The following is a 144179-nucleotide window of genomic DNA, read 5'->3' as shown; positions in this document are numbered from 1 at the left end:
TCTCTAGGCCTAATCGAATGGTTGTGAATTTACTTAAAAATGAAAAGGGTTAATGAGTAAAATTGGAATATAGTATGTAATAATAATAATAAACATCTTTGTGAGAGCAAATGGACAACAAAAAAAACAGAGAGAATCCTCTTCCCTCATAGCTTTACAATTAGTAATTGTGTATACATTTTCAAGATTTTTAAATGCTCATCGCAATTTTACAAGTGGAGTACAAAAGTAGTGTGTTATACAAATATGTTGAAGTTTCAATGGTTTTTTTCAAAACGTCATTTCTCGCTTTCAAATAGTTGAATTTTCAAATATTAAGAAGTTTACTCAATATGTAATGTTAAATTGGTTATAATAATTTTATTCTCCTGTATTTTAAATTTATAAAATTTCTTTAATACATATTATATAATAACTTTTACAAGAATTTCTTAAATTTTATTTTAATTTCTTTTAATTTTATTATAAAAAAAAGAGGAATGAAGCCCCTTATGTTATGCCGTATCCATGCCCATTACTGCCTTTAAATAGTCTTCATAGAAACTATGGAGAAAATAAAATACTCCCTTCATTCAAATGAATTTCATATATTTTATATTTATATGTGAAGTATATTTTAACAAAATTATAAAATTCATTTGAAAAGAGAGAGTACAGGAGTCAAAATAAGTTAAATAGAGGTGTTTATGCGTAATAAGTTAAATAGTGGTGAGAACCCGATGATTTAATAGAGGTGTTTGTGAGAATTTTTATGAGGCTTGGTGTCGTCGACATGTCTTTTTACGTAAACATAAAGTTGTTGAATCGACACCAAGCCTCATAAAAATTCTCATAAACCCGTGAATTTCACGGGTCACAAACCTAGGTAGAATCCCGTAATAAGTTAAATGTGAGATTTTGATAGCTTTAAATAGTGTGATAACGAGTATGTATGTACACAGTGATCGCGAGTGCATTTAAATAATCAAAACAAAAGTAATGATTATAAAATAATATAGAATTATAAACGACATGAAAAAGTAGAGAAAGTGTTATATTTTTCTTTAATATCTTCAATTAAAATATGTATACGTCGAGTATAAATATTGATCATGACTAGCTAAATATTACTTTTAGTTAAATATTTTATATGACATCTTCTAAATACTTTGAAGTTAAACCTCAAAATATTTTATTTAAGAAAGTTTAACCTATTTTATTTACAGGTAAACTCTTAAACATCATTTATATATAGTTGTTTAAAAATACAAAAGGTGCAATTCTTATAGATATGCTTGACACATAACACGTGTAAGACACAATGAAAACATTTGAATAAGTTGAGTTTGAACTCTATATGTTTGATACATTAATATCACACGTTATAAATAAAAAACAAAAAATTATATAAAATTATATTCACATTATTTTGAACAAATATTAATTGATTTGGAACATAAAGTATAGTGAAATGATATAATTTGAGAACTTAATGTTGATTGTTGCATTATTCGAATAAATTTTATTTTAATTAATATGATATTTGATCAGTCATAAAATAATTTATAAACATTGATCATACATAATTAATTATCACTTATTAGTTTTAATTAAAACGGTATGTAATTTATTTTAAAACATTGAAGTTAAACCTAAAAAATTAAATTTGAGAAAAATTGATTTATTTTTATTTATAGTTAAAAATATTAAAGGTCATATACAAATTTTGTTATTTTTCTTCAATTATAATAATAAAATTTTAAAACAGGCCGCGCGGGATACTACCTAGTAATGAATAAACCTGTATTTTTACATTTAATCTGTGGTGTAGTAATAATTTATTCGGAGGACAGTGGCGGCACTAAACTTCCCAAATACAGTATCTTAAATCCCACCAGCAAAGTTCAAAGCAAATGAACGAAATATTATCTTGTTTAGAGTTTATGGATAACTTATTATGTTACTTCGTATTAGTTTAGCCAACCCTTTTAAACTGGTTGGCTGCTTCACCTAATCTGACTGATTTAGACCATATGTTTAATTTAGACTATGCCATTTCCGTACACTCGCTTTAAGTATTTCTTCGCAATATATAATTGCAAAGGTAAAGTGATAAACCTTACTTTATTAAATGCTTGATTACTTTGTGGCTTTGTGCTGCACCTGAAATGTGCTTATAACAGTCAAATACTTATTAATCATTTGAACGGCTGTTGGTTCATTTTAGTGTTTAATACAGTAATAGACCGCTGTAATGCTAATATAATCATTAATGTGCCGATTTCCATGTACTTTAGAGTATATTTTAGTGACCCATTGTCATTGACGGTCTCTTTTTTTTTTTTTTTTTTTTTGCAAACGTCAGCTAGTTCTGGTAAAGTCATGTTTTTTTTTTTGGTCTAAACCATCCGGTAATCCAAACCACATTGGGCCGAATAATCCGAATTTCGGGGCGTGTCCAAGGATTACGGTATTTAAACCCCTCCCAATAGCAGTTGTGGGGGATCGATCCGCAGACCTCCCTACCAAGCGCAGCCCCATGCTACCACTGCGCCAACTAACGATTGGTAGTTCTAGTAAAGTCATGTGGTGTTGCTCTTTTACGTCAAAACAGTTGGCTGGTCTCTTTTCTCGGAGAACAGAACTTTCGGTTGAAGGTATGCCATTTTTCTTATGATGTGGAGACTAAATTTATCAGTTTTCTGAGAATGTAGCATTACTGTAAACTTGGCGGCTTTGGTGCATAACTGTTTATGAGGTTAAATATTGTCTATTTCATTAGCACTTTGCGTAAAGGAGCTGGACTTAACAATAAGAGTGTCGTATATTCTGTCGAAAGTGACTTTGTCAGATGCAGAATATGAAATAAACAAATAGGAGTACTTCATCTCTTTAGCCGCTAACCAAGTCTGCAAGTCATTTAAAAGTGAAGAATAACAATTAACAAATATAGAAGGGATAAAAGAAAAGGGAATCCTATAGTGGCTATTTGCGATTCAATTTCAGTAGGCTTATAGGCGGATAATATTTCCGCGGTGCAAATGAACTCCTCCACGGGAAGTACGAGGACATTGATAGATGAACCATGTCAACCAAAATCTTAAGGTGATGGTTGAGACCCAACAATTATATTTATTCCTATTACGCCCCCTCGCTCGAGTGCCCATTGGGCTCGAAGAGTGGTTAGTGCACAGACCCCCTCATACCAAGTGCTGAATTTCCACTTTGTGAGTTATTGGAGGTTGTCAGCCTCTTGGTCACGCTGGCTCTGATACCATGATAGATGAACCATCTCGACCAAAACCTTAAGGTGATGGTTAAGACCCAACAATTATATTTATTCCTATTAGACACAACATGTGTTCCTCACACCGTCCCTGAGGCCATTTGCACCATGGAATTATATGCTCCCTATCTATATTTCTACTGCAGTTTTCCAATGAGGTGTTGGACTGTTGGTACAATAGCCATGTTATGTGGACACTTCACTTTGGTCGTTTTGTGGTGTTGGTCTGATGTCCATGTTATTTGAACACGTCTATAAGGTTACATATCAAGTAGTGACATTACACACTTTCGACATGACAATTTGAGGTTTCATATTAGGCCAGAAAAATGTAAATAAAATGTTCAGAATACAGTCAAGCTTAAGTAACATAGCATAGGGTTGGATTGTTGGCGAATTTTAAGAACGGGGATGTCCACATTGACGTTTTTGTACGAGGATTTCCAGGTCAGAATCCTACATAACAACGGACCTGGAAATCCAACATAACAACAAAGACTTACATAATACGGAGTAATAATGATAATAATAGGGTTGACTGTATTCTGAACATTTTACCCGTCAAAATCTCCATATTATGCAAGTCTTTGTTGTTATGTTGGATTTCCAGGTCCGTCCCAAGATTCTGACAGGTAAAGTGAACAGATCTTGTATCTACACGAAAGGTAAGTACCATAAGCTTGATTTTGCACTTTACCTACCTTAGCTACTCACCTACATGGAATTTCTTTGACATGACTTGGAAAAAACTAAATGGTGCATGAAGCTGATCGAAAATGAGCACAATGCAAATTAAGTGGAGGATTAAAGGGATCCTCTTTTTAGTGTGATCAAGCTAAAAGTGAACATGAATGAATATTCAAATGGATCAAGGAAAAAGAGTTGAGAATCGACTTCTCTTTCTCGTTTTCAATTCTCGAGTATAATGGAATAAAACAAATTGACTCGTTAACTTATCCGCTTTTCTTGTAATATGAAGTACTCCGAAGTAGTTACTTGATATATTTTTCCACGCGATGCCTATATGGGTAAAAAAAAAGTGGTTGTGCTTTTTTTCTCTTGTGAAATAACGGTCATTCAATGCAGTTCTCGACGCAATTTTCATCCTGAGTCTACAAAAACAACCTTTTTTTTATTGTTAACAAAGGGTCATGCTACATACATCAGACCCTCCTTTACCTCGCAATATGCGGGAGCCATTGAGGCACTAGGGTCGTCTCAAAACAGTCTGTTTTATCTTTTCGTGGATCGAACTACGACCTCCTAGCTCACAATGACCCTTTTAAGTATTGTACTATGTTTTTGTTAAAAATTACTCCCTCCGTCCCGGTCATTTGTTGTCCTTTCGTTTTGGCACAAAGACCAAGGAAAGAGGAGATGGCCAATTACTAAATGACATGTGGATGAAATTGAGTATGAATGACCAAATTGTTCATCAAATGCAATCCTAAAATAGAGAGGACAACAATTGACTGAGACACCCAAAAATGGAAAAGGACAATAAATGACCGGGATGGAGGGAGTATGAGCTTTTGGATAGCGGTCATTCAATGCAGTTCAGAAACAGCCTTTTTCTGTTGCTAACATAGGATTAGGCTAGGTATATTGAGGCATTGGGATAACGTTGTTTTTGTTGTTGTTGATGATGTTTATATGGGTCGTCTCAAAACAATCTGTTTTTGTTATATTATTATGAGCTTTTGGAGATGGTGAATTGTTTTATGCCGACGAAAAAATATGCATGCTTGGACGGCACTAAGGTCATGCAAAAAACTCAATTGAATATTTGATGCATTGCATTATGTTTTGTTTGATCTCTCTATATAAACAACCATCTTGCATTTCAACTTCTACAGAATACATACTAATCTTAATTATATTGTCCTTAAAACATAATTATAATGTCAGGATTAATCAGATTTTGGCTCTGTTTTCTTTTACTAGTCAGTACAGTTACAGGTTCGGATTCTCGTCCTCTGCAGCGACCTACATTACCGTTGATCAAGGATAACGAGGAGTTGATAAAACAAGCCGAGGCAATTATCAGGGCGAGGATGATGAGCGATGATGATGATTCGAGAAGTTATTTTGCTAACACTGATCGGTACATCCCCGGAGGGCCTGATCCTCACCATCATTAGTATCACATTACTCATGTACCCAAGTCATTGCTTAATTGGGTACCCAATAAGTGTAGTTACAATAAAGGACTTTAGCAATGTCGGGAGGGGTTCCCTGACCATTTATGATCACTCGGCCTCCTTTGATTCGGTGGTTGAGTGTAAGTATTTACATACGAGATTAACTATTTACATTTTGGCCTCTCCTTTAATTTTTATTTCAATATCCGCCCATGTATAGACAATTTGTACTTAGTTACATTTCTCCCTTTTTTTTTTTTTTTTTTTTTTTTTTTTTATCGAAAGAAGATTTATTGGCACTAGGTCAAGACATTGTGAATGTTACGAGTTAAAGATGTAGTTTTGTGTTTTTTCGTTATGATAGTGTAATAACACTTGTGGCTGCGGCCTGCGGGACTTCCTCAGTTACTCGTTAAAAAGTACTTTAAATAAATTAGTTAAAAGATACTTCATGAGTTGGGCAAATTTAAAGTCTTACTAGTTTTAAACCCGTGCAGAAAATGCACGGTCGTAATAATAATTAAATGTTCAAATTTCAATGCAATACATAAAAACATATTATCTCGATAATATGGGAACGAACAATCCTAATCTGGTCAAATTACAATTTGGCCGACATTCTCACTGTTATAAAAGCTCATAGGACTATAGCATGAGTTTGACTTATGAAACTACTACTCCTTCCGTCCTGATCACTTGTCATCTATATTTATATATTATTCATTTGTTATGTAGTCTATATTAGCTAAGTTGGGTTTTTTTTACTAAATAACAAACACGCTGACAAATTTTAGAATAAGGTGGTTTTATACTATGAGACGGTTCATTTTTATAAAAAAAAATTTCATTGAATGCTAATAAACAATTTGTATTTTGGACATTGAAATCGTCTCACGGGGTAAAATCATCTCGTAAATAGTAATAGCTATCGTCTAAGACGGGCAAGTATTCAGTGATTAAAATACTTTAAGCAAAAAATAAAAATATAAATAACTTGTGGAGTCGGAGGGAGTAACTATAAATTTAAAATATCAAGTTATTAAAATAATTGTAATTCTTACATAACAATTTATAATAAGTGATAACCATATGTTAACAACTGTGATTTATTATGAATGATTCTTTACATGTTATTTTGAACTTGTTTGATTTTATGGATTGGGGATTTAAATTTTGATTTTTTTTTTTTTTTGCAAAGAATGCGATTTTATTTTTTATTTTTTCTATGATTTTATCAACCAAAAAATTTAATTTTTTCCGATTATTTAATTTTATGTTTTCTCAAATATAGATCTAAAGAATAAATGTTGATTTGTATTTATTATGTTATATTTTCAAGCAAAAAATAAATCATTTATATTGTAAATATAAATTTTAAAATTCATTGATTAGTTATTCTTTAGATATAATTTTGTAAATTTTGTAATTTTTAGATTTTAGATGTTCTTAATTAATCACTCATCATTGTTAAGATTAAATATTTGAAGTTGATTAATTAGAATATGAATTGAGTTGAGGAGAGAGGGTAATTAATTGGCATAGAAAATATGGTAGGGCCCATATATTAATTATTCTTAAAACTCAGCAGCCAATCAGAAGTCAAGAAAAAACTTGGCTTTTATACTATGTAGATTTATCCAGATTTTAAAGTTTAAACAATGTTGCAACTCATTCACGGATTCAAATGGATAAGAGGGAGTACCACTTTTGTGATCTAAGACATAAATTTGTGATTAAATGAATTTGCATAAAAAATAGCAAAAAAACAATACTTAAACTAGTTTGTATGCTCGTGCGTTGCAACGGGGTAATTAACTTAGTAACAAAAAAATGGTTATAAGGTCTTAATATTTACATCTTATGTCTAATCATTTACTTAGATATGATCAAAAGTCAAAACATCTTATTTAAGAGACGGAAAAGATGTTAGGTTGATATCTGTTAGAATATATTTCATATATTCGGTTGATATTATGTATTATATATTTCCTTAATTGTAGTTAGCTGTTTAGGAATATATCTTGTAATTAGGAGAAGATCTCTCAACCAATTGGTGTACATATACTCTACGTTATTGCTTAATGAAAGCCAAGCATTATCTTCTATCATGGTATCAGCTTCCTAGGGCAAACAAAATCGATCCAAACTAAATCGCTTCCGCCAAAACCCTAGCTTCTTTCTCTGCCGGCTGATCTCTCTCTCGACCTCACGTCACCACAGCCATGGCACCTAAGTTTCATCCCGCTCTTGCCGTCACTAACATCAAAAACCACGTTACCGTTACCCTCAGAATGGACAACGACCAATATCCGCTATGGGTAGCGCTCTTCATGAATCACGCTAAGTCGACACGCGTGCTTCATCATCTCATCGACCCTAAGTCCGGCAAACCTGCCGATCCTGTCACGGCCGACGAGAAGGAGCAGTGGGAAACTATTGATGCAACGGTCCTTCAATGGATCTATGCGACGGTTTCAACAGAACTTCTTGAAACTATAGTTGAAGAAGACTCAACCGCAAAGGCTTGTTGGAAAAGAATTCAAGACATTTTTCAAGACAACCAGTACAGTCGCGCTGTGACTCTTGAACAAGAATTCTCCGGCACGTCTATGGGTGATTTTTCCTCTGTCTCGGCCTACTGTCAAAGGCTAAAGAGTTTGGCTGATCAATTGAAGAACGTTGGTTCTCCAGTTACCAACAACCGTCTTGTTCTTCAATTGGTCTCGGGTCTCACGCCAGCATATCAAAGCGTGGGTACCATTATTCGCCAAGCCGACCCTCTCCCTCAATTCTATCGTGCACGATCTATGCTTACCCTTGAGGAGGCGGGCATTGCCAAGGCTGCCTCCACGGCTCTCTATGTGAACAAGCATGATGACGGCTCTGCGTCGTCGGGTCAATCAATCCTGGGTCGTCCTCCCTCTAATGCCAACAAGAACAATAATAAAAATGGAAATAAGAAGAAGAATGGTGGCAATAAGGGAAACAAAGGTGGAAAGCAGGGTGATGCAAATTCAGGGGGTGTGTCGCAGCCAAATGGACAAACGGCGTCTTCTCTTTCTCCTGCTCCGTGGCACGGCTATGGCGGCTGGCCATGGGGACCGTCGGCCTGGCCGTATCCCCCGTGTCCCTACCCCACTGCTCCTAGCTTTGGGGTAGGGACACGGGCACCAGGGCCACGTCCGCAAGCTCCTCCTCGACCACAAGCTTATTCAGCCGAGAATCCGCCTTCTCAGACGGATATCGAACAAGCCATGTACACTCTGGGCATGACTCCTCCTGATCCGCGTTGGTTCATGGATACCGGGGCAACATCTCAAATGGCGTCGGACGCAGGTAATCTCTCGTCTTATGTTAATTCTAGCATTCATAACGGTATAACTGTCGGAAATGGTGAAACAATTCCAATTAAGGGCTATGGTAACACGACACTCGACAAACCACACCCACCACTCCATCTTAAAAATGTCATTCATGTACCCAAAATTGTCAAAAACTTAGTTTCTGTCCGAAAATTCACTACGGATAATTCGGTAACTGTAGAATTTGACCCACTTGGTTTTTGTGTGAAGGACTACAAGCTAGACGGGGACGCGTCTCATGAGGTGTAATAGTCGGGGCGATCTATATCCCATTACTCAGACCACTTCGCCATCTCCTGCTGCTTGTACTGCTCTTGCACCGTCTCTTTGGCATGTGATGGTATCAAGTTATACCTCGCAAGTGCACGATTTTATCGTTGTACACTATTAAGGGTCGATCCCACAAGGAGTTGAAAAGATTACTAATTGTTCTAATTCTATCGTTTAGCTAAGTCGGCAATAAGGTGAAAAGGTTATACTAGAACTACCAACAACATGAGAAAACAAACTAAATAAGAAATAGGTGAATGAGCAAGGTAAAATGAAAAGTTGTAAATCAAATAAATTAAAAACCTAAGACTCGGTTCGTAACTCCACTCAATTAAATCTCTAGGCTAATAATAAGGGTAGCTAGGTGAGGAGGTGACGACTCTAATTCGCCTAAGACCCCCCTCTCGGGTTCGAAATAGGACACTAGTACTACCCACCAACTCCCCTCTCGGGTTCGAAGGTCGGAATCCCTAACTCAATACCCGACTACCCCAAAAACATGCATTTTCCCAAGGTAGTCCAATATTTGCTAAGGTCGTTAAGCCCCATCAATTTCCGGGTCATCCCACTCCCTCTCTCGAGGGTCGATTTCAAACGCTAGTTTAGAGGTGTCCTACCCCGGTTCTCCCTTTCGGTCTCAACCAAGGTTAACAATAGGGTCAAATCTCGGGTATCCAAATCACAACCTAACCAACTCTCGTTGGTGGACAAGGGTCGTAAGTCAACACTACCCAAAAGTCAACCCATAACTCCAAATCATTCCTCCAAACTACCCTCACCAATTTCCCCAAATAATTAGCCTTTATGAGATTCAATTAGTGAAATTACTCATGTTGGGTCAAACCGAGCCCTAGTGGAAGACTACTCACTAATCATGGTCCTAATTAAAAAATAAACAATAAAGATGGAAACTTTGGTCACAAACATGGTGGGAAGATGGATTTTACTACTAAACATGCAACAATCCAACAATAGTTGTAAAGAAAGATGATTTAATCTAACAACAAGGTTGGTTAAACTAAAAGACACAATCTTTAACCCAATCAACTCAAAGATTAAGTCTTTGAAGACAACTATCAAAGGATGAACAAATGAAAGAGAATCAAAGAAAAGATGAACAATGAAAAGATGAACAATGATGAAAATAACAACAACAAACCAACAACAACAACAATTTTAACATAAACAATCAAACAAACTTGAAGGAAGAACAAAATGTAAACAAATGAAAATAGGGAGAGAATTAATACCAACTCAATAGCAAAGAGGAATTTGGATAGAAATAATAAAGAAGGAGAACCTTCAATCTTCTTACAAACCCAAATTCAATTACTAATTAATTGAAGAACTTCTCTAATTAAGGAAAGATTAACAAAGAGATTAACAAAGTTTTAAACTTGAAAGGGGAAATATTCTGGATCTAGGGTTGTGTGTACAAAAGGGTTTAAGAGGGGGTATTTATAGTTTCCACAAGGATTAGGATAGAATTTGGAATGGGCTTTTGAAACACGTATTCGCACTCCCGGCCGGTCAACCGGCCGCCGGTCCTTTGGCCGCCTGGGAGATCTCTGGAAGTTTGAACAAACTTTGGAAGTCATCAGGTAGGCACGGCGGGTCGACCGGCTGCCGGTCCCTGACTGGCTGGGACGCCTTTGACTTTGGACTTGACTTTTAGCCTATGGGGGAACTCCCAGCCGGTTGCCCGGCTGCCGGTCATTTGACCGGCTGGGAGATTCCTGTAACTTCCTTGATTTCTTGTGTTTTTCAGCTCATGCGTTTTCCCAGCCGGCTAGCCGGCCACCGGCTGGGGATACTCCTTCCTTGCTTCTTCCTTCATTTCCATGTATATACGTACTCCCAACCGGCTGGCCGGCTGCCGGCCTACCGGCTGGGAATACTTCTCAGCATCATTAACTTCATCTTTCATGCGTAGCTTAGTAATCCCGTCTTTCTAGCTTCATTTCGCCCGTTCCCGCCTCAATTTCTGCAAGGGGGCCACAGTGTCATAGTAAAGGGAATCGGGACAAGAAATTAGAGAAAGGAAGTACAAAACCGACTCAAATGGAGTCGGAATGCATGAAAATAGAGGGGAAAAAGGGTGCAAAAGGGTCCTATATCAACCTCCCCACACTTGAGCCTTACTCGTCCACGAGTAAGTCCCAAAACCAATGTACAAAGCATTATTATGATAGAAATGGAGAGTGGATGCACAATATAAGCATCACTCACTAAACTACTACCTAAGCCGATCGAGTATTAGCGCACTCAACGCCCCTTCAACTCGCAATTTGACACTCATGAGGGAAGAGTGCCCTATTGCAAGGCAAGTTGGGTCTTGCTACAAAACTTTCGACACATCCATCATGAAAGCACGTAATCAACAAATAGAATGTATCTAACAAAATGATCCACTTTCCTCATCTAAGTGGCCGAATTTTTCAAACAACAAAACACGGTCTAGGTCGGGAGTACCGTCTCAGGAATGCCAATTGAGGTGCCAACCCCCTAAGCGTGACCCAAGCAACCCTCGCGTGACCAATGCTCAAGAAACAAATTCGAGAGCGGGGAAAGGGGAGAAAGGGCATGACCGCCGAGAATTACAAAACCGACACAAGATTCAACCAAAGGGGCCCATGACTAAGGGGACCAAGGCAACGACATCCTCACGGTTTCCGCTCGTCACTCAATGAAGAACAAGGTAATTTTTGTGACAAATAGTAACCAAAATCACTCAACTAAACTCAACTAGCGAAAACGTGCCCGCAATCTAATGTGTAAGATCGTCCTATGTCCTATGAAATGCAACAATGATAGAATGCACTTGAAATGAAGTGAGGGTTAGAACGGGGCTAAGGAGAAGGTCGAAACGGGATTGGTGCAAGCACCATTTGGACATGTGGGGCTCAAATCAAGAATCGTCGACACATCACATCCCATCTCTTATTGCAACACATGAGACACGTCTATGCCCTAACATAGCAATGATGACCAAAACTATGCAAAAATTGCATAAACCCAACTCAAGTAGGAAAAATTTGATAAAACTCTTTTTATTTCAACAAATGGTAACGTCTACACCGTAACAACGGCTCGATTTTCCAAGCCATGCAAAAAATGTGTAAACCCGACTCATCATTGGAAAAACATCAATTTGCCCCCTTTTTATTTAGCAACGACTTTTTCTACCCCATTTAATGATGAGGAGGGGTGTTGCTCGCCTTTTTCTTTTCTTTATAACATATACAATATGACTCACTATTTTTTTGATTTTTCATTACATTTTCACTTTTCTATATTGCTTTTCATTACAATTTTTCAACCTCTTATTTATATACAAAACCAAATTCTCATCGAAATCCGACCCAAGTGGACGTGCAAGCCATCCACCGTCACGACCCAAATCACCTCCTACAACACAACTACAAAAACCGACCAATTCTTGATTAAGGAAGGGTGGTTATGGGAATGTAGCTATTTTAAGTGGGTTTGCCAAATGAAAAGGCTAAGCTCAAAGGGGGTGAATCAAAAAGGGAAACGATGTAGGGGAGAAAACAAGGCTATTTGGCTATGTGAGGTTCATGAAAACTGATTTTTGCTTCATATCACGTGCACAAAAATGTAATGCAATTTCACGGTCTAAGGACGACGCGACACACTTATGCGTGGTGATGTGACACGTCTCGCGAGGAGACCTACTCTCGAACCTAGATGAGGGCGGGGTATGAATGTACCCACCCTAGAAGGCTCTACCCTTACCTTTGAGTAGCTAAGTCGAGCCAAAGGTCTAGTCTACGGCCCTAGGTCTCACAAGATCGGTCTAAACTCATTGGTCAAGCCCTCCTTCCTCGGCTAACTAAGAGGCCACGGGTGCGAGTCACGAGGAGGGGAAAGGCACAATTGGGCACATTAGCTCATCATGGGGGTACTTGGTTCCCTTCCTTGACCATGTTCTTCCTTAAAAATTTATGTACAAACTCAATGCAAAATGAAGGAAATACAACATAGATTTACATGTGAACAAATACATGCGGAAATTTAAACAAACATGAAATGAAACGTGCAACAAGTTGGCTAATCCTAGCAGCACATCAACACCAACAATCCAATCGGTCTCCCAAGGAGACACCCAAGGCAACAAAATTCTCATTCTCCTTCAAAATATCTAAGATACCAAAAAGAAAGAATAGTGAAAGGAGTAAGAGATAGGAAGGATTATACCAAGCGGTCTTCTAGCTCCTTTTTGCCTCGAGTGGTAAATGCGCCATGCCAAAGGTTAGACAAAACATATATATACAATGCAATTTTTTTGAATTTTTCAGAATTTTTTCAATTTTTAGGCATTTTATCTAATTATAAGCATTTACAAATATAAACAAATATTCACAAAAGTGGATATTTCCCTCCCCACACTTGAGATGTACATTGTCCTCAATGGACAAAAGCATAGGGAGTGAATAAGAAAAAGAAAGGAACATATTTTTTTTAATTTTTGATTTTTCAAAGGGAAAATAACATATTTTTGTGTTTTTTGTTTTTGAAAAATTAAAAAGACATATTTTTTTGGTTTTTGATATAAGAACTCCCTCCCCACACTTATTTATTTACATTACTTCCAAATGGAAATAAATGTGTGGAGGGAATTCAAATGAAAAGACATGTTTTTGTTTTTTTTTTTAGGCCCTCCCCACACTTATTTATAGACATGGGAGGGCATATTAGGGAAAGAAAGTAACATGTTTTTGGTGGTTTTAGTCATTTTTCAAATTTTTAGTTGTTTTTTTTTTTTTTTTTTTTTGAAAATGCAATGCATGCTCTATTTTATATACAATATTCAAATGACAATGCAATTTATGCTAAGTGAATGTAATTACTAAATGTAACAATATATTACAAATTGAAATCTAATGCAATCCTATATGAATGCAACTAAATGCATGCGGAAAATTGAACATGAAAGTGAGAATTTGGATAAAAGGGAGAGATCGTACTTGTCATTTGGATTGAATATGGGGAGCATACCGAAAGCTTTGGATTGAAAAGGGAAGAAGAAGTGGAGCCCTCATTACTAGGCTCTACTCATACTCGTCATCACCATCACCGTCTCCATCACCATCTCCATCATCATCATTACCATCACCATCACCTTGAATCGTCCCGAACTCGGACTCACGGATGAAATCGTCCGTGTTCAAGTGGGCATCCGAGCTGAAATCCTCCATGCCCGAGCTCATGCCGACAAACATCTCCGGGTGCCCTCCGGCACCACTAGACCCGCCCTCAGTGAAGATAGAAGGGGCACTCCCGAACCACCTCGTGTCATGTCCCTCCCCTTGAGTGGTAGGCGGGGTGGGGAAGACCGGGGCGCTATAGTAGTCGGGCCGCAAATTTATATCTCCGTAACGGATGGTCCCATCTTCCGGATGTCCGCCATCCGGGAATAAATAGTAAGAGGGGTGAAGCTTGGAGGGGTGTTTGTATTGGTGCCTTATCATATCATCATAAACCGGGAATTGACCAAGGGAATGGTCATAGTAAATCCGGTCAAGCCGTTGTTGAAGCCCAAGCCGCTCACTCGCGGCGTTTGCCATATTAATCTTCATTTCCTCCATGAAGGAAATGAGGTCGGCATGGAGAGGGGGTGATTGAATTGGTTGGTGACTAGAGGAGCCCTCTTCTTGTTGGAAGGGCCCGGGAACGAATGGAGTAGATGGTGTAGCATACCGCAAAGTAGACCTCGCGGGAATGATAGATCGGCCACGAGTATACCGAAGATTTGGGTTAATGTGTTGGGGAATAGAGGGGTCTTCAAGGTTTTAAATTTCAAGCAAATAATACTCCGAGTTAGGCACTACTTTCATCTTGTCGGGGTTGGGAAGAGGGATGGAATTTCTGTCAACACCATCCACCCGAATTTGCCAATAGTCAAGGCCATCATTCGGGTTGGTCTTCAACCAACCGAGGTTGTGGTGGATATAATTCTTGAACATCGTATCACCAATCATATACCGCATCCCACTCAAGTTGACTCTCCGATTGAGTCTCTTTATCAAATGGGTGATGAGTCCACCCACGACAACCGCCGTCGAAGAGGCCGGAGAGTTGCTAAGTCTTTGCAAAGTAAGGGCCAAGTGGTGGGCAATGTCAATTTTGAAGGTAGTGGGGTTAGAACGAAGATAAGAGCCGAGAATTTCCAACTCCTCCGTTCGGAAATTGTGATTTTCCTCACGGCCAAAAACAGTCCACCCCATAAACCGATGCCAAAACCAAATAGCCGCGTTATGGACAGTGTTAGCGGCTCTCTTGACCCCCGGAACATCATCTAAACCCGTAATAGCCTTCCATAAGGCCCCATGGTCAAAGGTCTCGGGTGCCTTGTGAGGAGGGCTTGTGTCAAGCCCGAAATGGGAAGCAAAGGTCGCAAGGGTCAAGGAGTAGTCCTTGTTCATCAACCGGAAATGCAAAAAGGCAACCTTTTGGGATTGGCGATGCTTGTCAAGACGAAGGGAACTCTAAAACTCCCAAGTGAGACGGGCATAGGTTTTCTCATGTATCCCGTACATCAATTTCATTCCCACCCCCTCAAACAAGTCAAGGGTAACTTGGTCTAGCCCTAACTCCCGCATGGATTGTCTATCAATAAATCGGGTGGGGGCAATGGGGCGTCTCTTGAATAAAACAAATTTAACTTTCATTGTGATGGAAACGAATTGGACATCCGGGAAGTCGGGATCGGTGCTCATGTCGGTCGCCGCCTCCGCTTGTTGAAGTGCCAAATCCCCCTTTCTCACTCTTTTCTTTGGGGCCATTTTTTTGTGATTTGATGGAGGGTTAAAGGTAGGAAAGAGGTTGTTGTGGGTTTGTTGGTGGTAGGGTGGTGGTAGGGGGTGGTGGGAGTGGTTGTTGGTGGGATTGAAGGATGGGGGTTAGGGTTAGAGTGAGAGAGGAGAGAAGAAAGGAGTCGAAAAAAATGAAAGGGGGAGGGTGTTTTTCGTGTAAAATTAAGCTTCAGAGTACTCCCAGCCGGTCAGAAGACCGGCCGCCGGTCGCCCGGCTGGGAAAACGTACTAATTTGAAAATTTTAAGAATTTTACAGAAGACTCCCAGCCGGTCAGAAGACCGGCCGCCGGTCGCCCGGCTGGGAGGACACCCTAGCTTCAATTTCTTCAATATATGCATTCCCAGCCGGTGGGCCGGCTGCCGGCCTGCCGGCTGGGACTTCTCTCAAGGGTAAATTTGACACAAATCCCATGTATACGTACTCCCAGCCGGTGGACCGGCTGCCGGCCTGCCGGCTGGGGATACTCTTCCTTGTGAATTCGTCAAAATTCCTTTGATTTTACAGGAACTTCCCAGCCGGTCAGAAGACCGGCCGCCGGTCACCCGGCTGGGAACACGTTCCAGCACATTTTCTCCAATATGCCCCTATTCCATTTCCCATCATCTATTGGCCTCGACTTCCGTGTTTTCGACTTTCAAACCCGACTCGTGATGTCGGATAAAGGCCAATAAATGGTCAAACGCTTGTTCATCATACAAAAACCCCAAATCTTCAACAATTGTGACCGACATCAATCAAAATGACAAGTAGCATCCGTCCAAAATTAAACAAATTCTACCTAAATGCATGATATTTACAAAGTTGCATGGGTTGCCTCCCATGTAGCGCCCTTGTTTTATGTCGTAGGCTCGACGGAGTTAAGAATCACAATCAATAATTTGGAAGATAGGTGGCGATGGAGCTCACATTCTTGATGATAGGGGTTCCGGCAACGTAGTGCTTGAGCCTTTGCCCGTTCACCTTGAAGGATTTATCTCCATTGGATATTTCAATCGCGCCATGTGGAAAGACTCGGACCACGGTGAAGGGTCCCGACCACTTAGACTTGAGCTTCCCCGCAAACAACTTGAACCTTGAGTTAAAGAGGAGAACCAACTCTCCCTCCTTGAACTCTCTCCGAATTATGGCCTTGTCATGGAATCTTTTGGTCCTCTCCTTATACAATCTAGAGCTCTCATAAGCCTCTAGCCTAAATTCTTCAAGTTCATTGATGTCAAGTAGTCGCTTCTCTCCGGCGCTCTTCAAGTCAAAGTTAAGGAGCCGGATTGCCCAATGCGCCTTGTGCTCCAACTCGACCGGCAAATGATAAGGCTTCCCGTACACCAACCGGAACGGTGAAGTTCCTATTGGTGTTTTGAAAGCGGTCCGGTAAGCCCACAATGCATCATTGAGCTTGGTTGACCAATCTCTCCTTGACCGGCTCACGGTCTTCTCAAGGATCATCTTGATCTCGCGGTTAGAGATTTCGGCTTGGCCGTTAGCTTGTGGGTGGTAGGCAAGACTCCGCCTATGTTGCACCCCATGTTTCTTAAGTAGAGCATCAAAAGTCCTTTCCCGGAAATGAGTTCCACGATCACTAATCACAATTCGTGGAACCCCAAACCTTGGGAATATGATCGTCTCCATAAGTTTGGTCACCGATTTTGCGTCACAAGTCTTTGTTGGGATGGCTTCAACCCATTTGCTCACGTAGTCCACCGCAACAAGGATATATTCATTCCCATTTGATGAGGGGAAAGGGCCTTGATAGTCAATGCCCCATACATCGAATACCTCCACTTCAAGGATGTAGTTCATTGGCATTTCATGCCTCTTTGAAATGTTACCACTTCTTTGGCATTTGTCACACTCCTTGACGTAGGTCGCCACATCATGAAAGAGGGAAGGCCAAAAGAAGCCACATTGGAGTAGCCTTGCGGCGGTTTTTCGTGAACTACCATGCCCTCCACTTGGCATGTCATGGCAATGAGAGATTATGGGTTTTACCTCTTCATTCGGGATGCATCTTCTAATTATCCCATCCGCACAAGACTTGTAAAGGCATGGTTCTTCCCAAAAATATTGCTTGAGATCGTGAAAGAATTTCTTCCTCTTATGGGAGTCATAACCATGTGGGATGACCCCGGATACCAAGTAATTGACATAATCCGCGTACCAAGGGACATCCATCAAAGCAAGTGCGAATAATTGATCATCCGGCAAGGAGTCATCAATTGGCAATCCATCCTTACCCTTGACATGGAGTAGCCGAGAAAGATGATCGGCTACCACGTTTTCCACACCCTTCTTGTCTCGAATTTCAATATCAAACTCTTGTAGCAAAAGTATCCACCGAATCAAGCGTGGTTTTGACTCCTTCTTGATTAGCAAGTGCCTTAATGCCGTGTGATCGGTGTGCACAATTACCTTAGAGCCCACCAAATAAGAACGAAACTTGTTCATGGCATATATGACCGCCAAAAGCTCCTTTTCGGTGGTGGTGTAGTGTGATTGAGCTTCATCCAAGGTTTTGCTTGCATAATATATGGCATGAAGTTTACCATTCTTCTTTTGTCCAAGCACCGCTCCCACCGCTACATCACTAGCATCGCACATCAACTCAAAAGGTTCTCCCCAAGTGGGAGGTTGCATAATTGGAGCGGTGATGAGAGCTTCCTTCAACCTATTGAAAGCATCCAAACACTCATTAGTAAATTCAAATGGCACATCTTTTCCAAGCAACAATGTTAAAGGTCGGGCAATCAAAGAAAAATCCTTGATAAATCTCCGGTAGAAACCGGCATGCCCAAGAAAACTTCTTACTCCTTTGACATTAGTGGGAGGGGGTAAAGTTTTAATCACTTCTATCTTAGCTTGATCAACTTCCAAGCCTTTACTTGACACTACATGACCCAAAACAACCCCGGATGTCACCATGAAGTGACATTTCTCCCAATTCAAGACTAGACCGCTCTCTTGACACCTTTTCAAGACCTTATCCAAATTAGCTAGACATCCATCAAATGAGGTGCCTACGACGGAGAAATCGTCCATAAACACCTCCATGATATTCTCAACATATTCGGAAAATATAGCTAGCATGCATCTTTGAAATGTGGCCGGCGCATTGCAAAGCCCAAAGGGCATGCGCCTATAAGCAAAGGTGCCAAACGGGCACGTGAAGGTGGTCTTTTCTTGGTCATTAGGGTGAATCGGGATTTGGAAAAATCCCGAAAACCCATCAACACTACTACAAATTTAGGCAACTACAACGCCCCTTTAACAACGATTATTCACGAAAATCACAATAGACGTTGTAGAATGTATGGCGCGAATTTTACTAAAATCAATTACAACGGGTATTGTTATAAAAACCGTTGTTATTATTTTTAACAACGGGTCACACATGCGGAACCGTTGTTAATAATTTGGCGCAAAATTGGCGCAAAGTTAGTGAAAAGTAATCACAACGGTTACTTTTGAAACCCGTTGTTAAAACATATTTGAAAACGGGTGTTTTTTACAACCGTTGTTAAAACATATTTCACAACGGTTGTTGTTTAATAACCGTTGTCAATACCTTCCATACTATAAACCACACAAACAGAAGTCTGCTGCAGCCACAAAACACAACCCTTAATACACAAACACAAACACAGCAGACAAACAAACACAAAACACATACACACTCTCTTTCTCTCTTTCTCTCTTTCTCTATTTCTCTCTTTCTCATCGTCGCTTTATCTTCTCGCCGTCATTGTGATTTCATCGTCTATTACGTTCGTATTTATCGTAAATCTCGCCGTCTTTGTTAGTTTCATCGTCATTATTTTCTTTTTCTATTTATTTCTTTTGCATATATGTGTTTTTATCGACCATTATGTTATTTGTTTAAGTATTGTTCGCATAATTAGTTACTAAAACAATGAAGAAGCAAGATGAAGAAGTAAGATAAACATAATTAATATATATATATATATATATATATATATATATATATATATTTATAAATACATAAATTAAAAAAAAAAAAAATTACATATGTAAAAATGCAATTCTTATATTTTCATGGAGGATCTTATTGTGCTCTATCGTATCCATCCTCTCCTCCTTGGCTATTTGGAGGTTCCGTTCAGCTTGCTATATCGTCATATAGCCGCAAATCGCTGCTGCTTGCTCCGTCAAGCCATCTTCTTTGGCGTGCTTGGTGCGGATCGAGCTTCCGCAAGGTAGCTCCTGAAACTTTCCTCAATATGGAGGAACCGGCGGATGAAGTTGTTGTTGTTCTCGATCATGGTAAGAGTCTTTAGGATGAAATCATTCATTTTCTTAGAGTTTTTTGAGTTTGATTTGAAAGATTAAGTAGAGTTTGTTTTAACAGTTAGAGTTTGGAGATGAATATATGAGATAATGGAAATGTTAGTTGAGATATGCAATGTATTTATACTAAGCAATGTGTGGGTTGAGTTAATTGCTTTTTAATTAATATATATGTTAGGAAGTTGTGCCATAATCATCATCATCTCTCTCAATAATGCTGCTTCAAATCCTATTACTAACCCTTCTCATTCCATATTATCCGTTCATATGTACAGTGATGTCGGTAATAATGCATGCATTGGAATTCTAACAGGCCGTAATTATGCATGCATCTAGTAATATTTAATTTAATTTTTTTTTATTTTTTAAGAACAAACAACAACGGTTATTTGAAAACAACCCGTTGTCTTTAGTTATAACAACGGTTTTGTATATTACAACCCGTTGTTATAACTTTCCCCCCAAAATTGAGTCACACTTTCCACAACGGGTTTTTATACATAAAACCGTGGTTAATAGTTTTAACAACGGTTTCCTTAACTAAACCAACCGTTGTTAAAACCTTCTACAACAGACGCTTTAACAACGTCCGCTTTTTTATATAACAACGGTTTTTGACCGTTGTTATAGCCTGTATCTGTAGTAGTGCAAGGTAGCAAAAATGAGAGTGTTGGGCAAGTCTTTCCAACATTTGGTCAAGGAAAGGGAGGGGGAAATGGTCTTTCCTAGTTGCCTTGTTGAGGCGTCTATAGTCTATACACATTCTCCACCCGGTTGTGACTCTTGTTGGAATTAGCTCATTCTTGTCATTGGTGACTACCGTGACCCCGCCCTTCTTTGGCACAACATGCACCGGGCTCACCCATGCACTATCGGAGATAGGGTAAATTATGCTTGCATCATAGAGCTTCAACACCTCCTTCCTAACCACTTCTTTCATAGCGGGGTTAAGGCGGCGTTGAGGCTCAATGGAAGATGCACTCTCATCCTCCAAATGAATGCGATGGGTGCAAAAAGAAGGGCTAATCCCCTTGATATCATCAATTGAGTACCCAATGACATCTTTGTATTTTCTCACAACATCAAGTAGCTTTTGAAGTTCGGTGTCATTGAGTGCACTATTGACAATAATAGGGTAAGTGTCATTAGGGCCAAGGAAAGCATGTTTAAGAGTAGAGGGAAGAGGTTTCTGTGGGTGAATATCCGTATACTACCCTTTAAATGTAGGATTATAACGCAAAATTTACATGTGATTATAGTCATAAAACGAAAAACATAATGAAACGATAAAGATATAGAAATAACCTTCGGTCCTAGTGCAAAAGGCAATGAGAGATCAAGTTAGATCTCCTCCTAATCGTTGCACCCAAGATGTCCGAGTAATGCCCTTGTGCTAGAGAGTACCCTCTAATTGCCTTTGCAATATTGAGAGGATAGTTTTTGTGAGTTTTGTTGGATGTGAGATCCGAGTTCTGAGAGGCACAATTCCCAAAACCCTAATTTTGATTAGCAAATGATAATTAGGTTAGACAAGAGGAGAAGCTCTCCTTTTGTCTTTGGATGGCTCGGCCAAACCGAGTGAGAGGGAGCCTCATGGGCTTTTTCATTTCCTCTTCATATAAACTCGTGGTCCGAATCCTAATTGCTAAATGTATATGACACGGTTTCATTATAAACTGATATCGGTTATCGGAAATTAAGGCATCAACTAATAATACGGGTTAGTTGAATTATTAATACATGTCCGACAAAACAGTATTGTATAATTATATTCAATATACATTTAATTAAATATAAAACGCTTATATTTAATTTTACGAATTAACTCAGTTAATTCGCCTTTTGCCCATGATATTTAATCCGTATTAAATATAATATCTCAACATCACATTTTGACTAATTATTAGTCAAATAACTCGACTAACCGGTTAGTAAAATTTGGCATCTACATGATCAGTATTTTCATACCGTCACATCTCTCAAAACGTATCCTATAGGTGTGACTTTTAGGGACCAGTTGATCACCGCCATCTGTATGACAATAACGTCAAACTTATCTAGCAAGCCAACCATTATTGATAAACGTGGATCAACTGATTATGATACAAAGTATACCCTTTGATCCTTTTAGAGGTTTATAAGTCCTTGCACTAACTGTTAAGGACACCAACCCCAACAAGCTCCCACTTGTCCGTACAAGTGTATGTGCAATGACGTTATCCACACTAACTGGAGGACACAAGCTCCAACAAACTCCCACTTGTCCGTACAAGTGTATGTGCGATAACCGATTCTCATATTCATTTAAAATTTCTCCCACTCAATGTAAAACAATTTGCAGATCTGGATCCACAAAGGTCGTATTTTACAATCGATCTGGATCTAGAGTGGTTTCCCCGACTAGAGAGTAACTTAACTGATAAAACGAATCCGTATCCGAGCATGGCCATGCATTTCGATTCTGACTCCTCGAGTGGCCCTGAGAAATATCGAGTAACTGATAAAGGCTGAATATTTCCTTCAACTCGAACTCCTTCCGATCTAAGCACGCATGAAATGACCCGAAACAATCTACTTGGCCCCCTGTTACGGATGACCGTGAGAAAGAAACCAAAGTCACCCAAAATCGCCTTTAGTCTCAAGAGACAATTGATAGTCAAAAGAATCGACTCTTAGGATCACCATGGAGGTCCTATCCACGACCGGGCACCGAATGTTATAAAACATTTAGGACTCCACGTTGATGTCACAATTGTGTCCTACGAAATATCCGTATAAATCGCCTCTGTGATTGGTCAGTCAACCTGTTGACTTATGGCTAGTTGAACCCACCATCAACCAACGTCACAAAATAATTGCCCGAGTTATCAGCTCATGTGGGCAATTAAGGACTGAAAAATATAATGTTCGTTCAGTTCACTTTGTGGTGTTCAAAATTTGTCGTACAAATCCACATGAAAAACAAAATATATATAAAATATCAAAACGATGATGTCGTATAGAGTACAAAAGGGAATGAATCTAATCCATAAAAGAGTACTACAACTTAGGAACACGTTTAATTCCCATGGAATTAACGTGCCCTTCATGCTTATCTTGTCGTAATGCTTTAGTGAGAGGATCTGCTATGTTATCATCTGTAGCAATCTTTTCTATCACTACTGCCTTTTGCTCCACGTAATCCCGGATTAGATGAGCTTTCCGTTGTACATGTCTAGACTTGTTGCTAGACTTTGGCTCCTTAGCTTGGAAGATGGCACCACTATTGTCGCAATAGATGGTGATCGGGTCATTCGAACTAGGCACTACAGATAGCCCATGTAAGAATTGACGCATCCATATCGCTTCCTTTGTAGCTTCAGACGCGGCATAGTACTCGGACTCGGTCGTAGAATCTGCTTTAATGTTTTGTTTTTCGAACTCTTCCAGCTGACTGCAGCGCCATTAAGAGTAAAAACGAATCCAGACTGAGATTTCGAGTCATCACGATCCGTTTGGAAGCTAGCATCTGCGTAACCGGTTGCGCATAGCTTTTGTTCGCCTCCATAAGTCAATGCCCAATCTTTAGTCCTCCGTAGGTACTTAAGAATGTTCTTGACAGCCAACCAATGTGATTCACCTGGATGCTGTTGGAATCGACTTGTCATACTCAATGCATATGCCACGTCGGGACGTGTGCATATCATGGCATACATGATAGATCCTATTGCCGAGGCATAAGGTATCCGTGCCATGCGCTCTTTTGCTTCCGGTGTCTCTGGTGCCTGAGACTTGCTCAAATGCACCCCTGGAGACATAGGAAGGAACCCCTTCTTGGAGTTAGTCATGCTGAATCTCTCTAGGACTTTGTCTATGTAAGACTCTGATCGAGAGATAGCATCCGTCGTGATCTATCTCGATAGATACGGATGCCTAGAATTCTTTGTGCCTCTCCCAGATCTTTCATCCGGAAATGGTTTTTCAACCATACTTTCACCGAAGTTAAGAGAGGTATATCATTCCCAATCGGAGTATGTCGTCAACATACAATATTAGGAAGACAATCTTGCTCCCACTCGACTTGATATATAAACATGGTTCCTCGACCGATCGAGTAAATCCATTTTCTTTTATCACTTGGTCGAAGCGATGATTCCAACTCCTTGATGCTTGCTTAAGTCCATAAATGGAACGCTTAAGCTTGCACACTTTCTTAGGATGTTTTGGATCGATGAAACCTTCGGGTTGTACCATGTACAACTCTTCCTCCAAAAAGTCGTTTAAGAAGGCGGTTTTCACGTCCATTTGCCAAATTTCATAGTCATGAAAAGCGGCAATCGCTAAGATAATCTGAATGGAACGCAAAGATGACTACGGGTGCAAAAATTTCATCGTAGTGCAAACCTGGCACTTGGGTGAAACCTTTAGCAACTAGTCGTGCTTTGTAGATATCTTGTTGACCTTCCACAGAATGCTTTATCTTGTAAAGCCATTTGCATTGAAGGGGACGAACCTTAGCAAGTAAGTCAACAAGATCCCACACGTTGTTCTCATACATGGAGTCCATCTCGGATTGCATGGCCTCAAGCCATAGCTTTGAGTCGAATCGGTCATGGCACCTTTATAGGTTGCGGGTTCACTACTCGTTAAGAGTAGAATGTCATCTATGTCATGTTCCTCGACCATACCAATGTATCTGTGCGGAGGAATAGAGACTCTTCCCGACCTCCTAGGTTCCTCAAGAATATTTACCGCAGCCGGGATTGAAGGAATTGGTTCCTCCAATGGTTGCTCGGTGTTCGGTTCGGAATCTCCGACAGGTCGAAGGTTCTATCACTCTTTGCATTCTCGAGAAATTCCTTCTCTAAGAATGTCGCACTAGCCGCAACAAAAACGCGTTGTTCGGTTGGCGAATAGAAGTAATGACCACGTGTTCCTTTAGGATAACCTATAAAGTATGTCTTGACCGATCGCGGGCCGAGCTTATCTTCGTGTCTCCACTTGACATAAGCCTCGCACCCCCAAACCCGTATAAAGGACAAGTTAGGGACCGTTCCTTCCATAGTTCATATGGAGTCTTGTCAACAGCTTTAGACGGACTTCGGTTAAGTATTAGAGCGGCCGACAAAAGAGCATAACCCCATAATGAATCGGGTAAAACCGTGTGACTCATCATGGATCGAACCATATCAAGTAGTGTTCGATTTCTCCGTTCGGACACACCATTCACCGAGGTGTTCCAGTGGAGTTAACGTAGGGCGATCCCACGCCTTTAAGGTGTTGATCAAACTCGTGAGAAAGATACTCGCCACCACGATCCGAACGTAGTGTTTTTATCTTTCTACCAAGTAGGTTCTCAGACCCTATTTTGGTATTCTTTGAATTTCTCAAAGGATTCACTTTTGTGCTTCATTAAGTAGACATAGCCATATCTACTTAAATCATCCGTGAAAGTGATGAAATACCTATAGCCTTCTCGTGCGGTGATTGACATAGGACCACATACATCCGTGTTTATGAACCCTAATAGGTCAGCAGCGCGCAATCCAACACCTTTGAAGGAAATACGAGTCATCTTACCGATGAGACATGATTCACACGTGCCAAATGATTGAAAATCAAAGGCCGAGATAGCTCCATTTTTAATGAGTTGTTTTACGCGTTTCTCATTAATGTGTCCCATACGGCAGTGCCATAGATACGTTTGATCTTTGTCACCAACCTTTAACTTTTTATTCATTACGTGTAATATTTCGGTCGTCTGATCTAGAACATAAATTCCGTTCATGGAGACTGCCTTGCCATAAATCATATCGTGTAAAGAGAAAATGCAAGCATTATTTTCTATTACAAATGAAAAACCAAGTTTGTCAAGTGCGAAAACCGAAATAATGTTTTTCGAAAGACTAGGAACATAATAGCAATCATATAATGACAACTCAAATCCGCTAGGAAGCTGGATCACATATGTCCCCTTTGAGATAGCGACCACTCTTGCTCCATTCCCAACACGCAGTCCACCTCACCCTTTACGAGGGGTTCGATGTTTCGAGCCCCTGCACATGATTACACAGATGAGAACCACAACCAGTATCAAGTACCCAAGTTCCGTAACTTGCGTGGTTAATCTCAATCATATGAATAAAAGTAGAAGAGAGAGAAGACATACTAACAGGTTTAACACGACCTGCCTTTAAGTCCTCATGATAAACAGGACATGTACGCCTCCAATGCCCAGTCTTGTGGCAATGATGGCACTCCATGTTTTCATTCTTGCTCTTTGTCGTGCCTGATGAGGTGCTCGACTCACCAGGCCCACTCTTACCTGGACCCGACTTCTTAAACTTCGGTTTACCTACTGCTAGGTTTGCCTGAGCTTTGCCCTTACCTTTCCCTTTGTTTGACACAACGAGAACATCCTGTTTCATGCTCCCACTGAGCTTCATGTCCTTCTCGGTCTGTACGAGAAGGGAGTGCAGCTCATGGGGAGTTTTCTTCAAATCATTCATATAGTAATTCGCTCTGATACCACTTGTGGGTGAATATCCGTATACTACCCTTTAAATGTAGGATTATAACGCAAAATTTACATGTGATTATAGTCATAAAACGAAAAACATAATGAAACGATAAAGATATAGAAATAACCTTCGGTCCTAGTGCAAAAGGCAATGAGAGATCAAGTTAGATCTCCTCCTAATCGTTGCACCCAAGATGTCCGAGTAATGCCCTTGTGCTAGAGAGTACCCTCTAATTGCCTTTGCAATATTGAGAGGATAGTTTTTGTGAGTTTTGTTGGATGTGAGATCCGAGTTCTGAGAGGCACAATTCCCAAAACCCTAATTTTGATTAGCAAATGATAATTAGGTTAGACAAGAGGAGAAGCTCTCCTTTTGTCTTTGGATGGCTCGGCCAAACCGAGTGAGAGGGAGCCTCATGGGCTTTTTCATTTCCTCTTCATATAAACTCGTGGTCCGAATCCTAATTGCTAAATGTATATGACACGGTTTCATTATAAACTGTTATCGGTTATCGGAAATTAAGGCATCAACTAATAATACGGGTTAGTTGAATTATTAATACATGTCCGACAAAACAGTATTGTATAATTATATTCAATATACATTTAATTAAATATAAAACGCTTATATTTAATTTTACGAATTAACTGGTTAATTCGCCTTTTGCCCATGATATTTAATCCGTATTAAATATAATATCTCAACATCACATTTTGACTAATTATTAGTCAAATAACTCAGACTAACTGGTTAGTAAAATTTGGCATCTACATGACTGTATTTTCATACCGTCACATCACTCAAAACGTATCCTATAGGTGTGACTTTTAGGGACCAGTTGATCACCGCCATCTGTATGACAATAACGTCAAACTTATCTAGCAAGCCAACCGTTATTGATAAACGTGGATCAACTGATTATGATACAAAGTATACCCTTTGATCCTTTTAGAGGTTTATAAGTCCTTGCACTAACTGTTAAGGACACCAACCCCAACAGTTTCAACTCCACTTGAGGAGGCGTAGATCTCTCCTCCTTTTTACCATCTCCTCTCAAGCTTTCAAATTCTTTGTCCGGGTCTTCTTCAACCGTTGCTTCCATAGCTAAAGCATACTCCCGGTGCTCCTTGCAATCTTTTACCTTGCCCTCAAGGAACCCTTGCAAACCCTTGTCTTCATCAAATTTCTTCATATCAACCCATTCTTCTACCACATCAATCATATAACAAGACTTTTCTTCCGAAGGCTCTTTCATAGCCTTGTTCAAGGAGAATTCAACCTTATCTTCACCCACTTGTAAGGAAAGCTTCCCATTCTTCACATAAATCATGGCACCCCCCGTAGCAAGGCATGGGCGCCCCAATATGATGGGAATATTTGAGTCTTCGGGGATGTCCATTACATAGAAATCACATGGAAATGCAAGTTTCCCCACCTTGAGCGGGATATCCTCCACAAGACCAATTGGGTATCTTACCGACCTATCCGCAAGTTGGAGAGAAACCCTTGTTGGTGAAAGCTCATAACCTTTCAATTTCTTGAAAATTTTGAGGGGCATAAGACTAATGGTTTCCCCCAAATCACACAAGGCCCTCTCAATATGCACGGTCTCAATCTTACAAGGTATGGAAAAGCTCCCCGGGTCTTCAAGCTTTTGAGGAGCCTCATTCATGAGAATTGCACTACACTCCTTGGATAAGTTCACCATAGTTGTCGGGCTCAAAGAGTTTTTGTTTGAGATGAGCTCCTTCAAGAACTTTCCATAGCTTGGAATCTCCTTTACGGCATCAATGAAAGGCATGGTAATGTTGATACCCTTCATCATGTCCATGAACTTCCCATACTTTTGTTCAAGTTTGGCTCTTGCCAACCTTTGTGGAAAAGGAATTGGTGGCACATAAGTTCTTACAACTTGTTGTTGAGGCTCTTCAACCCCCCTTGTTGGTTCATCAATCACTCTTGGAGTTTCCACAACAACTTCCACGAGTTCATCTTCTCCCTCCTTTTCTTCAATTACCTTAGGAGGTTCAACCACAACTTGAGGTTCAACGACATCACCCGGTCTACTACTCTTCCTCTTCTTGACAAATTCCCGGTCTTCCAAATCTCTACCACTCCTCAAGTAGATAGCATTCATGGTTTTCGGATTTTCCTCGGTTTTACCCGGGAATTTCCCTTGGGAGGCTTGTCGTTGGCTCATTTGGGTAGCCAATTGGGAGATTTGGTTGTCCGTCATCCGTTGAGAAGCTTGCATTTGGGTCCTAAGTTGGTTGATGGATGAGGTTGTCTCGTCATGTTTTTGAGTGGAATGGTTGATGAATTGTGTTTGAGTATTGACAAGTTGGTTTTGGGAAGTCATCAATTGTTCCATCATGAGTTCCAAGCTTGACTTTGGTTGGGTTTTTTGTTGGAAAGTTTGGGTGTTTTGTTGGAAAGGTTGGGTGGTTGGTGGGTTAAGTGGTTGAAATTGTTGTTGTCTTGGTTGGAAGGTTCTTCATTGGAAACCCGGTGGACCTTGATTGAATGTTGTGTTTTGTTTTTGAGCTTGAAAGTTTGGTTGTTGTGACTTTTGTTGGAAGGTTGGGTTTTGGACATTTTGAGAGCCATAGGAGAAGTTTGGGTGGGCTCTCATTCCGGGGTGATATTGGTTGTTGTTAAATGCTTGCTTGGCCGGACTAGACTCCCATATCCCGTTCACTTGCTCCATACAATTGCCATCTCCAACCACCAAAGGACACTCATTGGGTGGGTGTCCTTGGTCTCCACAAAGCTCACAACTATAGACTTGGTTCCTCATAGAAGAATTGCTAGATGTTTTGCTTGAGCTCATCAAGGCAACTTGTTGCTTAAGCTCTTCTATCATCTCTTTTACCTCCACATTGTTGGCCGATTCGACCGTTGACTTCCCTTTCCTCTTGTGCCTATCATTGTTCCAATGAAAGGTACGAGAAGACATTTCTTCAATAAGCTCTTTCGCCGTCTTGTGATCTATCTTATCCAAAGCTCCCTTCCCCGAGCCGGAATCAAGGTTCATCTTCATCTCATTGTTTAACCCTTCATAGAAATTGTTGATGAGTTCATCATCCCCAATACCGTGGTGAGGACATAGCCTTTGGAGGCCCTTGTACCTCTCCCATGCTTCATAAAGGGTCTCATCTTCTTGTTGGGTGAAGCCTTGGAGCTCACTCTTGATTCTTGCGGTTCGTTGGGGTGGGAAATACTTGTTTAGGAAAGCCTTAGAGACATCGTCCCAAGTCCGAAGAGAGTCGGGTTCACAACTTTTAAGCCATTCCTTGGAACTTCCCCTCAAAGAGTAAGGGAAAAGCCTAAGGCGTACGGCATCCTCCGTCACTCCATTGGCCTTGAACATGTCACAGCTATCCAAGAACTCGTTGAGATGTTCGTTGGGGTTTTCGGTGGCTCCCCCTCCGAATTGGTTCCCTTGGACAAGTTGAAGCAAGGTGGCTTTCACATCAAAATTGTTAGCTTGAATAGGTGGCTTGACAATACTCGGATTCACCACCTTTTTCGGAGCCAAGTTATCTCGCATAGGAACCGCGGCCATTGTTACTTCCGTTTCCGGTGTTGCAAAAGGATTTTCGAAAGTTTCAAAGGCCCGTGGTTCTTCTCGAAGGTCCTCAATTACTAAATTTTCTTGAGGAATCGGTGTTTCTATAAGCCCTCTTCTACGGAGTGAATTTAGTCTTCTCGCGGTTGCTTCGATCTCGTGGTCAATCGGGCGAATTGGTTGACCTCTTCGAGCTCTCATAACCATGCAAAAAGTCCTACACACTTAAGAGAGGGATTAGTAACAAAAGACTTAGTCTAAACAAGAACGAAAACAATTAATATCTAGCCGAACTCCCCGGCAACGGCGCCAAAAACTTGATGGTATCAAGTTATACCTCGCAAGTGCACGATTTTATCGTTGTACACTATTAAGGGTCGATCCCACAAGGAGTTGAAAAGATTACTAATTGTTCTAATCCTATCGTTTAGCTAAGTCGGCAATAAGGTGAAAAGGTTATACTAGAACTACCAACAACAAGAGAAAACAAACTAAATAAGAAATAGGTGAATGAGCAAGGTAAAATGAAAAGTTGTAAATCAAATAAATTAAAAACCTAAGACTCGGTTCTCCCCAAACAATTCGTAACTCCACTCAATTAAATCTCTAGGCTAATCATAAGGGTAGCTAGGTGAGGAGGTGACGACTCTAATTCGCCTAAGACCCCCCCTCTCGGGTTCGAAGGTCGGAATCCCTAACTCAATACCCGACTACCCCAAAAACATGCATTTTCCCAAGGTAGTCCAATATTTGCTAAGGTCGTTAAGCCCCATCAATTTCCGGGTCATCCCACTCCCTCTCTCGAGGGTCGATTTCAAACGCTAGTTTAGAGGTGTCCTACCCCGGTTCTCCCTTTCGGTCTCAACCAAGGTTAACAATAGGGTCAAATCTCGGGTATCCAAATCACAACCTAACCAACTCTCGTTGGTGGACAAGGGTCGTAAGTCAACACTACCCAAATGTCAACCCATAACTCCAAATCATTCCTCCAAACTACCCTCACCAATTTCCCCAAATAATTAGCCTTTATGAGATTCAATTAGTGAAATTACTCATGTTGGGTCAAACCGAGCCCTAGTGGAAGACTACTCACTAATCATGGTCCTAATTGCAAAATAAACAATAAAGATGGAAACTTTGGTCACAAACATGGTGGGAAGATGGATTTTACTACTAAACATGCAACAATCCAACAATAGTTGTAAAGAAAGATGATTTAATCTAATAACAAGGTTGGTTAAACTAAAAGACACAATCTTTAACCCAATCAACTCAAAGATTAAGTCTTTGAGGACAACTATCAAAGGATGAACAAATGAAAGAGAATCAAAGAAAAGATGAGCAATGAAAAGATGAACAATGATGAAAATAACAACAACAAACCAACAACAACAACAATTTTAACATAAACAATCAAACAAACTTGAAGGAAGAACAAAATGTAAACAAATGAAAATAGGGAGAGAATTAATACCAACTCAATAGCAAAGAGGAATTTGGATAGAAATAATAAAGAAGGAGAACCTTCAATCTTCTTACAAACCCAAATTCAATTACTAATTAATTGAAGAACTTCTCTAATTAAGGAAAGATTAACAAAGAGATTAACAAAGTTTTAAACTTGAAAGGGGAAATATTCTGGATCTAGGGTTGTGTGTACAAAAGGGTTTAAGAGGGGGTATTTATAGTTTCCACAAAGATTAGGATAGAATTTGGAATGGGCTTTTGAAACACGTATTCGCACTCCCGGCCGGTCAACCGGCCGCCGGTCCTTTGGCCGGCTGGGAGATCTCTGGAAGTTTGAACAAACTTTGGAAGTCATCAGGTAGGCACGGCGGGTCGACCGGCTGTCGGTCCCTGACCGGCTGGGACGCCTTTGACTTTGGACTTGACTTTTAGCCTATGGGGGAACTCCCAGCCGGTTGCCCGGCTGCCGGTTATTTGACCGGCTGGGAGATTCCTGTAACTTCCTTGATTTCTTGTGTTTTTCAGCTCATGCGTTTTCCTAGCCGGCTAGCCGGCCGCCGGGCCACCGGCTGGGGATACTCCTTCCTTGCTTCTTCCTTCATTTCCATGTATATGCGTACTCCCAGCCGGCTGGCCGGCTGCCGGCCTACCGGCTGGGAATACTTCTCAGCATCATTTCCTTCATCTTTCATGCGTAGCTTAGTAATCCCGTCTTTCTAGCTTCATTTCGCCCGTTCCCGCCTCAATTTCTGCAAGGGGGCCACAGTGTCATAGTAAAGGGAATCGGGACAAGAAATTAGAGAAAGGAAGTACAAAACCGACTCAAATGGAGTCGGAATGCATGAAAATAGAGGGGAAAAAGGGTGCAAAAGGGTCCTATATCAGCATGACAGATTAGGACACCCGGGGGCTCCTATTTTTAATTCACTTCGTATTAGAAATTTGATCCCCTGTAATTCAAATAAATTGTCTTCCGTTTGTTCTACTTGTTCTATTGGCAAAATTGTGAAACAGCCTTTTACTGCTTCTATTACAAATACAATATTACCTTTTGATATTATTCATTGTGATCTTTGGTCGTCACCTGTTGCTAGTTCGTCGGGTCATCGATATTATTTAGTCCTATTAGACGATTTTACAAATTTTATATGGACTTTTCCTTTGTCTAACAAATCTCAAGTCTATCAAATTTTTGTCAATTTCCGAAAATATATCTACACCCAATTTGAACGAAATATTAAAACTATCCAATGTGACAATGGTAAGGAGTTTGATAACGCTCCGTTTTGGGCGTGGTGTGCTGATCAGGGCACGGTTTTCCGTTTATCCTGCCAGTATACGTCACCTCAAAATGGAAAGGCGGAACGCAAAATTCGCACTATAAATAACATGGTTAGATCTTTATTACTTTGTGCTTCCATCCCAACGACAATGTGGCACCATTCGCTTCAAATGGCTACGTATTTGTTAAATATTTTACCCAATAAACAATTACAATTTCAAACACCTCTATATGCTCTTTATTTGAAATATCCGTCTTACACTAATCTTCGTGTTTTTGGTTGCTTATGCTACCCCCTTATTCCCTCTACCAAAATTCACAAGTTACAACCTCGGTCTCTTCCTTGTGTTTTTCTCGGATTTCCGGATCACCACCGAGGATATAAATGTTACGATATCAAAACCAAGAAAATAATCATTAGTCGTCATGTGATTTTTGATGAATCCTGTTTTCCATTTGCTGAAAGCCCTTCATCTCGTCTCTCTGACTATGCACCTCTTGACGATGTCGTTCATCCTTTGCGTCTTCACGCCATTCCCACAGACCCGCCATTGACTCCCCCTGGTTCACCACCTCCCCACTCACCCCCTCACGGCCAACATGCTCAAACGCCACCTGTTTCCCCTCCACCCACCTCACCTCCGACACCCATTGACCACATACAAACACAACCTCAACCGTCCACTGTCCCTAATCCCAATGTCTCTAAGCCTACGACACGAGCTGATCATGGCATTTATAAACCGAAGCCCGTCTTTGACCTTCATGTTACTACTGCCATATCTCCGTTACCTCGTAATCCCGTGTCTGCACTTAAAGACCCTAATTGGAAATTAGCCATGGACGATGAGTATGATGCTTTAATTAGTAATAAGACGTGGAGCTTAGTCCCTCGTCCTTCTAATGTGAATGTTATTCGGTCAATGTGGATTTTTCGTCATAAATTTAATTCTGACGGTTCATTTGAGAGGTATAAAGCCCGTCTTGTAGGTGACGGGAAAACGCAGCAGGCTGGCACTGATTGTGGTGAGACTTTTAGTCCGGTTGTTAAACCGGCTACTATTCGTACGGTGTTGACGTTGGCTCTTTCTTATGGTTGGTCTATTCGGCAATTAGACGTTAAAAATGCCTTTCTCCATGGTGATCTTCAAGAAACGGTCTATATGCATCAACCTTTAGGTTATCGCAGCAAGAATTACCCGGATCATGTATGTCTTCTTCGTAAGTCACTTTATGGTCTCAAACAAGCTCCACGGGCTTGGTATACCCGTTTTGCAAATTTCGTTCGCACCATTGGCTTCATGCATAGTAAATGTGATCATTCTTTGTTTATCTACCGTGACAAGGATGGTAACTCCGCTTACATTCTTCTTTATGTTGATGATATTATTTTAACTGCCTCATCTGAATTACTTCGCAAGTCTATTATGGATCGTCTCGGGAGCGAATTCGCTATGAAGGACCTTGGTCCCCTTAGCTATTTTCTTGGGATTTCTGTTTTACGACATGTTGATGGCTTATTTCTTTCTCAACATAAGTATGCAGCGGAGATTTTAGAACGAGCAGGTATGTCAAATTGCAAGCCTTCTTCGACACCTGTTGACACGAAATCAAAACTCAGTGCCACGGCCAGTTTACCCTTTCGTGACCCAACTCTTTATCGAAGCTTAGCCGGTGCATTGCAATATCTCACTTTCACTCGTCCTGATATTTCCTATGCGGTGCAACAAGTGTGCTTATTTATGCATAATCCAATGGAGGAGCATATGAATGCGTTGAAACGTATTCTTCGGTATGTGCAAGGCACTCTTAAACACGGTCTTTGGCTGTGTCGATCAACCCCTACGACTCTTACCTCGTACACGGATGCTGATTGGGCAGGGTGCCCCGACACTCGTCGGTCCACCAGTGGGTATTGTGTTTTCCTCGGAGATAATTTAATTTCTTGGGCTTCGAAACGACAACCCACCGTCTCTCGCTCTAGTGCCGAAGCCGAGTACCGGGGTGTTGCCAACGTTGTCTCTGAGTCATGTTGGTTACGTAATTTATTGGTTGAACTTCATCATCCTCTTCGCAAAGCTACACTCGTATATTGTGATAATGTCAGTGCGATTTACTTGGCCGGTAATCCCGTTCAACATCAAAGGACCAAGCACATTGAACTTGACATCCATTTTGTTCGAGAACGAGTTACTAAAGGTGAAGTCCGGGTTCATCATGTGCCTTCTCGGTCTCAAATTGCTGATGTGTTCACTAAAGGACTGCCCTCGGTCTTATTCAACGATTTTCGTGCTAGTCTCAACGTATGTCGTCCTCCCGATTCGACTAAGGGGGAGTGTTAGAATATATTTCATATATTCGGTTGATATAAATATATTCGGTTGATATTATGTATTATATATTTCCTTAATTGTAGTTAGCTGTTTAGGAATATATCTTGTAATTAGGAGAAGATCTCTCAACCAATTGGTGTACATATACTCTACGTTATTGCTTAATGAAAGCCAAGCATTATCTTCTATCAATATCTAAGTTCCAAGGATGCCTCATATTTATAATCTTAAGACCATCTCATCTTATGTTAATCTTTCGATGTGGGACAATTCAATTATTTTTATATAATCCTACATAATTTTTCAATATGAGACATATAACATACTAAGAAGTACACAATTTTATATATGTAAAAACTATATGAAATCTATACTCTAATGATATCATTTTTACCACGAATCAAATTATGTTATTTTCATAATTTTCTTAACGATATTTTGTTGCCTAATGAAATGTAATTGTTTTTATATAAAAAATTAGAAACATCACTTGAAAATAATATAGGAAATAAATATTATAATAATTAAAAGATTCTACACTTTATTTTTTACATAAAAAAATATTATTTATGATACTTTCCTAAATTAATTTTTAGGATCACCCCACCTTATGATAATTTTCTGATGTGGGACAATTCAGCTATTTATATGTAGTATATTTACCACACCTATATTATTTTTCAATGTGGGACAAATAACACACGAAAAAGTACATCATCTTTTCTGCACCTATTTCGATATCCAACCCGATTTAATGATGAGAAAATACTATACTATCTATTTATATTTGTACATTTTTTTCCATTTTTTTGTCATAACTAAAATATGTACAAATGATATGATTTAAATCACATTTTTTTTCCTAACACGACTTTTTAGATGTAGTTGAGGGAGAAATAAAATGTATAAACAAAAGCAAAATGTTTTTTTTCTGGTGCGATTTTGATTAATGGTTAAAAGTTATGATGTGTTTTAGTTACTCAAATGTAATGAGGCATAATAATTACATATATTTGAAAGTTAAAAAGATTTAATTCTACTATTTATCAATGTAAAAAAGCTCATTATTGATTTGTTTGTGGATTCAAGATCTTTTTATGCAACACTTGATTGTATTATAATTCATAAATTTTCTATTTTAGTGTAGAGATTATCATTATTTATGACACATTAATAACCAATTTATGTATATTTAGCACCCATTTTATTTTTTAATTATGATTTTGTCTTAAATAAAGTTATTATACTATCGATTGTCTTAAAATAAACATTATAATATCACTAATATAGTAATATATAATAGGTTTTATAAATATCTACGTGATTAATATTCGTATGGTATTGTTGTAACTAAGGTTTGTCGTCAATACAAACTTTTATAAGAACTCTCTAAGATAATATTTAAGCGATTCAAAAGATTTTGGATTAATACCCCTAAGTTTCAAATATGACTCCTATTTATAATCATGTGATACCTTTCCTCATGATAATCTTCTAATGTGGGACAATTCAACTATTTATATGTAATATATTTACCATAGCTACATTATTTTTCAATGTGGGACAAACAATATATTTAGAAATACACCATCTTTTTCGCACCTAATTCGACATCTAACCCAGTTTGATAATAATAAGCAAATACTATACTATTTATTAATATTTGTATAGTATTTTTTTTAACTTCTTATCATAATTAAAATATGTGCAAATAATATGATACTTTATTTTAAGGGTAATGCTAAATACAACCCAGTGGGTTGTATTTAAGCATTAAATATCTTCTAATTTAGGAATTAAGAACTAAATTACACATTAACCAATACAATTAATGCATATTTCCTCTTTTGGTTTCTTAAATATTTTAATGCTAACATTTATTTATCACGAATCTAATTATAAATTTTTATCAAAAAAAAAAATTATGTTATTTTTTTGCTATATGAGATGTATAAGTTTTTATATAAAAATTATAAACATCACTTGGACATAATATAAAAAATATATATATCATACCGTGGAGATAATGATATAAACACTTAAGAGCTCTCTAAGATAATGCTTAAGAGACTCGGAAGGTTTTGGGTTGGTATTTAGGTTCTAAGGATGCCTTCTATTTATAATCATATGATCACCCACCTTACGCTAAACTTTCAATGTGGGACAATTCTATTATTTATACGTAATATGTTCACCACATCAACATATTTTTCAATGTGGGACAAATAACATACTTAGAAATACACCATCTTTTTCGCACATAATTCGACATCTAACCCGGATTAATAATAATGAGCAAATTCTATACTCCCTCGATTCAAGACCAAATACAACATTCCTTTTTTTACACTATCCATGAACGAATAAAATCTTTACGATTCCTTGTAATATGTAAGACAAAATATGGTCATGTGGGATCTTATTTGATTTACCTATAAAGTACAATGAGAATATCAAATTTTTTATTTTTTTTAATGTAAACTTAAAGATATTGACGTTGTAATTTGTGTCTTGGCAAGTGTGTAAATGAAAATGTTGTATTTGGCCTTGAATGGAGGGAGTACTATTTATTAATATTGGTACGTTTGTTCTTTATTTTTTATCATAATTAAAAATATATGCAAATAATATGGATAATATATTCTAATGCTAGCATTTCTTTTACCAAGAATCTATTATAATATAATTTCCAAAAATTTTTTAATTAAATTTTGGGAAATGAGATGTATAAGCTTTTATACAAAGTTTATAAACATCACTTTAATATAATATATAATATAGAAAATATATATATCATATTGTGAAAATAGTGATATAAACTCTTAAGAGTCTCCAAAACAATACTTAAGAGACTCAAAAGGTTTTTCGTTGGTATATAGGTTCCAATGATGACTCTTATTTATAGTCATAAGATCACCCACCTTATGTTCATCTTTCGATGTGGGACAATTCCATAATTTATGCGTATTATAATCACAACACTAACATTGTTTATCAATGTGGGACATATAACATATTAAGAATTACACCATCTTTAATATGTACAAATCATATGAAATCTATACTCTAATGAAAGCATTTTTTATCACGAATCTAATTATATTATCTTCATAATTTTTATAATGATATTTTTTTGCCAAATGAAATGTCAAAATTTTTATATAAAAATTAGAAACTTCTCATGAATATAAAATAGGAAATATAGATATTATAATAATTAAAAGATTCTCTACTTTATTTTTTATGTAGAAAATATTATTTATTACACTTTCCTAAATTAATTTTTGATGATGTGGACGCTTTAGAATCGCTCGAAAAAACTCTCTTTTACATATAGATATAGATTGTAATATGAACCAAATTCTCCAAATAAAAAACATTCTAATTTAAGTAAAATTTTGATTATTATATAGAATTTCATAATATAAGGCTATAAGCCACCAAATGGTCAAATAAATCCCGAACATATTTAATAGCCTACAAATTAAGCTTATCATGTTTTTTAACCAAAGTCAAACTCGGACTTAACAAAACGTTTTTCCAACCAAATCACTCTTGTAAGAATCTAATCGTTACCTAAGATTAAGTTACTCATCAACTAAAAACGCGTTGTTCTACTCTTTTGTACTGAACTTATCAGAACTTGTAACACCCCCTCATACCAAGGTACCTTACCAAGGACTACCCTAACATGAAGGACTGTTACCATCTCGGTCTCCCGAGGTTAGTATATCAAAGTTACCAATTCCAAACAACCTTTATTAAAGTATAAAGAGTTAGCGAATACATGTTTTCAAAACCAAACCAAAACATAACTGCAAAATAACTATTAATTACAAAGAAAGCAAGCTAAGTCTCTCGACGGCGGAAGTTAGACTCGAGTGATGACTCCCCATAACTGTCCCATAGCTAAGCATCTGTATTACCTGTCACAGTCTGCTCACCATCCCCGAATGGATCACCGCAGGTTTTATAAAACAACAACAACGGGGTCAGTACCATTCAATCAATGTAAGATAAACAAACATTGTAACCGGCTGATCATCCACACTCTCCGGTCTCCCGATCTCACATAGTAACCGACTACACACCGAAATGTGTAGCCCTGCCAGATTACCCATCGCAACAGGTAATCCACGCCGCCAGTGGGTGACCGCAGCCGATCCCACCAAGTCCAGCTCATGAACGAGCGACTGAAAATCCCTGTCCCTGTGCAGATCCCCTCCCGTGACGGGTTCCACGGAGGGCGAACTAGGGTGTGAAGCCACTCCCGCAAGTGACTCCACCACAATCACAACACACACAGCATCACAGCTGTCACAACACCACAACCGTCACAACACAACAGCCATAATCCGATGATCAGCAGATAACAACAATTACAACACAAGCATAGTCTTAAATCAATTAACAGTAACCGAGTAGGGAAATCCTACCTTTCCGCAATCCAAGCACACATAAGCAATCAATAGCAATTCCTCATGACACCGTCACCTACATACAATAATCACATAATTCCAATTACCATATCGCACAATCCCATTTCCCCCAATTCATAAATAAAGGCAAAACCCTAAAAGAACATAAATGACATGGGGAATAAAACTTACCAACAGTAGAATGAGAGATTACACGCAAGGACCACGACGATTGCACACACAATGAGATTAGGGGATAATTAGAGAGTGATCAGAGAGTGGTTAGAGTAATCGTAAAATGATTAGGGTTGAAAATGGTGTTTTAGAAACTGACTTTGAATATAAAATAACCCTAAACACTCCCGCATCAAACCGCTAAAACAATACTCGCCAGACCGGATACTCGGTCGAGTAAAGTGCATACTCGGCCGAGTATCCTCTACTCGGTCGAGTATTTTTCATACTCGGCCGAGTATTCCTCGGCAGAACCAAAACAGACTACACAACTAGCACTACTCGGCCGAGTAGGCTCTACTCGGTCGAGTATTCAACTTAAGAAAAACCGTAGTATTACAGTCTTACCCCCTTAAAAAGAATTTCGCTCCCCGAAGTTCCAACCCAACCTATAAAACATGGACACCTAACACTAACTCCACCAAGCACACTTACTAGTTAACATATCCTCTCGATATAAACTCCATAATACCGTCGAATAACCACAATATAATATTGCCAACCTTGTCTCACTTCCATAACACTCACTAGCAACTCAATACCAATATAATCCACAAAAATAAGATCAACCATCAAAACGGAATGTTACATTCTACCATCCTTAAAACGAACTTCGTCCTCGAAGTTATTCACACACATAAACATTCTCACACAATCCATTACTCACACTCCTAAACATCATACTACTATGAGCACTGCCATTACCTGTAATAAAATCGACCATCGCACAAATCCATCCTTATTCTATACCAACACCCAAACTTCCAATTGTACTATAACATGTACAACCATCAAACTCTCTTTGTCGATCATACTCCTCTTAAGATGAAAGTTACGTCTTCGTAACTCACTAATACTAGGTCCATTGACATACCTCCCATAATCCTCATTACTATCGCATGACAACGATAATCCACTATAACCTCAACACCTACAACCATTCCTATGACCAGGACTCTCTTTCTTTAACAGTTCGCGTATCTCCAATTATTCTGTACTCACATAACATATATCATAAAATCCTCAGTACAACCACCACTCTATTTCTTCCACATTACTGCGAAACAACATACTTCTATATACTTATATACTCATCTCCACGATCTTAGTTCACAATCCACAATTGTTACACATACCTACTTTAGCTTCTCAAGTTCACCTCTTTTATTATCACTAAACTCACCCTTAACTTAACATGATACAAAGTCGCAAAACTCCGTACTCGTTGTCCCAAGAAAAGTGCTAACCACATGTAGTACCAGTTCAATACCACACCTGCTCCACAATCTCTTGCCACGACTATGTCCACCAATGCCTCATCTAAAACAAGATCAAAAGTACTTCAACAACCTCTCACAACTGTGTACCATTAACATAATATTACTATACCATGACAACAACAAAACCACACCCAAATCTCTTTCATATCATAATCTATTCTCACTCCCATGCCGACACTGGTAAAAAACATCGGGAATCAAAACAACGGTCTATACGCCCCAACCGACACTGACAGGAAACGACAGAAAACAAACAACAAACTATATACTTGTTATATATATACTTTCAAAAGTTAGTCTATCAAGTAAATAAACAACAGTCATTATAACTGTGCGCAGATCGTCACTCGAGGCACAAGAACCATATCAATAGCCATCACCACTTTTACAATCTCATAACATTGACTCAGTACAACTTCATTGACCAGAAGACTTTCTTAAAACCGCTTTGCGAAATCACATCGCAACATATTACACAAAATAACACATTACGACTTATAACTATCACACCAACCATTACTCGTGAGGTCAAGACCTCACACAAACATTTACACATACATCTGACCCATAAACAAATCTAACTAGCCAATCCTGATTACGTAAGTTACCACTTGACAATGAATACCTCTAATCCGGACTTAACTCAGGTGCCTTTCATAACATATCCTCTCATACACACAATTATCACTCCTCCGGCAAATGTAGCCATAACATCAGTACTCAACTTCCAGCGAACACCTCATATATCCACATCTTATACTCCCTCACAACCAAACATACTAATCACCTCCACAAAATCAACCTCATTAGAACAACTAACCTCCCTAAAGTAACATCATCCTCAACCACTAGTGACAATACTATGACACCAACATCCTTCATGTGACTACTCTCTTGCTATCACTTCTTAATATCACAATACGTTTCATCTCTTTGGTTAGCATCTCAAATAACGAACATCAAATCCATTAACAAAATTTACCTCAACGTTATTCCCCATTCTATCCTTTATCATATCGTTACCTAACTCTCCGCCAAAATCTCAGATCGTGCAAACACTCTACCAGCTTTCTTATTCCCTTAATATCTCGAAACTCACGGCTAACATGTCGTCCCGCTCTCCTATATAACTATTATCTCATACCCTCTAGTGAGGCTATCGTACATATCCATAATTTCCTACCTTCATGCTCCTTAACTCCGGTCAACGTTCTCCCAACTTACTTCCATCCCTCTTTCCCCCTTTTTACTCAATAATACCAATTAATAATTCATCTCCTTTCTCTTTCTACCTAACTCTTTAGTAATCCAATTACCTTTTTGTTACTCCACAACTCAAATTCCAGTAATTCATATCGATATCTTCTCTTTATTTCTTATCACTTATCTCCTCCCATCTTACTATTCACTCGCACTTGTTACAATCAAGTCTACACACTAACGGTTATTCTTCAATAAGCCGTATCTCCATGTCGTATCCCTAGGAAACCAAAAATTCATCTCATACCGTTAATTGCCCAAAGAATTACACACTAGGCTCACCTCTTGATATTCCAAATTCCCAAATCAACCACTGTCTACTCATCGGGACATAACTTGACCTCACTATACAATATTCGTTTCCATCTCTCTAGAGCGACCTTTTATCACCTATATCCTTAAGCAACTCAATCCAAACCGTCTCCCTCCATAAATCCTTACACATCCCAATATGCCACTATTCGTATCCCTCATCTCAATCTTTCATTCTCACGTTTCTTTACACTTACATCACCCTTGCCCATATACACTTACTTTTATATTACTCAACCCACGACTATATCACTCATTATATCTCACAAAACATGCTCCTTGTCTCGATTAACTCACCAATCTACTCATTTCTTGTTCCATTATCCCTCACACCCACATATAACTCATGTCCTTTATATCCAACACCTATCCCTCATACGCCGGCATCCTCCCTATCATAGCATTTGGTAACTTACGTATCAAGACCATCACATATATAAAAGAATGCGTTAAGATTCAAAACATACGTGTGCACATACCCCACGACTCAAAACAAATGTAAGAACATAGCCACCGACTTAAAAATTAAGGTGAAAATATAGCCACCGACTCAAAATAGCCGCCCACTGAGGTACTCGGTCGAGTACATAGCATACTAGGTCGAGTACAGGATACTCGGTCGAGTAACCATATTACTCGGCCGAGTTTTCGACTCAAGAAGCGAACGTAATTATCACAGAGGATTACTCGGTCGAGTATTGGGAATACTCAGCCGAGTAGCCCTTACTCGGTCGAGTATTACTTTACTCGGCCGAGTACCAACACGATTCTCAACATCGTCCAGTTTTCGTAAAACGGTCATATCTCACTCGTTACTTGGTCGTTTTGGGCTTGTGACCTATCGTTAGAATCGTAAGAAGACAAGCTATCACCTCAACTTGGAATCACAACCATATCATTTCTAGAACTCGACTTATGACAGTTTTAAGACAACCCTTCCGTAATCGGTTTGTATACAAATCAAAATTTCTTAACAAAACAACTTAAACATGCATAAAACAAACAATAACGACTCAAAACTCCAAGAAACCAGTACACAAGTGAACTCTTATCATACCCACATGAAAATTAGACACGACATTCATGTATATAGACACATGCCCGTAACCATATGCTACTACCAACAATCAAGCATTAACATCATCATAATCATATACACATGTACCACTACCCTTTTGAAAGCCACATATTAAACAGGTAACATGCTCAACATATTTCATGCTCAAAGTTTAACATCAACAATCCTCAATACCTCTTTCAACCACTATCACATTCCACTTCTTTCATCATTCCATCCAATCATGCACAAGATTCAAACTATAGGTATCAAACACACATAACTCAAACATACAATAGTTTCCCCCCATGTGACCGGCTTGAGATCGTAGGGGCCTTAGTGCGACTCTGGGACGTCTCCCAAGTCTTTGCGGTAGCTCCAAACAACTCTCCCCGGGTTCATTTTATTTAGACTCCATAAGTTCATTGGGTTCATTAGTTTTAGGTACCGGAATCTTCGGCTCTGATACCACTTTGTAACACCCCCTCATACCAAGGTACCTTACCAAGGACTACCCTAGCATGAAGGACTGTTACCATCTCGGTCTCCCGAGGTTAGTATATCAAAGTTACCAATTCCAAACAACCTTTATTAAAGTATAAAGAGTTAGCGAATACATGTTTTCAAAACCAAACCAAAACATAACTGCAAAATAACTATTAATTACAAAGAAAGCAAGCTAAGTCTCTCGACGGCGGAAGTTAGACTCGAGTGATGACTCCCCATAACTGTCCCATAGCTAAGCATCTGTATTACCTGTCACAGTCTGCTCACCATCCCCGAATGGATCACCGCAGGTTTTATAAAACAACAACAACGGGGTCAGTACCATTCAATCAATGTAAGATAAACAAACATTGTAACCGGCTGATCATCCACACTCTCCGGTCTCCCGATCTCACATAGTAACCGACTACACACCGAAATGTGTAGCCCTGCCAGATTACCCATCGCAACAGGTAATCCACGCCGCCAGTGGGTGACCGCAGCCGATACCACCAAGTCCGGCTCATCAACGAGCGACTGAAAATCCATGTCCCTTAATGTGCACATCCCCTCCCGTGACGGGTTCCACGGAGGGCGAACTAGGGTGTGAAGCCACTCCCGCAAGTGACTCCACCACAATCACAACACACACAGCATCACAGCTGTCACAACACCACAACCGTCACAACACAACAGCCATAATCCGATGATCAGCAGATAACAACAATTATAACACAAGCACAGTCTTAAATCAATTAACAGTAACCGAGTAGGGAAATCCTACCTTTTCGCAATCCAAGCACACATAAGCAATCAATAGCAATTCCTCATGACACCGTCACCTACATACAATAATCACATAATTCCAATTACCATATCGCACAATCCCATTTCCCCCAATTCATAAATAAAGGCAAAACCCTAAAAGAACATAAATGACATGGGGAATAAAACTTACCAACAGTAGAATGAGAGATTACACGCAAGGACCACGACAATTGCACACACATGAGATTAGGGGATAATTAGAGAGTGATCAGAGAGTTGTTAGAGTAATCGTAAAATGATTAGGGTTGAAAATGGTGTTTTAGAAACTGACTTTGAATATAAAATAACCCTAAACACTCCCGCATCAAACCGCTAAAACAATACTTGCCAGACCGGATACTCGGTCGAGTAAAGTGCATACTCGGCCGAGTATCCTCCACTCGGTCGAGTATTCTTCATACTCGGCCGAGTATTCCTCGGCAGAACCAAAACAGACTACACAACTAGCACTACTCGGCCGAGTAGGCTCTACTCGGTCGAGTATTCAACTTAAGAAAAACCGTAGTATTACAGAACTAAAAGTACTTTTTCACATACGGATTTTACTCTTTCACATACACTTTGTCATTAATTTTCCATATAATACCCTTTTAACCTCGAACCTAATAAATTAACCTTTGTAATCTAATTGCTAAAAGAACTTCAACGATGGATCTTGATTCACTAATTAATGAAGTTGTTCCGGGTGTAATTCCAGAGCAGATGTTTGTTGCCACTCGTAGCTAGTAGGATGATGTCCTTGCTTGAATCCTCCTTGCGGTCTCCTGAAACGATGAACAAACTGAGGGCTCGGCTTTGGCCGAGCGTACTCACTCCGACGCTCAAGTCAGTGAACTTAGAGAGAGGTTGTTGTAACTTGGCTAAGAGTATATTGTAGAGAGATAAGGAAGATATTACCAGATGAATAGTGGTTATTAGGTCAATTTGTGGATCCTTTCCTCAATGAAGGTTGAGGAGTATTTATAGGCATTCACCTTTTGTCACGTAGTGGCCAAGTGGCCAAATGGCTATCAGGTGAAAAGACCGTTATACCCTCGGCCGATGGACCTGTGGCAGGCTCGCCGAGGGTCTTGGATATGAGTACGCAGATTTGTGTCCCGGCTGGCGAGTTGTCTGGCCGAGACCCGGGTGACAGGCCGATGGGCTTCACCGGCTAGACTGTCTAAGTCGCTGACTTTGCTGTGGATACCCTTGACCTTGCTCAATATGTTGACTTGGTCATCGGTGCAGAATATGCCCCATCAATTTGCCCCCAGCGTAGTCTATGCCGTGGTATGGGCTCCGATGTATGTTGAGCGTATATTCTGCGCAAGTATTTTTGCAAAATTTTTGGTATCGGCTTCTTCTGAAGCATCGGCGTGGTTCTTGTTAGGCCGTACCATATATCCCCCCTCCACATGGATGCGTAAAGGGTATCCGATGTGGGAAATAATGTGACGGTGGCGAGACCGGGTGAGAGTGCCGGTTATTTTTGATTGCCCCCGGCCGGTGCTTCCTGGCTTGGTCGATCATGTAGCCGGCGGAGAGCAGGCGCCTAGGATTTTGTTGAGGGAGATGAACAGGCGAAGAGATGTGAATGGGCGTGTTGAATACGCTTGGTAACTGTAGCATTGATTGACATTCAACTGTTGCAACGATTGACATTCCGTGGTTGCATGTCTGACACGTGTCTGCTTGCTGATTGGTTGACGCTTCATGGGCTGTGTCCTGATTGGTCCTTCTTCATGGGCTTTTCCCTATAAATAGGGTAGTTACTCCGTGATTTTGGCCATTACTTTCATTTCCTCAAATTTTCAAAATTTTCTCCCAAAATCTTCATCTCTCTAAACCTTCAAGGGCTTTCTTTTCTTCCAATCTTCGGTCTTCGATCCGGCGAGTGTATTTCTTCAAGGTAATCAAACAAATTTTCTTTTATTTCGTTAGTAATTTGCGAACATGTCCTCTGTTGATGCCGGGGCTAGTACTTCTGCGCCGGGGGGTTCCCCGTCGCGCTTTGACGAGGAGGAGATATTAGAAGCCGTCCCGTTAAGGTTTGGGGGCCCTAGGTCTCCCTCTCCCGCTGTTGGTCTGCCCCTCCTGGAGGAGTTGGAGGATGAGGATGATGTCGATGATGAGGGGGCTCCCGTTGATGGTGGAAGGACGACTAATCCGGATCATGGTGAGGCCTGCACGACTGGCCTCGACCGTGTATTTACGAATAAATTCGCAAGCAGTTCCGGAGAGACTCTTTTCGGAGATCATTTCTCCTTCGGTGAGGGGTATAAGATTGTTATCCCTGAGGAGGGTCAGGCGGTCTGCTGTCCTCCCCCGGGTCATATTGGCGTGTATATTAGGCATCTGGAGTATGGGCTCCGGTTTCCTTTGAATGAGCACGTCATGGCCATTATCAAAGCTATGAACGTTGCCGTGGCCCAACTGCATCTGTTGGCCATGAGGACGATAGTCAGCTTTGTATGGATCTGTCTTTTTAGGGGGGAGGTCCCATCAGTTAACTTGTTTCGCCGCCTCCATAGTCTTCGGCCGTCAAAATCCGGCAAAGTGGGGTGGTACAGCGTACAGGCGGAGCCGGGCTACGTCTCTGTGAATGACTCACTTCTTGCAAAGATCGGCAAGGGCGATGGGTGTACGTCCAGGTGCCGGATGACTACCCATTGCCTCGGTCTTTCCAGAGCCCCGTTCACTTACGGTGTGAGACCCGGGATGAGTATGAGAAACACATCACCCGGGGTAGCAAGGTTAAGATGGACGCTTCGTTTGTCCCCCTTACTGTGGATGAGAAGCGGGCGATGCAGCTGTTTGATGCTAAGGAGGGATGGCTGCCCCCGACTCAGATTATTATCCAGGATGAGCTGCTATGCCGCGTCGGCCTCATACCGGCCCTCAGCTGGGGTGAGTGGGGTCGGTGTGAGGCCCACTTTTGCTTGTTATGTTTCTTTTTCAGAGCCTTGTTTTACTTCCTTTATGTAACTCTTGTTTGATTTCTTGCAGATCGGTTTGGGCGGGATCTGTCTGAGAAGGACTTGAAGAGGCTAGGGCTTGACAAGGACGGGAAGGTTGTCAATCTGCGTCCTACGGCTGATTCGAAAGATCGCAGGCTATCCCCCAACGAAATCATGGAAAAGCAGACTAAGGGGTTGGATCAGGAGACGGCCCATGCACGGGTTCTTGGGGGCGTGCCGAAAAGATCGAAGAAGGCGGCGTCCAAGTCGGCGGCGGTTTCAACGCCAACTCCCTCTTCGCCCCCGGTGGTCCAAAAGGATCATGTGGAGGTGATCAACATTACTGAGGAGGAGGTGACCGTTGCTAAGGTCCCTTCTCCGAAAAAGAGGAAAGACCCACCGTCTGCTTCCACCGATGCCGGGGGGAAGCCTGCCTCTACCAGCCCTCCAAAAAAGAGGGTCCAAACTGGTACGGATCTAACTTGTGGTTCGGATTTAGCCGGTTCGTTGGACGTTCCTGATGACAGACTTTCTGATGTGTCAATGCACGGTGACATGGATGCCCTGTGTAAATTTTTTGTAGATCCATCATCGGCAGCCGGCGTTCTCACTGAACGGCAAGCAGGGAAGCAGCCTGAAAAGACGATTGAGAAGGCGGGTGACAGGAATGTCACCGTTGACTCCGCACCCCAGAAGGCTACTCCTACCGAGCTTGTGGCGGAGGGTGAGAGAATATATAAGAGGTTGGGGAAATGGAGCCGTCTAGCCGCCTCCCTCATCATGGAGCAGAAAGGCCGCGGCCCAATCTGGCCACCGATTGCAAAGCTCAAGCTTGATCTCTCTGCCGCGAGAGGGGAAGCCGGTAAGGCTAAGCTGGATCTTCGTGTTGCCGAGAAGCGTGCGGAGGAGGCCGAGAAGCCGCTCAAGGCCGAGAGGGCCAAGGTTGAGGAGGCTGATGGCGCCACGGCCAAGATGATGGAGGAACTGGAGAGGTATAAGGGTGCCTACGACGCCGTGGTTGCCAAGAGGGACGAGTGGGAGGATCGGTTCCAGAAGCAGGCGGAGGTGCTCAGGGACACACAGGCTATCCTTGCTCAAAAAGAGAAGGATATTGACATGCTTCAAGATGATCTCCTCCCAAAAATGTGCGTTCAATTCCGGGACCAGGCCGAGGAGGCGGCCAAGGAGGCAATCAGAAAGCTCGATCCCGACGGTATTTTCCCGTGGGATAAATATGACCAGCTCCTGGATGAGATGGCTGAAGCTGCGGAAGCGTGGCCGAGAAGGCGGAGGCGGCGAAGGCGGCTCGGATAGCGTTGGCCAAGACGGCCTATGATGCAAAGGAGGCCGAAAAGGAGGCCGAGAGGCTAAAGGTGCTGAAAATGTCGAGCCTTCTCTTGAGCCGGCACCGTGGATGCTGCCGCCTCGATGGAGGGGAGCAACGGGCATAGGGAGACGGGCGGTCGTCTCCAGACTCACCCGGCATCTCGGATAGCCTTAGCTGTTCGGGGGCCAACTATTGAGCCTTTCCTCCCTGCCATCTTTTGGCGCTTCAATTGACATGCTTGTAATCTTTTGCTTTTCTTTTCCCTTGTTTGTAAAAACTTTCTTGGTAGGTTGTGTTTAGGCTTACCCCTATGGGGACGGCCGTCGTCTGTATTCTTCTTACAACTCTTTTAACAAAGTTTACCCTTTTGGCCTTTGGCTTGGCCGAGGCATTGATCAACCATCTTTGTTTGTCCTTTTTGCGTTATTAATTGAGTGCCTTCGTTTTTACCTTTGGTATGGCCGAGGCAGTTCGAATGCATATCTCAACTGCGTAACGTCTTTGATGTACTGACCGGTGCGTCCCCGTCGCTCTCGGCAAGTTGCGGAGGTAATGGGGGTTACGGCTTGATAGCAATTCTTCTAGCGTACCGGTCATTGTGTCCCCGTCGCTCTCGGCCAATTGCCAAGGTAACGGGGTTATGGCTCGGTAGCAATTCTTCTAGCGTACCGGTCATTGTGTCCCCGTCGCTCTCGGCCAATTGCCAAGGTAACGGGGTTATGGCTCGGTAGCAATTCTTCTAGCGTACCGGTCATTGTGTCCCCGTCGCTCTCGGCCAATTGCCAAGGTAACGGGGTTATGGCTCGGTAGCAATTCTTCTAGCGTACCGGTCATTGTGTCCCCGTCGCTCTCGGCCAATTGCCAAGGTAACGGGGTTATGGCTCGGTAGCAATTCTTCTAGCGTAACGGTCATTGTGTCCCCGTCGCTCTCGGCCAATTGCCAAGGTAACGGGGTTATGGCTCGGTAGCAATTCTTCTAGCGTATCGGTCATTGTGTCCCCGTCGCTCTCGGCCAATTGCCAAGGTAACGGGGTTATGGCTCGGTAGCAATTCTTCTAGCGTACCGGTCATTGTGTCCCCGTCGCTCTCGGCCAATTGCTAAGGTAACGGGGTTATGGCTCGGTAGCAACTCTTCTCTTTGGGTGGCGATTATGGAGGACAGGCACTTGGATGGAAGACTTGGTTGTTTCTTCATTTAAGATCACGCGTTGGGGTGTCCACATTGGGTTTGGACACCTCCGCCGCTATACAAAGTACTTTCTTAAGTTGTCGGTGTTCCAATGGCTCATCAACGGCACGCCCTCCATGTCTGTCAGCCGGTATGTACCCGGCCTCATTTCTTCAATCACCTTATAGGGACCCTCCCGGTTGGCCGTTAGTTTTTCTGAATATTTCCTTTGTTGGTGGCGGCCGACTTTCTTAGGACTAGATCTCCTACTTTTAAGTCCCTCTTGTGGACTCTTCGGTTGTAGGCTCTTCTCATCCGGTTTTGGTATACTGCCAAGTTGAGGCGTGCCGTATCTCGGCTTTCTTCGACTAGATCCAGGGAGGCTTTAAGGCCTTCCTCATTTTCGATCGGATTAAAGGTAGCCGTTCAATGCTCGGCACCGTCGCTTCAATTGGTAGGATCGCCGGATCCGTAGACTAAATGGAAGGGAGTGTACCCCGTTGCTTCTTTCTCGGTGGTCCGTAGGGACCACATGACGCCGGGTAGTTCATCGGCCCATCTTCCTTTAAGGTCTTCCACTGTCTTCTTCAAACCGTTGAGGATTGTCTTATTGGTCCTCCGCTTTGTCCGTTGCTCGTGTGGGTGGCGGACGGAGGAATACGCATACTTGATGCCAAGCTCTTCTAACCGCTTCATTATCGTCACTCCAAAATTCTCGGCCGTGGTCAAATACCATGACTTGGGGCAATCCAAAACGGGTTATAACATTCTCCCGGATTACCTTTCGACGGCCGTGTGATCTTTGCCGCATCGCCTACGCTTCAACCCATTTGGTGAAGTAATCGACGGCGACGATCAGGAACTTCCTTCCTCCGGAGGCCGTTGGAAACGGCCCTAACATATCCATCCCCCACTCGTGCGAAAGGAAGGGGCTAAGCACCGGTTGTAGGTCTCGGGAAGGAGCATGTATCACCGGGGCATGCATCCGACGATTCGTGCACTTCTTGGTCTTTGTTCGAGTCTTGAAGCATGGTGGGCCATAAGTAGCCGGCTCGGAGAGCTTTGTGGGCTAGTGTTCTTGCCCCCATGTGGTGTCCGCATATGCCCTCGTGAATCTCTGTCAATATTAGCTCTGCGTCGGTCGGGCCGACACATTTCAAGAGTGGTCTTATTACGGACCTTCGTATAGTTCCCCTTCGAATACCAAGTACCGCGAGATCCTTTTGAGCTTAGCCGAGAGATTGCGGTTATCCGGTAACTCACTTGTGAGTTTGTATTTCATTATCGGAGTCATCCACGTTGTCTCGGTTTCCACGTCCCCTATCATGCCGATGGTCTCAGTGATTCTCTTCGCATTCCTGATGTCTACAAGCACGGTTCGGCTAACGTTTTTGACGGTTGAGCTGGCAAGTTTTGAGAGAGCGTCGGCTCGGTTGTTCTCGGACCTGGGGACACATTGGATTTGGAAGGATTTCAATTTTGCTATGTCGGCTTTTACCCTTTCTAAGTATCTTACCATCCCGTCATCCCGAGCCTCAAACTCTCCTCCTCGACTTGGTTAGTAACCGAAGTGAGTCTCTTTTAACACAATGTGTTCCGCTCCGTGCGGCTCGCCATCTCGACTCCGGTTATCACTGCTTCGTATTCGGACTCGTTGTTCGAGGCCGAGAAGGTGAACTTCAAGGCGTACTCAAACTCGTCTCCGTTTGGGCTGATGATAAGGATGCCGGCTCCCGAGCTGTTCGTCGTGGAGGAGCCGTCGGTGTAAACCTCCCATACACCTGGGTTTGGCTCTTCTTGATATGTGCACTCGGCTAGGAAATCTGCAAGTGCTTGCCCCTTTATCGAAGGCCTTGGCTTGTACTGAATGCCGAAGCCAGAGAGTTCTACCGCCCATTTGATAAGCCTACCGGATTGTTCGAATTTTTCCAAGGCTTTTTCCAAAGGCTGGTCGGTTAGGACCGTCACAGGATGAGCGTCGAAGTAGGGTTTTAACTTCCTTGCGGCAATGACGACGGAGAAAGCTGCTTTCTCAATTAGCGGGTAATTTCTCTCGGCGGGCAGCAATGTATGGCTGACAAAGTAGATTGGGTGTTGCTGTTTGTCTTCTTCCCTGATGATCACGGCGCTGACCGTGGCCGAGGTAACTGCTATGTACAGGTATAGCGTCTCCCCTAGTATCGGCCTGGACAGTGTTGGGAGAGTCTGAAGATGAGCTTTTAGTTGCTTGAAAGCCGCGCTCTGTTCCTCCCCCCAGCTGAAGTCTTTATTCCCTTTCAACACTTTGAAGAATGGGGTACTTTTGTCGGCTGATCGAGAGATGAAACGGGCGAGAGCCGCCATTCTCCCGGTCAGCATCATAACCTCTTTTCGATTCCTTGGTTCCGGCAGATTTAGGATTGCTTGGACTTTATCTGGATTGGCATCAATGCCTCTGGCACTGACGAGCACACCGAGGAATTTACCTGCCCGGACCCCGAAGTTGCACTTCATTGGGTTGAGCTTCATCTTGTATTTCCTTAGCGAACAAAATGTTTCCCGTAAATCGGCCAGGTGCTCGCTGTCAGACTTGCTTTTCACAATAGCGTCGTCGACGTAAGCCTCAATGTTCCGCCCTTTTTGACTTTGGAATACTTTGTCCACCAGTCTGGTGTACGTTGCACCGGCGTTTTTCAAGCCAAACGGCATCATTTTGTACATGTATGTGCCGTTCGCGGTGATGAATGCGCATTTAGGCATGTCCTCCTCATCCATGAATACCTGGTGATATCCCGAGAAGGCGTCTAGCAGGCTCAGCATGGTGTAGCCTGCCGTGGCGTCGATTAAGCTATCTATCCGAGGCAAAGGGTAACAATCCTTGGGGCATGCTTTATTAAGGTTGGTAAAATCTACGCACATTCTCCATGCCCCCGATGATTTCTTCACCATTACGACGTTGGCTAACCACTCAGGATAAGTACAAGGCATAATAAAGCCTGCTGCTAGTAATTTATCTACCTCGGCTTTGATGGCGTCATCTTTCTCGGCCGAGGAGTTTCTCATCCTTTGCTTGACAGGGCGAGCGGTGGGGAGTACGTTTAGCTTGTGAATGATTACCTCCGGCTCACGCCCGGCATCTCGGCCGCCGAGTAGGCGAAGACGTCTTTGTTTTCCCTCAGCAGATCTAGGAGAGCGGCTCTGAACTTTGGTTTTAAGTCGACACCGATAGTCACGGCGCGGCCTGGGTCAATCTCTACCTCCTCGGTCTCCGCTCCCTCTACCATGCCGACGGTGGTATCCGTGTGCCTGCCATCCTGTCGTAAGGATGGGCTCTTCCCCTTTTCTGATTTCTTCGCCGCTTTGAAGGATTGCGGGTTGCACCCTCGGCGGATACTGGGTATTCACCACCTCATCGTTCTCGTTCTTCGAGACGAGTCTATGCGCTTCCCCCCGGTCCGAGACATACATCAATGTCAGAGCCCGGATGGACATCACCGCGTCTGCCTCACTCAGGGTGTCTCGGCCTATGAGGACGTTGTAGGCGGATGAGCCGTCAATGACCATGAATTCCGACATAACGTTCTTGGCTGCACCTCGCTCTCCGAACATTACTGGCAGCCTGATTGACCCCAGGGGTACCATGCCGGCCCCAGAGAAACTGTACAACGGGCTGGTGCAGGGGGTCAAGTCTTCAACCTTCAGACCGAGGCTAAGAAAGCATTCTCCGTACATAATATTTGTGTAAGCGCCTGTGTCAACTAGGCACCTCTTCACCAAGTGGTTGGCTATGTCTAGGTGGACTGTCAGTGGATCGCTGTGAGGAGCGACGACTCCTTCGTAGTCCTTCTTCCCGATTGTCATATCGGGGATGTTGGAAGCGGGGGTTGCTAAGTTGGGCACAAAGTTGATGGCTTGATATAGCTCATTCAGGTGCCGTTTGTACCCACGAGTGGACTCGCCGCCCTCGTTGCCCCTGATGACGACATTAATTACTCCTTTCTGTTCTAAGACGGGTTTTTTATTTGATCCGCCGGCATCTGCTCTTCGGCCTCGGGCAATATATTTGCCTAGGCTTCCCTTCCGGATCAGTTCCTCAATGGCATTTTTCAGATGTCGGCAATCGTTTGTTAAGTGGCCGGTGTAGCCGTGGTACTCGCAGTATTGGCTTGTGTCACCGTCGCCCCTCGGCTTAGGGGCCTTTCCCACTTCGACCTTCGCTTTTGCTCGGAGCGAAGACTTGCGGCGGATACAACCAGGGGGTGTGATCATCGTCGCTTTCGGTAGTAAGGTGCCGAACTCCCCGGCGCCCGCCGAGTTCATTTCTGGCGGACTTATCGGACCGTGACCTATTGTCGCCGCGGCGCCTCTCATCCGGGCTATCATCCGGCGGCTTTTCCTCTCTCGAGGGCTCGGCGTCGGCTGGGGCTACCCAGTCTTGTGGTAATCTTCTACCTTGATGGCCTGATCGGTCATCTTCCCGGCGGCGTCCGGCCCAAACCCCGTGCTTGATGAGCTCGTCTTTTAAGTTTCCCTCCTGGGAGGCCCTTTATCGGTCTGAAAGCCGCAAGTTCGGGGTTGATTTCCCGAATCTGCTGGACCTTGCCGTCGAACCTCTTCATATAGCTTCGTAGAGACTCGCCCTCCTCCCCGCTTGATAGTCGGGAGGTCCGAAGTCTCCACGACCGTCCTTTTGTTGCAAGAGTCTTGGGCTAAGAAGGCGTCTTTTAGGTCGGCGAAACAAGATACCGAACCGTCGGGAAGCCCCTTGTACCGCTTTTGAGCCATCCCATGCGAGTCGTTGGGAAAACTCGGCACCGCACCTCATCGGGCTGCTCCCACACCGACATGTAAGACTCGAAAGCCTCGGCGTGGTCGGTCGGGTCGTTGTCTCCTTTATATGTGAACGCCGCAACTTGACTTGGTTGGCACGGCGGTGTCTAGGACATAATCACGAGGGGTCTGTTTGACCACGTGTCGGATGACACGCGGCGACCGACTCCTCGCGTTCCTAGTCCGGCTTCTCTCCTCGTAGCGGGAAGGACTTCTTCTCCGGCTCGGGCTTCTTCTCCGCTCTCTGAGTCGGGCTTCCATTGTTCCCCGGGTGTGCCTCGTCGGTGTTGCGGCGGCGATGTCCTCTCCCGAGTGCGAGAAGGACTTTCGTTTACCACGACCACTTTGGGCTCCTCCGGCGTCTTGGTAGGGTCTGCTTCTCCCGGTGCTCCGTTCGGGTTTCTTGGAGTCACGTTACGGCCCTGGTCTCTGGGACGGCTTCCGCCACTCGTGTCGGCGTGCCTATGTGAGTGGTGTACTCCCAATCGGGTCCAGGAGTGTCTTCGGTTTCTATGTCAACCACCCGTCCCATGATGGTGACCTGGTTGGTGGGCGGCGCGTGTCCGGTATTATCGGCATTCGAATTCGGTTGGACTACTCACCCGGTGGAGGGTTGTACTACTCCAGAATGGTGAAATGTATCATCTTGGTAGAATGTGGCTTCGTCGGTTGCGACTACCTCTTGTTGTTTCGACATCTTAGCTTTTTGGGTGGGTTTTTGTGTTTTTGTTTTTGTTGTTTGGGAATGAATGTGACTAGCTTCTAGTGTCTTCCCCACGAGACGGCGCCAATTGTTCCTGTGTAATTCCGGAGAGCGGATGTTTGTTGCCACTCGTAGCTAGTAGGATGATGTCCTTGCTTGAATCCTCCTTGCGGTCTCTCTGACGATGAACAAGGCGAGGGCTCGGCTTTGGCCGAGCGTACTCACTCCGACGCTCAAGTCAGTGAACTTAGAGAGAGGTTGTTGTAACTTGGCTAAGAGTATATTGTAGAGAGATAAGGAAGATATTACCAGATGAATAGTGGTTATTAGGTCAATTTGTGGATCCTTTCCTCAATGAAGGTTGAGGAGTATTTATAGGCATTCACCTTTTGTCACGTAGTGGCCAAGTGGCCAAGTGGCTATCGGGTGAAAAGACCGTTATACCCTCGGCCGATGGACTGTGGCGGGCTCGCCGAGGGTCTTGGATATGAGTACGCAGATTTGTGTCCCTACCGGCGAGTTGTCCGCCGAGACCCGGTGACAGCCGATGGGCTTCACCGGCTAGACTGTCTAAGTCGCTGACTTTGCTGTGGATACCCTTGACCTTGCTCAATATGTTGACTTGGTCATCGGTGCAGAATATGCCCCATCAGAAGTAATGTATTAATTGATTAACACAAATTCTTAAGAGAGACGGTTTTAATATTATTCGTTACAATTATTTTTATCAATTATTCACTTTTTAGTTTGTTGATCATATAGTTGTTGAAACTAGGGTTTAGAAAATAATCGTTAATGGCGGCGGCGATGAGTAGCGGGTGGGCGACAGCATTAAAACAATCGAAAGACCCTAAACATCACGGATTTTCCCCTAAATTTAGAACTCTAAAGAATATGAAGTGGCCAACTATACCTTCTTTTTCCACCTTGATTTATTCGTTACAATTTGAAGGAAACAAATTAAAACCATTAATGCATGTGGAGTTCATCACGACATCAGCAATGTACTCTCTGTCGTGTATGGTAAAATTGTATGAGTGTTGAATACTCTTCTGCATATATTATGTAATGACGCAACACATTTAAATGTTAGGCTTGGAGATGTATGTGGGAGGATTAGGGCCTTGGGGGCCGGGGAAGGAGGGGACATGTGTGGTGGTTGATAGATGGGTGAGCTGTTTTGGGTTTGGAGATGTGAGGTGAGAAAAAATGACAAGGATAAAATCGTAAAAGTCGTATGTGAAAGAGTAAAATTCGTATGTGAAAAAGCACGTCCCAAATTAAATATAATAAACTCTATTAAGTCAATTATATTGACTTACACAAATTCTTATAAGAATCGGCCTCACATATAATAATGCTCTGTAGCTTATTATTGAATCCTTTTTTTAATGTAATTTCTAATGCATTACTCCGTATAAGTTATTTTTGACATTATCATTTATCATAGGGTTTTTGTGAGGGAGTATCTAATATTTAGGGTTGTTTGCACTAAGGTACCTGACATTTTTTTTGCCCATGAGTACCTAATATATATTTTTTTTAGCAAATTTATGTTTGTTTGTTAACTAGTACCAACTAACTTTTTCCGTTAAAAAAGTCAATATTCCATCTTGACTTGACGGAAAATCATGATACAACTCTAATTATTCTAATTTCCTTTTTTAATAATTTACTTAAAACTAAACAGTCATTAAATATAACTTTTTTTTTCTCCACTCAATTTGCACCTCCACCTTAATCTCCACCTCCGCCTCCAATCCAACATCTCCTCTTACTCAATTATCTAACCCATTTTTCTTCTTCACTTTCACCTTCTCTATCATGATTGATTATGGTCAGAGATGGTTGACAATGATTAATTGGTTTTGGGAGGAATGTGCTACTAGTTGAAAGTTAATGATAATGACTAATGGAAAATGGAGAGAGGATAAAAGTTCCAAGAGTAAATCTTGCTTAAAACGGGTCGGATTTTAAGACGGGTCGTTGTGTGAGAGGAAATGGGTAGAGGGGACAAAGGTGGGACCCTCCATGTGCTTCTCCACTCACCCTAAATGGGTATTTTGTGAGAGAATATGGTATCCGTCTTATTAATAAGACGGATACCTTGGTCTGAAATAAGAATTGGGGAAGTTCCAATGGTTTGCTTTAGGGAGTAGCTGAGTAGCATCTCCAATGATAAACAATAACTCTACTAGCTTAACCTTGCACATCACATTTTTGAGTTATAATACTTTTAAGCTACAAACTCTCCCAATGGTTAAACTATAAGAGTTGTTGCTTAAATGGACTTATATATGTTTATTTAATTGACACATATCTCTTTGTGGGTCTATTTGAGCTACTAGCTCCATAGAGCTAGTTGCTCAAACTAAGCTAGTCCATGTGGAGCTCTTCAATAGTTGAGCAATTAGAGCATCTCCAATGGTTTGCTTTAGGGACTTGCTTGCAATATAAAATACTCCCTCCATTCAACTCTACACTACAACTTTCTATTTTATACACTATTCACAATTAAGCATTCAGTTTCAATTTTCTCTCAATACATAAGTGAAAATATATTCATGTGCGATCTTATTTGATTCGTCTTTACGAATACATTAAAAATATCTAACTTTTATATTTTTGCAAATACGTAACTAACGATATTTAACGCGTAAAACACGCGTTGGTAAACGTGAAAAAAGTACAAAGTGGTAGTGTAGAGTTGAATGAAGGGAGTAGCAAACAAGTAGCTTACCGTTGGCGTAAGAAAAAATTGATTTAGGTTGTGTTTGGTAAAATTGACTGAAAAGGTAGCTGAAAACTGAAAAGCTAACTGAAATCTGAAAAAGTAACTGATAAGGTAGCTGAAAATTTGAAACTGATAAGGTAACTGATTATATAAAAATGTGTTTGGCAAACTAGCTGAAAAGGTAGCTGATTTTGAAATTATTTAATATACTAGATTAAAAGGGTAAAAAATGGAAGATAACTCATTTCAGGTACCTAATTTCTCAAATGCTACATGAGGTAGCATTTCAATTCAGGTAACTTATTTGCTCAAATAAGCTACTTACCAAACACTTGCAAAAAATCAGGTAGCTGAAATTTTGGTCAAATAAACTACTTTGGTTAAATAAGCTACCTAAAGTGTCTTGTCAAACACAGCTTTAGCTTATGAGCATTGTAGCTCTACCAAGCATGTAGCTTGGTTTTATAAAAATAAAAATAAAATACTTCGTAAAAAGTAAAGTTTATGATTGGAGAAACGCAAAATCTTATTTCAGACGGGCACTTTTCCCGTCTGAAATAAGACCAATAAAATGTTGCCATTTTTTAAGAAAATGTAAGCAGTGAATCTACAAAATGTTATCCCTAAAGGTGTCACTTTTTACCCTAAAAATAGTAGGAAAAATAATGGTAACATGTTATCAGAAAAATACAAACATTTTACTGTCAAATGATAACATGTTGTACGTAGACCTGGCAAATCGGGTTAACGGGTCGGGTTCGGGTCAGGCCATTTCGGGTCGGGCCATTTCAGGTTTCTCAAATTTTCGGGTTAGCTCGGGTCGGGCCGGGTCATTTCGGATTAAGTCCATTTCGGGTTTGTTTGTCGGGTCTATTTCAGGTCAAGCGGGTCGGGTTATTTTGGGTCAGGTCATTTTCGGGTCAATAATTAAGAGAGAAAAAGGCATTTCAAGTCTTTTGGGGTCAATTAGAGTTACATTTTGTCGGGTCATTTTCGGGTTGAGTGGTTTCGGGTCGGGCATTTCGGTCGGGTGCATTGCGGTCCATGAAAGCTCGGGTCATTTTCGGGTCGTGTCGGGTCAATTCGGACTTCGGGTGTCATTCGGGTGCGGCAGTTCGGGTCGATTTCGGGTCTCGGGTCAACCTTTTCGGGCCGGGTCAATCGGGCCGGGTTGATTTTGCCAGGTCTAGTTGTACGTCTTATTTCAAACCAAAAGCAATGGTCTGAAGCAAGACCCACTGTTGGAGAAATTTTTTACTGTGGGACCCATAAAAGTGAAAAGTGTTGTAGCTAACCATTGGAGCGATATGTAGTCAAAGAGCAAATAGCTTAAAAAACCGTCAAAGTGCGTTTGATATCATGCGACAACCAAAATATAAATATTAGGTACTCCTAGACAAAAAAAATAAAATTAGATATCTTAATGCAAACGACCCAAAATATTACGTAAGTATTACCCGACAAAAAACTCTTTATCATAACATGAGACGTACGATTTATTTTAAGGTGGATCCTAAGGTCAAGAAAACAAACCTTTCCCTTAACAAACACGGTTAGTTAACTTCTTAAAATTCTCCAAATTCCAATCTCGATTTCTTCATCTTCAACGAACAGCACCAAAACTCTAGGGTTTCCTAAAACCACCATTAATTTCTGATCCAAATCATGGTATGATCATCCAATTTAATCCTAATTTCTATAGTTTACATTTATTTCAGCAAATTAATTACTGATTAATATTTTTTTTCAATTAATACAGGTTTGTTTGTTTTGTTTGGTGCCTCTATTCTTGATCCCAATTGTCAATCTCATCCCTCTTTTGTTTGATTTACTCATGGTAATTCTTCTCAATTTTCTGGGTTTTTTTAGTTTATTTTATTCTGATTATTTTCAGTAGCGGAACTAAGGGGGCTAGCAGAGGCATCACCCTTCAAGCAATAAAAAAAATTGACCTTTTTAGTTAAAATTTTTGATTTTTTCCGCCCCGTAACCGTAAATCCTGGCCGCGCCACTGATCATATTTGCTGTAAATTTTTGGGTTTCTAGTGGCGGAAGTAAGGGGGCTAGCAGAGGTGATCACCCTCTGAGCAAAGAAAATTTTGAAACTTTTAGTTAAAATTTTCGATTTTTTTCCCCTTTCCTGATAACCTCTGGGGAATTTTCGCCCATAATTGTAATTCCTAGTTACGCCACTGATTATATTTGTTGTAATTTCTGGTGTTTCTTAGGTTTATTTTTTTCTGATTATATACAGTGGTGGAACTAAGGGGTCTAGTAGGGGAAATCGCCATTCGAGTAATGAAAATTTCGTATTTTTAGTTAAAATATTCAAATTTTCCATATTCCACTAATAGCCCCAGGAAATTTTCCGCTCGTAACTATGAATTCTGGTTGCGCAATTGAGTACATTTATCGTAATTTGTGTTTGTTTTGATGGATTGTATGTGGGTTTTGTTAGGCAAAGGTGTATAGGATGTGTGGGTGGGAGTACAGGAAACCAGAGAGAGCACCTCCAGCATGCCCCTATAAGCCAAACGCGCCCACCAACAGTAATAGCAGCAATGTAAGTTGTGATCTTTTTGTTGTTATTTTTTCATTATTATACTGAAGAATGAGTATAAATGATGTTTCATGAAAATATATATTACTATGACTCTGTTGAGAGTATTTGTCAAGGGTGTAGCTATAATTGTTGGAAGGCTATAGTATGAAAAGTTCTTACGTTGTTGGTCTAAAATGAAGTGTTTGAAGTGTCATAACCATGTGAGAGTGTTGAGTTTTGGACATGGGTAAGTTAGGACCCAGGTAAAGAAGAGTCAAAGTAACATAAATGAAAACATTTGATATTAGCAATTAGCAATTGTCCTTCCATTTGTGACTGGTTTAGAGCCAAATCGGATAGTTTTTAAATGAAAGTTTACGCCTTGGAATTGGATTCTTGTTACTATTCTTGATGGCTGTTGATGTCTTTGAAAGCTCAATCTAGTGTGGTGCTACTTTGTGATGTTTACATGATGTTAGACATTGATATTAGGCGATTTCATCTTGTCGAGCTATCTAGTAGCAATAACCAAATTGTTCAATGGGCTATTTATTTGGGAACATGGGAGTAAATTGACAAAAACGAGCTGGGAAGTGATATAATTTCATGATACTATTTTACATTGTTCTACTTGGGTATGTTGTCCGTGAGGTTTGACGTCTGGTGTGATAGTGGGAGAATTGTGTTGTTTTCCCATGTATGTGTTCCTCTGGTTTGTTGGGAAGATATGTGAGCATAACAATTGGACTTTTGGGAGTTGAAAATTGGAGAATGAGAGGGCTGCGATGGAATGAGCAATTTTGAGTATGTGAATTGATCACAATTAGACGAATTAGTTGGACTATATGTGTGGAGTTTAATCAAAAACCAATGAATCTTGTACGGGACAGTCTCACATTATGAACCTATCTCAAAGCCTTGTGTATTCCTTATTTAATTTATCAGTGGTTATGAGTTGGTCTCATATACAACACCGTTTTACGAGTTTTGTGCTAATTTATACAATGACATGCAACAAGTTTTAGTGCTTAAATGAGATCATTGGTGCAATGAGTCTCATGCATTAATGTTGAACCTGTTGGTGATTTCAGTGAAAGGCTATGTTACTCGGACACTTCACTTTGGTCAAGTGTCCGACATGGCATGGCACTTCATTTTAGACCAAAAATTGAATTTTCGCAGAAAATAACAGTATCCGACATCGTGTTGTGTGCAACACTTACAGCCAAATTAGAGTAGAAAAGTAATTCTAATGTCAGTGCACATGTGCAACATCAAGTGGCATGAGCGGGCATTAACGAAAGTTCATCGTGGAAATATGTCTTTTATTGTCGCTCTTGATCTCTAGGATCTCTTGTGCCATTGACAACCTTTGGCCCTTTGTTTGGATACATAATAAAGTGTAAGCACGCCTAGATGGCTAAATATACATTCTTATGAATCCTTGGAGGATTTTGGGACGAACTATGTTTTTAACCGTTTGGAAGTGGTGTCATCTAGCAGTCTACTAATTTTCAATCTAATGGAATTTTGTTGGGTTATTTAATGCCATTAATCCAACCTAAGCCTCTCCTTCTTCATTTAATCCATCCTATTGATTATACCATATTAATCCTATCGTTACTATCATTTAACTTAGTTTGCACCAATAAAAGGGCAACCTGTTAGGCTGTTACATAAGTCACCCTTTCATTTTAATCATCCTATGATTTCGTAAACACACATTTTACCCACACTTAATTAACCTCTAAATTCAAAACCATCGCATCACATTAGTCAAACAAAACACCAATCAAACCCAAATTACATGAAAGATCTCAATTAATCAATGGTGGTCCGGAGTTGGTGGTGCGCATCACCGTGGTTGTAATTTTTGGTCTGCTGTTACGAGCTGATCATGGTGGTCAACGGACCAGGGAGGCGCGTCTGGGGTCGAGCCGTGGGCTGGTGTTGCCATGTTGGTGACGATTGAAACGGAGTATGGATGAAGTTAATTCGAACTCGGCACTAAAACGGAGTGCTTGTGAGGTGTACAGTTTCACACTGGTGGTTATCGGAGAGTGAGCAAAGCAGGAGGTGCTCGGCTTGAAGGCGGAACTCCGGGCGCGGGATGAGCAAGTTCTAATCCGGACACAGTGGCTAGGACTCCTGGGCTGCTGGCGGTTTCATTTTTTGACTTTTTGAATAAATGAAGGAAGAATGGAGGGAGAAGAAGAAGAAGGGAGCACTTTCTTCGCATAACAACGGTTTTTTTGTGATTTCTACTATTGGAATTTGTTGAAGTGGAAGAAGAAGACCAGCCACCTTAAAGTAGTTAAGAAAGTGTTAATTAAGAAGGAAACCTGCTAATTAGTGATCTTCACCTGTTATAACAAGTTACCATGATGGCTGGTGCAAACTAAGTTAAATGGTAGTAAGGATAGGATTAATATGGGATAATCAATAGGATGGATTAAATGGGGAAAGAGGGGCTTAGGTTGGATTAATGACATTAAATAACCCAATTTTGTTTTGAATTGTACTTTGAAATTGAAAGTTGCTCAGTTACGAGTTACGACTTCATCACTGTTAATTCTTGGATATCTAACACTCTTTGAATTTACAGGTGGACGGAGCTGCTGAATCGTCGGTTCAGGATGTGAACACCAAATCAATCGAAACAGATAATAAAAAGAGTGATTAACCTTGGTATTTAAAAGATTATAGTTTGTGTAATGTATGCAACTTTTTTGTTTGATGTTTGGCAAGAATTGAAAGCATTGTATTGTGAAACACTTCCTTTGTATCATATTGATTTTGCATAAAACAGACCGAGAAAAAACACTTCCTTTGTATCATAGCCCTAACTTTGAGCATTTAGGCATCTTGTATGATTTCGAAAAAACACGGGTACACTTGAGAAAAACCCCAAAAAATAAAAATTATGCAAGAACACTAAACAATTCAACAACATTGTGAAAACGAGCTATATTTGCAGCTAGTAGCTGTTACATAAATATATTCTATCAGGAACAGAAATTTAAAACGATAATTGAAGTCGTGACAATCTCGTTTCTGCATTGCTTTTCCATGCAATACTTGAAACAAGGAACAAATTACCCCATCAAAATCTGTAGTTGACCTCTCTGCCTTTGCCTCTCCGTATTACTTTTGCGTACTTTTTCACTCCTCACCCATCACTTGATAAAGCGTATGATATGTGCAAAACCTCATTTCAGACAAAAACACGAAACTTCTGCACCCATGACGGATAGTTCTTCGTAGTATAGCTGACATTATGCACAAGTATTGAGATTAATCCCAATGCTGCTTCATCTATAATGTGCTGCTGCAGGGTTGTATTTCCTCTGGATAAGCTTCTCTTAACCAGGTCATAATACCAGCACAATCTTCACGAGTAGCGAAATACCTGATTGGCCAACATTTTAGTCCACTTTAGAGTTTAGATAACCCAGATTAAGCCACACTAAATCAAGTTCTCAAAGTCTCTCTCTAACATACCTATTTTTAGTTCGATAGGCTTTCAGCGCAGCAGTTTCTCGATGGTTGGACACATCTTTCTTCATCTTAAGCCAATCGGGCACCGTCACAGTTTGACTTTGATCGTTATATGCATCATATATACAGTCCAGAACTTTATCCTGCATGCATTGTGCAATTGGATATTTTAATGGAAGTTCATTACCAAACTCTGTCAATTGATCAATCAAAAGGATGATATACCATAGGTTTTGAAGCATCGAGCCAGTGATAGATAGGCTCATTACGAAACCACGTCAATTGCCTTTTTGCGAAATTCCTGAACCAAGTTTAAGGTAGCTTCTAGTTAAAACTCAACAGAAGATTCAACAGAGTATCCGTAGCATCTTGTAAGAACATATATGCCAAAGAGGGCGATTCTGAACTCAGCGACTTTATTAGGACTTTACCAATAGAAGCTATTACTCATATTTCTTTTTTCGGAATGTTTTTCTTTACTCTGTTTATCAACCGGCCTCCAAATCCACTTGCACTACCTTTCAAATTCTTTTAAAGTTAAAAGGATATCAACAGCAAATAAAATGACATTCCCATTAACTAACCTGGATGCTTTCTGAAATTCTGCTAGAAGTGAAAAAAACTCATTTGCAGAGCTGCGACCCCCTCGTTCCCTGCATCTTAATAGATACTCCATGCCCTAAATTAATATTTACGGAACAAGATGTGACTTTCAATCTCAATTCACCTAAACATCCTAAACATAATGCAGAATGCAAACACGAGAAAATCACACTTTCTTTAATCGGTATAACCCTGGCCTCTGCCCCCTTCCCCACACCTTAAATCACACTATACATACTTTTATGGGTCACGATCCTCTAAAGTTTTGATTTTTTTAGGTCGAGTTTTTCTTTTCATAAATAGCTAATAGAATAAAATATTAGTGATTCAGAAGTACACCTGAAAGATGATTAAATAATTTCTTTACTATTTGGGTAATGTCCACCATGTAGAGTTTTATTTCCAACTGGAGGGTCTAAACACTTTGTTTCTAATGGCACCTCAGTCATTACGATCTATCATATTCCAGCACCTAATGCTGGAGAGGAGCATAAACCAACAGCCTTACCGCCACTACGGCTCTACAGTACCTAATAGAGGGGGCTGGTTTTAAAAGCCCAAAAGGTAGAGTAATAACAAGGATACAAATATGAACACCAAGCTGCAAAAAGTTGTGTTCATAGAAAGTAAAATTAGTGAGTAATTAAAATACATCGGAGACCACTACGATACTCTGTCACTAACTTGGGAAGGTAAGAAGAAGAGACAAAGAGGACATCCTTCTAATCAACTACTAATGTGAATTAGGGTTCCCTTTTGTTTTTCTGGCAGGTTGTGAATTAGAGATTTCTCAAGTAAAAGATGAAGGCAGAAGTACAACCTTTGCCATAAAAACCATGCGTCTAATATATAGCCGACCAGATAAAAGCATACAGCAAGAAGTCATTCTGTATACCTGTCTGTAGCCAATTGCTCGAGTGGCCGAATTTGAATTGGGAAGTAAACCTATGTCTAACAGCCATTTGGCTTCAGCCAAAATTCCATCGCTGCCTGTAACAAGGTACAACAATGTGATATACATAAGCCGCCATTGCAAGGATGAAAACATCGACCAAGCATCATTTTGTTTTGGATAAGTAAGATATAATATTAATTAAGGGACACCGAAGGGGTGACACTAATGTACAAATAATATCATAGAGGTGGCGTCCATCTACAAAAAGACACAATGAGGGTGACAATTATATACAAAAAGACACCTTGAATATCACCCTGTAAGAAATTAAAGGAAAAAATCTAACTTATGTTGCCATATCCAGTAAAAAGGAGTGAAGGACCGTTGATGGAATGTTGAAGAAACGTCTTTTTCTAATCTAACTAGCAAATTGATGATTAATAACAATACATACCAGATAGCATATCTTCGCATCGGAAATCAATTGATTTGTACAAGTCCAGTCTTGGGCTTGAAAGGAAGAAGCACATGAAGTCATAATCCAAGTCTTTTGATTGGCCATCTTCTGTCTCATCTTTTTCAAAATTATTTGGCACGCCTAAATCTAACTGCTCTTTGAACGAATCATATGGTAACTGGAAAGCCGAAGGAGGTGTTCCACTAGACTGCCCAAGTTACAAAGAATTAAAAACAGATTAAGAATTCATTTATGGGGTTTCACTTTTCGGGGAAGTACTTCCTTACGAGAAGACTAGCAATCTTTGTAGTGCATAATGTGTTGCTTTTACATCATATTTGACCATATCTTAGAGTAAGGGGCGAATAACCCTTGTATTCTGTTGGAGGACTTACTGGAATATAAACTTTCTTGGGTTGTTTATGCCACTGATATCGGTAGCAAGCTATCGATTTCACATTGCAGTGAATACTAACAAGAAAGCAAAGAAAATGCCAAATACATCTATAATGGTCAGCTAAAGGTTGAAGGTCGAGAAATTAAGTAACACCTTAATAATCTCAAGGCTACGTCGTAGGCGATACCAGTTGTTGGTCGGAAAAGACTTGGCCTTCGGGTCCCCTGCTGCAACCACAAAGTCCACTGCTGCATCCCAATCGTCTCGCCTTTGGTAATTTTCAAGCTCTGCATAAACTTGTGCCGTGATCTCCGGCGATGCTTTCGGCACATCAGGCTTCCCATATATGAACCTACCATTTGAAAGTAATTCATCAATTCTATAAGTACCTATTAGCTCAATACTTGAATCCATTGAGGCCTGTTTGATATGGAAATTACTAAAAACTAGAATACTGTTATCCTTTCCATGATGAGCTTCCACCTTCCCCTCCCCCCACCTCCACTCCCAAGGTAAGGCTTAATTAGTATGAGTGGTAGCATAATAAGGCAGCTTCTTATCATTGGGTGCCGAGGATTATAGGAAATGTAGCACGAATCAAAGTTCATTTACTCTCTCTACTCGCTACAATTTCCCTTTTGGAATATTCAAATTGATTCTCTAAATTTCCGCTTTGAGAAAGAAATCACCCACAAAAACACTCCCACTTGAGAATCACCCACATTCTCTCATCTTCCAAAACATTGGTCCAAACACCAAAAACAAACATGGTAAATCTAAGTAAATGGAGTGAGCACAAAAATATGCATTGCAAAATGACTTACCAACGCAAATATAAGCCAGTTCCTCCAGTAATTACAGGAACACGGCCCCTGTCAAGAACATCTCTAGTTGCTTGCCTGGCGTCCTCATAAAATCTACCGACTGAATATTCTATATATAGGAAGAGAAGTAAACACGCCATGTTATCAGCACACCAGAAACAAACTGGATAGACTTGAGCATTTCATACTCAGTACATGGACATTTAGCAACATCAAAATCATATTCTCATAGCTTTGTAGCATAGGTTGCCAATTATAAGACCACTTTTGACAGAGTCCCTAGTCCCATAAGGGTTTTGTCATTTCCAGCTCAGTAGCCAACCATAAATTGGTGCGTACGTGTAATCAGCTAGCAATATCAAACGCTACTCTACTATTTAACTAATTCAGCACAAAAAAGTTCACAGAAAAAAAAAAACTGAGATTTAGGTTCTACCTTCAGATGGATGCAATATATCAAACAAGTGGTGAGGTACCTCCTGATAATCAGAACAGAACATCACAAAATGACTATGCAGCAAAGGCGACAAACAGTACTAACAGCTTACAGTAGCTAGATATAGTTCAGACAAAAGACCTGGCAACAAACAACAATAAGGAGAGCTCGCATACAGAAAATAAAAAATGAATAGACGATGCACTAGAGTACGACCAACAAGATTCTTATTCGATCAAATTTGGAAAAGGCAAAGCACCTTTCTTTCACTTGCTGAAGGCTTAGCAGATCCAACATCAAGACCTCGGTACACCTGCATCAAATGAAACACCCAAGAGAAACTAGATTATCTTAATAGTAAATCATCAATGCAGCCAAAAGAAACTAATCTTTGACTTTGGAATGTGATAGAACAGAACATATTGGATGACTAAACTGTGTGTTTTTCGTACTGTGATGTATCAGAATTCTCAAAACAATTTCCACACAAGAAAACAGCCAAAAAAATTATTTTTTTAAAAAAGAAGTTTACATAATGGATTGCACGAAAACTATCTACACGTGTTTTCAATACATGGGTGAGGTTGCGTCCTTTCAACCCCATCACCCTGCCCCTCATGGACCAAGTCTACGAGTCTCTAGGTTAGTGTTATCCTTATATTAACAGTCAATCACCGAGGAGAAGTTATTATCACGGCATATAGCCATACAGCAAAATCAGCATTCAGTCTACTCGTCTCACTCAAAATCCCAGAAATACAACTTTAATAACAACGCAAAAAAGCTCTTTGATCCATTTTAAGCCTAACATGACCCCTCCATATTCCGAAAGCTATTACTCCCTCTGTCCCGGTCATTTGTTGTCCTATTCCATTTGTTGTCCTTTCTATTTTAAGAATGAACTTGATGAGCAATTTGATCATCCACACTCAATTTGGTCCACTTGTCATTTAGTAATTGGCCCCCTCCTATTTCCTTGGTCTTTGTGCTAAAACCAAAGGTCAACAATTGACTGGAACGGAGGGAGTATTCCATAATAATCGTCAATTCAGCAAGTCCCTTCAAGTATAATCAACACTTTCGTTCCCTGAACAAATCTTGTTTACACTCGCTTATCAATACGACTACATTGAGCTTCGAAATGGTATGCAAAGGCAATAATACTATTTCATCTTCTAGAGCAAACATGACCAACTCGTCACACAATCAGCACAACATTGAAAATAAATTGAACACAAATTATAGAATAAGATCGTCTCACAGTTCCATTAATTCGTAAAACAAGGAAAAGTTTGTCAATATAGGTCAGCAAAGTGGGAAATAGTTCAAATATGGGGTCACCAAAATGAAATTAGCACATTGTGAGTCGTATTTTAATCAAAGGTAAACAAATGATCGGGAAAGGGGACGGAGATTGGAAAATAGCAGACCTGAACAGAGTCGGCGCTGATAATTTCGCCATTAAGGCGCTTAGCGAGCTCGAGGGCAAGTCGTGTTTTTCCGGCACCAGTGGGCCCGGAAATAACTATCACCTTTTCCTTATTTGAGCAGCGCGTGGTGTGCACGCGCCGCTGTGAGAGACAGTGTGTGCCGCGGCGGAGGGAGGAGTAAGGGAGGTGCGCGCGTATTCCCCACGCGCGGAGGCTTACAGTTCCGCTCATTATTCCTTTTTAATAATCTTTCTCTCTTCTTTGGATAACTTTGAAGATGAGAAGGGTTTAAGGAAAGGTTTAAAAAGGTTTACAGTAGACCTGGCAAACGGATCAATGGAATTGAGTTCTAATCGGATCAATTTAGGTTTGAGTTTCATAGAATTCGGGTCGGATCGGGTCATTCTCGAATCGGTTATTATCAAGTTTGTAGGAATAATGATCTGTTTTCAACAATAAACATTCGGGTTACATCATATAAGGTCAGGTCAATTCGGGTTAGAGTCAAGTTCGGGTCCTCAATTCGAGCGTCGAGTTGGTCATTCGGACTAGGTCGTTTTTGCGAGATCTGCGTGTATGCACCTCTCGAAAGCTAACTAACGATAATCGCAACATGTTTTGATCTATGTCAAAAGTCGGTTTTTTAGTCGTCGTTCGGTTCAGGTTACTTTGTTAAGTAAAATGAGATGAGCCACAAGAGCAATAAAATATTTGGGAGGACAAGATTTGAAGGTGGAAACCTAGCGTATATAGTATCTCCGTCATAAGTCTTGCCACTAGTCTAAGACATCTTTAGTAGGAAACGGTTTAATGACCAATCTCGATCTTTCTTTATTCTCCATTTGATTATAATGTTAATGAATTTGTTGTGTGTATAACACCATCTCATTTAAGCATTCTATGTTCACAATTTTCTAATTACCAATTTACCAATGGCAATATGACAACCTCACTAAGAGCTTTGCGTGTGTGATAAGAGGTGAACAAATCACGTCAGCATAAGGGGTAGTGCTCATGACCTAAGTTCAAACCCCGTCATAATTAATCACTACTAAAACAAATCAGGCGTCCAATATGCTACGAGTCTATGACCCTTGGGTCAGAAATATTCATTAGCCATTTGCCAATAGTCAAAATTCAGAAAGTACCTTAAATTTGGCAAATATGAGACATTCTAAATTAGTACACTATGCTACAGTTACTGTATTACTGCTATGACTAGGGTAAAACATTACCTTCCTGAGATTCTTTAATCAAAGGAACCTGGATTTGAGCAACATTTACACATTGGGTTTCACTATTAGAAACTCTCTCTTTGGCTACAAATCGACGATGAACATCAGATAAGTTAAGCACTGCTTCCAACGGCTCCAAATCGCCAATACATTCATCCCAGTAATCCCAGATATTATTCATGCTTTGAGCACCCGTACCTGCTTCCTTTGTTCCGATTAGATTAGATATTTCATTTCCCATCGTTTTACTTCTGCCTGCTTGCTGTCGGTCTGGAACTGTTTCCTCGGTAACAGTCACCGGCTCCAAGCCGACCGAATTATTAACCTTGGTCTTTACAGTTTCTGAGCCTGAACAATTATTTTCCTCTAAAGCTTTGTCCAATTCCATGCAACTAGTCTCGGCATGCATGGCAACATGAGAGGGATATTCTGGAAGTGTTTCCTTCAATCCTACTGCAAATTCATCTGAACAATTCCCGAGAATATCGTTTGTTGTATATGTTGTATCCATGCATACCGGGAGATTAGAAAGTTCCATCGGTGAAACTTCCATTAATGTTTCAGCTCTGCCAATAGTCCTGTCACTGTTTGTTTCTTTCTCCGAACCAACTGGTGTATTCAAGTGCTCGAAAATCTCCTCTTGTCTCAAAACTTCCACATCGGGCCCCACAAGTACTACTTCTAAGGAACAAATATCTTGCACAAGCTCAGACTTCATTTCAGCATCTTCACTGCACTTTCGAGTCTGAACCGAGGTTTTATGGAGTTCAGCAGCTACATCGTTTACAGAGTAATCTTCACAGTTTTCATTGGAAGCGCCTCTTTCAGCTATTCCAATACTGCAAATCTCCATCCTTACCGACTCATTTCTTTCCATCGCCAATTCAGTATCTACTCCTAAGTAGCCAGGGCAAAGTTAAGTCACTATCAGGCTTTTTTTCGTATTTCAAAATCAAGAAAATTGAACATGGTACTCTCTTGGTCTGATGATACGTTTTTTTTCATTTTTCTAGGAATTCCCATCATATAGTTTACATATTCCATTTTGGTTTTTCTCATCAACAGTTTACATTATACTCCCTCTGTCCCGGTCATTTGTTGTCCTTTTCCATATTGGGGTGTCTCAGTGAGTTGTTGTCCTTTCTATTTTAAGAATGAACTTGCAAAACAATATGTCACACTCAATTTCTTCCACTTGTCACTTAGTAATTGGCCCCTAACTCTTTTCTTGGTCTTTGTGCCAAAACCAAAGGACAACAATTGATGGGGACAGAGGGAGTAATTGTGTAGGTATCTTATGTGTGGCAGAGAGTAGGCCTGCAAAGGGGTCATTCGGGGTCGACCTTTTTTGAGCATGCTATTTTTTGGGCCATCTCGGGCACAGATCAATTCCGGTTGGTTCATCTTGGGTTAGGTCATTTGGGTTTGAGTCGGACCATTTTGGAACCTTTTTAATAAGTTTTTTGTAATAAACCTTGGTGTAATTTTGAAACTAGTCATTTCAAATCAAGTGATCTTTGGTCAGGCCACTTCGCATCAGATTAACATAGGGTCCAGCAAAGTTTAGGCTGAGTACGAGTTGGATTGGATCAGTTTGGGTTTTCGGTCGTGTTTGGGGTAATAATTCTATTTGGGTCTTGCGTCAGCCCGTCACGTCATTCGAGCGGTTCATTGGGTCATTTTTGTCGCGCCTAGTGAAGAGTGGGCATTCAACTCCCTAATTGCATGTATTAGTGAACGTAAACAATCTCACGACTCACGAGTCACAAGGAGCAATCATCAAGCCTGAATTACCTTTTTGTACATCTTTATTACCAAAGAGTGTCTTTTTCAGCAGGACGGTCCCTGGAAAAACCATCAAGTTGATTTTGTTTAAGCTCCGTTTCTCATCCTCTTCCATAGGTACGAAGCCAAATCCAACAGTCCATGTCTCCACTAAATCAGGAATTGCAGCAATCACAAGCTTTTCAACTTTTAGAGATGTGAGCATCTGGAGCCATAAATGGTAAATAAAAATAAAGTTAAATATAAAAAGCAGATTACGAGTTTTATTGCAAACATTCGACTTGCAAATACAAATACTGTGAGTTACCATTTACGTTGAACGTTTCATTTATTTGTGGTTTGCCGCAATCACAAGCTTTTCAACTTGATAGGAGGTAGATATAAGGTGAAGAAGCAAAACAATAATACCTTCTCAATCAAAGTTAACAGGCGCCGACACATTCCTTGGCGACGATATTTGCTACAAGTTGCAATAAGTGGCAACTCTGCAAGAGATACTCCATGCACCCTGTGGCATCTAGGTTAGACTTCTAAGATGTTACTAGTATATAACTAAAACGTAACTACATTATGCAACTGAAGGACCAAATCTAGCTGTTCGGCTCGAAAAATACAATGGCCAGCTGTCTTAAAGCAATCTTTCTAGTTTTATTGACGAAAAGATACACGACATCCAACGTTTCAAGGAAACATTTTTTAAACAATGTTTCTCTGAGGCCAATAAAGTCTTTGGACATTCGTTTGAAACCATTGGAGGCGGTTAGAAAGCCGATGATTTTACTTTCCTTTAATAGCCAAAAAGATTGTGGAACGGGGAGGGGGGATTTAAATAAGCCAGCATTATGCCTGTTTCAAACTCAAGCAGAACACAATATGGAACTAAATTGATTAGAGCTGTAGCAGCCAGAATTCTGGAACCACAACACAAAAGCATACTTGAAAAATATATAATGCAATCTGACATGCGAGAAACCGAACATCTCAACACGTTTGTAGCTACACCATAACAAACTAGAGCTAAAAGCGGAGACTAGTCAACTATACATAGACAAACCAAAATTATAGAAATAGAAATATATATATATATGAGAGATGACATTGATACCTGATAGATGCGATGGATATCAGTATATCATTCTTCTCCAGAACAGCAGTATAGAAGCCATGATAATCTAGTCTAGCAAATTCAGACCTGATACATTAAAACATCTAAAATAAGTACTCTAAACAGAATAAAAGGCTAACTTTAGTGCCCGTCTTGCAACCTCTGCTACAGAAACTAAAGATTTTTGTGAAACCCCGTCAGTGCTCATTGAAAACAACCACTATATTAATGCGCTAATAAACACTGGAAAACGGAAGCAGCACAGCATATTTATTTGATAGCATAAAATTTGTCGTGACTCGTGAGTCAATATAAATTACAAGGAATAAAGACAAGACATCCTCGTAAGAGAGCGAATTACAAACTGTCCAATAGTACGTGTAAAATTGTGACAGAGATTCCCTTAGAAGCCCCCAAATGTTTTTGCACATAATAAGGCTAAGTGCTTGTTTGGATGGAGAGAATTGGAGGGAAAGGTCATCACCGCAGTTAGCATCTCACCATTGCTTCACCTCACCCACCCCACAGCACCACCGTACAAACCCTCGATACCACCGCCCACAAATTCATCATCACCATCAACACCACCTCAATTCAACCTCCATTACCACCTAATCAGACCCAGGACCGACAACCTCCCACTTCACAACCCCAAACACGACCACCACCACTAGCTCAACCCTGACCACCCATATCTGGCTACCCTCATCATCCTTCTCTTTCCTCCTCGACGGCAAGCTACCACTCTCCTACTTGTCCTTCTCCTCGTCCTGCCAATTCCTTCCCTCCCTCCTCCTTTTGACCAGTCACCATCTTCTTTCCCTTCAAACAGTTACGTCAGAAAACATTGGAGATAGGTCGACGGTGACTGTTGAGCAATTTCTAGAAGGCAGGGTTGATTTTGGTGTTGGCTTGGTGGGTGGATGGAGCGCGCGCGGGGGGATATAGAAATGTAACTTCAATACTAAAAATTGCCGGAAGAAAATGTACATTATCATTATGAAATAAATGGAGGCAGTATTATGAAGCAGTCCAGAGAAGTGCCACATCATTCCTATAACTTGCTGGTTTGGCAAAACAAACAACAGCATAAGAATCAACTCCCTCTCCATACAAAATTAGAATAAACTATTGAATACACAGACAGCACTATTAGCAGTACCCCGAAAAAACATGAGTTGAAATCCCAAGTGAAGATACATACCCCCAATTATACACCACTTGAGGTATCATATCAATCCCTGTTCTAGGGTCGATCATGGACAGAAAACATTCTTCCATAATGGTAGCAGCAACGGCTAGCTTTGAGTTGCATTCAGCTTTCAAAGCAAAACGCTGAGCAGAAGAAACCTTTTGGTCATCTTGAATGCACCTCAGAAGTGTCCAAGAACAACCATCACCAATTTGGTTCGAGAAAGCGATGCGGGATTGTAGACCACCGTACACCTATATAACCATATTAGGAAACACTTCAAAGAAATTTACCATAAACCCAATATAAATATATAAACTGCCTCCTTTCTAAGTTATGTTACGTAAACTCGGATATGGGGGGTTGGACACGATACATATCCAAGTTTCAAATTTTCCACGATAAATTTTGGGACACGGGGATATTGTCATATATTTGGGACACTAGGCTAAAAATCGTAAAAAAAACCATACATATAGTTCATGTACCCATCCCCTCTACTTTTGTCATGCAAGACTCTCCTTCTATCGATGTCTTAGAAGTGTCGGATGAGCAAGTATTGGGTAAGGAGTCCCATACCCATATACTTGACCGTTGTTCGGACACAGTTATGAGCCCAAATTGAAGATTCAAAGTAACATAGATTTTAACAAGACATGTACGACAAATATTTTAGTTTTCATCAGCAAATAGGTTTATAAACCTGATACCTCTTCACAGCTGGCACCACAAAACCAAGTCGCTCCTCCATCCCTGCTCATATCCTTCTCTGTCAAGCACGCTTTATGAACTGTCGGCAAAATTGAATAATTTGCAATCAAATTTAATGCATGAAAATGTAATTTAAAAACAGAACCTCTAACAATGACAACTTTTAAGAGAGCACATTTCAAAAGTACGATTTACAAAGCTGAAAAAGTATCGAGCACAACAAAAAATAACAGAATCAACTTGTCTCCTACTTAATTAATAGGGAACCAATCCAATCCAACTAGAATCCTCGTACATATACGCATTCTTAACCCACTAAACATAAATACGGGTCAGTCTCATGATAATATTATCATGCATTCTCATATGAGAATGTGTGATAGTGAATACACCCAATATTAAAAATCTGAGTACTATACAGTACAAACCCTACACCTAGCCCCAAATATATTTAGGTATAATCAAACAAGTAGTTCAATCCTATCAGTCTGCATGTACAGCAATATGCTGTTTTATTTGCCTTGCGAATTCAAACACAAAATCCCAACCAGTCAGCAGAACACATACACTTTCTCTCACATTGCGAACACCTCAGAGCAGCACAAGGACTCGAGTTTTCCATGTCATTGGCAAGCTGTCCACAGACCTGACATGTGCAGTTTGGGCAATACCAGCTTCCTTCAGGAATCTCCTGCAATGGACAAACTGAAATCAGAATGGCTTGGTACTAGCAACTTATACACATAAATGCACTGTTGAAGTGTCAAACCACCTTCCATATGTGTGTCTCATCAAGCCATCGCATATAATAAAGTTAAATAAGGACTTCAGAAATATTTTATTTGATCGTCAGTGTTGCCCAGGAATCGAGCCCATAATAAACACCAGATGTCAGCGTAATCTAAAGAAAGAAAGGAAGTTGAATCTGCCCTAGATTTTAACGCAAATCAGCGTATTTAACTGAAAAAATCTTAAAATTCAAGCATAAAAGAAGGTTAAGAAATGAACAAGGTTGCTACCTATATTCCCCATACCTAGAGAGGTCTTGGTTGGTGTAACAAAATATAGCAAGGAAAAAATTACAAGATTTATGTGCACTCTAACCCCGTTTTTGCGACACACTAACACGCCCAGCTCAAACATTTCTTTTATCCGTGTTTTAGCTACCACCCCATATCCAGAACTTTTAGTTGATAGAAACAAAACAGAAACTACCTCATCAACAAGTCTGACTTATGTCGATAGTTGATAATGCTTACACTAATTAAAGAACACTTTATTTACAAGGAGCACTACTTGGTTGGAATAGAGCCCTAACAGGAGGGGCTAGTGATGATGTGGGGCAGGACAAAAAGGAAGTCAATAGACAAACCAATAAGGCAATTCTCCATCCTTTCGGCCTCGGCTCTCTTTCACTCCTCAATAATCCCAACAACACTCCTTGTGTTAGAATACAGTAACTTCATCCATGGAACTAATAAAAATTTTGCAATGAATTGCGTCCTCTACGCACCTTGCATCCTTTTGAATCCTCTTCCCTCACCTCCAAAATAAATAATTAATAAATAAAAGAAAGAAATGAGAAGTTTTCATAGAAAGGCGCTAATGTAGACTAAATCATAAGCCATTGCCATTTCTAACTGAAAGTGGCACAGGAAACCTGTGGTTAGGTTCTTGCATTCTTTTGATGACTCTAGTCCAAATTTCTCTTACAACTCCAAATTGAATACTGATATAAAAGCGCCAACGGCCTACTGAGCATCCATTAGAAAAACCTACTCGTATTGAACCATTTAAGTTCCAGTATACAAATCTTCAATCAGCAATATATCACAAACAAAGTTAGACAGTAGACCCAACTGGATGTTTTAGCCTAAAAGCTCAAATGGGCAAATGGCATGCACAAATTTATTTTACGGTTTGCGATAAGGAGTTTGGGATTGAAGAAAAAATAGACAAGAAAACCTGTGTCAAGGATAACCAATAATTGTTTAGCGGGTCAACAAGATCTAATAGGGAAAATTGCACAATCATGCCTTGTACATCACAATATCACATCTCTTAAACTGAGGACCTAGTTGAATTGTGCCAGTTTTCAACGTCTTTGGTTTAATGCATTCAAACATAAAATTCAAAAGATTATTCAAAAGATTAGATTGCACGACTACTCATAATGTAGTAGAATTGGAGAGAACTCAAGATGTAGTAAGAGTTAACATATTGGCAAATCAAAAGGTGAAAGACATCAAGCAACAGCGAAAAATAACTCCGGAAATAAAAAAAAAATGAAACATATTGTAGCTAACCTACAACCTTGAAATTTATAGTACATGCTACCATGGTTTTAAATATCGGTAGTGACACAAGGAAAAAATATGTACCTGTCCTGTAAGGTTGGAATCTCTACATTTGCTTATGGTAAAATTTATAAGATAATGGAAACCAGAAAAAGCAAACGTGACAAGTTGACTTCTTTTAAGGCAAGCAATTGAACGGATATAACCGAGCGCGCTTGCTTTTGTAAAGGAGTTTTTGTTTTTTCCAAAGTGAATTTCTATCCACAAAAGGAAATGTAGTGAATTTGTTTGAGCAACTAAAAAGAAATTTAGTGATTCGAGCATAATGGAGGAATTATTGTATATATTATTTATCCATAGTTAGATACTATGTTACTCCGACACTTCACTTAACTGCCGTGTCGGTGTCCGACACGACACGACACATCGACACTTCAATTTAGACCACAAAACAGGAAAATTCACCCCAAATAGCCGTGTCCGACACGCCGACACGTGTCAGACACCGACACGTGTCGGCGTGTCTGAGTAACACAGGTTAGATACTACAGGGAACAAACATCATCAACATCAGCATCAACAAATCAAAATTGGTAACATTAAAATGTGGCACATCAGCTCAAGTTTGTAACATAAAAATATGGCACATTGGTGGTAACAGATCAATGTCTGTAACATAAAAAATAAATATGACCTTTATGTAATTGCATGCATGGATAAGCATTTGTGGCACTCAGCCACTCACCTACAGAACAGAACTAAAAATTTGTTGAATGTTTGACAACAATTTAACAGATCATCACCAAAATTTGAAAGATACGACAGAAACTACAATACAGACCTCGGCGGACAAGCAAGACTGATGAAAGGTAGAAGGGCAGTTATCACAGCACAGCAATTCTCCAACATCGCCACAAAGTCCACAAGAGTCGTCATTTTTGTCAAATTCATCGACTGGTACACTTAGGGTCCTATTTTTCCTAAGTTTGTATTCATCTGACCAAGCCTGAAGCTGTGAAAGGGTATACGGCCTACCGGAACCCATAAAAAGATTTAAACAAGGGCGATTCTGGTTAAAGCCCGCGTGGATCTTGAACTCGGAGACGGAAAAAATTTCATTGCAGCATCTACACAGTATCCCATCCCGGGATATCAAACCATCCTTAACCACAGTGTCACCCTTTGGATCACGGTATTGGATTGCTTCATTAATAGATACGGCCCCAGTACTAATTAACCAAGACAAAATCGTCCTTTCACTTGTCAATGTCCATCTGTCAGTTAAATGCTTGCCGCCTTTCCCGATGCCTCGAAGACGCAACCTGCAACTGCCCTTTTTACTTTTGCGTTTTTTCAGGGATTTTGACTTGAATTTCCTGGGTTTTGGACCAACCTTATCCTTACCAGATCTGAAACTTCTTTTCTTGATGATAGCTGAAACCAACAAGTCATCATCTTTAAGTTGGCCTCTCTTGGTTTTCCTCTTGACGTTGCCACCCTTTTTTAATCTCACGTCTTTCTTTAAAACATCAGCATTAATGTCAGAGTTAGTCTCTTCTAAACAGAAACCATCATCAGATTTGTTTGGACGAGATTTTTTTAATTTTGACTTTTTCTTTAACTTTTTCTTGTTTTTTATGAACTCCATTGACCAATGCTCGATTTCAGCCTTCGACTGGTCGCTCCAATCATCGGTTAAACTAATTTCACAAGGTTCTGCTTGGCACAAGTCACAGAGTTCAACTGCCGGAAACTTGATAAATTTATCCCCGGTTTTCTTCATCAAATCAACTTGTGCATGAACCATGGTTCTTTTACAGGGTTCAGCTCCTCCCTCCACTGAACAAACGGTGCCATCTTTCGAATTTACCTGCACGACATTTTCTGGCAAGTTTGCTGATAACTGATGTACATTTTCATCTGTAATGATCCCTAGCCTTTCATCTTTATCAATGGTCTCCACAAGACACATGCTATTTCCTTCAGATACGTATACAGATCTCGTCTTATGAGTTTCTCTTGCACCAATGCCAAGAGAAGAATCACAGATAATTTCTTCACTGGGCATATTCACATTCCTGTCCACATCACAGTTCCCAGACTTCACATTACACTCAACCTCAGCGTTGCTGACCGCGTCAAGTTCATTGTTTTTGTTTGTTTTGACTAGATTGCCAGCTCTAAGAGCAGTCATCTTCCTGCTCACAAGTACCATATTAACAAAGGGATCCAGAAGCCTATACAGACAAATTATACCACATCTGGATTTCCAGTCGTCTTTTTTATTCTCGACATAATTTAATGCGTCATACAAATCAGAATAAAACTCATTAATGTCCGTCCATTGTTTATCATCTACGGTCATTTTGCTGTTGTTATGAGCAAATAAAGTATTACCAACTAAGGGCCAAACTCTTGCAAATGCACGAACAAGCCTTCCATCAGGTGTTCGGTAAAGATACCGATTCCTTCCATCGTTCCTTACTTGCAACTCAAGAGACCATCCTAATCTTTTAAGCAATTGATATACTTTGGAACGAAGCAGGGTTGAGAGATCTTTCACGCTATTACCCGTCAACTGAACATTGTCGTCATCAAAGTTCCATGTAGCTACCTTAGACTTTTTTTTCGTTAAACGAGACGATCCCGAAGCGCTGACATCAGCAGGTGACGGACTAGATACCAACAGCTTAGTGGCATAACTTTCCTGAGAATTAGGTGACGCCATGGATTTAAAAGCGCCAACTTGCTTTACTTCACTTCCATCCGAAACCGACAAACTACCATTGAGGCCAACACAATCACCCAAGTTTCCTTCACTGGTTGATTCTAGATCTTGCTTCAAAAGGTAACAACTAGATGTGAGACCATCACTTGATGATTCAACCACATGAGACATAAAAATTTGGCCGGGTAAGCACGGACCTGGGTGGTACATTCCATAAACAACTTGCTTCAGTGGAACTGAAGAAGCCATAGCGTTATCAAGATAAGGTTTGAAACTACAAAGCTCATTTACCGATAATTTAATTCGCTTCGGATGAACATCATGGCTTAACCTTTCACCCGAAAAAGACGCTCTCATGGAGCTCTGTGCTCTAGAATCTCTATATAGTTCTAAATTATCAGCATCCTTCTGACATAGGTCATCTGAGGAAACCTGATTAGTTACAGCTGAGTTTTCACTGTTTGAACAAGGAAAAGTATCAGCCATTTTATCTGTCTCACTCGTTGAACTAGCAAGTCCAACAGCAGCACTCTTTTTACTAACATCACCAGTAAGATTTCCGTAGAAAACCTCCTGAGAAATGAGAAGTTCATCATTGGATCCATCAAAGCCATCATCTTGAAATTCGAATATATCCTGGCTGAGCATCTTTAAATTGTGGCTATTTTCATATCTTCAGAGCCCTTGTTTCCAGCTTGCTACACTGACATGATCATTTACTGCAGTTTAAAGAAAAAGAAAAAAAAAACATCATTCCCTGTAGAAAAATTTCAAAATAATTTTCAGTTTCAAAATGATTGTCAGCGGTAATCTAATTTTAGCATAGAAATTTCACATCCTTCTCTTTGCTAAGATTGTGCTTTGTTGAGATAAGTCAAAAAAAAAAAAACATGGGGCTATGAGGCAGTACAAAGCTACTTTGTCATTTTAAAAGTAGCAGATATATCAACGTCCCGTAGCTATTAGCTATAAAAAAGCCAACAGCCAGTTGACCAAACATATTACTCAAAATTTACGCACGTAACAGTAACACCCGCTTTACCGATAGCACAATACTTTTATCCAGTAATGGTTATTTGACCAGAGAGTATATCTTTATTCAACATTAAACAAAGAAAACAATAAAGAGAGAATCTAAACCTTTCCTTTCTCTAACAGAATATGAAGGTTCGTCAATATGGAAGGTAACCACAGCCACTCTATCCCTACCGTGTTAAATAGTTAAATGTATGCCACTTAAAATGACCAGGAAGACACGGCATATATCTTGCTAAACAAGGATTGGAACACGGTTTTGTCTCTCAAATTTATATGGCCTTCAAAATAGAGCCTTGTGGGTTACTTGTATTTGAGGACTTAGTTCATCAAACATCTATACTTGTCATAGTCCACGAGAGGATCTACAGATTGTAGACAAATATGATCACATTGCCGATCAATATGAAGAACCGCGAGAACATTCATCTTACATGTACACTAAGTGAGCCAATACAGGGAAAGAGAACTCCCATATATAGAATCAAAACTTACTTTTATTACGGAGTATATAATTCGGAGTACTACTTAAATAGATACTCATATAGCTAAAACAAAATTTGGGGATTACCACCGCCAAAATGGGTTAGTGTTAGCCCTAATTGGAACTATGAATTCCCATAATATACTACATGACCAAAGTTAGTCAACACTCTCCAAGTATCTACCACATTGCAACCTCTAGCATAGCAAAATGCTTATAATCCTTCCTCAAGTTGATAGTTAAATGGAACAGCTAAATTCCCATCAATTTTACCCCCGTAAGTCCATAACCCGTGTCGAAATCATTCTCACCGGAGAAGAAGAATTCATTTGCACACAGAGATTAATCATATACACTGCCTCTACAACAGAATTGTTATTTGTATCATACGACGACGATGATAACAACATTACCTCAGTGCCTCAATGGCTCCCGCAAATTAAACTAATACGGAGTACAAGAACACCCAAAGATAAACTACAAGATAAAATGAATAATCAATCAAACCAAATTGTTCAATTTCCAGTAACTGAGCAATGTACAAAACATCAAAAAACAACATCCTAAAATCAATTACACATACCAATAAAAAGACAACAAATTTACAAATGAACTGAAGATCTAAGCAAAACTTTAATAAAAGGACAAGATCTACTCACCTCATGAAGAAAACCCAGATACAAAAAACCCCAAACAAACTCAAAAAATGAGCAAATTAGGGTTCTAAACAAGAAAAATAGTGGGTTAATTTAATAAAATTGGGGAAAATTAGCTGAAAATTCCCCAAAAAAAGTGCCCTTTTAGTTGAAATCAATCAACAGATAGAAAGTGTGAAATGCATGAAAGATTGTTGGGTCAAGTTGCCGAATTGTGCGGTAGAGTGTAACAAATGGCGCAAATTAAATTGTTTTTTTTCTTTTATCTTATTTTGTTTTTGAGTAGTAACTGTAGATGTAATTATGTGAAGTTCTCTATCCTTTATCTGGAAATGTATTACTCGTACTTTTTTATCTTTGTTGTTATCGGACATGATTATTGGTTATAGTCTTAATTTTGTGGGTTTTATCATTTAATGCAAAATGGAAAGCGAAATTATTTGAAGGGGGAGGTAGAGTCGATAAATGGTTAACCCGACTTGAAAACTCGATTGGAACCCGGCACGAATTATCGAGTTTGGGGAGATTGAGAAGTTTCGGTCGAAATAAACACGACACAAAAGTTAAATGGGTTGAAGTAGGATTGACGGTTTAATTCTCCAGTACAATCTAACACAAATAACTCATTTGTTTCAATTGGCTAAAATAATGAAATTGGATTAACAGTATATATGGCCTATTATATAGAAATACGAGCCTAATCCAGGTCATGTAGAATGTTCAACACTTGTAGTGACAAAAGATTATGTATTCTAAAAGAAAAATGATGCATTATGTTATATCAAACTTACGGATATAAACATAACGATATGGGCAATAAGATATAAGAGAGCGTTTGTTATAATGACTTATAGATATTTAGGTTATTGATTTGACAAGGTTCAAAATATGCATTAACAACCTTTGATTGTTCACTTTGTTAAATTTGTAACAACCTTTGATTGTTCATTTTTTTAAGTTTGTACCTAAATAAGCGTTAGATTTAATATTCCATTCCATTCCGTTTTGTTTTGTTTTATTCTCAACTGCTTTTACGCAGACTTTAACATCTCTTTAACCACGTTTTAAATTTATCGTATAGCAGGTAAGCCACCTAAGAGTGACGGACTCGTAATCTATAACGCATAGACTTATCCACGTGTTTACCGTATAGCAGGTAAGCCACACCTGATGGCTGAGAGTTACACTCAAAATCTATAACACATAGATTAAACCCATAAATACTTCATAAGAGTGACATAGATTGCTCTTGGGATGCTTGACCTGAGTCTCTTGAGAAATTCACCAAAGTCTTAACAATTAAACTCCACCCCTTTATTTCTTTATATAGTACTCCCTCATATTCTCTAACATCTTCCACATTTCTTAAAATGACAAATTTACTAAGATCGTCCAATTTCGTTATTAATCTATATTTTGTGGTTCATAGGACTTGTGACCCTACATTTTCTCTCTTACTTTCCATTTCCTCCATTTTCCACGACAAATTTCATTGCTCTTAAAAACTACCCAAAAAATATTGTGGAAGATCATAGTGAATAGGAAAGAGTAACATACAAATATTTTAGTTTAAAGTATTAACTCTAAAACTGATAAATGGAAAACAAAAAAAAAAAAACCGTAAAAGAGGTTAAATATCCTTCTTTTTATAAACTAATCCACCCATTCATCCACGATAAATAATCAAACCAATTTCGATTAACAAATTCTCAAATAACCACATAACCGACTTTACATAATCCAACTCAATCCAAACCCGACCCATTACCACCGTAATCCTTCCCCATTGCCCATTGGGTGTGTGCCACCAAGAATAACCCAAGTATTGATGAAACCATCCATGGCTCGACACTCCATTACTACACTCACTACCTCTCTCTCAATTCAACCCACGCGTCACTTTATTCAATTCACACCATTTCCTACATATTTCACTCGAAAACCCTCAATTTCAACCCCTTTACACTTCCCTCTCTATAAAACAACCACCAAGTTCTCTACTTTACCTGTTTCATCATCTTCATCATCATCATCTATGGGTTCCATTGCTAAAAAGGTATAATTTTTACGATATTTTCAAGATTATATGATGTGGGTTGTTTTTATTTTCACTATTGCTTGAATATTGTGGGTTTCTTTTCTGTTTTACTTTGTTTATTTACCTTTGATCGTATTGGTGGATTTAAGCTAAGCGGATTCGGATGATGATTCATGTTAGCGAACCCCAAACCATGTTGCTATAGTGATGATTCTGTTGGATGATCTTGGTTGATGTTGTTGAAGTGTCTCTGTAGTTTATTTGACCTATTGATTACCTGTTTTATATGTAGGATGTAGGAAGCTTATTCATTCACGGAGTACTCCCTCTGTCCCGGTCCCGGTCATTTGTTGTCCTATTCCATTTTGGGTGTCTCATCAATTGTTGTCCTTTCTATTTTAGGATTCCATTTGATGAGCAATTTGATCCTTCACACCCAAATTGGTCCACTTGTCATCTTATAATTGACCTTCTCCTCTTTTCTTGGTCTTTGTACCAAAATCAAAGGACAACAATTGACGGGAACGGAGAGAGTATTTTATTTAGGATTTCTTTTACTGTATAGGAATGATCTTTGTCTCTTCTACACTAAGTCCTGATTATATGTTATGATGATGGCATGGTCTTCGGTCGAACTTTGATTCATGCCTATAAAGTGTGATGGGGATTTTTACACTGGCTGCCACAAACCTACCACAACCCTCAGCCTCTATGCAGGCTTTTGACAAGCAGTGCATTATTGGACTCATTGCCAAAGAGGTTTTGAATGATGATTCATGTTAGTCCAACCCAAATCATTTTGGGACTATGGCTTTGTTGTTGTTTGTTGTTGTTGTTTACTTGTCTACATCGCTCATGAATATGTAAGATTTTATAAGTCTTTATGGTACTGTTACCCTTGTTTGGATACAAGCGTAGGAGAAAAGGAAAGGGAGCTCCTATGTTAGAGTGATTTTAGTTTCTCTTGGAGGATCCGCCCACCCAATTTGCTAACCAAGCAAGATAAATCGTTCCCCTCCCTTTCCCGTTAGATCCCTCCTTTTGCCGAACAAAGGGCAAGTCTGCTTGGTGGGTTATTACTGCTTTACAATATGATATTTTCTCTTGCACATCGGCGTACCTACCATCAATCTTCATCATTGAGTTTCTGTTGCTTTTTGCTTGTCAATAAAAATATATATTTAGTTTTGACCTTTAAGACTCCCACTTTGCTGTATTCTATTCTATGTACCACCGGAAACTTCCTTATGATATCAGTGCCATTGTTGTTTACTTTAGGTTATTGTTGTTTGCTTCTAGGTGTTAGTTCCGGCTGCAAATGGCACAGAGCCTTTGGAAGCCGTAATTACCATTGATGTTTTGAGGAGGGCTGGAGCCGAAGTGACAGTGGCATCTGTTGAGAAGGAACGTTGTGTTGATGCATGTCATGGTGTGAAGATCGTTGCTGACTCATTGATAGATGACTGTACTAAGACCAAATACGACCTCATTTCTCTCACGGTAATTTTTGTTCTTTTCGTTCCCTCAACATGTGTGTTGCTGCTAATGGCTTATGCTGGCCGCTTGTGTTGGAGTTTTATGACATGTAAATTGTATATGTTACATTTGTTGACAGCCTGTTTGCACCTTTTATTTAGTATTTTAGTTATTGTTTTAATCTGTAGTTCAAGTACTTAAGCTTAACTGCTCTCTTATCACGCATGTTTGAGATTCAGTATATTTATTCTGCTGTACTCCCTCCTCAGAAATGTACAAAATACAAAAATTGTACGATTGAAGACATGACTGACATTCAAAATAAAAATACTTGTTTCAAAATTCAAAGTAATAATGATATAGTGGGACAAGTGGGGGTATTTATGTAACTGTAGCAAAAAAAAGGGACTATAGTGAAACTTTAAGTCCGAAATGGTGAAAAATACGGAAAAATTGAAGATATTTTGAGACGGAGGGAGTATTTGAATTGCATGTCTTTTGTGACAGTAGATCAACCCTCATTGTCATTTCCTTGTATATCTGTAGGGGCCCCTACATGACATCTCTAGCAGCCGCCATCTTACATTTTTTTTATTAGTGAGAAGTATATCTCAAATTTTTTGAAATTGTCACTAGGGTGGGATGCCAGGTGCTGTTGCTCTAAAAGACTGTCATACGTTGAAAAACATAGTAGAGGAGCAGGCTGCTGATGGCCGCCTTCATGCTGCAATTTGTGCTTCGCCAGCAGTTGTTTTGGGTTCGTGGGGATTACTGAAAGGATTGAAGGTAAGAATCCATTAAAATGCAATACTTTATTAGCTATTATAGTACATATGTTTGTATGTTAGTGATGTTTAAATCAATTATGAAAATATGTTTGATTTTAAGTTTTCCGTCTGACAGGCTACTTGTTATCCCTCATTTATGGATCAATTGTCTACGTCAGCAACTGCAGTTGAATCCAGGGTCCAGCAGGATGGTAATGTTGTGACAAGTCGTGGACCAGGTACATCAATGGAATACGCTGTGGCATTAGTTGAACAATTGTATGGAAAGAAGAAGGCTGATGAAGTTGAAGCACCACTGGTATGACCGCACTTGAAATCCCAAGCATATAGGAAAATATGGCATTGCTGATTGCCCATGTGTATGCTGCATTAAAACTCGTTAGATTTGGCTATAGGTTTACAACACGGGCATATATTTAAGCGCTGGGCTGGACATGACTCAAATTATAGACACACGGACTTTGTCCTAGAGTAAACGTATGGGCGGAGGGCGCATCTTAAGACAAATTTTATAACTTTAAAACATAGAGATGTTCGAAAAACAAGGCTTAATATCATACTAAATCACATCTACCTTACTTTTATCAATCCATCCTCTTGTTTTTGCTCTTATATGAGGAGTGTCGACTGTCGAGTGGCAAGGGGCGGGTATGAAGTTCGTGCTCATATCCTTGAGTGTCTTGTTGGACATGGATACAGTACCAAAAATAGACGGAAATAACAAAAACTGTTAAGTGTTGGAATGTCAGACAAAACTTCTTTTCATACTTTTGACCTAAAGTTGAAGTGTGTTAAGTGTCATTCCGGAAGGAGCGTCACGAACAACTGAACACATGACTCGCGGTCAAGGTGAAGCATTGAAGTAACATGTGATAGATGTAATGGTGTTAGTTCAATTAATGAAGTGCTGTGTTTATCGCAAGTAGGAGAAACCGAGAAGGCACATATCTGACCGGGTGGAGTCAATTACCGTTTATTTAATTTTTATTGAAAGTATAGGTTGGAAAGGGTAATATACCTGCAATTATCTGGTTAGAAAATCAGCTCTGTTTTCATTAATCTATCATTCTATCCTCTACAGTCTATTCTAATAATCCTTTAGCGCAGTCTTATGGAATATGGACCTGCTTTTTCTTTCAAAACCACTTCTAATTCTATTGTCTTATTCCTTCATTTGTGACTTGTCTCAATCTTTGTGTTGCTGAATTTTTTTCCGGTGGCTACTTTTTCTTGTTTCTGTCTCATATTGTATCGATTTAGGTCATGCGGCCCAATCACGGAGATGAATTTTTGATTAGGGAGCTGAATTCCATGCAGTGGACATATAATGGTTGCCCTGAGGTGAGATTACCTTGTCTCTTAACTTTCAACCACTCCTGTCTTTAGAACTCGCTCTTGTTTGGTACTGTGGCTTGCACAAAGGCGCATAAGAAAAATGCCTGTCTTAACTTGTGGACTACTTTTCTAGTAAATAAATTCCTACTAGTGATACAAATTCATGGCAAATTTATTCTGTCCTAGTATGTCAATTCCTAAGTAGCGCAAGGTCAACTGTCAAGCGATTGAACATTGTACCTCTTTTTTACTGGAGTTTTTATTTGACAGTAATGTCGGATCTTTCGATTAGGTTTACAATAGAGCCAAAGACTCGCTCTTTTGTTTGAATGATGATGGAATAAAGCATAATGGCTGGAGATATTTTAGGAGTGAAGTAGTAGTCATTTGATGCAATTCTCGATGCAATTTTCATTACGAGTCCTCTTTGTGGCCTTACCACAAGGGTTAAGCTACGTACATATGACGCTCTCCTTAACCCACCATTTTGCGGCATCCCTTAGCACCAGGGATAATGATGTTTGTAGTGATGACTGATCTTTGCCGTTCTGCTAAATGTCTTTCTTGATCTCTTTTTCCTGGTTTTTGATCTTGTAAATCCTCTGATAATAAATCTCGGTAGCGATTTTCCTTTTTTTCTCAAAGAAAAAAAATTAGATGATGATGATGTGTTCCTGTTATTGGTAGGTTCTGGTACCTATAGCAGATGGGTCCGAGGAGATGGAAGCAGTCATCATAATCGATGTACTGCGCCGAGCGAAAGCAAAAGTAGTCGTAGCTTCTGTTGGAGAGAAACTTGAGGTATTGGCTTCTCGGAAAGTGAAACTAGTAGCAGATGTGCACCTTGATGAGGCTGCAAAATCTTCTTATGACCTCATTGTCTTACCGGTAAGTAATGCACATCAATACAGGCGGTTTTTCTTTCATAATGGAAGTTCTATTATTTCCTCATCTGGAGACGAGTTAGCTCAAAAGCTGGTATTCATGTTGCCAGGGTGGACTAGGTGGGGCCGAGGCATTTGCTGCTTCAGAGACATTAGTTGAGATGCTGAAGAAACAAAGGGAAGCTAACCGACCTTATGGAGCCATATGTGCTTCCCCCGCCTTAGTCCTTGAACCTCATGGCTTATTGAAGGTAACTCGATCACAACATTTTCAACAATCTATAAACTATTCTATGTGCTTATGCTTCAATTTGGCTGCGTGTCGTGTATTTCTTACAGCTTGACATAATCCGACATTCCAATACATCATTTTTTGCGAAAAACATTGAATATATTCAGAAAATTACTGTCTCCGATATTTGCAGCCAAGTCGGAGTAACATTTCCTGTATTCTATACTCATTATGCTATGACTGCTTTCAGAGTATATGATTGCGGCATCTGCTATCTGGGGTTTTACCTTTTAGTTATACAAAATTTCCTTTACTGAAAAGATAATTGAGTTTTCTCTATTATTCGGTATGTGATAAAAGCTATCTCATTTCTGGGTTTTCAGGACAAGAAGGCCACCGCTTTTCCTGCAATGTGCAGTAAGTTGTCAGACCCAAGCGAAATAGAGAATAGAGTTGTGGTGGATGGAAACCTCATCACCAGTAGAGGACCAGGCACCACCATGGAGTTTGCACTTGCTATAGTTGAAAAGTTTTTTGGTCGTGAAAAAGCAATCGAGCTTGCAAAGACCATGTTGTTTGTCCATCCATAATGCCCGTTCTGTATGGTAAAATTTCTGCAAGACAGTCCTACGTTAGTCGAGACTGAGTATCTAAGATGTTAGAAAACCCTGGAAAGGTTCACGCAGCCCAACTATAGGAATGTCTCGCTCAAGCCTTATCGTATTTGCACATTAATCGAGTTTGGATGAGATGCGAGTTGTAAGATGAGCTTTATAGTGTCATTCTGTGTATGAATAAAGTGTCATCGAACTCATGCTTCAGTGGTTTACCGTCTGTGGTGTATGAATAAAAGCTTGTCAGAACATGTTTCAGTCGTGACTTGTACGGTTTTACGTATATGTTGCATTATCGCATTTCTAAGTACTTGGTGGTTTCTACTTTCTAAGGCTATATTCACTCACTGCTGTCGCCAACTCTGGTCATAATGTTGCGGCAGCTGGGCTGCCAGGCCTTACTGAAAAAAATTTATCCGCGCCTGCTGTTGGAGTTTTTTTTTTTTTTTTTACACCGAAAAGAAAAAATTATGTTATACAGAATAGTTGAAAGAAAATACCGCAATCGCATAAAATTGTCTGAAATTAAGACGGATAAAATCATAAAATGTTTTCATAATAAAAAAATGATCCTCAGTTTATTGTTACTTTTTTTTCTCCTCTTAAATTAAGACCGTCTTTAGGGAGACTTACGGTAAATGTAGCGCTACAACGGTCCCGATACAAATAAGAAATTAAAGAATGACTAAGAGAACATTCACCATTATAATTTGACCAACTTCATATCCAAAACTGTGTAATAAAAACAAGAAAAACAACTTACTATAAATCAACCCAGAAAAGTATATGGGATTATGAAAAAAAAAGTCCACCCATTTACACTAATTTTCACCTTTATAATTTGACCAACTTCATATGTAATTCAATGCAAGATCAATTGTCTCTTTCAATCTGTGTTAAATTCTCTGATTTTGTCAGAAATTTTAATTATAATTGTTGAATTATTCAACTACAATTTGTAGCTAAACTTTGAATATTTTAATCATTCATAACATCATCAAAATCCTCAAAATCCCCAAAATTCTTTCATTGTTGGAGTTCTCCCCTCTTTCTTCCAAGGTATGTGTATTGGTTTTATTGACTAAAAATTGCTTATTTTGTGTGTGATTTTAAGTTTGTATTTGTCCCATTAACTTTTTACTCTCCCCGTCCCAATTATTTGTTTTCGGGTATTTTAATCAAAGGTAAACAAATGACTGACCCGTGACACATATGAGCTAGCCAAATTCTATGGTTCTGAAAATTGGACTAATAACCCAGTTCATTACTGGCCAATTTGGGTCTTATGGTGTTAAAAAGTTTTAATCTTGAGCTTAATTTTGTCATACATTATGTATTTGTTGTGTTGGGTTTCAATTATTTTCTGGGTTAAGTTTCTACTCCCTCCGTCACTATCATTTGTTTATATTTGATTAAATACCGCTTACAAAGAATAAAAAAAGGTAAACTAAGACTTTTACTTGCTTTCTACTGAATCTGCTCCATAATTTCTTATGTTTTCACTTTTAGCTCTTGGATAAACAAACTTAGTGTTGTACTATTGTTACTCCCTTGTCCCGATCATTTGTTGTCCTTTTCCATATTGGGGTGTCTGAGTTGTTGTCTTTTCTATTTTAAGAATGAACTTCAAGAACAATTTGATCATTCACCCTTAATTTGTTCCACTTGTCATTTGGTAATTGACCCTTTCATCTTTTCTTGGTCTTTGTGCCAAAACCAAAGGACAACAATTGACCGGGACGGAGGGAGTATTTATGTATAATGAGCTGATATTTGTACCTTAAAGTTTATCTTTTACTAGAGTGTTCACTTGGGGTACCTGAAATGGAATTGCAATATTTGTGTATTGGGTGATTTTGTTGAATTTGTATGTATTTAGCTGCATATACTTATATCATGTTGATATTGTCGATTCGGGGCTGTTTTGTTGGATTTTCATGATGAAACCTTACTAATTTAGGCTTGCTTAGAATGGGTGATTGTTAGTTTGATACTCCTACTAGGGCAATGAAGTTCAAATTAAAGTAGGTAACGAAGAGAAGACAGTTTTTATCCATTACGGAGTAATAGTTAGCCACCTTACGCGTAGGGTTACTCTAAATGGGGGTAATAGTTCCCTACCATCCTTTTTCCCTCCCTTCAGGCCTTCACCTCCATCACTACTCTCATTGGCCTTTATTAGCTAGGACGGAGTAATAACTACGCTCATTTAAGTATTGTGTGATTGAGTACTAGTACATGCTTGTTTGATGATGATCAATAAATGTTATGTAGGGGACAGATTGGTTAATCAAGTTGCATCGACGTGCTGGACATTATGACTTGCTTTCCTTGCTTTTCTGGAAGAAGAGCCAATTCTGCGTTCGAACCAACATCGGACTTTGATGGAGGTATTATAAAAAATTTCTGTGTGAAATTACGGAACTAATATGCCTCATAGATTCTTTTCAACGTCAATGAGACTTCTACTTAAGCATGTCATTGTGTTATCTTTGACTCGATGAACTTATGCTCCCAATCAAGGCTCAAAGCTATAATGCAAGTCACTTTATTTTGTTATGCAAATAGGGGAAAGTCTCTAAACTGGGAAATTCAGTACAACAGCAAAGCCTTATTTAATCTATATAAGGGAAATTTATTTGCGAGGCGTCCCTTGTAAAAACTCCGTATCTTCTTTAGCTAATGATAGAACCTTGAAATGGAACATTTGCATAAATTTTTAGATTTCCTTCTACATGAATGGCCACATTTGGCCTCTTTACAGTCTGAAAGCTGTAGAAGTGCATTACTTCATTAAATTTCTACTTTTCTATTTGATGTTTTGAACTTATGTCGCTTTTCTCCGTTTTATTATGACTTGCCAATGGGAAGGAAAGGATGCTGAAGTGGGTCCATCAGATTGGCTTTCATGTACGTAATGCTTGCTCTTCCATAAGCGTTCTCATATTTTTCAAGGCAGCATGCATGCTTCAATATCTGATTGCTTGCTTCTTCTTTATCTAGATGCGGAGAACGTACAGTTCTACACCTACAAGGAATTACAGAGTGCAACAGATAATTTCAACAAGCAGAATAAGATTGGCCAGGGAGGTTTTGGATCTGTATACAAGGTAAATTCTGCGATACACATGTGACTGCCCCTCATAAACAACTGATTGCTGATGTTATTATAAGCCTTATAGCAGCAACATAAACAACATTAACTCGGTGCCTCAAAGACTTCTGCCTAAGGAGGGGTAAGGGGGTCGCGTGTAGCCAGCCGTTCCTTAGTTTTGGTCTGTTGGAAACATAAACATTAACCAAATGACTGACTATATGTGTGCTCTTCTTATATTGTGAGATGGTAGTACGTGCTTGTTTTTCCGAAACAGTTCAATATAGGCCATCTAGAAACAACCTATCCATGTGCTCAACAGGGGGTACAGTCGTACTACTGTTACATCTTGATCAGGAAAATGACCTATCCATGCAGTCTCGTTTCAAGGGCTAGCTATATTGTGCTGTGAAAGTCGAAATCCGCCTCATGGCAGCTATTATGTCATGTTCTGAAGATACACACTTTCTTTGACCAGGGAAAGCTCAGAGATGGAACCCTAGTTGCTATTAAAGTACTATCACCAGAATCAAGACAAGGCTTGCGGGAATTTTTGACAGAATTAACTGTCCTTGCAGATATAAAGCATGAAAATTTGGTTGAGATGTTAGGTTGTTGTGTGGAAGGAGACAACAGAATTTTGCTCTCAAGGTATCTAGAGAACAATAGCCTCGCAAAAACCCTACTTGGTAAGCTCATGTCGTAAATCTGAAAGCTTAGATTCCACTTTGGCTTCAATTATGATAGTGGTCTCGTGATAAGATTATCATGACACTGACCCATATGATTGGAAAAGTTTGTTGAATACGGTTGGTACATAATAAAAAGACGAAACTGTCTCACACGATACTAATTGGTTCATTGTAGGTCTGAGCCGTAACACAATCAACTTCAGCTGGATTATAAGAAGAGACATATGTATTGGTATTGCTAAGGGCCTCGCCTTCCTACACGAAGAAGTTCAGCCTCATATCATACATAGAGATATCAAAGCAAGCAATATCCTGCTAGACAAAGATCTTACTGCCAAGCTTTCAGATTTTGGACTGGCAAAACTTATTCCTGCTAATATGACTCATGTCAGTACCAAAGTTGCAGGCACACTGTAAGTTAACAGATTCCGGTTTTTAAGTTTGTTAAAAATGCTCATTTTTGCTAGATGCATAATTTGTGCTGAATCGCTGAATGTGAAACATACGAATCAGATTTCGACAAAACATGGTAGATTGTGATTTGTCTTTTTTTTTTTTCAAAATTTCGCCACGTGACTTGGCATAAATGAGTAAATGACTGTTGGTTGATTGCAGAGGCTATTTGGCACCTGAATATGCATTGCGAGGCCAGTTGACAAGGAAAGCTGATATTTATAGTTTCGGCGTTCTTCTTTTGGAAGTAGTATGTGGAAGATGTAACAAGAATCGGCAGCTACCTGCTGGAGAGGAATATCTTTTACAAAGGGTAATGCAATTTTTAGCATGTCCCTTTCCTGTTATATGACATTTTTTGTCGAATAATTTGGGTTGATCGTAGTTTCGTAGTGTTCATTTTTGTCTTATCTAATATGTTGGTTTCATGTGGAAACCGTCTCAAATAAGTTTTTGTGATTGGTCTAAACCTTATCCAGGCATGGGCAATGCTGAAGCAAGGGGCACTGGTGGAATTGGTCGATGAAGCGTTTAGAGGGGATATAGACGTAGAAGAGGCAAACCGATTTTTGAAGATTGCACTTCTATGCACCCAACAAAGCCCAAATCGACGGCCAGTGATGTCTAGTGTAGTCGGAATGCTACAAGGAGAGGAAGATGTGTCTGATATGAACATTACACAACCAGGAATACTTTCAGACTTGAAGGATGTCAAAATTAAAGAAAACCAACAGAATAAAAACATCAAGAATTCATCTCAACAGTTACAGCAGTCCGATCTGACTCGTCCTACGTTCACCTTCACATCTATAGGTGCCGGGAGGGACTGAGCATTCATAAATCAATGTATTATTATTGTAAAATTATCTCAAATGGGAACTAATATCATTGCATTGGAAAAATATGACAAGTATAAAAAAAAAAAATTCAATATTTTTGTCTTTTTTTTTTTTTTTTTTTTTTTTTTTTTTTTTTTTAATACAACAGCAAAGACGAGCTTAAAGGCGAAAGAGGCTCAAACACGGGTGCCATTAGAAGAGTATTAAGCCTTCCAGAATCGACAATGTTCTTATCAGGTACGAAACTCAGCTTGAGGCTTGACAGTCGGTTTAAAGTTTAAACTTCTGGTTGAGATGATTGTTTTCTTAAGCTTTTGGTTGGGAACTACGCGGGAGGTGGTAGTATCCATCTTCTCCAATCTTCCCGTTTCCTGATTTTATCACCTTGTACTTCAACTACAGTAGACGGCCTCAGAGCTTCCAATATAACGAGAATATCCCTCGTCAATTTCTTGACCATGTTGAAATTTGCAACTACACCAATACAGACCCATCCGTTTTTATCCATCCGTTGTCGCAGATATTCGTCTTTAACCAGATTATCAGTACTGAAGTAATAATCAATCTGCTTCATGATCTTCGAACGTAGCTCTAAATCCAATGGAGTGTAAAACGGGAAAGGTGCGACAACCGTCGGGTTTGATAACAGATAACCAAAACGTACACCGGGAGGCGTCATAGGATTTCCTCTAACACTTGGAGCAACTCTTGGCTGCATTGAACCGCGACTCCTGCTATTATTATTATAAGCCATTAGTAAAAGTATATGAAAAAATAATTCGTAAACAAATATTAATATTAAAATTACTAATAAAATTCTCTCTTAAACAAGTCTAATGTTCTTCCGATGTGAAATTTTAGAATCTACTATTACATGAGTCCTTTATTTATAGCGAAGTTCTCATAAGTCATACCTTCTGACCATATCCTAATCGAGGTACGTTTCCTAATCCTATCTTAATTTATACTCTTACAATATTTTAAGTAAAAAAATAAAAAAACAATATTTTAATTACAATTTAAATCCTAATCCTATGCCAGTAGGTGTTTGCAACAATTGCAAGTGTACGTCAAGTTTGTTATCGTACTCCTCAAGTCCAAGTAGGCTTTGTATACCGTTAGTAGCGGAGCAGGGTTAGTAAAAACGGTTGTCTCCGCTGAATTGAACAATAAAAAAAATTAAAACTTTTTAACTAAATTTTTGTTTTAGACTTTTAGTTAACTCTATTACATTATCGGTCTATAACGTCAAATTCTCATTCTCCCACTATGACTAACATATAACTGATATAAGTTAGTTTAATGACTTTTCTACCCGCCCATTCCAAGTAGAGTATATACTTACCCTTAATTAAAAAAATACATCGTACAAAAAATATGAAAAGTACATAACTAACTGAAACAATACAATTATCCCTATGTGTTGGAGGTTCAAATGGTATTTCAAAATTCATGTGAAACAGCATTATTTTTATTTTTATTTTTATTTTTATTTATTTTCTAATTTGTAATTCCTTGTTAAATGAGAAGGCTAATATGAAGTAAATTACAATTTTATCCCCAACAATAGATACAATTTGCCCCACGTAGTTAGGTAAAATTTTCGATGATCTCGGGTTTAAATCTCACCAAAAACAATCTCGCGAGTCTTTCTAAATACCATTTTTCCCGAAAAACAAACATTTCTATAGCGTAGAAATACCAAAACCCTCCTAAAACCCTCGTACAAAACTACTCCGTATTAAATACGTACTCCCTCCATTCAACTCCACTTTGCAACTATGCTTTTTGCGCGGGTATTAAGAAACGGATTAAAAAAATTATTAAAAGTACATAGGGAAAGGGAATGGTGGGGTTAAAGATATTAAAAAAATATAAAGATGAGTTTTATGGTGGATTTGTGTGGGGTATGAATGACATTTTTTGTAAATATAGATTTTCAATAAGGATATAAAGGTCTTTTACATGTCCAAATAAGGAAACCTGTAAAGTGGAGTTGAATGGACGGAAATAGAATACTTGTAAAGTGGAGTTGAATGGAGGGAGTACATCAGTTGGAAAGACGAACATATCCGTTACACCGTCATCGTCATCCAGGGTTTCCTTTCCTTGCATCAACAATGTCAACACCACGTCTCCTCTTACTCTCCCGCCGTCTCACCACCGCAACTTCCTCTCTCATCTCCCGCTCTCTCTCCTCCACCGCCGCCGAAGTTCACTCTCCTCAACGCCGCAGTCTCCGCCGTACACCTGCCTCTCATGACGCCATCTTCCCCGCGGTTGTTCTCCACGCACCACGCGCCGTTGTTGGATGGTTGCGATTTTGAGCATTGGCTTGTTATTACTAATCCTCCGCCTGAAGATTGGTCTCGTGGTCAAATCATCGATTCTTATGTGAAAACCCTTGCTCAAGTCACTGGAAGGTACATATATATGTTCGTTTTTCACTCATTATTTCAGTTCTCGCGAATTCTTGTATAAGGCGGCCTATATTAATTAGTGTTTTTTGTGGATTCATTTTTATATTATATTATATTAGTATAAAATCGGCTTAATTAAATAAGACCAATTGATTCACTTTATGCAATGTAAATATTTTCACAAATTTAATGATATAAGAGTACAAGTTAATTTGGATCATTAATTTTTACGTGAAAAGTTGAAAACCCTTGCTCACCCCACGGTAATTGAAGAGGTCCAGTGATAGGCTTAAATGACTAGTGCTTAAAGAGATTGGAAGTACTACTCATATCAACAAAGTGCACTTTCTTTTATGGTCATCCATGCGAAAGAATTTCAAAGTTAAGCGTGTTTGACTGGGAGTAGTCTTAGGATGGGTGACCTCCTGGGAAGGTTTCCGAATGCGCATGAGTGAGGACAAAATGCGCTGTAAATGACCCGTGTTGATCTGTGGGCCATGTACACAGCCTGGTGAGCTATCATAAGTAACCGCTCCCGACCCGGTTTGGGCCGGAGTGTTACAAGTCCTATGGACGTATATATACACTCGTCGTATATCTTATTTTTCGCTCATAATTTCACTTTATTTATGCAGTATAGTTTTTTTATCTCAATTGTTATGCACTTATGCTGTATGCGCCTGTATGGAGTACATGTTAATTTGTTTATGTATAATTTCTTCGGTTTTGCTCATAATTTCTTGGGATTTTCTACCGAGTACCCCTTGTTTTTCAAAGTTTTGAACATATAGAAGGTTTTGAAAAATTATCTAATATAACCCGGAAATAAATTATTAGTCCCAAAAATACCTAAAATACGGAGTATCATAATTCTAGATTTTTAAGGTGTAAATTTGTTATACGTAAAAAAAAATAAAAAGTTATATGTTGATTAGTAAACAATGATTATATTAAAAGCTCATTGTATTTCCGGATGGAAAATCAATTAAAATCGCTCAATTTGAGCATTTAGGTTTGAGACGGAGTTTTAACACGTTGGGGGGCTATGGTGTATGTGATTTTGTAAGAGAAAAACTTTGCATTGTTTTTGGTTAACAAATTTAGTGTCTCTTCAGTGAGGAGGAAGCGAGAATGAAGATATACAATGTCTCTACTAAACACTATTTTGCTTTCGGGGCGCTTATCTCTGAGGAGGTAGCAAACCAACTCAAAGGTTGGCCTGCTTGCCTTATTCTGCGCCAGAGTTGAGGTTTTCGTGTTAAACTGATTTTCGTATGTTTTTAATATTATGCAGAGATGAAGAACGTTTGCTGGGCGATCCCTGACCATTATCAAGATGTGAAGAATAAAGATTATGGGGGTAAGACGAGATAGTTTTGATTTGTCTCCAAATTGCCCTCCTTCTTATCGTATTGCTCTTACTAGTGTCTGTCGGTTTTTTCAGTAGTTGGCGTTTTTTTCATCATCTTTTCTCTTTTCTGGGGCAGGGGAACCCTTTATCAATGGCCAAGCTGTTCCCTATGATCCAAAGTATCACGCGGAATACGTGAGGATACTAGATCACAGACCGAGGCCCAGACCCAGACCCAGACCCATTAAACTTCACAACTCTGATCACGCGCTAAACGAGGAAATGCCTGTTTTCAAAGAACCCTATAAAACCCGAGCCTACAATCAACTCGTGGCTCAAAATCTACCCAAGGAAACCATGGATCGTTGTGTAAAAATTCTCAAGTGTGTCTTCAACACTGGAAGACAGTTCGACATCACATGGTATGACTCGTCCCCTGCTTTTTCTTTCTTCAAAAACGCAATAGAGGTTCAGAAATGGAAGGAGTTGTTATCTATGACAACGCCGGTCTCTGTGTCTGAATTAGTCCAATTCTATGCCACTGTTGAGGTAAATGTTGCTGAAGGCCGTCTCTCGGCCTTAATAAATGGGAAACCATTTGTTCTCACCATTACCCAATTAGCCGATATTCTCAAAATACCAACCCAAGGTCTTTCTCACTTCCCCAAAAGAGAATGGGAAACTATTGACAACATTACCCCTCTCCAAGTCACCAAAGCCCTTTACCCTAAAGCCGGTGATCTCACCACTTCCCAACGATTCTTTCACAACTTTGTCTTTCGAGTTCTGACACCAAACAATGATAGTCGTGGTCGTTGCTCCATTCTTGAGATGTTTCTCATATATCATCTCATTCGCCATCTCCCTATTAACTTACCCGCGTTAATGTTTCATTACATTAATGAATTGGCTCACATATTCAAGGCCGGGGATGCTAAGAAGAGCACGGTTGTGCCATATGGGAGTTGGTTGTCCTATATTTTTGTGATCTCGGATGTTGTTGACCCAAACGCCGTTGGGGTGGAGAAGCTAAGTGATGTCATGAAGGAGGGTGTGCTCTCTAAGATGTTTCTAGAAGTTCGTAATAACCAACTGGTGCGCAGGTTGCGGAATTTGTAAGGTACTCGTACAGTCGTACTACATTCACCTTCACATCTATAGGAGCTGAAAGGAACTGAGCATTCATAAATACGGAGTATATTAATGTAAAACCATCGCATATGAAAATTAGCGTTCATAAATTAATTATTGCATTCGAAAAATATAACAAGTAGTATAAAAATAAAGAAAATTCAATATTATTGAATTTCTTTTTATTTATACGTTAATTTCAACTGGTAATTATTAGAGTTATAACAATATGTTTGTAAACCATAAAATTTACGAACCTGCAATAATAATTAAAGAGGCAAACAAATAATACGGTTTGATAGTAGTACGAGGGTCTTATCAACTTATTACATCCGTCATTTGACTTAATTCATCTGTTCTCCTTAAACCCTAAAGGCAAAATATTCTAAAATATTCTATCCTAAGATATTAAAGATACTAAAAAATAAACCGATAACAAAATAAAAATTTTGGTGTCTACAATGTTAATGTCACTACGGAAATACAACAGCAAAGATGAGCTTAAAGACTAAAGAGTATAAGCCTTCTTGAATCGACAACGTTCTTATCAAGTGTGGAACCGAGCTTCAGACTTGACCATCGGTTTTAAGCTTTTGGTTGAGACGATATGATTGTTCCCTTAAGCTTTTGGTTAGGAACTACGCGGGAGGAAGCAATACCCATCTCTTCCAATCATCTCGTTTCCTGATTTTATATCCTTGTACTTCAACAACAGTAGACGGTCTCAAAGCTTCCAATATAAAGCGAATATCCTGAGTCAAATTCTTAACCTTATTAAAATTTGCAATTACGCGAATAAAAACCCATCCGTTTTCATCCATTCTTTCTCGCAAATATACGTCTTTAATCAAATTATCATGACTGAAGTAATAATTAATCTGCTCCATTATCTCATAACGTAGCCTAGGAACCAATGCAGGATGAAACGGAACAGGTGCAACAAACGGCCTATTCGGAAACCAATGAACATAAGGCACATGACCATGAGGCATCATCGGGTTCACAAACGGCCTAGGTGGCGGTGGATGACTAAACGGAGTAAAACCGAGTGGAGGATTTCCCCAAAACCTTGGTGGCTGACCCTGCCTCGAAGGGTATCTCCCGTTATTATAAGCCATACTTCTAATAAAAGTGTAAATTTTCGGAGTTTCTTATAAATTGTATTGTATTGTATTGTACTAATGTCTGAATATGAATACACGAGTCCCTTATTTATAGTGTAATCTCATACCCTACGATAATAGGACTCTAACCGTATGTATTTTCACTATTTCCTAATTTTAATAAAATAATTTTCCTAATCCTATCTTATGTTAAATTCCTACAATATTTTTATATTTCCTTCTTTGCTCATGGTTAGCTATAATCCGTTTCAATGACGGACTCCATAAGGTAAGTCCTATGATAATAGTAGTACGCATCTATGTTTGAAAATTTCCTTAATAAAAGAGACGATAAATTAAAATAACTGTTAACTGAGACGGAGGGAGTAATTTGTAATTTTCACAGCTACAATGCAAACTTTCGTATGATTATTATTATCCAAATTGTCTTTGTAATTACAAAGTGGATGTGAATAGTTTTTTTTTTCTTTTTTTTTGGCAACGCTAAAACTAAATGAGTTGGTGTTTAATTCCTCTTATCATACCGTATAAGAGTTTGTTATTATACGTATACACCGTCTTGTATAGCGGCTTACTTATGTTCTACGAAGTATTATAGTAGGGTTTTTCTATATGGTACTCTGTATTTTTTTCAAATTTTACATGATATCACTCGCTTTTCAAAAATATTAGTGGTATACCCTAAATTTAATGAAAATGTCTTAAAATACCCAAAATGTTCTAATCCGACTCTTTTAATTATTTTGTTTATACATTTTTGATTGATTTTTTGGCAATAATTTGTCGTGTCACTAACATAAACAATGTTTACTCAATCGTAAACATGTTTCCTTTACAAAATTTAACTAATTAAAAACGTGATTTTTAGCAATTTGGATATTTTAAGAATATTTTACTTAGTTTAGGGGTACTATTGATGTTTTCAAAAAAATAGGAATAATGTAGAACTCGAAAGAATATAGGAGTATCAGACTACCGTTGTATTTGAAGGATCCTCACAAAGATAAAGCCTCTAAAGAGCATGTGCACTCATGGGGTGCCCCAAATCTTCTTTCTCTTTTCCACATCATTTATTCATTTTCCACTAACTATTTAATCTACCCTCCTCATTTCACAATTACTTACTACATCAATGGGGTTTCCCAAAGTCATTTTTCTACCTTTTCATGGCCCACCAAAATTTATCGACTTGTAAATGTGTCTATTGAAAAGTTCAATTGTTTGTTCATATCCATGGCTTTTGCCTTTGAGAACCTACTCTATATAGTGGGCAACTCCATTAATTGGGATACTAGAAGCATTCATGGGGCTCCCCATAATAGGAGAGAGGTAGCATTTAAGGCAATAGAAATACAACGATATACATGTTCTAAGGGAAATTAGCGGCTTATCTCCCTTTCTAATTTTTGAGCCAACAACATGTTCTATTAAGGAGGGTATCAAAGGTGAAGCCGCTAGTTTAACTAGCGGTTTTGTATGTTGTATCAAGTTACAACAACTTTCGTGCTAATGACCAATGAAAAGGATAAAATCACTAGTTAACCAGCCGATTTTACTTTAAAAAAAAAAAAAAAAAAAAAAAAAAAAAAAAAAGAAAAAAGAAAAAAAAGTCACGAAAACGACAATTTGTTTAAGCCAAAAAAATTCCATTTCGGATCGACAAAACCCCGTTAAAACCCTCACATGAATATGTACCAAAAAAAAAAAAAACCCTCACATGAATATATCTCTCTCGACACATTTCAGTTACTTCATCACCATCTCTCACTTCTAGGGTTTACTCTCCTTCGATCAACAATGGCGACACCGCGATTCCTCCACCTCTCTCGCCGCCTCACCGCCGTCACAACCACCGCAAAATCCTCCCTCTCCACCGTCGCCGCACCGGCACCGCAATTCTCTCTCCTCCGCGCACTCTCCGCCGTCCGCCTCCCTATCACGGCAGTCCTACCGTCGTCTTCGCCGCGTATGTTCTCCACCCAAATTGTGACTCCACTGTTGGATCTGTGGCATCCTCCTTGTCCTGAAGAGAAGTATTTGCCCGATGGTTGCGATTTCGAGCATTGGCTTATTGTTTTTTATCCTCCGCCCGAATATTGGTCTCGCGATCAAATCATCGATTTTTACGTGAAAACCCTAGCTCAAGTCGTTGGAAGGTATAAATATATCTAGATTCTCCTATATCTTCATTTTCGCTCATAATTTAACTTTGTGCACTATAATGTTCTCGCTTAATTTTCATCGATTTTTACGTGAAAACCCTCGCTGAAGTCGTATGCCTTTGTTTTCGCTCAATGCACTGTAATGTTCTCTGCCAATGTTCATGTGGAAACCCTCGCTCAAGTCGTAGGCCTTTGTTTTCGCGCAATGCACTGTAATGTTCTCTGTCAATTTTCATGTGGAAACCCTCGCTCGTAGCTGTTCTGGTCCGTCTCAATCATTTGTATGTGAGGTATTTTAATAAGAAGTAAACAAATAATTTGGATGGAGGGAGTAGGTTATAAATTTGCCATTGTTAACTGATGATGTCTAGGTTATCATCAGTTGTGTGGAGCTATGAACTATTAACTCGTAAATTAGCTTAATTCTGTCATTTTTTGTGAGGATTGGTATCGCCATTAGTGCTTATGTGAGGCTAAAGCTGTTAGCTTTGTTTTTTGGTTGTGGAATAGCACCATAGGAATAAAGAATAGGTGTGAAATTAATTGGTAATCTGTGCTTTTAAGTTATCATGCCGATTAACTCATGTTCTTATAAGCCCAGAAATTTTAATTTCTGGGCCAAAATCATGTTGTCATTTGTCATTCAGGAGATTGCAGCATGCTTTGAGTTTTGTTATGTTGTTGCGAATTTGAATGTATTCATTTATATGCTTGAAAATGTAAATTTCAAGTACTTGGCTTCTTTTACCTTTTAAAGACTGGGAGTTGTAACAAGTTGGGTGTCACGAAGTATACATAACTCTTTTTTGGTTGTCGAGTGGCGCCATAGAGTAAACAATTTTACGTTCTCTTTCAGTGAGGAGGAAGCTAGAAAGAGGATTTACTCTGTCTCTACTAAACACTATTTTGCTTTTGGGGCGCTAATGGACGAGGAGACATCAGCCAAATTCAAAGGTTGCCGGCCTTACCTATTCTGTGCCAGAGTTGAGATTTTTCTGTTAACTGATTTTCGTATGTTCTTAATATTATGCAGAGATCGAGAAGGTTGAGTGGGTGCTCCCTGACTCATATTTTGATGATAAGACTAAAGACTATGGGGGTAAGATATAGAGTGTTTATATGTCTCCAAGCAGTTCATTTTCTATAGTCGTATTAATTGCCCGTATTGTGGGATTATGGCTCTGATGTTGTTGTTGTTGTTTTTGTATTCTTGCACTTCACATCATATGTGCACTTAAATAGGAAACAGTTATCTTTTCGGGTTAGTCTTTTGAGCCAGATGTTAAAAAGAGGTCATGGCTTTGTTACGTGAAGTCATTAATTGGTGGAATCCCCTAGTCTATGACGGAGCCAAGGGTTTTGTCTTTGAAAGACATGAAGGGGGAGGCACCGGAAGACACATAGGAGTAATTAAGAGTTTTGGCCTTGTGGGCGTGTAGAGAACTACAGTATTGCTCTTCTAGTGTCAGTTTCTCCCCTCCATACTTCAGGAAATAGTTCGACATTGATTTTCTCTGTTTGTACACCCTTAAGGTACAAATCTACTATGTTTTTTTTGTTTTTGCTTTCTTTTCGTTAACTTTTTTTTTTGTGAGGCAGGGGAACCCTTTATAAATGGCCAAGCTGTTCCCTATGATCCTAAGTATCACGCGGAATGGGTGAGGAACAATCAGAGAGAACTTGCCAAAAGCAAGAGTGAGGAACACTCCGTTACTGCAAACGAACCTGGAGGTTCACCCAACAGTGCTGTGGATGGGCAGAACCCTGGCAATGCTGATTGTCAGCAGAACGTTCCCCCGAACAATGCCGGTGTTCAGCAAATCATGTCCCTGAACAATGCCGGTCATGGACAAAACATTCCTCCGAACAATATGAATGATAATGTCTATGGTAACAACACTGGGCCAAACTATCAAGCAGGTGAAGAGATGCCAAATCATGCGCCAAATGGGGGTTATCAGGGTCGGAATGTACCTGTGAGAGACCTGCCATATCGCCTATATATAAAAGGAGAGTCTAAAAATCTCGTATATATAAAAGGAGCGTCTTTTAGACTCCTCTCATGGGATCCTTAAATATAGGAAGAAAGAGGTTTTTTGCAGATATCTAATTAGTTCTTGACCGCCTAGATTGAGTAGTTCGTAGTACTGACTGGAGTATGAGTTCTTCAGACAGATCCGGAAGAGCCTGTAATGCGTTGTTGTTTGCTATAGTTCATGGCATCTCTGTGATCCTGTTAATGTGTTGACGAAACTCTCTTTAACGTCTTTCTTGCAGCTGTCATTAGTGGAAAGTGTCTACGACAGTTGCTTATATACTCTGCAAACTGCTATGAATGTGTATTTTTGTAATTTCGTTGTAGGACGGCATAATCGCAGGAGATGCTGAATAACTCGACTTTGCGGAATTTATAGTCCTTGGTATCATTTCACCATTGACATTACACTAGCTCTCTCAGATTTGTGGCGGGTTGAAGAGGTCACATGTTATCAGAAAATAACAACATTTTATTGTAAAATGACAACATGTTGTCCGTCTTATTTCAGACGGGAAACAGCCATCTGAAGCAAGACGCGCTGGTTATATACCAAAACCGAAGAATAGAGAATCCTCATTGAAAATTGAAACAAGTTTAAGAATTATACACCAAAAAAGTTCTCAAGAGTCAAGAGACGTGCTCTGTGCCTTGCTATTTCATGAAACATGAAAGACCGCACACTAGAATTTTATGAAAAGTGCCGATAACAAGTATAAATTTATCCTAGATGACTAAAACACAAGAGCAGAAGCGATTTAACCTTTTAATGACATCTTATGTGCAAATGTAGAGAAAAAACTTCATCCTAGAAGAAACTGTTTGTACTATCTTTGTCTTCTGCTCTTAGCAGCTTGAATCTGGTCCGCGAGAGACATTGTTTTCCGCTTCTGTTCCTCTTTTATCGACTCAATATCAAACTTCTCCAGGGCAGAATGAAGATCGGACATCACTCCGGAGTGACTACGAAATGATTCTTCAACCGACTTCTTTTCTTTAATCTGATACACAGAAAAATCCCATATCATAATCCGTAATAACATCAGTAAAGAGCCATCAAATGTCACTCTATTTTGAAATATTGCACCGTATGATGTATTGTTCGTTCATTAAGTCATTTTAGATTCTTGGACTAATAATCTAATTTGCAGTAATTGCGCATTAATTATCTGATCCACCTGTTTCATCTGTTGATGGTCGGATGAATGCGGGTGGTAGATGGATCAGGTCAAGTTTTTAATAGATGATGAAGCAGGGGAAGGTCAACGCGACCTGATCCTGGCACATTGGCATCCTAAGTGAAGATGAAAGGTGGGTCGGAAAGAAAACAGTAAGGCAGTATAATCATTTCGATGGAAATGTCATTCAAGAGCTTAAATTGATTATGAAACATCACCTTTGTCAACCTCGACTTGAGGCTTCGTTCACTCGAAATGATACTCTCTTTGTTCGTATTCCTGGTTTTGCGACTCCTTCCTTTCTGTTTGGTTCTCGGTTCACCCTCGTGTTGTCTATGGTCCAATTTATTTTCTGCAAGGGAAGCCGTGTTTTGTGCTCTTTCCTGCTCCTTTGCTGCCTGAATCCTTTGAATTACCATTTCCTTCGCCTTTTTCTCGTTCTGCTGACGTCGTCGACAAGCTATCTCATTCTTTTGAATCTCATAACTATCCCAACAGAGTTGTTCCTCATCGATTCCTCCTTTCTTAGCAGCTTCTGCAATACTTTCGGCCCATGAGTAATAGAACTTCTCTTTGGAGCGCTTTAATTTCAGACGCTTCGCCCATAGTAGTTTGAGTGAAGAACCAATCTTCTTCTTCGATTGTTCACTGCAAGTAGGAAAATTCCCTATCACTGATCAAATGCCAACCGCTTCATATATTTCTCGAACAAAATTCAGTTACAGCATGCAGTAGGAAAGTATTTAGAATGCCTAATTAAAAGAACGGATTCACCAAGAACACATTCTACAATTCTAGGGTCAATCATCTAAACAAAATATTTGAACCGTAAAAATTCAAGAGCCTAGTCTATGATTACGCGGTTAGAGAAAATCAACGGAAGAATATACCTGTGCGTGCGTGGCGCTTCTGACATCCTTCTCCTAACCTGGGAGCAAGGAACAAAGATTTTATTACATTTACCGTTTTATGATGAAGGATAAACCAGGGATGAGAGTTAAAGCGCAACATAAAATTATTCCGAAAAGAGGCTACAATGTCAAAACAACACCAGAAAATTTCACGCTTATATTCCGTGTATTAATAGAGTTAACACAACAAACAAAGGATAAAGAATTGGTTAGAGAATGAAAAGAAAATGCCCGAGTCTTACTTCACTTCACCTTGGGATCTCTCATAGCTGCGAGGGTTCTCTCTTTAATCCTAGCACAGGTTTCTGCATCAGCAAAATAAATTCATAACAATCAGTCTCCGAAGAGAGGTCTTATATTTTTATATAATGCGAGTCCCATTTAACTGAAATCCAGAAAAATATTCCCGCTAACCCACTGAACGCCAAATAAAAAAAATAATTTGCGGAATCGTATAAAAACACAATTGGCAGAGGTTTGTTCTAAAACTAAATGTCTGGTGGTGAACAGCATTTACCTTGGGTGTGTTTCCTTCCTTTATTCCAAGGGACTTTTCCTTTGTTTGCGATTCCTATTCTCCGTCTTCTCAGAGTTTCCCTGAGTTCTTTCATGCTACATGTCACTACAGACTCAAAATGATGATAATCTAGCTTCCCTGAATCATGTGATCCCTCCTTCTGATGTGAATCTGAACTTAAACTCGGTTCACAATGCATTTCAAGATCTTTATGTTCGCTACCCTCATCATCAACAGCTTCGTTGAGGGGGTATCGCTTGGCAACATAACTACTGACAGCCAATGGAATAGTTGAACACTTCAAGGACGAGTTAGTGCGACATAGTTTCAACGCTATCATTTGATTATCCAAATAATACATCGTCGTACGAAGATTAGGCCACAGATGAACACAAGTTGATCCATGCAGAGGTCCTTCCCTGGTGGACATTAAAAGCGGATGTTAAGCGAATTTTTCTTAGTACTTACATGACTTATTCATTTCACCCTTTTCCACGATACCAAACACTAAGGCCCTATTTGGTAAACAACGGATTAATTTCGGCATAAGCAAATTGTAACGACTGATTATAAATGGCGGATTTTAACAGAAGGTTTGACTAGCATATTATAATTAGCAGAATTAATTTGAGGGTTTGAGGGTTTGGTAACTGGCAGATTACGATTAGTGGATTGTTAGTTTTCTTTGTAAAATGTAGTAAAATTTCCTAGTTTAGAATATGCTGATCAATATGCTGGGATAAGCAGCATATTGTAAAACAACATATTGACCCCAAATACTCCGTATTTTAAATATGATGTTTACCAAACACTAAAATTAGCATATTGACTGGTCAAACATGCTAAAACACTTAAATATGCTAAAAATTGGTCATGTCATTTACAAACAGGGCCTAAATCACTATCTTCAATTTTAACGGAGCCAAATACTTGCTATATTTCTTAATATTTACACGACATATTCATTTACATCCGTATATCTCTCCTCTCCCCTTCCCCCCTCCCACCTCGCAATCTCCCTCCCACCTCGCAATCTGCACGAGCCAAAGAGGTAATGTTGTTATTGTTGAACTACTAGCGCCTCTTTTCTTGTGATGCACTAACATCAAGCCTAGGGGTGCAATACTGTACACAATTCATTTACGAGTCATCCAAAATCAACCTCTCGGGGTTATGTTAGGTAATGTTGCGTAGTGCAATCCCCTTACTCGATCATTTGCAGGAACACAAGGGTAGGGCTCCATAATCCAACCCCCTTACCCCGCCATTTGCCGGAGCCTTTGACACAGTTGGGTAAACTATTGAATTTTCCAACTAAACCCAATTTTATATCCTTATCACTCACTCCATCGTAATCATTTGTTTATTCTTTTATTCTTTTCTAGCCGATATTCTAACCAAACGTAAACAAATGATTGAGACCTAGAAAGTACACAATATACTGATAATCTGAATGTAAACCAATTTAAAAATGAACCCTTTTTTGCAATAATAGGAGACAAAACACACATCAAAAACACAAATTACAATAAATTAAACACTGTAAATTGAAGAATTAAGTAAAAGGGGAGCTCAAACATTAATTCCCATCCACCAAATTTTATTAATTTCAATCTACAGGATGCATAACTAATTAAAAATCAAAACATTAAAGAAAGTAGCAATTATTCCCTCCCTCATAGTCATTTGTTTAAAATACCCATCACAGAGAATCCAAAAAATGGTAAACAAATGACTGAGACGGAATGACAACATGATAGAATGTTGCAGTAAATGGGGTTATGATTAGAGCTCAAAACATTAATTCCCATCCAACAAATTTATTAATTTCAATCTACAGAATGCATAAAGTTAACAGAAAATAGCAACTATTCCCTCCGTCAAAGTCATTTGTTTACGTTTGATTAAACCTCTCACAAACAATACAAAAAGTAAACAAATGACTAAGACGGAACGACAACAAAACAGGATGTTGCAGTAAATGGGTTATGACTTATGATTAATAAAATTAAAGATATACTTACAAATGAGGTAAGGCCATTTTTGTGTATAATTCCGATGTTGCAGGAAAATGGGTTGAAGAAAATATAAAGAGGGAAGGATAGATAGAGAGAGTGAGTAAGGTGTTGGTGTGTTAATTACCAACCGTTGCTGATTACGTTTTTGTTGTGCACTTGTACTAGTGAATTGTGATGTGTCTCATTACATACTACTCTCATGGTTAAATGCTACCTCTCAATCTTAGACCCGGGAAACAGGTTAATTAAATCGGGTTGATTTTAATCTTTCTTAAAAATATGGGTTAAATTGGGTTAGGTTGGGTGTTATCTGAGTTTGGATCAGGTTAAACTTGTTCCGGTCAATTTAGATTTCGGGTCCTCAATTTAGGTGTCGGGAAATCGTTTCATCGTTATATGCACATGGTCTAAGTAAATGACTTAAGGCCATGTTCGTTTTAGTTGAAATGATCGAACCTGAACAAACTTGCAACATAATAGGGATCGTTTAACGATTGTGGCTTATTTAAGAAATTAAAGTGCATGTGTTTTAACGGGTTTTTGTAGAACTTAAGGTCGTGCCATTAAACTTGCAAAAGAACTGAACTGATTAAGAAATTAAAGGACATGTTTTAGATCGTCTAGAGATTGTCTTATTGTTGAAATTTGCAATCGAATAGAATAGATGACATGTGTGCTCTATTGCATTGTCATCGAAAACTTATTTATTTAATTTGAAATCGTCGCTTATTGGTAATAGTCAATTAATATGTGGTAAAATTTTCAATATGCACGGAGAGTTTAAAGGCCGTGCATAGGCAACACCAAAACTACTAACCATGTTTAGTTCAAAAAAGATGGAATGAAGTTTGATTCAAGTAAGGGTAGTATGAATTTTAAACCTCATACCATGATATACTTATTTGGTTAATAATATCTTACATTGTACTAAGAGAAATGGAGTTGGGAACTTGTGGGAACTAAATGTTGTAATTGTAGTTGAAGATGGTAGGAGGATGGGACGAGAAAAGATGATTAGTGTAGTGGTGTAATGAGGCACTATAGTGTTGATAATTTGGCATGAAATAGATAGTTTAGTGGGTTTTGAACCTACTTCTGACTCGATTGAAGGTGACTGGTTGAATTGGTATGTGGTGATTTAAGGAGTGGTTTAATTTTGGATTGTTGTGGTAGTTACCGCTTAGGCACTTAGCCACTTACCATTGGAAAGTGAAAGCGTTGAGGAGGAGGAACAAGGTTGCTTGATGGTGCTCGTAGGAAGGTTATAGGTGCATCAACGTATTGTTGTGGAAAATGAAATAACAGTGCCAAAATATGTGTAGTTAGAGGGTGGCTCAATGGTGGTTGATAGAATTTGGTCAAGGTGGTCAGAGGGTGGCTCGATGGTGTGAATTGGTGTATTGTTTGGTTGTAGTCGGGTGAATAAGGAGAAGGATAAGGGTTTAGGATTTGGGTGGTTGGATGAGACTTCAGGTGTGTAGTAAATGATAGATCGATAAACTTTTGGCATATTGAGGAATATTAGTATCTATATATATATAAGAGAGTTTTTTCGAGCGATCTGAGAGCGTCCACATCATCAAAAATCAATTTAGGAAAGTATAATTTTTGATGTAAAAAATAAAGTGGAGAATCTTTTAATTATTATAATATGTATATTTCCTAAATTATATTCAAGTGATATTTCCAATTTTTATATCAAACTTTTACATTTCACTCGGCAAAAAAATATCGTTAAAAAAATTATGAAAATAATATAATTAGCTTTGCGGTAAAAAATGCTATCATTAGAGTATAGATTTCATATTATTTGCACATATTAAAACTTCTTAGTATGTAAAATTGTGCAATTTTTAGTATGTTTTGTCCCACATTGGAAAATAACGTAGGCGTGGTGAATATACTACATATAAATAGTAGAATTGTCCCACATCGAAAAATTAGTATAAGGTGATGTGATCCTATGATTATAAATAGGAGGCATATTTGAAACTTAAGTTTCCACCCAATATTTTCTGAGTCTCATAAATATTGTTTTAAAAAGCTCTTAAGATTTTCTAACATTAGCTCCTGACACAGTACAAAACTAAAGATTTTACTAATGGTTGTCTTTCGAATTCAGTAATAGAGCGTTAATGAGTCGCTATATGTACGATGTAGAGATCCCTATCTAATGATCGAGACTAAGTGGTTTTACCTTCAAAGAAAAATAATATGTATACAATAGTGGTTTTTTTTAAGAAGAGACATGTACTTCTTGGTATGTTATATCTTTCACTTTGAAAAATAATGTAGGCATGATAAACATACTACGTCTAAATAATTAAATTATGTATCTCACATCGAAAGAATAGTATACGGTAGGGTGATTCTATAAATATAAATAGGAGGCATCCTTGAAACTTAGGTATTAACCCAAAAATTTTTGATATAAAAGATATGTACTTTTTAGTATGTTATATGTCCCATATTGAAAAATAATGTAGGTGTGACGAATATATTATGTATAAATAATAGAACTGTCCCATATATATACATTTTCTATATTATATTAAGATGATGTTTTTAATATTGATATAAAAACTTTATATTTTATTTGACAAAAAAGTATCGTATGAAAATTATATAATTAGACTGTGACAAAAAAATGTTATCATTAGAGTGTAGATTGTATTGTAATTTCTCATTATTAAATCGGGTTGATTTCAAAGTAGGTGCGAAAAAAAATGGTGTATTTAGTATGTTATTTGTCCTACATTGAAAAGTAATGTAAGTGTGGTGAATATACTATGTATAAATATTAGAATTGTCCCACATCGAAAGATTATCATAAGGCAGGGTGATTTTATGATTATAAATAGAAGTCATAACCCAAAATCTTTTGATTCTCTTAAGTATTGTCAGAGAGAGCACTTAAAAGAGTTTGTATTACTGTCTCTACAATAATGATTTCTAACCTAAGTTAATCTTTGGAAAATCTTTTAGTTATTATAATATATACTCTTTATTTCTTATTTTATATAAAAACATTTACATTTCATTTGGGAAAATAATGGCGGTAAAAAAATTATGAAAATAATATTATTAAATTCATGGTAAGAAATGCTATCATTAGAGTATATATAGATTTCATATAATTTGCACATATTAAAGATGGTGTATTTCATAGTATGTTATATGTCCCACATTGAAAAATAATATAGGTGTGACAAATATACTACATATAAAAAATAGAATTTTCCCACATCGAAATATAGTATAAGGTGGGTGATTCTATGATTATAAATAGGAGACATCCTTGGAACTTAGGCATCAACCCAAAATTTTTTAGTCTCTTAAGTATTGTCTTAGACAGCTCTTAAAAGTTTATATCATTATATTTTCTATCTATAGATTTTATATGTCTCACATTGAAAAATAATATAAGTGTGGTAAATATACTACGTTTAAATAATATAATTAGAATTGTGTTAAAAAAATCTATCTAAATAATATAATTAGAATTGTGTTAAAAAAATTTATCATTAGAGTATAGGTTCATATCATTTGCACATATTTTAATTATGATAAAAAAAAATAGAAACAAAACGTATGAATATTAATAGATAATATAGTATTTGCTTATTATTAAATCGGGTTGGATGTCGAATTAGGTTAAAAAAAATATGGTGTACTTTTAAATATGTTATTCGTCAATTGAGCATGACATGCTATTTGTATTTTTTTATTTAGGTATTAAATGTTAGTTTATTAAATAAAATATGGATTTAGGAATTAGATGATGAAGTGTTTGTGTAATAGATAATAAAAAAAAGGTGTCAAAAGTCATAGGAGTAATGGCGTTATGACGGAAGTTGTCAAATGGTATTCTGGGAAAGAAAAAGGTGAACACAGGGTACCATTTGTAGAAACTTAAAATTAGGCGTACCATGTGTAATCTATCAAAGTTCTAGATTACCATGAGAAATTTCCAATATTATAATGATATAGTTAATTAAATTTTCATTTAAAAGAGAGAGGTATTCGTACCAATAAAACAATAAAGGGGGTATTATTTTTTTATTGTTATTTTATTGTCACGCCATCAAACTTAACGTCCATTTAACAGCCTTTACATTAGGGAGTACCATGGGCAAACAAATGGAACTTCAAGGGTACCATAGGCAGATTCTTAAAAGTAGGGGTAACATGGAAAATCTGACAAAATTAAGGGGTACCACGAGAAATTTCCGTATCTCAATTATGATAAAAAAAATTGAAGAAAAACAACGTACATATTGTGAATAAAAGAGAGTTGTGAGAGAATAGAGAGAGCAGAAAAGGTATTCAGCTTTATTCATATGAAGGGTATATATAGTATAAGAGTATATCCATAATATGGTAATAGAATATATCCTAAAGATACGGTAATATATGGACATCCATATAATATCTCTAGATATTTCGTAACACTCCCCCTTGGATGTCCATCATCGGAGAAAATGCCTCGTTAAAACCTCTACTAGAAAAACCCTATGGGACAAAAATCTAATAAAGGAAAAAGAGTACAATAATCTCCGTAATACGCACTAAGTGTTGCCTCATTAAAAACCTTGCCTGGAAAACCCAAAGGGGACAAAACCATGGCTAAGGGAAAAAGAGTGCAACGCGTATTTACTCCCCCTCATTAAAACATCGCTTGACATCCTTGAGACGACGTAGCCCAAGTTGATTGATTAGCTTCTCAAATGTCTTGCTCGGAAGTGCCTTGGTAAAAATGTCTGCGAGATTTTCACTAGAGCGGATTTGTTGAACACTAATGACACCATCTTTTTTAAGATCATGAGTAAAAAAGAATTTCGGCAAAATGTGCTTCGTTCTATCACCCTTGATGAATCCTGCCTTGAGTTGAGCGATGCATGCAGTATTATCTTCATGTAAAATAGTTGGTGATTTATCTCTTGGAGATAGATCGCATGATCCTTCAATATGATGAATAACTGATCTCAACCATACACATTCTCGACTAGCTTCATGAATTGCTAATAACTCGGCATGATTTGAAGAAGTGGCGGCTATAGTTTGCTTCACAGAGCGCCATGAGATAGGAGTATTACCACATGTAAACACATAGATTTTCTAACATTAGCTCCTGACACAGTACAAAACTAAAGATTTTACTAATGGTTGTCTTTCGAATTCAGTAATAGAGCGTTAATGAGTCGCTATATGTACGATGTAGAGATCCCTATCTAATGATCGAGACTAAGTGGTTTTACCTTCAAAGAAAAATAATATGTATACAATAGTGGTTTTTTTTAAGAAGAGACATGTACTTCTTGGTATGTTATATCTTTCACTTTGAAAAATAATGTAGGCATGATAAACATACTACGTCTAAATAATTAAATTATGTATCTCACATCGAAAGAATAGTATACGGTAGGGTGATTCTATAAATATAAATAGGAGGCATCCTTGAAACTTAGGTATTAACCCAAAAATTTTTGATATAAAAGATATGTACTTTTTAGTATGTTATATGTCCCATATTGAAAAATAATGTAGGTGTGACGAATATATTATGTATAAATAATAGAACTGTCCCATATATATACATTTTCTATATTATATTAAGATGATGTTTTTAATATTGATATAAAAACTTTATATTTTATTTGACAAAAAAGTATCGTATGAAAATTATATAATTAGACTGTGACAAAAAAATGTTATCATTAGAGTGTAGATTGTATTGTAATTTCTCATTATTAAATCGGGTTGATTTCAAAGTAGGTGCGAAAAAAAATGGTGTATTTAGTATGTTATTTGTCCTACATTGAAAAGTAATGTAAGTGTGGTGAATATACTATGTATAAATATTAGAATTGTCCCACATCGAAAGATTATCATAAGGCAGGGTGATTTTATGATTATAAATAGAAGTCATAACCCAAAATCTTTTGATTCTCTTAAGTATTGTCAGAGAGAGCACTTAAAAGAGTTTGTATTACTGTCTCTACAATAATGATTTCTAACCTAAGTTAATCTTTGGAAAATCTTTTAGTTATTATAATATATACTCTTTATTTCTTATTTTATATAAAAACATTTACATTTCATTTGGGAAAATAATGGCGGTAAAAAAATTATGAAAATAATATTATTAAATTCATGGTAAGAAATGCTATCATTAGAGTATATATAGATTTCATATAATTTGCACATATTAAAGATGGTGTATTTCATAGTATGTTATATGTCCCACATTGAAAAATAATATAGGTGTGACAAATATACTACATATAAAAAATAGAATTTTCCCACATCGAAATATAGTATAAGGTGGGTGATTCTATGATTATAAATAGGAGACATCCTTGGAACTTAGGCATCAACCCAAAATTTTTTAGTCTCTTAAGTATTGTCTTAGACAAACTCTTAAAAGTTTATATCATTATATTTTCTATCTATAGATTTTATATGTCTCACATTGAAAAATAATATAAGTGTGGTAAATATACTACGTTTAAATAATATAATTAGAATTGTGTTAAAAAAATCTATCTAAATAATATAATTAGAATTGTGTTAAAAAAATTTATCATTAGAGTATAGGTTCATATCATTTGCACATATTTTAATTATGATAAAAAAAAATAGAAACAAAACGTATGAATATTAATAGATAATATAGTATTTGCTTATTATTAAATCGGGTTGGATGTCGAATTAGGTTAAAAAAAATATGGTGTACTTTTAAATATGTTATTCGTCAATTGAGCATGACATGCTATTTGTATTTTTTTATTTAGGTATTAAATGTTAGTTTATTAAATAAAATATGGATTTAGGAATTAGATGATGAAGTGTTTGTGTAATAGATAATAAAAAAAAGGTGTCAAAAGTCATAGGAGTAATGGCGTTATGACGGAAGTTGTCAAATGGTATTCTGGGAAAGAAAAAGGTGAACACAGGGTACCATTTGTAGAAACTTAAAATTAGGCGTACCATGTGTAATCTATCAAAGTTCTAGATTACCATGAGAAATTTCCAATATTATAATGATATAGTTAATTAAATTTTCATTTAAAAGAGAGAGGTATTCGTACCAATAAAACAATAAAGGGGGTATTATTTTTTTATTGTTATTTTATTGTCACGCCATCAAACTTAACGTCCATTTAACACCTTTTTACATTAGGGAGTACCATGGGCAAACAAATGGAACTTCAAGGGTACCATAGGCAGATTCTTAAAAGTAGGGGTAACATGGAAAATCTGACAAAATTAAGGGGTACCACGAGAAATTTCCGTATCTCAATTATGATAAAAAAAATTGAAGAAAAACAACGTACATATTGTGAATAAAAGAGAGTTGTGAGAGAATAGAGAGAGCAGAAAAGGTATTCAGCTTTATTCATATGAAGGGTATATATAGTATAAGAGTATATCCATAATATGGTAATAGAATATATCCTAAAGATACGGTAATATATGGACATCCATATAATATCTCTAGATATTTCGTAACACTCCCCCTTGGATGTCCATCATCGGAGAAAATGCCTCGTTAAAACCTCTACTAGAAAAACCCTATGGGACAAAAATCTAATAAAGGAAAAAGAGTACAATAATCTCCGTAATACGCACTAAGTGTTGCCTCATTAAAAACCTTGCCTGGAAAACCCAGTGGGACAAAACCATGGCTAAGGGAAAAAGAGTGCAACGCGTATTTACTCCCCCTCATTAAAACATCGCTTGACATCCTTGAGACGACGTAGCCCAAGTTGATTGATTAGCTTCTCAAATGTCTTGCTCGGAAGTGCCTTGGTAAAAATGTCTGCGAGATTTTCACTAGAGCGGATTTGTTGAACACTAATGACACCATCTTTTTTAAGATCATGAGTAAAAAAGAATTTCGGCAAAATGTGCTTCGTTCTATCACCCTTGATGAATCCTGCCTTGAGTTGAGCGATGCATGCAGTATTATCTTCATGTAAAATAGTTGGTGATTTATCTCTTGGAGATAGATCGCATGATCCTTCAATATGATGAATAACTGATCTCAACCATACACATTCTCGACTAGCTTCATGAATTGCTAATAACTCGGCATGATTTGAAGAAGTGGCGGCTATAGTTTGCTTCACAGAGCGCCATGAGATAGGAGTATTACCACATGTAAACACATAGCCGCTTTATGAACGACCATTATGTGGGTCGAAATATAACTCGCATCCGCAAAACCAACTAACTCTGTTTTGCATTTATTAGAATAATATAAACCCATATCAGACGTACCTTGAAGATAACGGAGTAAATATTTGACTCCATTCCAATGCCTTTGAGTTGGAGAAGAGCTATATCTTGCTAAGAGATTTACTGAAAAAGATATGTCGGGTCGAGTATGACTAGCAAGATACATCAAAGCTCCAATTGCACTCAAGTATGGTACTTCAGGACCAAGGACTTTCTCATTTGCTTCACGAGGTCGAAACGGGTCATTCTTCACATCAAGTGTTCTTACAACCATAGGAGTATTCAACGGATGTGCTTTATCCAGTTTAAACTGTTTTAGCACTTTATCAATATAGGTCCCTTGATGCAACAAAATTCCATTGTCAAGATGTTCAATTTGCAGACCAAGACAAAATTTTGTTTTTCCTAAATCTTTCATCTCAAATTCCTTCTTCAAACATTCAACGGCTTTTGTAATTTCTTCAAGTTCCAACAATATTAAGATCATCAACATAAACAAAGAATAATCACAAATCCGGATTTTGACCTCTTTATGAATAGACACGGACAAATAGGGTCATTTTTATAACCTTCTTTTAACAAATATTCACTAAGACGGTTATACCACATACGCCCGGACTGTTTCAAACCATACAAAGATTTGTTTAGCTTGATTGAATATTGCTCTCTTGGACTTGATTTTAATGTGTCGTAAGCTTAAAACCTTCAGGGAGTTTCATGTATATATCATTATCAAGTGAGCCATATAAATAAGTCAGAATAACGTCCATAAGACGTAAATCAAGTCCTTCCCTTATAGCCGGACTAATCGGATATCGAAAAGTAGTTGCATCCATTACAGGAGAATATGTCTCTTCATAATCAATACCAGGTCTTTGTGAAAAACCTTGTGCAACTAAACGAGCCTTATATCCGACTATCTCGCCTTTTTCATTTCTTTTTTTTTTCGCACAAACACCCATTTGTAGCCTACGGCTTTACTCCAACGGGTGTGCGACCATCGCCCAAACACTTCTCGTTTAGCCAGTGATTTTAATTCTGCTTCAATAGCATCTTTCCATTTAGGCCAATCAATTCTACGCCTCCGCACCGATCAACAGACTTTGGTTCATGATCCTCATTTTCATGCATGATATCAAGCGCTACATTAAATGCAAAAACATCATCATCGACGTCGACTTTGTTTCGGTTCCATATTTTTCTAGACATGACATAATTTATCGAGATCTCTTCACAATTTTTATTTTCAGGTACCTGAATCTCTTCTAGATTAATATTATCAGTCATGTCTCCAAGCTTTTCAAGGGGCTTTTCAAAAGCTATCTTATCCTCAACATTGCCATTATCAACTTTTGCTCCTTTTTGTTTTCGAGGATTTTTATCTTTGGAACCAATAGGTCTACCACGCTTCATGCGTGCTTTAGACTCATTTGCAATTGAAAGTCCTTCAGGGACATTAATTTTAGCTGAGCATTTACAAATGGTATATGAGATTTTATCACTCCTTTTGGATCAGTGAAGGCATTTGGCAGTTGGTTTGCTAACCGTTGTAAATGAATTATCCTTTGAACTTCAAGTTCACATTCTTTAGTACGAGGATCTAAATGAGATAATGATAATTCATGCCAACTTATCTCTTTTACCAGTTGTTTATTTTCTCCCCCTAACGTTGGGAAAAGTGATTCATCAAAATGACAATCAGCAAAACGGGCCGTAAATAAATCTCCTGTAGATGGCTCTAAAAATTTAATAATTGACGGAGATTCGAACCCAACATATATTCCCAACCTTCTTTGGGGTCCCATCTTTGTACGTTGTGGTGGACTAATTGGAACATATACACCACAACCAAAAATTCTTAGATGAGAAACATTTGGTTCGTGACCAAAAACCAACTTTAGGGAGATGATTTATGATAACTCGTTGGTCCGATGCGAATTAGTGTCACAGCATGTAAAACAAAGATGCCCCCATGCCGAAATAGGCAATTTAGACCTCATAAGCATTGGTCTCGCAATTAATTGAATGCGTTTTATTAATGACTCGGCAAGACCATTTTGAGTGTGAACATGTGCTACAGGATGTTCAACACTTATCCCAATAGACATACAATAATCATCAAAAGTTTGTGAACTAAATTTACCAAATATTTGTCAAAACGGATAGTCTTAATGGGATAATCTGGATAGTGAGCTCTTAATCTTATCAATTGAGCTAATAATCTTGCAAACGCCAAAGTTGCGAGTTGATAACAAGGATACGTGTGACCATCTAGTTGATGCATCAATTAATACCATAAAGTATCGAAATGGTCCACTTGGTGGATGTATAGGTCCACAAATATCACCTTGTATCCTTTCCAGAAATGTAAGGGATTCATTCCCTATCTTTGTAGGTGATGGCCTAATAATTAATTTGCCTTGTGAACAAGCGGCGCATGAAAATTCACTAGTTTGAAGAATTTTTTGATTCTCTAATAAATGTCCACGTGAATTTTCAATGATTTTTCGCATCATTAATGATCCGGGATGGCCAAACCGGTCATGCCAAACAATAAACTTGTTTTTATCTCAGAAACTTTTGGTTTACTAGTGCATGAGATTCAATCGCACAAATTTTCATATAATACAAGCCAGAAGATAACGCTTGTAGTTTTTCCAACACACTTTTCTTGTTCAAATTTGAACGTGTGATATATAGGTATTCAACCCCATTCTCATTTGCTGTCTCAACATGAAATCCATTTTTACGGATATCATTAAAACTCAAAGAAATTTCTTTTTGACTTAGGAGAGTACAAAGCCTCCTGTATTTCAATATTTGTTTCATTAGGCAACAAAATATGAGCTCTTCCTGAGCCTTCAATTAATTCTGTACTACCAGCAATTGTACAAACATTTGTCTTTTCCTCTTTAAGACAAGTAAAATATTTCTTATTTTTAAGAATTGTGTGCGTAGTTGCACTATCCGCGAGGCATACATCTCCATGTGTAGCTCCCATAATAATCTTCATAAAATAAATGACATGTAATAAGATACATGCGTTAAAAAATAAATAAATAAATAAACTCATACATTCATATGTCGAAAACACTAAATAGTTAAACGAGACAAATTTGTGTATGTAAAAATATGTACAGACCAAATATAGCATAAGACAAATTTTAATTAGTATGTAAATCTATATGTAACAACTTATAATTTATTACAAGACACAAATATACATTGTCTGCGCATGCAATTATCTCTGTCTTTGGAATTCATGAATCACGTATTCACGTGGCTTGGTGGGGGGACCTGTGTATAGTATGTAAATCTATACTCATATGGTACGTAAAAATATTACACAAGTTATGATTTTCGAGGAGAAAACGTACGTGTGTAAATAATTCAATTGGAAATAAACTGTTAAGATAATGTCGTAAAATATTAATAATATCCATAAAATAAACTCAACAAGCGTACTTGATATTATTCGAAAGCAAATTAATAGGTAAAATAGACGAAAAACAAATAACTTTTAGTAATAATACAAATAAATTTAGTCCAATTTCGGGACACTTTCATCGCCAATCAAAGGGCCAATTTCTCCATTAGGATCAAAGGTCATGAAATCTGAGATGTCCAAATCCATAAATTTGCCAGATACGAAAGGTAGATTGTTATCACCATCAAAGATAATTTGTCTCAAAATTTTCATGCTCAAAGAAAAAAATTTGCTTCAATATTCTTCCCTTTATTATTTTTCTGAGACTGCTTGTAAAGATCAACAAGATGTTGCGGCGTACGACAAGTATTAATCCAATGTCCTGTACTACCACAACGGTGACATGGATTTTCACCAGTTTTCTTTATCTTTTCATGTGGACGATCTTTTGATTCCCCCTTTCGGTGAGAATACGATCTTTTAAATTTTCCACTTCCACCTCTACCACCACGAAAATTGTTTCGTCCTCGTCCACGTCCACGTCCAGGGCCACTACTTCTAGTGTGACCCGAATATTTATTTGTCGCATTCTCTATATGGAATGGACCAGAAACTGCCGCATTCACTTCTGGGAATGGATCAGTGCCAGTAGGACGGGACTGGTGGTTTTTTAACAGGATTTGATTATTTTGCTCAGCCACCAATAAGCATGAAACTAGTTCAGAGTATTTTTTAAATCCTCTCTGACGATATTGCTGTGAAAGCAGCAATTGAGAACTATGAAAAGTCTGATATGTTTTTTCCAACATATCTGCATCAGATATCTTTTTTCCACACAAAGTTAACTGTGAAGCGATTCTGTGCATGGCTGAGTTATAATCAATAACGGATTTGAAATCCTGTAGCCTTAGGTGAATCCAGTCAAATTTTGCTTTAGGAAGAATTACTGTTGTAAGATGGTCATACCTTTCTTTCAAATTTTGCCATAAGATCAAAGGATCTTTCACAAATCAATATTCATATTTGAGTCCCTCATGGAGGTGACGGCGGAGAAAAATTAGGGCCTTGGCCTTATTTTGTTCGGATGCTGTATTCCCATCTTTAATAGCATCACCAAGGGCATAAGACTTAAGATACATCTCGGCATCTAACACCCATTCAGAATAATTACTTCCAGAGATATCCAAGGCCGCAAAATCAAGTTTGGACAAATTCGACATGATTAACTATCAAGAAAATAAGACAAGTTAATTATAATGCGATTAACGAAATACAGTATACAAACAAAATAACGAAAAATAAACATACGTCATGCATGGATTGTTGTTAATTTATAACATACATGGCCGACATAATGGGTAACAACTAAGAACTAAGGTCATGTGTTTGCATGTTGTTTGTACTTTGTATATGGAAAATGTCAACGTGACAAATTGATTGATACCTGTGTATTGTAATAGATTAGAGAAAACGTACCTGCGTAATAGGTTATGCGGTATTCGAAAATAAAATAAAATTAGGGTTAGAGACTCGTGCTGATAACGTATTGTGAATAAAAGAGAGTTGTGAGAGAATAGAGAGAGCAGAAAAGGTATTCAGCTTTATTCATATGAAGGGTATATATAGTATAAGAGTATATCCATAATATGGTAATAGAATATATCCTAAAGATACGGTAATATATGGACATCCATATAATATCTCTAGATATTTCGTAACAGTACAAATATTAATGGAGAGTACTTGATCATATTATTAAATTTAAATATAACTATTAGATATAATGAGTAGCAATTGTCCGTATTCGGTATTCGAGATCTGGCTGGATGTCGAACTAAGTGCAAAAAAGATGGTGTAATTCTAAGTATGTTGTTTGTCCCACATTGAAAAACAATGCAGGTTTGATGAATATATTACTTATAAATAGTAGAATTGTCCCACATCAAAAAAATAATCCAAGTTTGGTGAATATATTACTTATAAATAGTAGAATTGTCCCACATCGAAAGATTAGTATAAGGTGGGGTGATTATGTGATTATAAATAAGAGTTAACCCACGTATATATTAATCTTTTATTTTTTTTAGACATAAATGTAAACATTAAACTCTTATAACCTTTTTTTTGCATTATAAATAAGTTAATTACCCCGTTGCAACGCACGAGCATTCAAACTAGTATTTTACTAATCAATACCCCTTTCAATCCAGCCTAAAGGTAACATTTACTTTTGACGCCTCGAAGACCACTTAAAAGTATATTGTTTAGAGTGTTTGTACACAACATTTTAAATTAGTCAATTGGAGTATACAATCTACTAAAGTACCTCACAATATGTTGCTCCCCAACGTTGGCCCTGTTTGGTACTCAGTAGATTAATAATAGTAGAAGCAGATTGGTCAAGTAAATTATAAATAACAGATTGAATTGACATATTGGCCAAATTTCAGCATATTGGAGAAGTTTAACATGTTTGACTTACGAATATGCTATTTAGAGCTTTTGGTTAATGACATATTAAAATAGCATATTGGGGTCCAATATGCTATTTTACAATACGCTGCTCCTACCAGCATATTGGGTTAGCGAATTAGAAAGAAAAAAAATTCTCTTATTTACCCTCTTACAAAATACTAACCTTTCTTTTATATATTTAATAAATAATTTATTCATATCCTTATTTGTCATTTTACAAAGGATCTAAACAATCTGCTAATCTAAAACGGTCAATTACCAAACACCTCTAAAACAATTCTGCTAAATAAATCTGCTAGTCAAACCCGCTAAATCATTATGCTAGTCAAATCTGCTTTCTAAATCTGCTTCTGCTAATATTAATCTGTTCTTTACCAAACAAGGCATATATATAAATGGTTGACAGATTCAATTTTTCCAATCTACTAATGTGAATATGCTGGGTGGAGCAACATATTGGAAAACAGTAGATTGAAACTCAATCTAATGTTTCAATATGTCAATTACCAAACACGTAAATTAGTAGATTGGTGAGTCAAATATGCTAAAAGGCTTGAATTTGCAGAAAAATTCACCAATCTACGGTTTACCAAACACCCCATTATTATATTAGCAGATTAGGAAAATGTATAAGTTGACCTTTTACCCCGAGAAGATATCTCATCAATAATTCGTTATGTTATGTTCCACGGTTGATTACCAAATATTAGAGCTGATCACATGACCTAAACTCATCGCCCCGAGCCCCCCACCCAACTCAAAAAAATTCCGAGTTTGATCCTTTAACTAGCCCCAAAAACGCATGATCCGGCCCTTAAAAACCCGACTCATTTTGTTGGGCCGGATTAGGCCCATCATTTTCTATCCGACTCGATCCAAAATTATATCCAATTAAATTTCCAAAAAAAAAAACAACAAAAAACCCGAGTATTTCAAAGCCCAATCCCTCTTACATATTGCTCCTACTATCCTCCACTCACCTTCATAGCCGATTCAGCACACTATCCACTCCCTCTCTTTTCCCTCGAAAAATCACCTCAATCCCTCAAAATTAGGGTTCTACACACCCAACTAAAACCCTAAATCCCCAATTCTTAAAATTATGGATCCTCACTCCATAGATCCAATCAAGAAGCGCAAACTCGACGAAAACGGATTATCCACCATCACAACCACCGGATCCGAACCCGGTTCCATCGACCCGACACAAACCTTAACCCAATCCGACACCCGTAAAATCCTAGAACCATTCACAATCGATCAACTCCGCGACATCCTATCCGCCGCCGCCGCAACTCACGCCGATATCCTTGCCGCCGTTCGCGCCATCGCCGACCGTGACGTCACCTTACGGAAATTGTTCATACGAGGTTTAGGTTGGGAGACAACCTCGGATTCTCTATCCGCCGTGTTCGCAGCGTACGGTGTTCTCGATGAAGCTGTCGTAATTCTTGACAAATCGACGGGAAAATCGAAGGGATACGGATTTGTTACGTACCGACATGTAGACGGTGCGGTGATGGCGTTGAAACAGCCTAGTAAGTTGATTGACGGTCGAATGGCGGTTGCGGCGCTTGCGTCCGCCGGATTAGGCGGTGGTGGAGGTGGTGTCGGAGGTGGTGGCGGCGGCGGCGATACGAGTTTGAGGAAGATATATGTAGGGAATGTGCCACAAGAGATGGGAGCGGAGAGGTTGTTGAGTGTGTTTTCGAGTTTTGGGGAAATAGAGGAAGGGCCATTAGGGTTTGATAAGGCGACTGGGAAGTCGAAAGGGTTTGCTTTGTTTGTCTATAAGACGGTTGAGGCGGCGCAGGCGGCGTTGATTGAACCGATGAAGGTTGTTGATGGGAGACAGCTTGTTTGTAAGTTGGCTAGTGAGGGTAAAAAGGGAAAACCACCTGGTGGTGGTGAAGGGATGGGGATGGGTATGGGGATGGCACCGCCGAGTTCTGGTGGGGCCGGGGGGCCTGGTGGTGGGGGTTACTCGGGTCCTGGGGGACCTGGTGGGTATTCGTCGTATAGTGGATTTTCTGGTAATGGTTTTAATGACCTTGGTATAGATTTTAATGTTTTTTTATCGGGTTTGAGTTCGATTAGATGTGTTAATTGAGATCCCTTTGCGGTAATTTGATATGATAGGCCGTGTTCTTAACTGAATTGAACTGAATTCTAATAGATTTGGGCCTTAGTAGATGTTTAGGTAACTTTGAGGATTGGTGTGATTGAATCGATTGAATTCGGCTTTTTATTGTGTTTGAATTCGAGTATCTGTGTTTGTTTAAATCCCTCTGCAGTAATGTGATGTGTTAGTATACGTAACGCTGTAATGTGCTGTTTGTTAGTATGCATTCTCTCGGGGAATTGTTGGATTTAACTTATTTTTGTTTGATTTTTAGATAACTTTTGTGGATTGGTAGGATTCATGTGAACCATGTTCTTTATTTAAGGGTGTATGATTTGAAATGTTTTTGATATGTAAAGGTTTGTATATTGTGCTGATTTGTGAATTGCATTGATTTTTGTTGGAGTAGGGACTGGACAACAGCCAAGCAATCCGATGAATCCATCATATAATTCATCAGTAGGAGGGCAAGGGCCAGGCGGGTATGGTGGAAATGCTGGGTATGGAAGTGGTGGAGGGTATGGTGGTGGATCCTATTATGGAAGTGGGCCAAATTCGGGTGGGTATGGAGGATATGGTGGTTCAGGAAGTGCGGCAGGAGGTGTAGGCAGTGGAGGAGCTGGACGTGGTGGGTATGGTGGTATGGCACCAAATTCTGGTGGAATGCCATCCGGTGGTGGGTATTCAGATGGTGGCCATTATGGTATGTCTTCTGGTGGGTACCCAAGTCAGCCATATCAGCATACTGGGGCATCTCCAGCACCCCGGGTTCCTCCTGCCGGTGCCGGAGGGTATCCTAATCCTCCCCCGTACTACTGAGGTATATGACTTAAAGTCCTTTCTAAGCTTTAGACTTCTTGTTTGTTCGATGATCTGATCTTCAGACTTCTTGTTTGCTCTATTAAGTGTCTGCAATCTTCTTGTTTGCTATGTATGTGAGTATTCTTCAGGCATTATGAATGTTTTGCTTGCTGCATCTTCAAAGTGTGGTAGTTCTTTTTTGTTACCTCTATGGCTATTCTTCTAAGATGCTTCCTGAGTTATATTTGAGCAGGGGATACTTTGCTAATATCTGATTGCCTGAATGCTGTGTTGGTCGCACCTCTACTGCTTCTGTGTTCTCTTGCTGTTTTTGAAACCCCGTAGCCCCATATGCTATGTTTCATTGTTTGAATAAGACTGTTTGAACTGTATCTCAACATAGTAGAGTTTAATGGAACTTGTTGAATTTGTTTCATCCTCTACACATTTTATCTTTTTTTATTTGCGTGGATAGCTGGAAACTTTGGGATCAGTAGGCCAATCCTCAAATATTGGAACCTATAGTCCCATATTGGTGAAATTCTTTTTTGAACGTGATTGCAAGCGTTTATTATATTTGTATCTTATGGTAATTGACGTTGAATGCGGAAGATTGCCTCATTTCTGTCATTTTTGGACAATGGCAGATTGGCAGTATATGTTTATCCATTGCATTCCTTTTATTGCCATCATCTGCTGTATATGTAAGTCGGTATATGTTTATGTTATAATGTGTGAAGCAAACCTAATATATTTTTTAGTGTGATATTATGTTTGTTCTGGTGCTTTTTTAAGAATATAATAATCAATATACTGCATTTGGTATACTTTTGATTTCATACCAGTAGATTTTATATTCTTCCTCAGCGCTATTACATTCATTAGTTGTGTTTGATGTTGTCTGTGCTATGGTTGTTGGTGCATTCCCCATATGTATCTGATTCACCTTTGCTTTCGTGTGATGATGTGCTTTTCTTATTGAGTTTAGATTGGGTGCTATCTTTCCCTTATGTAATGTTCTATGTCGAAATTTTTTCACAAGGTTTCTGGGGTTTGATTCAACCAGTTGCCGGGGGTAGTCAAGTGTGAAGGTAGCTTTTCTCATTCCTATTTAGCGGGTAGCCTATCCTAAACATATTCTCTCCAGCCCAATCATTTGTTTACCTTATTTATTCTGTATGAGGGGTATTTTAATCAAAAGTAAACAAATGATTATTCTATGTGAGGTTTGTTTACTCAAAAGTCAAAAGTAAACAAATGATTGGGACGGGATAGAAGAGTATGTAACTATGCCATCAGCTTTAGCTGGAGGGTCTTGTAATGAGTTTCATGTAGGTCTTTCACCAACCATTTTACTTGACAATGTGCTTTTGTGTAGTGATTAAGCAATTTGACGTGTTCATTTGGAGGTTGATAGGCAGCTAGCAGCATCTTTTATTTTTATGGTCTAGTCTACCGTGACATATCAGAAAGACAAACCACAGCTTAATTATGACATGTTCTTGTCTTTGGGAGTTTGGGTTGCATACCTCATTTATGTCTCAGCTTTACTTTGATCTCTCTGGTGTTTGTAGATAGTGTATCATTTCTATTTGGCTTTGGTGGTAGATTGAGATACTTCTTTGTTGCGCTAATGTTTCATTTGCGCCATGCCCTCTCTGCTGTTTGTAGATAGTGGATTGTTTCTGTCTGGCTTTGGTGGTGGATCTGAGATGCTTCTTTGTTGCTCTAATGTTTCATTTGCGTTATGATGTGATAGACTCATGTACTGGTTTGCTTACTATTGTCATCCTTTGGTTCATTTTTGCAGAGATCATGTGAATTTTTTTCCTTATATGCAATAAATGTTTTGTACAACATTTAATGAAATATTGCAGTTTAGTGTGCTCAATTTCTCATCTAAGGCAGTCTCATCATCATGAGACCCACTCACCTATTTAGGCGGTTTCACCTTTTTTAAGGGTTAGTGGGCTAGATGGGCGAGTTTCTCAGTTAAATGGGCTTATCTCACACTAAAATTGCAGGAGACCGGCTCACAAGGGACTTGCCGTTCAGTGTGGTGTCACTGTGGCAGTATTAAATAACTGTTTTTTTATTATTATTATGCAGTGCGTGATTAAAAAAAATTCATACTAGCTAACGAAAAAAGAACAGGAATAGGAATTCATACTAGCAAAGCACAATGATTCTTCTTACTCTGTCGTACAAATACAAACTCGTAGCCTTTTTTATTGACTGTGAGCTGTGTGGTAGCCTGTTTTATGGTTTACATGTTCAGAGATGAATCAGTTTGTCTTACTGTTTCTGTATGGAACTTCCTGTCATGTTGTTTCAGGTTTGGTGTCATCTTTGGCTACTTTTATACGATCTTCTATATTGATTTGAATGATGAATTGAATATAGTGAATGTATGTTTGGTTCAGGTGTATGAAAAGCTTGTTGGGCGCTGATGATTGTAGTGCATCTGCTGATTACGTGAATTACGACAATGTGAACTCTGGTTTGATGAATTCATGTGCTTTTGCATTATGGCTACCTTTCAATGCAATGCTCTTGGTTGTTAAAGCTAGACTAGCTAGTTTGTTATGAACGAATTAAAGCCACATGGGCTTCATCTAGTATTTGTGAACATAGCTACTAGTATCGTTGGTAATATTCCCAGCTTCTAGCTATACTTTTTTCGTGTTTGATTAATCATTTTAGTGGAAGGCTAGTATGCCCTTAAATTATTGTTTGACTTGGTAATTTGTTTCGTTTGTGCTCGTACAGTGGGGTGTTAATGTGCTATTATGCGAGTTGTGCTGTTTTGTTACATGTATGAATGAGCAGTGTTTGTTATAAGCGGGTTTGTCACATACGTTAACAGAATGAGGGATAATGGAACCCGTATTTGTCCAAGTTTGGTGTACACCGGTCTGTATGCAAAGTGGCATTTTTGTACACAACTCTATTTTTTTGGTTTCTTTTCCACTTTGAATCTCAAAATCTTTTTAAAACACCGCCTGCCTTGTTAAGTTGTGTGAGGCCTTTCTTCCTTTCCTTTTTTAGTTTTTGTTGTTGATGATCGTTAAGATGTCATTTCGCTCGGTTTAAGTCACTGCACAAATTGGCAACTTTGCGCCTTCCCTCACCGTGAATTTCCTTTATGTGGACATGACATCAAGGAACTGAATTGACTATGTTAGCCCATGTATTTCAATTGGTGATATTATAAATGGCTTTGAGCTACCGTTATGCAATGGGGTGTGTTTTTTAGTATGGCACCATTCGTTCTACCACTAGGCTATTAATTAAGATATACGGAGTATAACATTGGACTGATTTTATTGTATGTATCCAATTATCTCATTCAAGTTTGTTCTCCAATTATCTTCAAATAAGTCGTGTATGTGCCCTCACACGTGGTGGTGGGTTGGTCTTGGCTACTTTTCGATTTAATGGTTTCAAGTTTCCTTTGGATTGGTCTCTCAAGGTTGTCATTTTACTTTCGGTTTCAAAAATTGCTCAACTTGCTTCTTAATGTGCCTTTCTATCTCCGGAGCTGTGCGGTGCATTTAAGAATTTTGTATAATTGTGTTGAGTTTTGATGTTTGAATGCATCACACGTCTCTTCTTTTCTGCTTCACCTTGTAAATCTGTTCATGGGCCGGTATTTTTATTGGGTCCGACGTATGTCCCGCATTTGATCACCCATTTTCCAGGTATAATAGAGTACATAAGCGCAACATGAGACTACCCTTAAGGAGCAATTTGGATCCTCTCCGGTCTCCATTGCCTCCCCTCTTGATTTTTTTTAAACGGATTATAGATTATTTTAAGCGAATAAACGTATTAGAAGTAATGGAGAGGTTCATCCTTGTCTCGTGGCAAAACTTAAAACAAATTAGTTTTACATGTACGCTACACATTCACTTAGTATGGCCTATTTTTGACGGAGATTAAGTTCCTTAATTGGATTTGAGTGTTTTTGGGGTAGAGCTTGTGGAGAGCTACTTTCTAATTTTTTTTTCATATCGAGCACATGCGCAACTAATCCCCGCACTGGTGGCAGAAGTTTTGCCGAGCATCCTTGCAGTTCCGGTGCTATATGTTCTAAAATACTAATGGTTGAGCTACATAAAATGATGGAAGAGTTTGCCATAGATGTGTTCATTTTACATTCCGTGATAGTGTAGTTTTCCTAATAAGGTATTCAAGTCTTGTATCAATTATATTGACGTAATTTAAGTTATATTTAATTTAACGATTTTTCACGAAAGTCTTGATTTTATTTCTTTTGTAAGTGTGTTAATTGAAGACCAATGCAAAGTTGAACGAAGATGTCATTTGTGTAACGAATTAGGACTAGAGAATAATTTTAATTATTCGCTATTTTTTTTTTTCATTATCATTTTCAAAAATTAGATTGCATAAATCATGTATGTGTGTGTGTTGAACATGTCCACGGCACTTATGTATAGAGTATAGGTTTAGGAATTTGAGAGAGATCACTCTTCCATACTCCTTGTTTTTCTCGTTTCTTTTTTTGTCAATAGTTGCTCAAAAGTGTCTTTAGCACACTACTTCGTCTACATCGCAACTGGTCAGTTAGCCTTGCTACTGGTTAGATTATAGCTGTAATTTGTACCTGTAAAACGCTTTGTTTTCGTTTTAATATAATAACGGTTTACAATTGTCGAAAAAAAAAAATCGGAATTTTTATAATAACTCTACCTTGTTTATCTTAAATACCATTCATTTATAATACTTTCAAGATAATAATGTTTAAATTACATACCTGTGCAATTTGTACGGTATTAGACGGGTTTGAAACTAGTTTAAAGAGAAACCTAAAACGAAATTTCACGGTTTAAAAAACTAGTCTAAAGAGAAACCTAAAACAAAATTGTACGGGTTTAAAACTAGTCTAAAGAGAAACCTAAAACGGTCACGACATTAAAAGCAGTAACAAACTAACAACAATGGCCTTTAGATTTTATTCATTATCAAAGTTGATGAAAAGGAAAACAGACTACAAACACAAGAACATAACTTAAAATAAGTTCGACACATAACGGACACGGACGCAAACACAGGCACACAAATAACAGAACTTGAAGGAATTCAAACAACAGATCTAAAGGTGGTACAAAGTGTAAGCATGCACACTACACTGGTGCTGAGACATTAGCTTCACCATTCACATCCTGCACAACAATACAACATCCAACACCACGATCAATTTTTGCTACACAAAATGACATAGGGTAGTGTACTCTTTTTCCGTCATAATCAATTATTTACGTTTTTAAAGGTAGTTTAATCAAAAATAAACAAATACTGGAATGGGACGAAGGTAGTTTTTAGAGTCTATTTTGCTATTGTATTTGAAACATGCACTATCATCTAATCTCTTTTTTCGTCCATTCAACTCCACTTTACGTATTTCCTTATTTGGCTAAACCATTCCATCATTATTAAAAATCTATATTTACAAAAAATGACATCCATACCCTATACTAATCCACCATCAATATTAACCTCTCCATTCTATTTCCCTATGTACTTTTAATAGTTTTTTTAATCCGCTCCTTCTTAACAGCCGTGCAAAAAACAAATTTGCAAAATGGAATTAAATGGAGAGATTAGTTTTTTATTTTTATTTTGATAGGTTTATGGGTCTTATTCTATGTGGGAGCAGGGGGCGTCTAAGATCCTGTTCAACAACGAGCGTGAACTGTGCCTTCGATTTTGATCATCAAATTTTGCCAACTTTATTGGGCCTTTTTATTTTTATTTTTTATTAGAGTACAGGCTCTCCAATTATTTTAAGACGGACCTATGTGAAGGTAGTCCACTAGTCCTTGTACGTATTTTGAGTGAACCAAAATAAAAATAAGAGTACGTAAAAGTTTAATAATAATAGAAGTAATACCTGACAAGGTGGGTTCCTGAGATCGCGAGAATACGGTCGTGGGTTCGAGTTGTTGATTGGGAAAGTAGGAGACATTTTCAGAAATACAATAAATTGCAAACTTTAAGATAATAAAACACTAATTACAAGGATTTTATTTAGGCTTTCAACTTCTTCTTGTTGGTTATGTAATGAAGTGATTAATTTCTTTGTATTTATACAGAAAACTAGCGTGATTCACGTGACATGTTCATGTCCTAACTTGTGCATTCACGTGACATGTTATTCTGAAATCGTGACATTTGGCGCGGTTCGTGGCATAAGTAATTTTTTAAACACAACTAGTTTTTGTACCCGTGCAGTGCACGGAATATTGTACACTTTTGATATTTTAGAATAAGATTTATGATTTTTATTGTCATTTTGGTGTGTTCTATAAATCTTGACCCTATTTTTATACGGTACAGAATGAAAAGGTGGACATCTAATTCTATTCCTTATTACTCAACACTATTTTTTCTACCCGTGAAAATTACGGGTGCGTTTAAGATTAATTGTTTCAGGTTATGCATAAGTGTAACCTCATTAGTCATTAGTATGAAACATGTTGATATTTTTATTGCTAACATTGACACACAAAAGTTTTTCATCTTAATTTTAATTCATGTAGTTTTATGAGAAGCATAACAATATTTTAATATATATTTTTATAAAAATTAAGATATTATATGAGTAACATGGTAAGTAGACGTCATACCACATGAATGTAATGTGGAACTAATTAATTGGACATTGAGAATTGTGATATAAAATTAACCGCGTTAATTAAATAGACGATATTTTTTACCGTTGGACTATATTTTTACTTTAATTTATTTCTCATAAATTTTCATTAGTAACCATGCAAGTTTCACGTGAACTTCACTTATCGTGAGTCAGGATTTTTTTTGTATTAATTTGTTTTTTTTTTTCATAGCAATATAATTTTTGTTGATTCATAGGATAAGGTGGTTTTAGAAGAGTATCATTGATGCTCTTTATGTTATCCTTGTGCTATGGTATTTTAATTTACTACGTTATATGAAAAAACTATGTTCTTTTATTTATTTTTAAGCTGTTTTTATATGTAACCAATTCATTGAAACTAACGGGTAAAATTATACAACAATATTGCACAAATAAATTAATGTGATGTTGTAACAATTAAATAATAAAAACTTTTTATATGTTCAATTATTTTTTTGCAAGATAACTTGTTTTAATATAAAATCTTAAAATTAAAATTTAGAATTTGCTTGGATGTTTAGTTTTTATTTAAGTATTTAGTTTACTTTAAAGTTAAAAAGATAAATTTTAATGTTTGTGATGTTCGAGTCTGTATTTAGTTCTACAGATTGTTTAAACCTTTACTTTTTTATTTTATTTTTAATAACAAACACTGTTATAGCCTAAAATTATGGTGTTATTTAGTGCTTCGTTTTTTTCCTTTATTAATTTTTTTTGTCTCTGATTAATAATAAATGACTTGATGATGTGAAAGAGTGTTGTGTAGATAATTGAAAATGTTGATGTGGCATAAAGATAGGTAATTAGTTTGCCTTTTTATTATTATATATGTTCAATTGTTTTAAGCTCTTTTTATATGTAAGTATGTAACCAATTAATTAAAATTAACAGGTAAAATTATACAACAATATTGCACAATTAAATTAATATGATGTTGTAATAATAAAATAATAATTTTTTTTATATGTTCAATTGTTTTTTTTTTTGCAAGATAACTTATTTAAATATAAAATCTTAAAATTAAAATTTAGAATTAGAATATGTTTGGATGTTTAGTTTTTATTTACATATTTAGTTTACTTTAAAGTTAAGAGATAAGTTTTAATGTTTGTGATGTTCGATTCTGTATTTAGTTCTACAGATTATTTAAACCTTTAATTTTTTATTTAATTTTTAAATAACAAACACTGTTATAGCCTAAAATTATGGTTTTATTTAGTGCTTTGTTTTTTTTTCCTTTATTAATTTTTTTTGTCTCTAATTAATAATAAATGACTTGGTGATGTGGAGGAATGTTGTGTAGATAATTGAAAATGTTGATGTGGCATAAGGATAGGTGACTAGTTTGCCTTTTTATTATTATATATAGATTTCTCATTATACACGGAAGATATTCGTCTAGGCGGTCAAATATCCGCCAACTTTAAGCATAAGACAAGCACTAAGTTGCATAGTGGGTTTCAAAAACGGCATTACTTTAAACATATTTGACCCGTATTTCACTTTAGACGGATATATCTGTCTATAATGAGACTAATTGTTTTTTAAATTAGAATTATTAAAAAAAATCAAGTGCATGAGTAATATAATGGTTTTAGTTCATAAAAATAATTAATTACAAAAAAATTTAAAATGATTTCGTTGAAGGTACCCAAAATGATCAGAGCGTCTTGCTTGTGATGGTCACAAGCTTATGACCTCACAACCTTCTCCGACTTGCCTTCCCACTTGCTCCTTTGTCTCATGTCATAAACTTGTGACGGATTTTGTTCGTTACAAATGAGAATTTGTGAAAAATGATATTATATACTCTCTCCGTCTCGATCAATAGTTATTTATTGTTTTTAGCACAAAAATTAAGGAAATATGTGAGAATACTTTTGGACCACACAAATCACACATCTCCCACTTGCACACGAAGAGACCCACACAAATATGCCAAAAATGGAATTAGATAACTCATGATTAAGACAATTTCTCATTTGTGACGGACACTATCCGTCACAAGCTTGTGACGGATAGTGACCCTCTCACACAAATGCTACTGGGAAGGCAAGTGGGACGAATATGGAGCGCTCCACTTGCCCTCCCACTTGCATATTGTGATAGGGCTACAATCCGTCACAAGCAAAACGCTTTGATTGATTAATACACCTAAATAAAGAAGTAGATAATTATTGAACATGATGGAAAAAGTACAAAGCAACCAAATGATTAAGAGGAACATATTAAAGTAAATCAAGACGAGTTGGAGTGACTGAGGTTTTGAAATAGTCTAGGCTGGAGGTCAAATTAAAGGAGTAGAACGTAAGCGGGTGCTAACAAGAGCACTATACATTGTGAAGCGATGTGGACAGTGCTCGTCGAATGATGGTTTGGTGACACATGCCACAGGCCGGAAAGTGGAATAAGCAAAACTCCGGAAGGAGTGGATAACATTATGTGGGAGTATACCCCACCAAGTAAGAGAGAAATGCGATGTTGGATACAAGTAAACCATAACCCTTTAAGTATGGGCCAAGAAAAGAAAAGTGAGTGAGGGTAAGAACACTCTTTAGAATAAGAGAGATTATAGGACAAACTTTTAAAGATGTATCGATGACTGATATAACAATAAAAAAGGGTTAAAAGGAAAGAGTAACAATAATAATTTCAAGATGAAAAGAGCACAAATTAAATTTATTACCAAAAACGTATTGTTTTGTTTTACCAATTAAATATTTCAAAATTACTATTAAAAGGGAAAAAAAATATATCATCCAAATATCAATTAATTTAGCTACGAAAATCACAAGTTTAAGCAATAATAATTGTTAATGATATGTTAACATTAAAATTTTCATGTAGTCCTGTTTACACCATAAAGGCAAAAACATCTTCATTCACTATACATCTAGTCAAATATTTTAAAATCCATGCAACATACAGACATTATACTAATTGATTATTATTAGAGATATATTTATCTTATCACATATTATTCAACAACTATATATTCCATACCATAAACAAAGTAAATTATTGATTTTGGAATCCATGATTTCCACTAATGTATTCAAATTCCATACATATAGTGCAGAAAGAAACCACTCAACCACTAGAGCATCTTATATATACGTTGCTCTTAGTCAATCAGAATATTATGATTCATGTCTAGTTGTCTATATACTTGACTTATGCCTTTTTGAATTTTTTTTAGAGAAAAAAACAATTTATTAATAGAACGCCATACGACATTTACAAAGAATAAGTATAATCGAAAATAAAGAATAAGTATAATCGAAAACAAATCTAATGGAAACCAAAGAAAAATAATTTTCTTATAAACTAGGGATCTCAAAACAGCATATGACAATTCGACTCGTCCTATTATCGCTATCTTCATGTAGCTTTTGAGGGGATCCTTCGTTTGATTTGTGAGATAAAATTTATCTTTGACTGGTTCCAAAGATCGTTGACAAATCACTTTTACCCTTTGAAAGAACACGCTGCAAACCATCAACGAATTACTCTTGACTATATTACTGATAAAACTAACCCCATGAATAAATGGAAAAACCTCGAAATAAGGGACGGAAAAACGATTCTCACCAAAAGAGAGACTTTTATTGAATAGAAGATAAATATGCATACTATTGATTAAAATTTGAAACAATTTTGAGGCTTACCATCGATCAATTGATAATCAATGGGGATAGACAAACCAAAAGGACCATCTCATCATCATCCAACTTACCCCAATTGCTCTTAAATCTCGCAGCCACACTCCGTCTTTATTAGCAAATTATACTGTATCTCTTTACTTGCTCGATTATAGTGAATATTTGGCGGGATTCCGACTCCCCCCGCGGTTGTTCCCACATCGGGTTTTCGGCGTTACCAAAATTCCTTGTGTCAATATTTCTTTTCGTTGCATCTCGCATTCCTTCGCATTATCATTCTTCGATTCATTCTTAGTTATAGACCGATTACTTTGGCTCACAAACTTAAGATTAATTATTCGGTAAATTTTTACCTAAACAGTACCCATGTTTTCCAAGGAAGTTTCCAAAAGCTTGCAGCTTCAACAGCCGGCTCATTTCGAATCAGTCTGATAGAGAATTTCATCGAGAACTGGCCTGATGACGTTTGTGACCAGTAAAAAACATTGTCTTTGTCAGCCTCGCACACAACTTCATAAGATGCGATGGTTTGTAATATTTCACAAGGAAGATACTAAGCAAACAATTCTCATTTCTAACCTGTATTATCATCTCACGTTTCCTCAACCGTGGAGTCGCTGATCTGCTCTGGCAAATCAGTGGCAACAAATTCCTCTAACGGGGTGCTCGTTGCCCATCTATGTCGCCAAAATGGTGTTGCGCTGTCATTTCCAATCGATGAGTTCTGCCCGTGTTTCAGTATTTCAGCAGCTTCCACAATACCTCTCCTCACAATCGAACTTGAATGTTTAGCGGTAAACATTTCCATATCGTTCCTCCCATGACAATACTTGTGATGGAGAACCCTTGACCAGAGAGCATTCGGATTTCATGGATTCATGCTTTGACCACTACTAATTAGCTAACAATACTTAAGGAACTAATTTAGGATTTCATGGATTCGTGCTTTGACCACTACTAATTAGCTAACAACCTATAACAACACTAAGCAACATAAAAAACGTGGTATCATCAACAAACCCACTACTAATATGCATGCTAAATTATTAATTAATAAAACTAATTTTGAATCGCTAGTTCAATCGCGAAAGTGGTAATTAGGCCCCTTAACTCTGATCAATTGTGAAATTAGGCCCCAAAACTTTTATTTGGAGCAATCAAGCCCCTTAAGTTTCATCAAAAGTGAAATTCAACCCCATTTTTTAAATTTACACAAGAATTTTAATTAAAAACAATTTATATTGGTATTAAATAATTTATTAAATAACTAAAAATTACTAATTACAACTTTACGAATTTTTACATAATTTATTAATCATTGAAGAACACTTTTACATACATATTTAGTAAATTATTTATAATTTATATAACATTCATACATATATAATAAATTGTCTATATATTATAAAATTCAAAATAAAATAATTCTCAATATTTAATATAAATATAAAAGTTCTAAAATTATAAAAAATATATTTTATATTTGATAAATTGTATTAAAAGTGATATTAATATAAGAATTTGGTGAAAATTATGAAAATGGGGTTGAATTTCACCTTTGGTGAAACTTAGGCCCTGTTCTTTCTGGCTTATTTTCACCTACTTGATTGATTCACTTTCGATTCGATTGATTCACTCCATTCGATTCATTCGATTGATTCGATCCCATTCGATTCGATTCATTTCACTCACTCCATTCGTCGATTCACTCCATTAAGTTCAGCTCATTTCAGCCTTACTCATCTTAAATTTAATAGTTATTATTAATTTTGTTATCAATAATACAATTTTTTTTAATATTATTCTTTATTATTATTATTATTATTATTATTATTATTATTAATATTATTATTATTATTATTATTATTATATTTAATATTAGTGTTAATAATAATGTTATTAACAATTTATTTATTATTATTATTATTATGAATATTATTATTAAAATGAATAATATTGTTGTTGTTGTTAAAATGAATAATAATGTTATTAATGTTAATAATAATATTATTTATTATTTATTATTATTATTGTTATTATTATTAGTAGTAGTAGTATTGTTGTTGTTGTTGTTATAATTATTGGTATTATTTGTGACACCCCTCGATGAGGCATCAAAAGAACTATTAAATCTAAGCGGAAAGATAAGGGATTTTTAAAACCTTTAAAGTTTAAAGTGTGAAATCCACCATAAGTGATCAAACGAAAATGAAAAGTAAGATGAATAAGTTTTACAATTAAAAACGGAGTGCGTTGGGGAAAAGATATCCCACGAATAAACACAAGTCTAACTATAAGCGAGTCTAGGCAAACTATAACTAAGGTCCAAGGTTCAACGTTCTCGCTAGCTCACACGTCTTCCCCATAATCTGCATCACAAACCTGTCATTCATGTAAACATGAACGCCACAGTCAGTGGGGAGTAACTCAGGGTTCTCCCAGCCACAATATGTCAAAATGCACATAAGCAAGAACTTAATTAAACATATTGATCATGCATCATACTTGAATAATATGAACAAGGGAATATAAACGATAATCATAATGAGATAGGCACATTGCATTCTTAATGAGATAGGCATGGTACATTATATTAAACATGCATTCAAGGTAACCCAAAACATGGATATGAGATTAGACATCGAATCATATGAAGAAGGTAAACAACGGATCAATTGAATAGAAAATACATGGATGGAAACCAATAGTCATTACTTGAAAACCTCTTAACAACCATAGCACGGGACGTGGCTACTAATGTCACATTCATACTTATGGCTTGCATCTCACCATAAGAACGGATGGGAACATCAATCCCGGCGATCATATCGCAACTAGGGGCTTGCATCTCACCACTAGTATCCGATAAGACCAAGACTCTCACAAACAATCATAGAAGACGTGCACTCTCGTATATAAGAACACGCCAATGACCGTAATCAGCAAGACATTTACAAAGGCTTTGACTCAAACAAGACAGACCCCTAGACTCCAACCTCTTGGTAGGACGACGATCATAATACGGTCCTAGTCTAAACCTGGATCCAGACTCTCGGGATGGGCGACACCCGATTCGACAAACGATACCAAATCGTATCCAAGACTCGAAACATGGCACGCACTCGTATCCAAAGGTCGAGTAACCTCTAATCGGAAACATGGCACGCACTCGATTCAAATTGGTCCAGGCTGTGTGCGCAGCCTGCGCCGAGGTGCGCAGCCTGCGCCGAGATGCTGATTTGCGCGACACAACCACTTCACCTTCATCCCCAAATCATTTTTTTATCAAGCCATTACCATCTCAATTGCACCATATATTACCCAACCAACTTTATACAAGTATTAAGGGTGAAATCAAAGCATAAAAGAGGGATTTAAAACACAAGATTCGATTCAAATTCAAATAATTCCAAACCAACAAATTCGTGACATAATTAAACACAATTATTAAGCATGAATAAGACGGTTTCTTTACTAATTCATCCATATAAACATTCATGTAACCCAAAGGATTGGAAATTCCTTCAACTAACCATGAGATGGTTTCTCATACAAACTCATTCAACAACAAACATGTGAAACAAGAAAGATTCAAACTTTAACATACATATGAACAAACTACAACATATAAACACACAAATTTGACATAATGTCGAGTAACCCATCACCGTTACCTTTTTGCACTTAAATCCACAATATACTCATCTACCTTTCAAGAATCCACTTCCGGGTTAACTAATCTTTCTCCTAGACATGAGAAAACACAAAATAAGACTAAGAATCAAAATTAGAAAAAGGGTACCATGTGTAATATGGGTCGACAACCCTAAATAAGGAGGAAAGTCGCCACATTAGTGACATCAGGGGAAGTAGAATCGTCACGAATTTTAAATTCTGTAGAAACAATTAGATGTTGCTCAGTTTGAGAAAGTTGGTCGACACCTGTGTCAGGCATGTCGAAAAAATAAGAAAAAGAAAAAAAATGGTTTTAGATTTGAGAAGAATTTGTCTGGCTCTGATACCATGATGATTTATGTTAAGGAAAAGGAAAGAGTAGAGTACAGAGGAAGAAGACGGAAATTGTGTGCTTTATTCATTAGTTTGGCAGAGAATATATAATACAATATTGGGAAAACCAACACCTAAGAATTAGGCACATATATGGTAAATCTATTGACTAAGCAAATAACAAATAAACCAATATAGCAGGCAACTATATTCACGAGAATATCGCTTAACAAAATTAGAAAAAGGGTACCATGTGTAATATGGGTCGACAACCCTAAATAAGGAGGAAAGTCGGATCTTTTCTTACCTAGAAAGATGGAGGGCGATGAGAGGAAGAGATAGACGCGAAAATCACTTGAATCGGATAAGAATTGAGCAAGTTATGGTGTTTTGAAGATTTGTAAGAGGAGAGTATGAAAATGGTGTTTGTGTTTGTGGTGGTGTTGCTGAAATTGTGAGGAAGGAGGAGGGGTTAGGGTTTCCCTCATTATTTTGATGAGGAGGAAGGAGTAGTAGGTGAGTCCATTGGTCATACTAGGCCCAATAAGCAAAATTGAGTCGATATACACATGAATTTACGTCTCAAGCCCACTACAACTCAAGACGGAGAATATTATTATTATTATCATTATTATCCGACCAAAATATTTATTTTGTATAACTTAAGCTTTAAAAATATAATATTTATAAAAATCATGTTTAATAATGAAATTAATTAAATTAAATAATTTAAAATATAAATAAGACCATAGAATGGTAAATTAAATTATAAATGTCAAAATGGAAAATTCGCGGGTGTTACATTATTATTATTAAAATTAATAACATTTATTATTAATATTATTGATGGGGCACGCCCAACCGACTTGACCCAGTAGCCAATACGGGGTCATACAAGTAAACACGCTTGCCAACATGGTTACGGATTCGCTTGATACTCTACGAATCACGAATTGTTAAAAGCGAATTCTATCAACTGAGTACTGAAAATACATATAACACATTTTCTATAAGCGAATCGCGAATCGATAAGGCGTATTCATAGCGAATATGGTAACTATGCTTGCCAGCCATCATTTGAGGTACACATAGAAATCTATAAATACCTCATTATTCACCCATCAATGGTAAAATACTTCTCACCAACAACTTCCTCTCTCTAGAAGTAAGACTACTCGAGCTACTATGAGAGGGCACGGAAACCTTAGCTTCAAGCAAGGTCCCAACTATCCAACAAGATGCAGTAAGGCATCGTAGAAGGACCTATTGCGAACCCTCTGAGGCCCTATTTGTTACGCGTGAAAGATCCTTCAGGAGAGAGCAAGCATAGGTTCGAGGTGCCATCGTCTGAGAGGAGCGCGTTGACCCGACCCGGATTCGAGCAACGCTTACTTGAGTGTTTTTATTCGAAACAATTATTTTTACTAATATCATTATTAATATTGACATTATTATTTATTATTGTTATTAAGAATATTATTAGTAAAAAATTACTATTTTTTCATTATTATAATTTATGATTATTCATATACTCCTCCCTCTATCCCGGTCAATTATTGTCCTTTGGTTTTGGCACAAAGACCAAGGAAAGAGGAGTGGCCAATTATAAAATGACAAGCGGACCAAATTGAGTGTGAATGATCAAATTGTTCATCAAGTTCATTCTTAAAATAGAAAGGACAATAATTGAATCACAAATTCTTGTTTGTGACAGCACATATCCGTCACTCTTGAGTGACGGATACCATTTTACCTCATAAAGTACCCACTTTTTCTCTCTCTGCAACACTATTCATGTGGTCCCCTTTCTCCACTAACCCATTTTGTTACCATTTTTACTCACAAAATATCCGCCACAAATGGTAACCCGTCACAAGGGAGACCAAATGTAATTGAATGAGACACCCCAAAATGGAATAGGACAACAAATTACCGGGACAGAGGGAGTATAATATTATAATTTTTTTCTTAAAAATATTAATTTTAGTATAAATAGTATTATACTATGAATATTATTATTATTATTATTATTATTATTATTATTATTATTATTATTATTATTATAGTTGATAATAACAACAATATTAAATATTATTATTAATAATATTAATATGATTATTTCGATTGATTCACTTAATTGACTTTTTGATTCGATTCGGGGCTTCGATTCAAATTTCTTTCTTATTCATTCGATTCATCATTCACTCCATTGATTCATGATTGATTCGATTCGATTGATTGATTCACTATTTCGATTCGATTCGATTCGACTCCATTCGATT

At 38.3% G+C, this 144179-nt stretch overlaps 11 protein-coding genes, 2 long non-coding RNA genes and 1 other non-coding gene across 20 annotated transcripts; 7 read left to right on the top strand and 7 right to left on the bottom strand.

Annotated features, from left to right (window-relative positions):
* Positions 1-7628: 7628 nt before the first annotated feature.
* LOC141648602 (uncharacterized) lies at positions 7629-9017 on the top strand. The gene has a single exon (XM_074457330.1). The coding sequence runs from the start codon at positions 7629-7631 to the stop codon at positions 9015-9017; it is 1389 nt and encodes a 462-aa protein (XP_074313431.1).
* A 20747-nt stretch (positions 9018-29764) lies between these two features.
* LOC141650745 (small nucleolar RNA R71) lies at positions 29765-29871 on the top strand. Its single transcript, XR_012546762.1, has one exon. It is a non-coding gene; the product is annotated as a small nucleolar RNA R71 (small nucleolar RNA).
* Positions 29872-60359: 30488 nt separating this feature from the next.
* LOC141647030 (uncharacterized) lies at positions 60360-64259 on the top strand. The gene is made up of 4 exons (XM_074455063.1): positions 60360-60548; positions 60640-60717; positions 61339-61443; positions 64028-64259. Exons 1-4 carry the CDS (start codon positions 60546-60548, stop codon positions 64103-64105), a joined length of 264 nt encoding a protein of 87 aa, XP_074311164.1. The 5' UTR covers positions 60360-60545; the 3' UTR covers positions 64106-64259.
* A 10-nt stretch (positions 64260-64269) lies between these two features.
* On the bottom strand, positions 64270-70260 carry LOC141647029 (tRNA dimethylallyltransferase 9). 2 transcript variants are annotated; one of them, XM_074455061.1, is made up of 11 exons: positions 69963-70260; positions 68792-68845; positions 68533-68575; positions 68097-68205; positions 67426-67624; positions 66873-67083; positions 66419-66513; positions 65505-65599; positions 65146-65221; positions 64924-65063; positions 64270-64831 (listed from the first exon to the last, which is right to left on the bottom strand). In XM_074455061.1, the coding sequence occupies exons 1-11, from the start codon at positions 70191-70193 to the stop codon at positions 64738-64740; spliced, it is 1347 nt and encodes a 448-aa protein (XP_074311162.1). In that variant the 5' UTR covers positions 70194-70260; the 3' UTR covers positions 64270-64737. The 2 variants fall into 2 exon arrangements, with proteins under 2 accessions (XP_074311162.1, XP_074311163.1); XM_074455062.1 differs by having other exon boundaries at positions 68533-68673; positions 69963-70235.
* A 777-nt stretch (positions 70261-71037) lies between these two features.
* LOC141647015 (increased DNA methylation 1) lies at positions 71038-83517 on the bottom strand. The gene is made up of 9 exons (XM_074455046.1): positions 83194-83517; positions 79129-81734; positions 76558-76681; positions 75990-76069; positions 75292-75533; positions 74088-74174; positions 73391-73490; positions 72992-73187; positions 71038-72094 (listed from the first exon to the last, which is right to left on the bottom strand). Exons 2-9 carry the CDS (start codon positions 81661-81663, stop codon positions 71181-71183), a joined length of 4278 nt encoding a protein of 1425 aa, XP_074311147.1. The 5' UTR covers positions 81664-81734; positions 83194-83517; the 3' UTR covers positions 71038-71180.
* A 1355-nt stretch (positions 83518-84872) lies between these two features.
* Positions 84873-90864, top strand: LOC141647013 (protein DJ-1 homolog B). The gene is made up of 8 exons (XM_074455045.1): positions 84873-85246; positions 86528-86728; positions 87341-87490; positions 87608-87790; positions 88753-88833; positions 89515-89715; positions 89822-89962; positions 90327-90864. Exons 1-8 carry the CDS (start codon positions 85019-85021, stop codon positions 90531-90533), a joined length of 1392 nt encoding a protein of 463 aa, XP_074311146.1. The 5' UTR covers positions 84873-85018; the 3' UTR covers positions 90534-90864.
* Positions 90865-91261: 397 nt separating this feature from the next.
* On the top strand, positions 91262-95733 carry LOC141647012 (cold-responsive protein kinase 1-like). 4 transcript variants are annotated; one of them, XM_074455041.1, is made up of 8 exons: positions 91262-91616; positions 92832-92947; positions 93429-93467; positions 93561-93667; positions 94130-94340; positions 94519-94756; positions 94959-95109; positions 95276-95733. In XM_074455041.1, exons 2-8 carry the CDS (start codon positions 92875-92877, stop codon positions 95624-95626), a joined length of 1170 nt encoding a protein of 389 aa, XP_074311142.1. In that variant the 5' UTR covers positions 91262-91616; positions 92832-92874; the 3' UTR covers positions 95627-95733. The 4 variants fall into 4 exon arrangements, with proteins under 4 accessions (XP_074311142.1, XP_074311144.1, XP_074311143.1 ...); XM_074455043.1 differs by lacking the exon at positions 91262-91616 and adding an exon at positions 91865-91999 and having other exon boundaries at positions 95276-95728; XM_074455042.1 differs by lacking the exon at positions 91262-91616 and adding an exon at positions 92279-92424 and having other exon boundaries at positions 95276-95728.
* Positions 95734-101175: 5442 nt separating this feature from the next.
* On the bottom strand, positions 101176-101655 carry LOC141648601 (la-related protein 1B-like). The gene has a single exon (XM_074457328.1). The coding sequence runs from the start codon at positions 101653-101655 to the stop codon at positions 101176-101178; it is 480 nt and encodes a 159-aa protein (XP_074313429.1).
* A 1695-nt stretch (positions 101656-103350) lies between these two features.
* On the top strand, positions 103351-106138 carry LOC141647010 (uncharacterized). Its single transcript, XM_074455040.1, has 4 exons — positions 103351-103817; positions 104680-104777; positions 104857-104922; positions 105423-106138. Exons 1-4 carry the CDS (start codon positions 103351-103353, stop codon positions 105896-105898), a joined length of 1107 nt encoding a protein of 368 aa, XP_074311141.1. The 3' UTR covers positions 105899-106138.
* Positions 106139-106424: 286 nt separating this feature from the next.
* Positions 106425-110636, bottom strand: LOC141647009 (uncharacterized). The gene is made up of 6 exons (XM_074455039.1): positions 110489-110636; positions 108465-108883; positions 108200-108252; positions 107927-107964; positions 107255-107684; positions 106425-106859 (listed from the first exon to the last, which is right to left on the bottom strand). The coding sequence occupies exons 1-6, from the start codon at positions 110503-110505 to the stop codon at positions 106686-106688; spliced, it is 1131 nt and encodes a 376-aa protein (XP_074311140.1). The 5' UTR covers positions 110506-110636; the 3' UTR covers positions 106425-106685.
* An 11789-nt stretch (positions 110637-122425) lies between these two features.
* LOC141648599 (uncharacterized) lies at positions 122426-123016 on the bottom strand. Its single transcript, XM_074457327.1, has one exon. It carries the CDS (start codon positions 123014-123016, stop codon positions 122426-122428), a length of 591 nt encoding a protein of 196 aa, XP_074313428.1.
* Positions 123017-125550: 2534 nt separating this feature from the next.
* LOC141647003 (UBP1-associated protein 2C-like) lies at positions 125551-130277 on the top strand. Of its 3 annotated transcripts, none has more exons than XR_012545659.1 (4): positions 125551-126658; positions 127157-127567; positions 128591-128639; positions 129972-130277. XR_012545659.1 is itself a non-coding variant. In XM_074455031.1 (3 exons), exons 1-2 carry the CDS (start codon positions 125728-125730, stop codon positions 127564-127566), a joined length of 1341 nt encoding a protein of 446 aa, XP_074311132.1. In that variant the 5' UTR covers positions 125551-125727; the 3' UTR covers position 127567; positions 129972-130277. The 3 variants fall into 3 exon arrangements, 1 of the variants encoding a protein (XP_074311132.1); XR_012545660.1 differs by lacking the exon at positions 129972-130277 and adding an exon at positions 128927-129359; XM_074455031.1 differs by lacking the exon at positions 128591-128639.
* A 2224-nt stretch (positions 130278-132501) lies between these two features.
* On the bottom strand, positions 132502-133663 carry LOC141645868 (uncharacterized). The gene is made up of 2 exons (XR_012545190.1): positions 133463-133663; positions 132502-132734 (listed from the first exon to the last, which is right to left on the bottom strand). It is a non-coding gene; the product is annotated as an uncharacterized LOC141645868 (long non-coding RNA).
* A 6445-nt stretch (positions 133664-140108) lies between these two features.
* LOC141645867 (uncharacterized) lies at positions 140109-142386 on the bottom strand. The gene is made up of 3 exons (XR_012545189.1): positions 142205-142386; positions 141564-141636; positions 140109-140271 (listed from the first exon to the last, which is right to left on the bottom strand). It is a non-coding gene; the product is annotated as an uncharacterized LOC141645867 (long non-coding RNA).
* Between the last annotated feature and the right edge of the window lie 1793 nt (positions 142387-144179).

This window comes from Silene latifolia, chromosome 3 (assembly GCF_048544455.1).
Source record: "Silene latifolia isolate original U9 population chromosome 3, ASM4854445v1, whole genome shotgun sequence".
Lineage (NCBI taxonomy): Eukaryota > Viridiplantae > Streptophyta > Magnoliopsida > Caryophyllales > Caryophyllaceae > Silene > Silene latifolia.
This window is presented reverse-complemented; position numbering and strand designations above follow the sequence as displayed.

What these genes read in the sequence shown, in the direction of transcription:
- LOC141648602 (XM_074457330.1), top strand. Translation starts at nt 7,629, where the DNA reads ATGGCACCTAAGTTTCATCCCGCTCTTGCCGTCACTAACATCAAAAAC.
- LOC141647030 (XM_074455063.1), top strand. An exon ending in TTTTGTTTGATTTACTCATG is followed by an intron (nt 60,718 to 61,338) that starts GTAATTCTTCTC and finishes GGGTTTTGTTAG; the next exon opens with GCAAAGGTGTATAGGATGTG. An exon ending in CCAACAGTAATAGCAGCAAT is followed by an intron (nt 61,444 to 64,027) that starts GTAAGTTGTGAT and finishes TTGAATTTACAG; the next exon opens with GTGGACGGAGCTGCTGAATC.
- LOC141647029 (XM_074455061.1), bottom strand. Translation starts at nt 70,193, where the DNA reads ATGAGCGGAACTGTAAGCCTCCGCGCGTGGGGAATACGCGCGCACCTC. An exon ending in TCAGCGCCGACTCTGTTCAG is followed by an intron (nt 68,846 to 69,962) that starts GTCTGCTATTTT and finishes CATTTGATGCAG; the next exon opens with GTGTACCGAGGTCTTGATGT. An exon ending in GAATTTCAGAAAGCATCCAG is followed by an intron (nt 65,222 to 65,504) that starts GTTAGTTAATGG and finishes AACTTGGTTCAG; the next exon opens with GAATTTCGCAAAAAGGCAAT.
- LOC141647015 (XM_074455046.1), bottom strand. Translation starts at nt 81,663, where the DNA reads ATGCTCAGCCAGGATATATTCGAATTTCAAGATGATGGCTTTGATGGA. An exon ending in AGTCTTGCTTGTCCGCCGAG is followed by an intron (nt 76,682 to 79,128) that starts GTCTGTATTGTA and finishes TGTCCATTGCAG; the next exon opens with GAGATTCCTGAAGGAAGCTG. An exon ending in TGTTAACTTTGATTGAGAAG is followed by an intron (nt 73,188 to 73,390) that starts GTATTATTGTTT and finishes TTATGGCTCCAG; the next exon opens with ATGCTCACATCTCTAAAAGT.
- LOC141647013 (XM_074455045.1), top strand. Translation starts at nt 85,019, where the DNA reads ATGAAACCATCCATGGCTCGACACTCCATTACTACACTCACTACCTCT. An exon ending in TGGGTTCCATTGCTAAAAAG is followed by an intron (nt 85,247 to 86,527) that starts GTATAATTTTTA and finishes GTTTGCTTCTAG; the next exon opens with GTGTTAGTTCCGGCTGCAAA. An exon ending in CATATAATGGTTGCCCTGAG is followed by an intron (nt 88,834 to 89,514) that starts GTGAGATTACCT and finishes TGTTATTGGTAG; the next exon opens with GTTCTGGTACCTATAGCAGA.
- LOC141647012 (XM_074455041.1), top strand. Translation starts at nt 92,875, where the DNA reads ATGACTTGCTTTCCTTGCTTTTCTGGAAGAAGAGCCAATTCTGCGTTC. An exon ending in CCTCGCAAAAACCCTACTTG is followed by an intron (nt 94,341 to 94,518) that starts GTAAGCTCATGT and finishes GGTTCATTGTAG; the next exon opens with GTCTGAGCCGTAACACAATC. An exon ending in ACCAAAGTTGCAGGCACACT is followed by an intron (nt 94,757 to 94,958) that starts GTAAGTTAACAG and finishes GGTTGATTGCAG; the next exon opens with AGGCTATTTGGCACCTGAAT.
- LOC141648601 (XM_074457328.1), bottom strand. Translation starts at nt 101,655, where the DNA reads ATGGCTTATAATAACGGGAGATACCCTTCGAGGCAGGGTCAGCCACCA.
- LOC141647010 (XM_074455040.1), top strand. Translation starts at nt 103,351, where the DNA reads ATGTACCAAAAAAAAAAAAAACCCTCACATGAATATATCTCTCTCGAC. An exon ending in CTAGCTCAAGTCGTTGGAAG is followed by an intron (nt 103,818 to 104,679) that starts GTATAAATATAT and finishes GTTCTCTTTCAG; the next exon opens with TGAGGAGGAAGCTAGAAAGA. An exon ending in TAAGACTAAAGACTATGGGG is followed by an intron (nt 104,923 to 105,422) that starts GTAAGATATAGA and finishes TTTGTGAGGCAG; the next exon opens with GGGAACCCTTTATAAATGGC.
- LOC141647009 (XM_074455039.1), bottom strand. An exon ending in CAGCTATGAGAGATCCCAAG is followed by an intron (nt 107,965 to 108,199) that starts GTGAAGTGAAGT and finishes CCTTGCTCCCAG; the next exon opens with GTTAGGAGAAGGATGTCAGA. An exon ending in GAAGCGCCACGCACGCACAG is followed by an intron (nt 107,685 to 107,926) that starts GTATATTCTTCC and finishes TCCTACTTGCAG; the next exon opens with TGAACAATCGAAGAAGAAGA.
- LOC141648599 (XM_074457327.1), bottom strand. Translation starts at nt 123,016, where the DNA reads ATGCACAGAATCGCTTCACAGTTAACTTTGTGTGGAAAAAAGATATCT.
- LOC141647003 (XM_074455031.1), top strand. Translation starts at nt 125,728, where the DNA reads ATGGATCCTCACTCCATAGATCCAATCAAGAAGCGCAAACTCGACGAA. An exon ending in GTCGTATAGTGGATTTTCTG is followed by an intron (nt 126,659 to 127,156) that starts GTAATGGTTTTA and finishes TTGTTGGAGTAG; the next exon opens with GGACTGGACAACAGCCAAGC.